Genomic DNA, 126,400 nt, shown 5'->3' on the forward strand with positions numbered 1-126,400 from the left:
AAAGGGAGCACTCAGATGCTGTTGACCGAAAATTGCAGAAAATCTTGTAAGTCTTTGGTTAGATTGATTTATTTGAAATAGAAGTGAAAGGATTTCCGGTGTCCGGAGTTTACGAACCCGCATACTTGTTGGTGTAAAAGTGAGATGGTCTCAACTGGCATGTGTATGGGCGTTGATGCGTACGACAGTGTGAACGAGGGAACATTTCAAAACGTTTTGAGTTGCTGTTGAACTTTATTTATTTATGTTTCGAATACAACCGCTCGAAGTTGGCAAGTGAAAGAAGGTGGTATACGGTATACCAAAGTGGGGTTGGGCTCTTTCCCCACGACTTGATTGTACTTTGGCGATGTTTAGCACGCCATACCATGATGGTTGTATACTTTGTTCCGTACCTACGCAGAACCAATGGTATAGACCAGCTTAGCACGAGATAGATAGAGAGAGAAAGATCAGTTTATATGATCCGTGCAAGTTCCGAGAGCCACATCACAGCAACGACAGACTCATTGATACGTTATAACGCTGGGAACAACAACTAACTATATTGTTCTAGATTTTCAATTTCCTATGTACAAGATCCACATCGGTGGCTTTCCAGACTAAGCTTGGATGCTGGAAGTAATACTGAAGCAATAACGTATCCGCATAGGAGAGAAAATATCCATAAACAGAGCCTTGTATAACAAAACTAAACTACACACATCAAATTCGTTCCATAGAGCAACACGCAGTATACCTTCGCCCATAGATGAGGCATTGAATCGAAGTTTAAGTTTCATTATAATTTAACCCGGGACAAGACCGTTAATTGATAAGTGGTGTTGTAGTGCTTCTTGAGCGTGCCACATGAGGAGGTATTAATTTTGCACGTTTACATCACGCTTCGGTACACATTCTAATGGGAAAATTGCGATCCTGTTTGTCATCTGTAAATATTTAGCAGCCCATGCAGGCAAAACCAGACGCTATAAGGAGTATTACAAATATATGAAAGCATCTTGAGCGCCACGAGACAATGTTATCCTCATTAGATGCATTATTACTGTTTTGTGGAGTTGCTTTCAAAAGTTTGTGATCAACTTTGCAATACTATTCTTCTAGTCCGATAGAGTATTGAACCCATTTTTATTCAAATGCTGTTATCATTCTACCCACTTGTAGGCGATCGATTGGAGCAGTGTCTGTCGTCTTTCTCCAATGCTCAAATAGTGGGATGAACATCCAAATTTTTATGTTTGACTTTGATGTTATACTGTTTCTCATGAACACATTCCATTGATTTTAGGGTCGTGTAATAAACGAAATAGTTCTGCATACTCCCTACCCCGATCCGACGATACAGAGAAAGGGAGCTGGTTGTCATATATTCGAGTCCCAGTCAAGAAGGATTCTTAGTGCTAGGAGGATCATATCATTAGCCCTATTCTTCGAAATGGTTACGAAATCTTTCAAAACAGAAAGCCATGTCCTTTACCATCTATTTGCTTTTGATTTTTGAGGTATTCGAAATAAGGGTAAAAAGCGGTGCATTTCACATCAGATTTACACTACTATCCTTCTGTTTTTCTAAAAAAAATCACGTACTGCTTAGAGAACAATAATCAGCATGAATGTTTTACTTCAATGTGACATTTTTGTTTTGTCAAGTTAGGGTTTTTGAACTCTTAAATTTATTTCTACATTTTTATTTCAAATTTCGCTTAATTTTCAGAACTACGTGAACTCAATGCAAACGCGTGAACGTTAATAATAAAAGTTACGTTATTGTATGAGTTGTGATTTTTTTTTGTTAATTAATTTATGTATTCTGCAATGGTAAATAAATTTAATTTTACAGGAACCAATTTATTTTATAAATATTCAGAATCATGTGAAGGATGTTGTGTAAAAATGTCACGACGGATCTCAAAACATTTTCAGTTAAAACAATAAAGCAAGACAACTTCATAGTAGACGCCTTGTGTGTGATTGAAGAATGTTGTTGCAGTGAAAAACGAAATCTGCTGTAATATAATGGAGATTATCGAGCAGTTCCTAGATATAACCAAACCAGTATTGTACCAACCCACGATTACCGTGCGCGAATACTGTGCGGATGTTCACGCAATTATCTCTTTAGGGTTTCCAATATGCGTGTTTGCACCGCACTATACTTCACTGTGTCTCATCGGCTTAACAAAACTTCTGGTCTAACGTAGCATAACGTTTGACCAGTCATTTAATTGGAAACATAAATGTAAGTGGTCCAAAAGGGGATAACCTCCATGTTTTTTTTCGAATTCAACATTATTGCATGCTCTAATAGTTCTAAGTAATCCAAGTGGACTACCATTTGAGAAATTTAAAAAGAGTTTTCATATATTTTACAATTAGCAAAGCTGACCATGGAGGTAACCCCAGTACTATCTGGCGTCCCAATGTTGTATCTTGGGGAAATGCGAGGTTTCCGAGGTTTTAAGAAACAATAGTCTATCGATTCGCCTATAGTAAATGTTATGTTATAGCTCACATATCGGTGAACTCGATATTATACTGATTTTTGTTGAATTGCATTGTACGTTGACGTTTCGGCCCAAACACTTGTTCCTGAAGGTGAGTGCCGCTCACATACTGGCTATGTATGGCTAACTTCTATCTAACACACACACACACACACACACACATATATATATATATATATATATATATATATATATATATATATATATATATATATATATATATATATATATATATATATATATATATATATATATATATATATATATATATATATATATATATATATATATATATATATATATATATATATATATATATATATATAATATATATATATATATATATATATATATATATATATATATATATATATATATATATATATATATATATATATATATATATATATATATATATTTCTTGCACGTAAAAGTGTCATGTCTTTATATGGAATGTTGACCGAGCAATAAGGGATCAAGAGAAAAACGGTACATTGTAGTAATAACATTGAAAGAAAAACGTGGAATCAATTGTTTTCTTTTCGTTATAGAATTATGGTGTCTTCAGAAAAATTGCTATATGGCACCTAGCGCTTTATTTGGTTGAATCATACTAGTTCGGAATTCAATCACTACGGCGGCGCTGTTATCAACTTTTTCATAAAGTTAGATAGAAATGTGGTGTCTCCGAGAAACTTGTGAGTTGTATCATTTTAAATATTCTTCTAAGGGAGCTAACTTTGTAGGTCCTGTATGTTTCGAGATAGAGCATGTTTTGGTTAAAAATTTTAATTGGGGTAGAGTGATCGGTTGCCGGCACTGGTCGGTTGTCGGCACCCCTATGTAACTTTTGACAGAAAGCAGATATGGTCATACTGACAAATTTTATTTGTGTGTTATATTCGCACGTTATTTCTTCTGTTCTACAACCAAAACATTTTTTGAACAAGTTAAAATCAACTCAAAAGTTTTTTTTTAACATTTGCTTAGTGTTATAGAAAGAAGTAAATCGATCGAAAAAATATACGCATTGAATATTTGCGAAGTGAATTTATTCTATATTGTGATTCAACATTGAATGGCGACGAAATGTTCGCCACAATTTTTTTTGGTTCCGTTTTGAAAAAGATTACTAAAATCGATTGTCGGCATCCAAACATAGTCGATTGTCGGCACCCCATTTTTTGTGGCAAATTATGAATTCTCTATAAACCAATCAATATGAGTATTTTCGCAAAAGGCTTGACGAGTAAATGCCAGAGATTGATTTTTGACACCATTTTAAAAACCAAGATAGCGACATCCGGTTTAGCGGAATTCTCTATATCCCAATCAATATGGATATTTTCGACACGTTTTTAATGGGTCGATGCCAATAATCGATGTCTGATGCCATTTTGAAATCCAAGATGGTGACATCTCTATTCTAAAAGCACCCAGATTGAAGGTTTTCCAAATTGTCTACAGTAAAAATCCGTCACATCTATTATGACGGATTTTTTACTATGGCTTCGACATGTTGGATTTTTGTATGGTGACGAATATCAATTTTGGATATGGAGACATCTTACTATTACAACCTTTACAAATGAGAAATATCCACATTGTACGGTTTCATATGATAACGCGCTAAGGAAAAGTTAGCATTTTGAAGTCTCCGCCATCATTGTTTTAGAATGACGGCGAACATCAAGTTTTGAGCTCTATAGATAATCTCGAAACCCAGCATTACCCAAGTAACCATCAATTATGTACTAGTATATATAGTAAAGTAACATTTTATTTGGATTTCTGATGCTTATTGCAGCATATTAGCATTTTCATGTATAACTAATTCAAACTTGCTTTCAATAAACTATTTTAAAATTTCTATTTTAAAACTAATCAGCATTTTGAAGGGAGAAAAGCCGTAAAAAATATGTTCATGGCACAGCAATAATGGAGCGGTCTATTGCCCAAACCGGTTCTTAAAAAGCACTTTCCATGCCTAATGGTTACTTGGGTAACATATTGAGTTTTATTAAATAATCTAATTAGAACTCTGTGTGGTATAAGTTGGTCATAACTGAAAAACTAAATTGGTACACCGATAGTGTTAAAATAAATGATTTTAGCCCTTTAACTCGAATCGTCGAACTTTGAACAGGTATAACTTTGTACAGAGACATCCTAGCACCCTACTTCTTTTGGCAATATTATTGTCTAAATCCTGAACTATACTTCGGTTTAAGGGGTTATATACAACAGAAGGCTAAGTTCGTGATTTTTTACAGTGTTTTATGCAAATATTATTGAAAGCGAAAGACAGTTTTTAATCCAACATGATTTTTCTATCGAAGATAGAAAAACCAAGTTGGATTAAAAAAAATCAAGGTTGTTGGATTTATAGTCTATCCTCTGAAGTGTGTTTTTTTTTGGCGGAGGTTTGCGGTGAATGCTCTCCAAGCCGCACAGTGTCGCCTAGCCGGACAAAACCTCAAAATTTTATTTTTGATTTTTCGTGATTTAACATTTTTCTCTGCTTCTTAACAGGTTGAATAGGGTCTTCTCAAAATATTAAGTCCCGAAGACGAGAGTTCAATTTTTTACAGAACTTCGAAGGTAAAATAGATGATGAATTCTGAGGAAAACTCTTTTCAAACCTAAGTTATTCAAATGAATATATCTTTTTAGTTAAGTTTCCGATTGGGGTCAAACTGATTTCATTTGAAAGGTTATTCGCTGGATTTATAGCTGCCATTCGATTTATTCGGTACAAGCCTTTCTTCTCGCTCAGACATGAAAAACAAATAATAAATCAAGCAATAGTTTAAAGTTATAATGTTCAAAGTGGCTGTACTTTTTTTTGAAACGGTTCGGAAAGATCGCTTGTTGTTCATTATACTTGAAAATTAGTGTTCTTTCCGAAAATAAATATCTTGTTTTGCCCCTTTCTGCCCCGAGGTATGAAAAAAAGGTGATTTTTCATGATACGTCTGAAGGAGACGCATGATAGCCTTTGACTACCCAGGGTTCGCAGTATAATTTATAGATGTGTCTTATCATTATCAACAATTGAAAAAATGTGTATTCTGCTAAAAAACTCCCCGAACCTAATTTTTTGAAAATGAATTTTTGGAAATAGTGCACTTTATATTCGTAAAAGTTGAATTTTCGAACCACCCTAAGTGCCAAAATTTTGAGGTTTTTAAAAACAAAAAATAAACATCAAATATGAATTCAGCGTCACAAAATTACCCTAATGTGAAGTTTTCATCAAATTCGGGCCACTTTTGAGGTTTTGTCCGACTTTTGTATGGAAGGTGATCACTGTGAGCCGGTTCACTCAACAGAAATCCAAAAACTAAAAAGATAATTGAAGAAAAACGTATTATGGTGTACTTGAACGGATCGGTTTCCCCAAAGAAACATTTTTTCTTACAAAAAAACATTTGGACCAAAAAATTGAGTTTTGTGGTGTTCAAAATTTCAAACAAAAATTTACTGCAAGGAATCGAAATTTTTTGATGAAAAAGGAACCGTTCAAGTAAACGTGAATTTAAATACAAACAATTCAGAAAAAAAGAATATGAAAATCGAATGAATAGCTTTTGAGATATCACGTTAACCGCAAAGGTACTTTTCAAAAAACTTCATTCCGAGATAATTGCGTTTAAAATTTTGTGTTTACTTCATTCGTGGAAGAAACAGCGCGCTGCAAACGGCTGTAATTTAAAGTCTAATGCTCCGATCTGGATGAAATTCCTCAAAGGTACTTTCAGAAGCATGTACTTTAAGGATGTTCAATAAAAGTGTTTTCCGATTTTTTGAGTTTCAACTTTGTATATAAGACTGATACACTGTGGTTTCTAGAATCGAAAATGTTAAAAAATCAGATTTCCCATACAAATTCCTATGCAAATTTCAAATGCAATACGTTACGCCGGGTCATAACCAATCCCTCAAAATTTTGGGGGGATTAGTTATAGACCCTACATGGAACCAAAAAAACTTTGTGCTGAAAAAACGATTATTTTACTCCACCCTATTAATTATAACTAACTAGCTAATACCCATCGCGCGTTGCTGCGATATTCAAGGAAATAGGAGGAAAACACAATTTGATCCAAAGCGCCATCTGGCAAACAGATAATCCCCAACCAATATCACACAAACACGCCACATAACAAATACCTACTGTGAATAAATTTTCACGGAAATCGGTTAAGCCGTTTGGGAGTCTATAAATCATATACATACAAACTTTGACTTATATATATATATATATATATATATATATATATATATATATATATATATATATATATATATATATATATATATATATATATATATATATATATATATATATATATATATATATATATATATATATATATATATATATATATATATATATATATATATATATATATATATATATATATATATATATATATATATATATATATATATATATATATATATATATATATATATATATATATATATATATATATATATATATATATATATATATATATATATATATATATATATATATATATATATATATATATAGATATAGATTAGTTACATTAGTATTTGCGTTTCGACTACGTCTCTTCAGAACCACGGCACTTGACAAATGCACTGAGATGACGCTGGTCCAAAATTGGAAACAATACATATAATTAGTCAAGGTGTTTGGATAATAAATTGGATATTTTCTTGAAATTAGGTAGAATATTTTTATGATTTATTTAACCAAGATTTAAATCAAAGATACAACAGTTGGAAAGGGCTGGAAAAATTGCTATCATTTCGATAATAAAAAAATCTAAACGTAAAATAACATTTACACGCCCCTTGTCAGCTGTCAATCAAAAAATTTTAAAGTCAAATCCGGACACCCTATTTTTTGTCCTGTCCCTATTTTCCGCTTCAGAGATAGAGCTCGTAATCTAAATTGTGCCATTTGTTACTATTTCGAACAACTTAATTATGCACGCAATGCTTTCCTGCTTTTAACTCTTTCGTTTCGGAGGTTTCGTTTCGCCACGGACTTTCGATACGATTGTACAATTGCGATTGTTCAGCTCACAACCACGCAAACCGGGGGATTTGTGATCGTTGCTATGTATAATTTGAACACATTTTAGTTCCGAATACCTGAACTATTCTGATTTTGTTTCGTTTTTTTTTTCAGGGCTACACTGCACTTCACATCGCCATGCAATTTGGCCGCAACGACATCTTCGAACTTCTCTGTAATGTATATAGTAAGTATTTATCAATTTTAGTTCTATCTGAGGTCAATTTTATTGCACATTTCACGCCAAACTGGATTTTCACACGAGTATGTACACTCATTCAAGGTAAGATAAAAGAGCACGTTCACCTCGAATCGCCTCGAAGCATTTCTTGTACCTTGATTTATGAAGCCTACGGGCTCTGAAGACTCAGACGATTCGACGTAAACATGCACTTATATCACACTTGTACGATGGTAAAATTTGAATTGAAATGAATAATACGACTTTTGTGGATATTGTTTTGATTATATTAAATCAGACCACTCCAGGTGATAAGATATTTTGAAAACATAAGCCACCATATGCCACACTATTTGTCATCAGAGTTAAAAATATTCAAATTCATTGAATGAAAATTGACCATATTCAGCCGCATTCATTTTCAATATTCAGTGACGCAGCTGAAAACGTCAAACGAACAAACCGCCCATTCATCCATGCAGATTTTCATTCGTCTCCGTTTATTACACGAAGCGACCGGGAGCAACGAATTAAACGCATCAAAGTAGGCCCTGGCACAATGTACGCGATGATGATTGTTGTTTCATATGCTTTCCCGGCATTTGAGAACATTTTCCTAGATAATTAGTTAAATGAATATATTGTACGATATTAAACTGAATGAATAACATGGATATTTGAATGAATATTTTTTCTATTCACCGCGAGTCACACCAGGTTCATTTTCAGTCGTCAAAAGAGAGCTTCGATTATTTTTGACTCTGTTTGTCATTATAAGTTGACCCCCTCAAATGCACAAAGAATCAACCAATAGGGAAATGTGTTCGGTTGTCGGCACACTTTTATTTTTGGCTCACAACATTACTCAAATTGAACTAGATATGGGAATAAGCAAACCAATGGAAAGCTAGAGGCCTTAGCTAATAACTTATGAAAGAATTTAATTTATTCTGTCAACTTAAAAAAATTTATTAACGATTTAGAAAAATGATATTTTTTTGACATTTTGAAAAATGTGGTCGGTTGTTGGCACCCTAAGAAAATTGACTAAAAACGGAAAAATATGAACTATAATCATCAAGATTCAGAGGCAAAAGGAAATTTATTCATTTCAACAACCATCAAAGGCATTATGAACATCATTCTTCATCAGAACCACAATATGTGTATGTGAAATGTGTATGTGCTTAGTGCGAATACTACGCACTGCTAATGCACTGACGGATCGCATTAACAGCGATTGAGTTAGTTAGTTTCAGGCAGTCCATTTTTTTACCAAAACTTCATACAGATCAGATAAAAGTCAGCCAAAGGAGGAGGGGGGCTACACCACCCCCTCCCCAACCCAAATTGTATGGTCGTGACAATCTGGTATTCAGTACTACCTAGCGGTGAAAACACGATCAGGTGGGCTTTCTTCATGTAACTGTAAAACGCTAAACCGGAAGTCGCCTTCCTGATTTTCAGAATGGTGCCAAAGATCGATCTCTGCTATCTATTCGTAAAGCCCGCTCCAAAATTGCATATTGATTGGGTAATTTCCCCTAGCAATAAGGCTGATTTCGTGACGTGTGAACATGCAATGTGCGCATTACAGTTAACCTTTAAACAGCATTAAAAAAAATCTAACTTTATGAAATGTAACTCTTTTATATTTTTTACTGCTACCTAAGGATCTCGACAATATGGAAAAAATTATTACAGTATATTGTACGTAATCATTTTTTGTTCTGATTTTACAAAATTCTCTTGGTCAAATCTCCCCAGGCCTTAGTCAAGTCTCCCCGCAGTGGGGAGACTTGACCAAAAAAAGATTCACAGAAAAACTTTTATAACTTTTGAAAAAGTAAATTAACAGTTCTGTAAAAAATCATGAACTTGCAAATTATACTTCAATGAATTTTGAACGATTGAAAACTGTTTAGAGATTTGCACACATTTAGCTGAAAACCCGGTCAAGTCTCCCCATGTTCGCTACTGTTTTTCGATGGAATTCGTCTAACGAGCAGCATGTTTTAAAAACTGATGGTTGCAACGGTCATATGACTTTTTATCATATCTTATTTAGACGAAAGGTCTTCCAAATTGTGTGTAACAACATTTAGAAGCAACCAGCCCTCAACCATTTCTCAATATTGCTCGCAAATGATGTTGACGTTGGCCCCAACATCAGTTTTGATTAGATGGGCCCAGGATGCCAATCGTGTACAAGCCGCACTTCACAGTCACTTTGTTGCATTGGAATGGGGTCGATCTTCCCTGGCTGCTCATCATACTGAATAGGATGTTTTATTTATTTAATACCACGCACACCCAAAATCAGCTTAACTTGCAACGATGAGCTTTTGACAGCTAATTGTAAAAAGTTTGCTTGACCAAATGGTCATTTTTGGTTGAAAATTCCAAAATTTTAAGCCATTGCTCAAGCGTATATTTTTAGCAAGATAAAATTATAAAGAAAACTGAACAAATTTTAAAAAAATATTAAGTTGAGATGTCTACTAAGTCGTCAAAAAATCGCAATTTTTTCCAAATGATAAATACACTCAAAAGACAGTTTCGGTTCATATTCCTCATCGGCAAACAGAACCTCTGTGCTTACTATCAAGACATCACTCGGTTTGAGCCAGTTGTTTAGTATTCACGCAAAACGTGTGACTTTTTGGATTTTAGTGCCTAACTAGTGCTAATTTGGGGTACTAGTTTAGATACATCGTCTAACTAGACACCCAGTTGGTGCTAGTTACTGACGAGGGGAATCCGAAACACTAAAACAAAAAACCACACTCTTTACAATTTTCAAAGCGTGCGCGCATTGAAAATAAGTTTATGTAATACAATAATAATAATGCTCACGCTATTGGGATAAGACCGACACACTATCTAAATGGATGGGTTATTTCTCATTCAACTCTTCAATATTCAATGCAAAATTTATGAGAAGTCTATTATTACATTATATTAATAGTAGCAATACACGGAAACTCTTTTATTGTATTCATGTCGACAAGTAAAATTAAGTTTGTTTCATACAAGCATTGCAAAATTTAATGAGAAAGTAATATAACTTATGCTCGTATTTCTGAGAAAAATATTGAAGAACAATCTTCATCGATTGTTGATTAAATCTTACCATTACGAATAGATTTCTATTGATATAACGATTTCTATTGATATAACTAGTTTACTGTGGCCTTCCTATGGAGTTATGCTTCCAAGTGTTCTATATTATAGCGACAAAATAAATCATTCACATGATGTTTTACATTTCAATGACTTTTGTTATTTTATGTTAAATTTTATTTGGCGACTTGGTGTGCTCACCCATAGCTTTCAACACTGCTTCCAAAAGTGTATTTTTGTTGAAAACCGTCGTCCTATATACTTGTTTATCCAAATAACCCCACGAATTTTCGATTAGGTTCAGGTTAGAAGATTGTGGAGACCATTCAAGCATTTAGATCCGGTTCGATTTTAAGAACGCAGTATGTTTCGGATTATTGCCTTGTTGAAAAATAAAATTGGTTGGAATACAAGTTTTCGAAAGTGAAACCTCCAAATTTTCACACAGCGGATCGATGTACACATCAGCAGTCATGATCCCCTTGATTTGAACTGAGCTTCTGACTACACACCATACGAACGATCCCCATACCATGATGTTACCACATCCATGCTTCATCGACTTTTAAATATAATCTTGCTTAAGTGCATCGCCAGAGTTTCTCAAAACTCTCGATCGACGTTTTTGTCCAAAAAGCTCAAATTTACTCTCGTACGTTTATAAGACTCTTTTCCAAAAGTCTACAGACATACCAGCGTATTGTTTGGAAAATTCCAACCACTTCTTTTGGTTCCGTTTGCCACTGAATATGCGTTTAGATGCAAAACAGACATTTTCGACGCTTAAAACGGCAACAACTTAGAAAATCAAGTCAACACTAAATCTCTTCTGTTACCAGAACTTTCACAGCTTACAGTGATACCAAAATTTCCGAATTGGTCAAACTGGTTTTATCGTAAAATGTGAATTTGGAAGTGTATGATTTATTTTGTCTAACTTAAAAAAAGATATAATAATACCTAGCAGAATTTTTTAATCATTTTCAAAAATTTTGTCGCTGCTTATTACATTATGCTTAGTAAAGGAGTAGCGCTAATATGAACGAAAATGTGAACGAAATGAATTACCCTTACGCTCTTATTAGCCCCAGGTTTTCCTTTCTATTTCAACAAATATCTTGAGACAATAAAGTTTGCTTCGCTTTTCATTATATTGTATTGTTCTTGGAATGTCGTGTTTCGCCGGAGTAAAGAAACAAGGAATAATTAAATTGTTCACATGCCGTTTAATTCAATTAAACATAAGCAACACCCCCTACTGTCGGTTGTCTAGAGCTGAAGGTGCTTTTTTACTAGGCGAGTATATTCAAATTAATTCAAAAACCGATAAATCAATCATAAATTCCAAAGCAATAAATATGTGATAACACATGTTAGACTTGCATAGATCGTATTACTTATCAAGATAAATCCAGATTTGTGTAACCCTTTACCCCATCATATCAACAAAAACTCTTTACTGTGGCAAATATGGAGATGCAGAGGTACACACGGTCTTCATAACAACGTTTGTTTCACTAACACTCCTTTCCTTCCCGGAAAAAAATGTCCTTCAATATCATTTCAGAATCTCATATTAAATTATACTTTTTCGTTTCGTTTTGTAATGTAAATATTAATCACGCGCTATTTAATTTTTAATTGTTTAGGTCGGCTTGAGACAATACTGAAGAGAAATAAATGCAAAAAATGAGTTTCCGGGTATTTCAATTATTAACATTCTTATTCTTAACATTCTTGAAAATGCCTAATTGTTATGGTAAACACAATTACATCCAGGTTTTAATGCTTTATTTCAAACAACATATGTTAAATAGAGCTATACAAACAACTAACGACATTTCGCTATATGTACAGCACCTACAGAGTTGCGAAGTTTATTGATTTAATTATAATAGTCGAGTTTGCTATTTATCCATGATTGTGCTACATCTCATGTTTTCTCTGTTAGGACGCTTCACATATCCCTTCCAGTTATAACAGTTCGATTGTTTATTATAGAACGCTCTTATACAAGAATGTTTTCACTCCGTTAAAGCTTTAGAGTCTCAAGAAAGTTTTATAGCACCATTCTCAAAATAAATTTAGCTTTAACAAAAATGTCATAAAGCTATCTTTTGGTTTTGAGCAGGTTGTAAAACGATGTCCTTGTCAAAAGCAATAATAAACCTGGGGTCCGCGGACAACTGCGGGGGTCCGTGAAGAATTATTATTGGAATTTCAAGTAAATTTTCCTAACAGTCTGAAAATAATATATTAATAGCATACAAAACCGATGCAAAACGATGGAGATTCGCCGCAATCCAGGATGGTTTCGAAGAGGCCTGTGTTACGAAAAAAGATTGAGAACCGCTGCATTAGCCATTTTCCCGATAAATCACAATACAGATAATTGGTTTCCAAAAAGTTACATTTTCTTTTGTTTCGATTATAGAGGAATCGAAACCAGATGAGCTGTGTACAGGGCAACCGAATAACCTACAACGCTACGTCCGCCCCTAGTTCTACTCATTCATATTCCAACATCTTACATAAAAACATCTAAGTAAAGTCTACTAAATAATTTTTATCATATCATGAAATAAACCAACATGTCAAACTATCGAAATCTTAAAACTGATTGAACCCACTGCGAAAAGAACCGAAATGTGTCAATTTTATTTATCGAGACCACGGCCGCCAATTATTCGCGCCAAATCAAGCGATAAAGAAAATTAATTGATCGAATCGCCTTGATTGACAGTCGATAACGTACGAAGCGGCGAGTAGTTTGTGATGTGTTCCATGCGTCAACGGAAATTTACGAAGATCCACAAGGCACTCGATTGTTCTCACTGGTCGCGCAGAAGCATCGTCGCCTTCATCTTGCGTGAACACGTGACAGTTCTGGATAATTATCAAATAAAGATATCGCATTTCTTGGAAGCGGTCATTGATGTCTCTTTTCGACAAATAAAGTGTCCATTTGTGGCGATGTACATATCACCGAAATATATTCAAATTTGTTTGATTGCTGATAATGAACCAGTTTTCACGGTGACATTCCGTCTTCCTTTCCACGATTGCTCGAATGTCCAATTCTATACTCCAATAAATTATGAATGAGCTTCAGAGGATCACGGGGATTAGTCAATATACTACCGAAGCACACATTATTATTAATCAATTCGTTTGATTGATTCCATTTACGCCGAACTGATTGATGTATTGTCTTTTCTTTTCCCCTACGATTTAGAGGCTGACCGGGACTTGCTAGACTGGAGCGGCAAAAAAGCGTTGGAGTATCAAAAACAGATGACAAGTGTGTCGGCATCCACCTACAGCAGTGAGTATGATCCCATGTTTGTAGTGAACGAACGGTTCCATTCTCTTCCGTCGAAAAAACTTCTCTCGCCGCTATCACGAGGCGGCACTTTCATGCGCAAGAAAAGTCGCCGCCAGCGTCCTTCCACTGCGACAGGGGTCGAACTGCAACGCACCCATTCAATGCTTACTGTGATCACGCCGGAACATCTATCGCTTGCCACTAACACTAGGCCGGTCGCGTTGAACATCGACGCCGGTAACAGCAGCGGCAACAACAATCGCACTAGCCTCATGGCTCGAGCGCCTGATACAATGAGCCTTATGAGTGGCAGCGCCGGAAACTTGCGTAGAAATGACAAAATCAACCAGAGCTTTTTTCGACGCAAGAAGCCGCACAACTAACTAACGTTTGCATGCCAAGCTGACAACGGGCTTCTGCTATGTGTTTCTTTTACTATGATTTGCCCCTTTTTTCATTCACAGTATTCATTTAACTTAGATAGATGTAGTTCAAAACATTCGTTTTTGTAGTGCTTGCAAATTTTAGCTCATAATCTATTCAATTGTTAAATTTTCCATATAGTTTACATCACTAGTTTTAAGATTTCTTATCCGTGTAATATTATTTCGTTTCATAAAACTGTAATGCATCATTAAATATTATTAAATACATAATGTTGTTTTAATCAAATCTTCGCAATAAAACTGTTTCCGTAAACATTTTGCATGACAAAAACTAATTTAGAAACTTAACACTAACAATGGCGATTTTTTCGGTTTTCTTACTAATCCTCTATATTCATGATTTACCTAGTATATACATTTACATTTATTACCGTTATTGTTTCGAAATTATAAAACGTAGAGTTTTAACAAACATTGTACACTAGGTCATTCAAATTATTCTATATTCTTGAATTTTCTTATTGCTAATCCCAGGCTAAAATCTGTATACATTTTCTGTTTCAGTTTACGATAAATATTTAAACTCCTTAAATTTTCTCTATTTCTTTCTACCAACGCACAACGCCCTTATCATCGACAAATGTATGACATTCAAAACATTACTATGGTGATGGTTTTTAACGTGAAAACAAAAAATGAAACAATCAAGAAATACAAGCAATGAGACTACATGCTCTGAGCAGCGGAAGTTCCACTTGGAGCATTGGATACTGGAGGCAAGTTCCGTGTTTTGGTCCCTTTTTCGTACGTGTGTTGACAGTTGAAAAACTGTAAAAATATATTGCACTGTGTTGCTTGCCTACTGCTTTTTATCAAATGTTAATGCAGCAAACATCGAGCGTATCTATGTATTTATAGATTATATATATAAAAATAGCCGCAACTTCGTGAAACTGCTCCGAATTAGGGTATAAACAGAATGCTCCGTCACGAACGCCTGGAGAAATCCGCGTAACCATGAATTTCTTTTTAAAACAGCGAAGTAATTTTATTTAACTTTTCAAAATGACTGAACCTAACGTTGAGCCAGTTACGGAGCATTCTATTTGAGCGTTGATGCATGCATTTTTGTCGTCTTCTGTTCGCCTTGAAAATACCATTCAAGAAAACTGCACAAGAACGGAAAACTTAATATGTTCAGCGCGTAGCTAAGGAGAAGCGATTCTTGGATAACAACAAAGCCTCAGTGGTGTTCATATTACATTACAGCATATGTGTGCAATTCAAAAGCTATAAACCAACGGGAGATAGTACGCACTCATACGTATATTCTAGTAAGCAGTTGATAGTATTTTAACCACATGTCTTGTTTTTTGTGAAAAACAAAAAGTAACAAATTTACAGAACTAATCAAAATATCGAGTTTCTTTTTTTTTTTTTTTTGGTTTATAACTTACCTATGCAGCATAATCGGGCGATGCTTCTGATTTACACGTCCCACCGTTACAGCTTATTGCTTTTTGCATAAGTTTGGAAGGTGATACAATGTCGATTCGATGACGGGCGATCACATCGATATGCCGCGCCGGGTTCTGACCAGCGGTTGTTGGATACTGGTTGATGGTTTGATCGGCCGGAAAAGTTGCAGTGGATTTTCCGGCGATTGAAGGAACGGCTTTTAGAAGGGAGTGCGGCTTTCGTTCCTTCTTCCTTCTCTCGTTCGTCGTTGGCTGTGCGAAATAGAAAAGATTGCCGTCTGGCTAAACGGGGTCATTAGCACATGGTATGGGTCAATGGCACTTAACTCTGAGAAAATTTACCTTCTTCTGTAGCTTTTTGCACAAACTTTCCTACGCACGTACTCTCGACTTATTTAACTTTGAATTCTACTTGGACGGGAGAAACAAGAATAATTAGCCTACCATTCAAATACGATCACGTCACTTTACCAACTTTGAACAATCGAAACAGAACCAACTACGCGCACTTTCACTGCGTTTGGCGGACTGGGACGAAATGGACTAGCAGCGTTAATCCTCAGATTAGGGAAGGTAATTTCGTACGAACTTACAGGAAGTACGTATTTTCCCGCAAATTTCTTCGGGCAAGTTCGGAAATCAACGACCCTACTAGCTGTTTTATTCTGGCAGCTAACCTTTGGCTCTATCTGTCCCTCTCCATCATGCATTCCAAGCGAAGGATCGTCATGGTTTTCGTCTTCAGGAGAATCTCAACAGGCAATTTAATGTCTTCCCCTCGCGGAGAGGAGTATTTGCTAGGGTGTTGCGCAAGAGTCGATCAACGGTAAGTTGTCTAACTCTTGGCGCAAACAAATCAGACTAGCTCTACTAAATTTGAAAAATATTGCTGAATATGACATAACCGCTACATTACCAACGCATATTTCTTTCTTTGTCCTATTCTTTCGTTCCATAGCTTACACTATTGCACCGTTCTAGCTCAAGCTTCCCGTGCCAGCTCATTGAGTTAACTCGTGCTAGCTCACTGAGCTAGCTCACCGAGCTTGCTCGTGCCAGCTTACCGAGCTAGCTCTTCGTGCTAACTCGTTGTGCTAGCTCTTCGAATCCTACAGCTCGAGCACGAAGGTTACCTTGCACGAGCGGTGTCAGTGCTTATTGTTTTTGGTTCGTTAAAGCGGCCGCTCCGCTCGTGTTAGGCTCTCGTGCTATTCTTCATGCATCCCTGTTTGGAAGACTTCTTTTCCCGGATCTAATTCGTGGATATGTTTGGGCTTTGATCCGTTATTTTTCATAAAAGTTCACACCAATACAACTTATGTGCATTTTCAATATTATCATCACAAAAACGTGTTCTTAGTTTTCACATGACATATTTGAGCACATGTTTCATTCAAAATTCAATATTGATACGAAGAGTTTAAATAACACACGTGGAATGTCTCTTTTGAAAATTTTCATCGTCAAACAATCACATTACCCAGTTAAGCCAAATATTTTTTCTGAGATAGCCATGAATTTCCTTAATTATAGTGTATATACAAGCTTTGAATAGAACTGAATTAAATTTGAGTTGATGTAGTTTTCGATTTCCGGGCACCTGTCTACCCATAGTGCAACGTTTCGAAGGGATACCTCTTTCATCTTGAGGGTGTGAACATTTGAAAATAATTATAATTTCTCCCTAAGGCAAGTATTTTGCAAATTTTCTCAGAACTACAAATATTTTATTTGCCATGTTGGATGTATTACTAAACTTGTTTCCGCGAGTGGCTCTCTTCTACACCAAGATACAAAAAACTATTTATAGACAAAAAATAGTTTTTCTTAAACCTTCGCAATTACATCACACACATGAAATTAGCTTGGATACTAATAAATATTTCAGATTAGCAGAAAAGCTTATCACACAACTTAGAAATGGATAGAGAAATAACAAGATATATGTGAGTCGTAACAATTGCCTCTGAGGGAGAGAGAGAGAGAGAGAGATAGAGATAGAGATGGGGGAGTGGGGCGTGTGAGGAATGGCAAATGATGATTAATGCCGTGACCTTATTTTTATAGGTTAATAGTATTTATATAGGTATGTAGTTATTTTTGCGCCATAACCAGTATAACCTAAATCTTTCAAAAGAGCTAAATTTTTGCTAGAGTTTTGGAATTCAAAAATACAGTTGTTTTCGGTGATGCCACGAGTATAATGTATACGAGTATATGAGAAATCTTTTATCGCACTACTAGGTGTAGTACTTGATCTGTGTATTAATATACCATCCATCATTTACCTCACGATTGAACGCAACGCCTAATCCATGAGATAAATACATGAACTCTTGAAATATTTCACTATGAAGTCAATTCGCACATTATTTTGTCTTTGAAGAATTATTATTAATTATTGATTTTTGAGAAATAGTTAATTTATTATAGAGGTAATTCACAAAATGTTTCCTAAATCGAATTTCTTGAATCACGTAGATATGTTTTATACCCCGATATTCAAAATCGGTTTAGTTTTGCCTCTAAAACACCAGTAAAGCAATACAATACGATCTCCTTTTTATTTGTGAAAATTGGTAAACGAGAAATAAAAAAACAAAATGTCTAATATCTCCGCCGCTCGTGAACAGATTTTGATAATCTATAGCTTGTTAGAAAGGTTGTGGAACGAAATTGCTTTGTTCGAAAGTTATTAGCTAAAAACATGTTACGTTTCGAGAAAATCACCCATATCTCAGAAAGAAAACAACATATCGAAAAACAGAAATAATTATGTCAAATGATCACGTCAGGCCTTTCATTTGAAACTAGTTTCATTAAGATCGGTTCAGCCATTGCTGAGATACCATAATACATAAACACATACATACAGACATTGTCCCAATTTCTCGAGCTGAGTCGATTGGTATATGAGACTCGGCCCTCCGGGCCTCGGAAAAAGTTTTCAAAGTTTGAGCGAATCCTATACATTTCTTTTGTAAGAAATGTAGAAATTCTATAAAAAAATCCCACTGCGGCTTTGCAAACTTAAGCTGAATTAGGCGGAAAATAAAACAATGTTTGATATTTTTTGTTGAAAAACGAAAAGACACACGAACTTCTGCTTTTGATCTTTTATTCGTTTTTTTTTGTTTAATGAAAAATGATTATTTTTCAAAAATTCAAAATGGCGGCTTCAAAAAGACGGATCTCTTCGGCCTCTGCGCGCGAAACATCGTGCTACTTCGCCAAGTGCAGGGCCTCTTGTAGATACCCGAAATAAGAAATCAATATAATTTATTAAAATAGATAAAAAATTGCTATGACTTATACCTAATTTCAATAAATTTTGATGAAAAATAAACCAATGTTTTAAGTGAAATTTGTATCTTTTTTTGCTGTTATCTCGTTTAAAAATTATAAATAATTAATTTTTAATGCCAATGTTAGGTATAAATCACACAAAAAGTATATACTTCCAAACATTTTTTTAATAAAGGAAATCAGTTCAATAGAACAAGACCTACTCGTGGTTTTGGCAGAAGAAATAGGGTTTCGAGAAAAAACGCCATTTTGAAGAATTTTCGAGAAAAAAATCATTTTGTAATCATCGATAAATAATGAGTAAAACATAAAAAGCAGAAATTCGTATATCTTTTCATTTTTCCACAGAAAATACTCAAATATTGCTTTGATTTTCTGCCGAATCCAGGAGAAGGTCCCCCTAAAAATCTTTGAATATTGATTGGATATTATCGGACATAGTTATTTAACTACGAAGGTCAAAGGAATATTTTAAATTAACCTATTCTGGGCGTGTACGAGAAAGAGATGCAACATATGGCTTTATATTGGCATATCTTTGCACTACAAAATCGAATCAATTTGCAGTCTTCAATAATGGTAATCCTTAAACATTAAGGTCAGTGACTCTTACAAAAAGGTGTTTTTGTGAACATGAAAACAACAAGAGAATCAAATTATCTTTTGTGTATTTTTGAACATATATTTATTCAACCAAAAAAATGAATGTCAAAATAAATAAAAATGGCGAATTTTTGAACAACCTCGCGCAGTAGCTAGCCGCAGACAACTCAAACCCCGTGAAGAATTCATTTATCTAACACAAAACAAACTAAATTACTTATTTATTCAGAAGACTTTTCTGTACAGTATTAACAATTATGGTGATTGAAAGTTGCAATTTTGGGTATTTTAGTCTTTTTAAATAAAATACTCGATTTTTCGACCTTTTCCAGCAGTGAGTACGTAAATAATATTGTGAATTGAGGTTTTATTTACAAATTTAATTCAGCCCGCGCACAATTAAGTTGTCATTAAAGCAGTGTAAAACTTGTATACATAGCTTTTTTTAAAGCGTGCATGGAGTTTTGAAAATCATAGTTCTATGAAATGGGCTTAATAATTTTTAGAAGTAAAATAAATCAAATAAAAGAAAATTTACAGGCATGAAATGTTAATCAGCTATACGCTGGAACTTTGAAAGAATATTCTTAGATAATAATTCTAAGGATTTAAGAAAAAACAACGATTTTATGAAGCTGACTGATGCGGAGACCCCCTTAAGATCCCATGCGAGAGAATTCCCAATTTTGGAAGAATAAAACAACCCCTTTTTTCTACCGATTTTTATGAGTAAAATGTCGTTGGATACGAAATGGAATATTCATTCATTAGTGTGAACTGGTATAATTCAGACCTAGTAATGGCTATAAAACTGAAACGTGTCAACCAATTTGTAAATACGTATGCTTTTCTGAAACCCTGATCTATTGCAAACATGTTACTCTAATGTGACTTTTTCCTATCTTTAATCGTTTTGTGGTGTGGTTTTGCGCAAAAGTACGAATTGAATTCGATAACAAAGGCGCAATTTTTTGAAAAAATGTGGCGATACAGAGAGTGTCAGTATATTCACTCAATTTCTATACAATGATGCTATAATTTAACAATATGTCCTCAAACTTTCATGGTAAGATACTGAAGTTTAAGTGAGTGACAGTGAATCTCCGGAAGCGCCTCGCCGAAAACTTGTTTTGCGGTGTACATCATAACTCAAACTCCACTTATCGTACTCAAACTTTTCACAGTTCTTCTTCTTTCAATTTCCCAGACAATGATGAGTTTTTTTCTCAATTTTTGAATTTTTCCGAGCACCTTGAAGTCAAATCTTCGTTAATAAATCCAATTTTTGTTCGGTTAACATGTTATTATAAAAATAATAATTTTGTAAAACACTCTTTTACTTACCCAGACAGTGATGTGCAGAAGAACTGTGCGAAATGTCAAAGCAATTGGTCCAGGAGATTTGGAGTTATGGTGTACACTACATTTTCTAGAGGTGCAAATAAACTGAATAGACTAACACTCTCGGTATCGCTGGTTTATCTCGATATTTTTGTCTCCAAAAATACCTTAACTCTGCTCCTCCTCTTAACAGAATGGTTCGACAAAATATAATATTTACTAATCGTTTTATGAGTTATGCATGGTTGTCTTAAACACAATGTGAACATTCTAATTCGCCAGTGAATTTATGATTTTCATCTAGTCTGTTCTATATTTAAAGGAGTATGAAATTCTGTAATAATATTCTACACTAACATACTAACACAAAATGACAATAACAAGTAGATATTAATAAAAAAAAACTAATTGATTTATTTAACGTAAAGATTAGTGCAAAATTATGCCTACATGTCAATTTTGAATTATATGGATGATGTAAGAAATGAAATAATACTAAACTTTATTTTTCCATGTCGCAAAACAGAAATCAAAGCCAGGAAAAAGCATACAGGTAATATTAGAATACCATATTGACATAGTTCCTCTAAATTACGTAAACATGCTCAATGTTCAAAAATATTTCTTCTCGAACCAAACGTATTTAGAAAAAGACTCGGGATTCCTGCGGATTGGCTCTCTGAACGTTCGAGTGAAGAAAACGACCGAAGCCTTCAGCAACTTTTTGGGAGTTGGGACCAACACGACGCGTCTCCCGCAGACCCTGAGAACTAGTGCACCACCAAGTTCCGCATACTTCGAGAAACTCCACAAGAGCTGGGGATCCGCTGACAATATACCGGTTCGTGCAATACACCAAAACAAGCGTAAGCCTAACGCACAAGAATTACTCTACTTTCAGCATGAACATGGGGCAATGCCACCACCGAAATACGACTCCGTAAAAAAACGTCGACCGAAGCGAGACGCCGAGTACGATCCCATGAACGATCATTTCAGTCAGAGCGTACCGACGACACCGAGCCAGTCACGAGCACCCATAGGCATACTGTCAGAGAATCCCGACACCGAATCAGAAAATCCTGGCGATTCTGATTCAGATACAGCCTGCGGCTTCGATTCCAACTGGAGGCCTACTTATATCTAATATAGGACACTGGTTATGCCAGATTTCGAACTAAATATACTAGATTTCGTGATTGCTGTTGATGTATATTTAATATTATGATATTATTAAATGAATTTTATGACCAACACATTAGTTTTGATTAAAATTTCCACTGGATTGCAATTTCATTATTAACAGTTTTACGTGCTTTTCTCAACGTTGTGCAATTTAAACTTTTGACCAGTTGAAACGCAGAATTAAACTAATATAAGTTTTATTTGTTAAAAATACTATGAAGACCGTTTTATTAACTCCTTGATGTATTTTATGCTCTTAAAATGGTAACTTTAAGGGTCAAAATCGAGTTTAACCGTTATGTGCCCAACAAAAAACACCTTTAACATGCCAACGAGGGTACCCGGGTACCCACGAATTGAAATGCTCATAACTATGGCTTCCTTTAACCGATTTGGACACTTTTAGATATTTTGGATTCAGGAAATTGTCTACTTTTTGATTCTGTAAAATTGAACCGAATGAATGGATCTGGTTCTTTATAATCCGGATTTTCCGGAGTAATGTTCCAGTACTGGGTTATGATTTGTAAATTTTAATAATGTTCTGGCAATATGAGTATCAAAACACTTCAAATTGTCTCGGAAGCCTGTTATTTGTTGTTACGGTATCCTATGGCAGTTGGAAAAATGGAATGGCGACTCACGGGCTAACGGGGACCTGCTCCGGAATATCCGTTCCGGGGTCAAATCACCAAATGGTTCCAAAACCACAAGATATAGCCTACTGATGCAATTCCAAGAATTTTGATACTCATATTACTAGTATTCCATTGAAATTCATAAATAGTATCCCAACACTGGAACATGCTTCCGGAAATCCGGATTCTCGGGAACCAAATGATGTAAGCCGATTTATTTTTATCAAGTCTAAAAGTGGATGAGTTCCCGAATCCAAAACACCAAAAAGTATCAAAATCGGTTGGAAATTACCTTAATTATTAATATTTCAGTTTTGTGGGTACCCGGGTTCGCGCGTCGGCCTGTTACGTAGTAAAAAAATTCAGGAGCCCCTCCTCACTCCCCCTTACTATATCAACACTATTATTAACCCAAAAGCTTGACTTAGGGAAGTTCTAAGATGTCGCGAAGTTTCAATTTTCAGCTATGGATAAAACATGGGAATTTTATTAATTGAAACCTAAAAAGGTACCTGGGTACCGCATCGGACACATAACGGTTAAACACTAACAAAATCAAGGGTAGACAAAATTGGAGACAGACAAAATTACGTGCACTGTATCACAAAGTGGCGGACTTATTGATCATTGAGTGAAGCGGCCCATCACTATAGTACCTCATTGGATTGTGTGGCGTTGTTACGATAAATTAGGCGCATTACCTTGAAATACCCATCCATATTAATACTTTTACAGGATGATAGCCAGATCATCTAACTTGGTATTGTAAATGTACCTAATTGTAATAATTTATATTAATAATATTTTTGGAACAAGCTCCCGTAGTAACCTAGGGAATGACGTAACGAAGAACGGTGCAAAATTTCAAAGCGATTCGCCCAATATACTTTGAGTTATGATGTACACCGCATTTTTCCGAGGCGTCTTCGGAGATTAACTGTCATTCACACAATTTCCAATATTTTAGAAAAACAAATTTGGTAATGTATATAACATTATTGGACAAAAATTTACTGAATAGTCGAACACTCTCTGTGTCGTCAAAAAAATATTGAAAACAGATTGTTTTTCACAGAAAATTCCTTCTTAACCACTAGGCCCCTTGTGTAACTAACTTAGACAAAACTTCGTTTAAATATTAACTACCTTTCCCGGCAGTTTTCGGATCAAGTCGATAATAACATTGTCCATCAGTTTGTAACTTAGTGTTGTTCGAATGTCCAAAGTACCATCCAGAATCAAAAATGTGAACTAGTTGTTTTGTAAGACCTACGTTTTCAAAAAATTCTGGACCCCCTGCCGATTATTTTGCACTGTTACCAAAAAATCGAATGGGGAAAATAAAACTGTACCGTAGTATTGAAACGTTGGAAGTATTCAAGTTTTCTACAAAATAGAAATAAAAATTCCGCCATTTTATGAGAAAAAAATCCTTAACTGAAAAATTATTTTGAAAACTCAACGTAGGGGTTAGCGATTTTTACATAGAATGTGTATGCAAAGTTTGAAATAATTCGGTTAAGTAGTTTTTGAATAGAAGTTAACACCGCAAATCGTATTTTCCCAGAGATGTTCTACAAAAAACTTAGTCACCGAGTCGCTTGTCGATATTCTTCATAGAAAAATTACAGAATATTATTGGAATGATGCATTATAATATACAAAATTTTGATCAATTCGCTTCACCCAAATCTCTGAAAAAATCATAAAAGAATGTGTTTTTTCACGCCGAAACCCTTACCCGCCCCCTTATTAGTTTCAACCCATTGTAGAAATTTGCAAAGACCTACCACTTTCACCGAAGCCAACAAATTCGATTACGCCTAATTTTTTACTATCACTTTGCAAACTGAACATTCAAAATTTTTATCTAGACGTATTTCCTTAAAGCTCGTAATTATCTAGTATCAATTTAGGCGTGAACCAGCAAAGCGCATGATCTGCACCGAACGCAGCCAACAAGTTGACAACTACCTACATATAGCACCAATGCGCATATCTACAGATGTGGTTGAACGTCATATTTGAATGTGTTAGTAGCGGAAAAAATCGAAAAAAGTATGTAGACGGCTACGGCTCATGACGTACAAGTCGAATGACACAAAAATTACATCACTAGCTGGTGTAAAATAATAAACAAAGGCGGCAAAAGCAAATGGGTTTGTTTTCAACCACGAAACTTTATTACTGTTCGTGAGACCGACCGACAAGAACTCAATGGAATAATCAATATATTACGTAATAAAGTTACAGAAACCACGAGTAAGAGAAAAATAGCATTGCCACACCTATGTAGAATTCCAAACATTGAAACCAGAGATGCCAGATTTGCAGACAAGTCTGCAAATTCGCAGACTTTTAATTTAAGCTGCAGATTTTTTCGATGACGCAGATATTTGCAGATTTTTTAGTTTGGTTGCAGATATTTGCAGATTTTTTAGTTTGGTTGCAGATATTTACAGATTTTTGAATATAAAGGCTTTTGGTTACACTAGCTTTCCTGACAATTTTTGTTCTTCCCAGACTTTTAAAATTATTATTGCAGACATTTGAAAAAAGTACCTGGCATCTCTGATTGAAACAGAACCTGACACTCAAACACGAACGGAAAATTTAGCCACATGTTTTTGTTTACAGTTTTACCGAGTTTCAGAAACGCAGCAGATTACATGCGGTACCATTATTACTGCTAAATTTAGGCTTGTTTTTCTATCAATATATCATAAAATACTGCTATAGTAATGGGCAAAAAGGATAAAAACAAGAAAAAGGGAAAAGGCGCAGAGAAAACTGCCATGAAAACGGATAAAAAGCTTGCAAATCGACAGAAAAAGTTGATCACAAAACTCGGTGAGGTAAGAACATGTCAAATTATTAAGGATTTTGAATTATATTTTAACAGTGCATTACACCAGTGTAGGCCCATATAAAAACGAAAACGCTATTAAAACATTTCTATATTATAGGACGACATAGAAAACATTGTGGCCAAGTACGAGTCGAAGGAAACCAAATCGTCAGATTTAATCGAATCTGTGTGTGCTCCTCCAACAGCTCGCGTTAACTTCTCGATCGTCTCTCATCCTGACAAGGAAGAACTATTTATCCATGGTGGTGAGTTTTTTAACGGTCAGAAAACAGTGGTCTACGGAGAATTTTTTAGCTACAATATAGCGAAGAATGAGTGGAAACAGCTTAAATCTTCGACATGCCCTGCACCCCGAAGCGGTCATCAGATGATATCCGTCAGTACAGATGGTGGTCAGATTTGGTTGTTTGGAGGAGAATTTGCATCACCAACGCAACTGCAATTCTATCACTTCAAGGACATGTGGGTGTATCGGATCGGGAAAAAACAGTGGGAAAAAATTAATGCCGCAAATGGTCCCAGTGCCCGAAGCGGTCATCGGATGGTCGTTACGAAAAAAACCATTTTTGTCTTTGGTGGCTTCCACGATAACAATAATTCATACAGATACTTCAACGATCTGTATGCATTTTCTCTTGAAACTTACACGTGGAATAAGGTTGATGTAGTTGGAACTGGACCAGCGCCGCGGTCTGGATGCTGCATGATTGCCAATTCTGATGGTAAAATTCTTATATGGGGTGGGTACTCGAAAGCATCAGTTAAAAAGGAGATCGACCGAGGAGTTACTCATGCGGATATGTTCTCTCTGACGTTTGATAAAAGTAATACAAAATCATATAAATGGACCAATATCAAACCGGGTGGTAAGAAACCTCCACCTCGAAGTGGAATGAGTGCAGCAGTTGCAGCGAATGGCAAAGTTTACACTTTTGGCGGCGTCATGGATACTGAGGAAGATGAAGAAGATGTCCGCGGTATGTTCAGCAACGAGGTTCATACACTTGATCCGGCATCACACACGTGGAGAAAGCTGGACATCTCTTTGAAAAAAGCCCATAAGAAGCAAGATACTGAAATGCTTGAAACTAAACCCGCAGAAGAAAAAACTCTCGTTTTCGATGATGGTGTGTTTACGATGTCTGTCGGAGGATCTTCCAAAATTACTTCTGATACTAGGAATAAACCCGAATTGACTGAGCTACCGGGACCTTCTCCGAGAATGAACGCAGGCATTGTTGTTTGCAAAAGTACTTTGTTTATCTACGGTGGTCTTTACGAATATGGAAGCCGGCAGTATACGCTGAGTGATTTTTATTCGTTAGGTAAGACTGCATTCAATCAAAGATATTAACGAGAAAGATACCCAGCTTCGATATTTTCCATACATTCAATTGGAGACATCCCTTATAACCTATTAGTACCTGTTGGCTAATATCTACTACTGGGCTTTTTCTCTATGAGTTTAACAAAGATTCGCTCGTTAGGCCGTTTAAATGTCAAGTCGCTTGATCTAGAGCTTAGGTAATGCGCTGCAGTGAGCGAAATTCCAACTAGTGTATGCTCAAAACAGTGTCTTTAGTTTTTCGATGAAGTTGGGTATCTTCCTTCTTATTGATATCTTTGATCAATATTACATGGATCATCAGTCATATTATATGAGCTACGATGGATTGATCTAATGAACGAGTATCATTCACGAGTATTATTATCCTCTTACCTGTTACTAATTCTAGAATTATACAATCATACTTGAAAATAGTTTTCACTTGCAATTCGAAAAGATTCAAACGATTCATACATGCATTGATGCTCAAGTTAACGATCAAAAGTTTATGGAAAAAATTCAAAAAAAAAATCCTAATAAAATATTTACAAATATTCATGAGTAATTTTTTTTTTAATTTTGCAGATCTCCATAAGTTAGATCAATGGAAAACTTTAATTGCAAATAGTCTCACGGAATGGCTTGGTTCTGATAGCGAAGACAGTTCATCGAACGAAGAAACCGACGACGACGATGAAGAAGATTCTGATGACGATGATAGCGATTCAAATGAGGACGATAGCTCAGAAATGGATACTGAATAACAACAATTGCTACCTGAGGCTTTAAGACATTTCTCTAAAACTATCTGATGCACAGTTCTGTCACCGAGCTGACATACAGAGAATGTTTCCAATGAGCGTAGGAAAAAAAACTGTCATTTTGAAATGCCATCAGCAAGCAGCAACTTGCTACTAGCTGGAGCTACGATCGACTAGCGATGGTGCTTTTCAAAGTATTTTCGTTTAAAAATATCTGTGGTTTTGTTATTTTATAAATAAATCCTATCATCCTATTATAAATAAATCCTATTCAAATCATTTCACGCAAACTACTTAGGGGTTTAAGACAGCTGAAGTCTTATGTACAACTTACAGCCAACCTAAACTTTTGAACAAGCTCTGATGGAAAAGTTATTTTCGATTTGTTTACCTCCACCTAGGGTAACGAGGGTATTTTGGACCACCACCATATTTTGGACCATTTGACTTTATTTTGTACTATTTACCACATAAAGTTCATAATAAAGTGTTGCGAACGTAACTCATACATCATTATAATAAAAAGCATTTCTCATATTTTTACATTGAAATAGTAGGATAAGAACCAGTAAATAGAAAATGAAAACGTTTCTGCACTTACGAAGAATCGGTCCAATATCAATAGGATGTGGGTTGGTTATAACCAACGTTAAAGAGTTATTCTTTCTTATGTTTATAAATTTTAATCAAGTAAATATGGTCATTACCCTAATGAAATACGACTAAAAAGGTTTAACCGTTGAAATGAGCGATCAAATGTGTTAAATTTGTGATTTAGGGTGTGTCCAAAATATGTTAGTCGTTTCTATACAAGACATATTTTCGCCATGCACCAATCATGAGTTTTGACAGCTCTTTGTTTACCTACTATTCGTATCAAAACTTTCAGTCTGAGTTGCTGGAAGACGGCGCCGATGGTTGGGTGGTAAGCGTGACCGCCACCCACCCCAGTTGGTCTGGGTTCAATCCCAGTCGAGGTCGTTGAGATTTTTCAGAGGTGAGAAAAATCTGAGGTCACGCCTTCCTTCGGAAGGGAAGTAAAGCCGTTGGTCCCCGGTCCATGAGTTGATGGGTCGATATCCAATCCAGATAGTGGGAGTGTCACCTCTCTGGCGTCGGTGTTTGGCCTCGTAGCGGAAGTAGGCCGACGGAAAATAAACAGAATTGGAGGAGGAGGAGTTGCTGGAACACCACTGCTTAGTCAATTGCAGGTATTTTTATAGAATTATTGGTAAAAAATGCACAAAAATTCCGTCCTTTTGCTTGCAGATGGCGAAAAGTCGAAAAGAGGACGTCATCCGATGTGTACGAGAAATTCAGCACGGAATGCCTGTACGCAAAGCTTGTTTTCGCAACAGAATACCTCGTTCTATGATAAATTTCCGCTTAGGAAAGAAGTGCAAGAAACAGGGAAGAACCGGTCCGCCAACCGCCCTCGGAAATGTGGAGGAAAAGGAGCTCGTAAACTGGATACAAAAAATTGGCCCGGAAAGGGTTTCCCGTTACCAAACACCGTTTGATGAACAGAATCGCGATGTACATTGAGCAGAATCCCGAGAAAGGCAAATTTAGAAAAGGAAAGCCAAGTATGAACACGCAATGTTTCTCTATCCACCAGATACATTTACCCAATTTTTATATGTTCGCAGGTCATTCATGGTTTACTAGTTTCGTGAACCGACACAAGGAGCTTGCCATTCGGAAACCCAAAGGCGTCACAAACGCAAGTGCCAATGTCATTGAAAAGGACATCAGGCAGTGGTTTCGGGAAGTTTTTGACATTTTAAAGGAAGAGGGCCTTGTAGAAATTGTTCGAAACGCGAAGAGCGTCCTAAATGGTGACGAATCAAGATTTTATCTCGATCCAGCTGTAGAGAAAGTTATCGCTATGCGAGGCGAAAAGAACGTTTATAAAGTCGACCATGGTCCAGCAAAAAAAAACAACAGTTATGTTTACTTGTTCAGCCGATGGGAAAATGTATCCACCAATGGTGGTCTTGCCCTACAAAAAAAATCCCATCTGGCGTTATACAAATTGTGCCCGCAGATTGGGGAATAGGAAAAACTGACTATGGGTGGATGACGACCACATGTTCCCTGAAATATGTACAAAATGTAATTCACCCACAATTAGTTGAAGAAGGTGTCATCCCAGCCGTTTATTTTATTGATGGGCACTCGTCACACACAGCATGGGAGACTGCGGATGAGTGTCGCAAGCTAGGCATCCATTTGGTTTGACTATACGCAAATTGTACAAGAATCTTGCAACCGCTTGATGTAGCAGTTTTCAAGCCCCTTAAAAGTGCCTGGCTTAAAGTTGTTGATGATTGGAAACTATTAAACCCTAACAAGCATATAAGAACTGGAGATTTTAGCCCGTTGCTTGTGAAAGCAATGGATTCAGTGAGTGCAAACGTTATAATAAACGGATTTAAACGGTGTGGTCTGTTTCCATTCGATGAGAACAGCGTCGATTACACTAAATGCCTTGGTCGCAATCGTCCGCTGGAACAAACGGAATCAAAGCAATTTGATAAAGCAAATAGTGCCCATCAACCACCTGAAGAAGTGCAGTTCATAACTTCAGATCCTGTAACAAGTGTTGTAAAATCTGATTCATTTCCGGTTAATCGATCAAAGGCTGCAGGAATACTTCAACTGATGGGACCTGATCGCCAGGCTAAGTATAATGCTTGTAATGTTGACGATTTCGATTCTCTAGACGATAAAATTCTCGCACGCGTTTCAAGTTGCTTGAGCCATTAAACTATACCCAGCAAGATTTCAAATGTGCCCCCGAGGATATAGATAGCACAACGGATAATCCTGAAACGAAGGAGGAAATACTAGCGGAATATTTGGTCGAAGAGCCAACCAACGAATTCGAATGTCACTACATTTTGGATATTGACCCTGAAGCACCCGAAGGCGAGGTAGAACTGATTGCGGAAAACCAAGAACTACAAACCGACAATGACCATTTGAAAAATAATGTTGTCGAGTCCAATGATGCTTCTCAACAGAACTGTAGCACCTTTCTACCTTCTTGGAATCACCAGAAACACCACATCGAAGAGGGAATGTGAGATATAAACGAAGGAGTCCTGCACTTCTCACGTCTCGCCGACGATTGCTCTACCATAAAGCTATTGAGGAAGAGAAGAAAAGAGAAACAGAAGCAAAGCTGAAGAAAGCTGAACAACGAAAGTACATGAAAGCCGAGAAATGGAAAAAGAAAAACGATGCAGAGAAATTGAAGAAAACTGAACAACATAAACATACAAAAACAAGAAAATAAAAAAATGAAAAACTGTGGTACAATATTTTCCAAATTTTGTTTATAATAATAAATTTCAGTGAACTAGTATATTCTTTGTTCATGATATATTTTATGAAATCCCTACTCGATGAACATATTTTTCAAATGTAAAAGATTTCATGGAATAATAAAATTTATTCGTTTTTTGTTGTGTACAAGTAAATATGCTAAAATTCATCTTAAAATGTGAACATTTGTTGGTCCATAATATGTTTTGTACTCGGTCCAAATAATATTCATACCTACTGGCAAAGAATAAAAGCTGATCCAAAATATGTTTTGTAAATTTGGTGGTCCATAATAGAAAAAAAAGGTTTTCAAAATTTGTCATATTTTCTCTCCTTTTGTGGCACAGACCTGTTGGTCCATATTTATTTGTCATATTTCTCGTGTATTTCTATTTATTTGACGTTATAAAACGATTGATACAAACAATGAAATGCAGCCGTATGTCGTGCCCTGGTAAAAGGTGCAAATGTTTTAGCTGAAACGTAGTTATTCGGAAAATAACACAAAGATTTCCTAAAGTGGTCCAAAATACCCCTGTTACCCATCAGAACAATGTACTATTTTAGATGAACGAGCATTTTCGTAGTTCGAGGGGGTACCTGAGGCCCAAAAGGGGGTTACCCACAATTCGTACATTCTTTCCTTATCTTTCGTTTTAGTACTATGGTGTCTTTGGTAAAGTTGTTGTGTAGTATCGAGTGATTTCTATTGATCGTACATTAGTTCGAAATTCAGTCGCTAGGGCGGCGTTGTTATTAACTTTTTATTGGAACTAGACAGAAAGGTGTCCACGATGAAGCATATCTTCCGAATAAGTCTTGAAGATTTTAAAATACCTATGACGAATTTATTAAAAGTAAGTTAAATGTTTACCCAAAACATGCTTATTTTTAATCTAAGCATGTTTAATTGTTCAGCGTATTTAATCACTATATAATTTTAATCTACTGTGAGGAAAAAAACCAAAACCAGTACACGATCATTGTCAAGAATAGAGTTTGGTCCCCTATTAAATTGACAGTACAAACACTAGACCGGCACCAAAATTGACTTTTTTTGGATTACTACTCAATCGAAAGCTGTATGACTACATAAGTTGGCCAAATATGAGCTTGGGCGTTTGCTTCTGATTCACTCACAAGAATTTTTATGTTTGTATGTAAAAATATATGAAAAGTCGGCAATGGAAACAATAAATTCAGTAAAAAAGTTCAGTATTATCTTGTGCATCCCAAAATCCACAGTTTTTGGTGTAAGAATGATTGTGGAAGACTGCAAATTGATTCGATTTTGTAGTAAAAATATAGTCTCATATACGTTTATATGTTGCCAATCTTCCTCGTACATGCTTAGAATAGGAGATTTGTGAAAATTCTCTTGACCTTTAACCCTGCGGCACTCGCACCGTTGTATTTAGTGCAACACCTTCAGAAACTCTAGCGAAATCTTCTTTCAGCACCAGCGGCATTCGGTGAGCCATTCACGCGAGTGCCGGAGGGTTAAAGTTGAATAATTTTTGTCCAGTAAACTCTAATCAATATCTAATCCTCAACAAATATGATCGTTATAGAATAAACTTCGAGGCCTTATGTTTTAACGTATACAGGGCTGCTGTCAGATTTATTATTGAATTTTGTGTTTTTATTCCCGAATTAAATATATTAAGAAACTTAAAAAATATGTAAGTGAACTAATGTTGTCAGAATAAGCTCATATGTGGCATATGAATTGTGAAGCAAATTGGGTCATTAAACCATATGCTGTTTTCGATTTTTTTTCAGATGCAGCGGACGTTAAAGCTACGTAGTCGAACTTTTTTACAAAATTGAATGATCGTGACCACACCTTCCATTAAACATGTGGATAACCCAAGCAACAATTCGAATGCTTTAAAGATTTAAGTAAATTTATAAAGATTTTATTACAGTCACAGCCATTTTTATCGGTTTTAAAAAATCCAATAAGGGACCATCCATAAATGACGTAGCATGTTTTGAGTGATTTTTAACACCCCCCTCCCCCATCGCAGAATTTCGTCACAAACCTCAAAATAACCCCCTAGTAATTACACTGCTGGCCAATAAAATAGGTGTGTGATAAATTATTTTGTTTTTCTCTCAATAACACATACCAAGTTACAGCAGTCTCAATCACACCTGCCTCACACACAAGCCTTGGTATCTGTCAAGTTACTAGTGGGTTGGTGGCGCTGATTATATTTGCAATCTTTGTCAAAACAAGACTGCCACAGGCTTTTTCGTGTGGTCAATATAATAGGTGTGTGAAATATATTAACGGATTATTATTTTACATAATTCCATAATACGTTTTATTTGGTGAAGAATTCTGCGTGCTTCTAAATGTATTTAAATGTTGAAAAAGTCAAAGATTTGGCTCGAGCATCTCACTGTACTCAAGTAGAACGAGTTTTGCTAAGAAATTTTGTTCAAGAAGGTAATACGTACAAATAAATCGCGAAAACACTTCGGCGTTCCGAAAACCTCGTTACAAATGCCTTAAAACCATTGAAAAAAGGAAAAAAACTAAGAAAACATCTACAGCAGCTGAGCATCGTATTGCATTATTAGCGAAATCTGATACATTCGCGTCATACAAGACTAATTCAGCACAAATTGGAAAAGTGGTTGGTCCGAGAACAGTTCGCTGTAGGCCGTAAAATTCCAATCTTCCAGAAAGAATTGCTAAGAAGGTTCCACTATTGCGAAGGAAAAGCCTTCGAAGAAATATGCAATTTGCTTTTCAACAGCGTTAATGTGCCTGGTTCAGAAGGAATCAAGAAATAGCGACATATCCTTCGGAGGGACGAATCGAAGATAAACCTGTTTTCCTCCGATGCACAACGAAACGTTGAACGTCCAAAGTGCAAAGAGTTTGATCTGCGACACACGCAAAATATGGCAAAGTACGGAGGCGAAAACAATAAGGTTTGGGGCTGATTGTATGTCGTTTCCCGGAATACCATTTCCCGGAATGTACTATTTCCCGGAATGTCCCATTTCCCGGAATATCGTTTCGCGGAATGTACTTTTTTCGGCAATTTGTTATACTATTGAAATCTGAAGTACTTTGAGAACATTTGCATTTAGAACTATGTTGCTCTCTAATCATGTTAATGAATTTAAAAAAAAACATTCTCATGCATATGTAATTTTATTTGAAATTATTAATCAATCGAAGGTCCAGAAAATAGTTAATGCTAAAAAGAAGGCGATATCAAAGAAGGTCGTAATTTAATTTAAAAGCATTTCAAAAATATACTACGGAAATCTTAAGGAAGGCAAATCCATTTCATTGTATTTATTGTATTTGAATCAATTAAATTCTAAAATTATTTCCATTGATTTGCTTTTGTTCAAAAGAAGGCTAATTCACATAGAAATTTTTAAATCGAAGTGAAATTTAGAATAACTGAAGGCGTTTTCAATGCACTGTTACTGTAAACAAATATTACTGAGAATAAAAATCAATAAAAATCCAAGAGCATTTTCAGAGAAACTTCATATAGATTAAAATAACATTCTACAAAAAAATTTCAAAGAAGAATGCATATTTATAAGAAGGCAGAATCTCAGACAGATACATTTACAATCTATAAAATTTCTAAGGTTCCAGGAATATTCATGACTAAATTTTAGCAAATGTTTCTTCGTTACCTAATCTTCATGAAAATCAATCAACGTATTCAGGGCATTTTTTAGAGTACTAGTGATTGATTATCATAAAAATGTTGCCAACGTTGTGGAAAACGCTGCCTTTTCAATTTAAAAAATGGTCACATTTCGAGGCGTTCTAAATTGATCGTTAAGAATTTACACCATTCTAGAGTACGGTATAAGCATATTTTTCTTTGCGTAACAAGGAGATGAATCAAGATCCCAAAAATGGGATTCATAATACGACTTATGCAGCACAAAAATATTAATTTTAAGTAATTCGTTCAACATTTTCCCGCCAGCACGATTTTTCGTAATCCGGGCTCGAAATCTATCTCCTGTAGTGTCAAAGCTAGTTTTTTTCGATTCCTTAGAACGATTTTTTTTGTAAAATATGTTTATTTGTCGGTTTTGTTATAGTTAAAATGTTATCACAAAATAAATTGTTTTGGTGTTCATTAAGAATTTGAAACTCGAAGTCCAAATTACTTGCATTCACCCTAACGTCTAGGTTGTTCTGAATGAAGAAGATGTAGCAAAACAAAAGTTTGAGGACTTTTGTTCTTGTTGTCGCCGTAAATCGTTCTAATGAAGGTCGCATCAATTCGTCGTTTTGTAAACGCCGTCCGCCGGTCACCACCAGCACTTTTTCTCGTAGTAGTGTGTAAGCCTCTTGTACTCTGTCGCACTCGAAAAATTTGTGCTGTATGGTTTCCACTAGTTCTACACATTACAGGCAGTTCTCACCGTCTGTTCTCCTCATAGTGTGTAGTAGTCGTCTGTGTGGGACTTTTTGGTTTACCCACATGAACAATATACTGCGTTGCTCGGGAAGAAGCGCACGGGAGGATATATTCTTCCATATGCGTCTCCAGTTTGCTCCCGGGTTGGAAATTTCCACTTTGGCTCTGTCGGTGCGCTCAATGAAGAAGCGGGTAATTAGATCGGTGGTTGGGCTTTGGCGAATTTGGATAGGAAGTGTTGGAATGTTTGCTAGGATAGTTTTTAGGCAGGGAAGAGAAATTACTCGCGGTGGATTTGCTTGGTAAAGGAAGGAAGAGTAATAGGGGAGGGATTCAATCTCTTGTAAGTGGCGGTTTATCAGCAGCGCTTTACATTTTATCGCAGGCAGTTGTAGTTTTAAACCGCCGTGATCTTTGCTGCGTGCTAGTTGCTGCATAGGTACCGTCGCACATGCGCCACGGAAGAGGTAGGACCGCATGGTAGCCGTAAGTTTAGCCACTTGAGCTGTGTCGGTTGTAAGTTTGCTGCCATGTACCACATCTTCGATGAAATGAAGGTATTTAGCAGTGTGACTTTTTGGTGTAGGGTCCAAGGAAAGGAAGAATCGTATCTATTTACGCTCACTTTGAGTTCATGCGCACTCAACGACCCACGATACATTTTTTCGTTTTTCTTGTTTATGAGTGTGCTCCTGTTCCAAGCACGAGCGGCAAAACCCGAGAGAGATGGTAACTCAATTATTCGGATTTTTTCTCTCTTCGGCTCATTATTGGTCGCTGCGATTTAGATACTGTCCGATACATGTTCGAGAGGTTATCCGATGCAATGATGAGTGGATCCGTTCGGCAAATCGATTCTCCATCATTAGTTTGGATCGCGATCTTGTTTAAGTTGGTTCGCTGACGACAAGTGTGTACAGCCAGTTGACTTTCCTCTTTCCTCTCGAGTGCAAGATGAAGCGAGTGCGGGAAACGCAAACAAGTTTAATCCGTAAGGTGATATCTCAAACTGATGGGAAATTTAAGTGTATTGCTGATACAACTTGCAAATACGTCCAAGAAAAATTTGTGTTTTCAAACTTTAAACGCCACCTTTATTGTATGCATACACACGTTTTCACGCGGCTTGGTTTGTCATATACAGTGCCTCAAGGACAAAGTGCAAAAAGAAGGCAAAAAAAAATAATTGTGGAATCGAGTCGGCATGATTGCCTTTTAGGGTTATTGCAGTTGGTAACGGTGGACAGTTTTTCATTTCGTGCACCCGAGAAAATCAGCTTTAAAACATTGGTTAACCCGTTATTTAAAGCGGCCGGGATCACCGTAAACGCGAAAAAAATTAGTTCAATGGTGACGGACACTGCATTTATAATGCAGCAGTGCATAAAGGACGAAATGAAAAGGCGGATGGTCCATGTGAAAATTGACAGCGCATCCCGTCACAACCGACATTTATTCGGAGTAAACGTACAATTTTACACGGACGGAAAAATAATTGTTCGCAATCTTGGTGAGTAAAACACACAAATACTTTTATTCCATTTTACTGCTAGATATATTTACTAAACAGTGTTCGCTAATTATGTTTGCATAGGGTGCCAATGTCGGAAAGAATGAATTTTTTTTATAAAGAATAAAAGGAACTAAATGTAGTGCGCGGGGTAATGTAGTGCAGTCATAATAAAATTGCCGCCGGTAGTTCGGGCACATATGTAGTGACAGACAACGTTTATGTCGGTTAGGTATGCTATTTCTAATGCGAATTTTAGTGCTAAATACAAATCTGGTTAACTTCAAAACCAGAAAAAAAATTCTGAGCCACGAAAAAATACACCACTGTGATATTTAAGGAAAATTTAAATGATTTTTTTTAATTTGGCCTTAAGTTTGCAACTCCTCTTAGGCATAATCTGAGTGTTCTGAAAACTTAACCCAAATTTTCCTCGAAACTACTTTTTTGAGCTGAGCGGAGTAAGTGGAAAAGTAATGTCACACATTTATACATAGTTTAGGTGAAAAATGTGGTGTGCATCATTTATACGTCCAATTGGCATTCCCAAAACAATGCTTTATTAAAGTAATTATCAATAAATAACACTACATTTAGTAGTTAATTGAATTTTCATCATTTTTGAATACATGTTTCATTCGCTTCGGCATTAATTCATTAAGATTTCCCATATTTCTTGCTTGAGCTTGTCCTACAATGATTTGATTGCTTTCTTGAACTCTGAACTGACGTATTCTGCTTCACGTTACCATACACATCGCGAACCATCATAGCTTAAACATTTTCAATCGCTAAATTTTGCGCCGGCCCAGTAAATATGTATGATATCACCATTTCGCTTAAGCTATCATTACAAAAGAATAAAACGCAATAGGTTTTCCAAATTTCGAGTAATATCGTTGATTAAGCTCGCAAAAAAATCCCCAAAAAAATTTCTGGAGATTATTTCATGTGATAAAATTACTTGAAAAAATATTATTTGTGCTTCTTAATTATTATATACCCCATTTTACAAAATCTGTGCAGCACCAAAAAAAAACTTCCGAAATATGTCTACATTGTCGTACTCCACAGTGGTGTACAAAGTTATTGCAGTTTTTATTTAATTACGTAGTTTTCATGACCGGTAATATTATAATTTACGGGACCTGTATCCTCCGCAATAACAAAAACCTTTCTTCTTTTTCCAAACTATAACTCCATGGCTGGTTATGTGCAATATAATTGTGGAAATATCTATTACATTTTTAGTACACTTTGCACTTATACACAATTGCTTGCCAGCCACGAATTTTATGGGTTACGTGTCAACGGTGAAACACTTGAAACCAAAAAATTCTTTAATTTGCACCTATTTTAATAATTTTTGCTTCATTTTGATAGTGGTACTAGTCTAAATGAAAAAATGCTGTGTGATTGCATTTTTCAACGGGTAACTCCGGAACCGGAATCCTGATCGAGCCGAAACCGATAGCAGCCGATGCTAAGGTTGTACCTTTCATTCAAGAGAAAGTTTATGCAAATCGGTTCAGCCATCTCTTTATTTGCCACTTAGACACATTCTCCGGTCCTCGGTTAAAAAGTCGATGTTTGGAGCGATGGCATAACCTGTCTTTGTGAGAAAGGCAAATTGGTCAACTTGAAATCATAAAAATTGCATCGTGCTACCGAGAGTGGAGCGAGTAATAATTATGACGCATAATCAAATACATCACGTGGTTTCCACACACCCCCTAAAACGATACCACATTTAAATCGTGCGTACAAAAATCGAAATGTATCGATGTTCTCCAGTGGCGTAGCCAGAAATTTGGTTTGGAGGGGGTTTTGATGAAAATCGCAAATTTTTTGAAAAAATGCTAAAATTTAATATGAGTTTGATAAATTATTGAAAACTCAAAAACATAAGTAGTCTAACAGATGTCATTCCAGTCTATAAACAAGAAGGATCAACATGGAACAGTTTTCAAACCTCTATAGATTATTTTCTTGTATAATATGTCAATGAAGTCAAAAATTGCGATCTTTTAAAGTGGGATAAATGATCTAAAAAATTTTCAACGTTCAAGATCACCTAATATAATAATCTTTGACTTTGAAGGTTTGACAACTTCGGGAAGTTATCAACATAATCTAAAATTTCTATATCAAAGCGCCTGCTTTGATATAGAAATTTTAGTGATTAACTCTCATAGAGGTAATTATGGTGAATTAATTTTTCAAAAATATTAAGAGACATGGTGCCTTCAGCAAAGTTTTTGATAATGTCATTTCAAACAATTTTGTTGAAAATATGAAGGCTACATGAATTCAACATATAGGGATTTAAATGGAAAATTTAAATGGGCCTGCTATATTTCTTCTTAGTGAAGAAAAATTTAGGTGAAAACTATTTTTTTCTGCGCTACGGAAAAAAATTGTTTGAAACAATCATTGCGAGTTGAGAACACAAAACCTATAACTAAATTATGGATGGATGGAACTGAAACTTGCGTTTCGACTTCTTCTCATCAGAATCCGACACTAACTTGGTGAGCGGACTAAGCTAGCGCCGAATTGATGCTAGCTCCTGAAAATGGAATCACTCTTTGTGTTTTTGAGTCCTTTTAATATCTGGGAATTATTGTGTAAGCTTCAAAGGCACCTTGAACGCAATGTGAATTTATTATTTAATTACCACAGAAGAGATTTATCAAATACAGTAATTTCAGAATAGCTTGTGTAAAGGTTTTCTACTACTATATTTCGATACTCTGAATATGTGGGATATTTATGTCTTTGACAAAGTTGTTTGAAATAGCACTTTCGAAAACTTTGCTGGAGACATTAAGTCTCGACCCAAATTTGGTTGAAGACTAATTCTTGTCTATAATTACTTCTAGGAGGATTAACCGTCAAAATTATTCTATCAGCAGATGAACAGTTTTACGTTTTGAAATTCTTCAATGTTACTTAACATCGAAATTTGGCAGTTTCGAATGAATGTGATCATGACCGTTAAAAATTTATCGAGCATTAATTTTACTTTTCTTTATTAGTCAACCTCACAACTTGCAGTACTAGTACGTAGCACACAAAATTTTAGTACGCCATTCATTGCATCCTGCTAAGAGGCTATTCATATAGTTGATAATACAACCAAAATCCAATGCTCATAAAACCGATCCTGACCTGCTAGAGACAAAATTACATCAGCTTTCAACTAGTTTCTGAAATGTTATTCTTGTTGTTAACCATATTGAATTGTTGTCTAAACTCTACACAATCTAAAAAAATACATTTTCAGCAAATGTTGAAATGTATGTAAGTTTTCGGTAAACAAGCTTATGTTTTATATGCAATCAACCTATTCAAATTTAGATTCCCATTCGAAAAATTGTCTCTAATCCATATTTTGAAGCATCTTTCTCAAAATGAGCTCATAATAATTCAGATAGTTATTTTATTTTACATTGACGTAATTTGACAACTGTGGGATTTTGGCTAAGAGATAAGTTACAAGATCCCCTTCCCACAATTTTCCAAAAGTTCTCATGACGCTTTAAACACAGTTCTCAATGTAGTGATCAGAGAATATTTTTCCAAAAATATTTTGTGGAATATTAAATTAAATTCGTCAGCATCAATTTTTTTTTTCATTCCAATTAATTTTGGTTTGGGGGGGGGGGGGGGTTAACCCCCAAACCCCCCCCCCCTGGCCACGCCACTGATGTTCTCAAGACAGAAACTGTTCAAAATTGTTTCATATATTCTAACACATAGTTGGGTGTTCGTGATTAATTTTATTTTGCTTATATTTTCTTCCTTTTATTTATTTTAACAATTTCATTCATTATGTTTAGTTTATTCGTTTTATAATGTTTTTATTACAGTTTCTTCGTTTTATTAATTTTATTGATTCTGATCAGTCATTCCTTTTAATCATTTCAACCAGCTTGTTAGTTCGAATCAATTTAATTTATTCTATTAATTTTATAACTTTTTTAATTCTCTAATTTTTCGTCTTATGAGCTGAACTGATTGGATTTATTTATTTTTAAATTTTATTTATATTATTCATTTTATGAATTTTATTGCGTTTATCATCTTTTTGATTTTTCTTTTTTATTAAATTTCATTTGTTCATTCGAGATTTTATTCGTGCAGAACTCGAAACTATGTTCATCACACTTCTAGTTGGATGCCTACTTCGCATGAGTTCTGGAAACTAATGTATGATCGAAATGAGATATGTGTAAGAAATATATCATCTCGCTGTTAGTGGGTTTTTTCTTTGAGAATGCCATATGGTGCACTACGTGGCCTTAGTCATTCAGATCGTTAAATTGTAAACTAGATCGAGTTACAAAGTTTCGAAAAAATATTTTTTACTGTTAATGTACTGCATAAACTAAACAGAATAATTATCAAAACGAGACCATAAATGTAAACTTACGAGCCCCCGCAAGAAACGCGCACTACATTACCCCTGTACTGCTAAGTTCAAATTTGTTATTATTACTTATCATTTGCAATAAGTCCAATTCAATGAACGTTACACAAAACGTTATGGTTATGGCTGCTAAAGTAACAAACAATATCAATCTAAATCCTGATCAAAATACATTTCAGCAATGAAAGAAATGCATGAAAGTCAGACCAAAGAAAATTTGGCAAACGAGATTCGCGCAGTCATGGACCGTTTTGGCTTAAATGATGAACAGATATGTTCAATCACACACGATAACGGCGCCAATATGTGCGCTTCTGTAAAAACTTTGAAAAAAATTATGATATCGCAACACGAAACAAATATGATAGAAACAGCTGCAAATCTCAGGGAATACGAATCTGACAGCAATTCTAATTGCGATTCCGATGAATCAGTTGACATTAGTGTAGAGGATTTCAACGATTTGGACGGTTTCCTCAATGACGAAACTGAGAAAGTCAACCTTGAGAACGAAGATGCGACCAGCGAATGCAGTTACGAAACGGAAATCCAAAGCGAAAAAAGCCGTGTATTCGAAGAAACACTTTCGGTAGTGTTAAACAGCACGCGCTGCGCCGCCCACACTGCACAACTTGCTGTATGGGATGTGCTAAAGTGTCACGAAAAGCCAATCAGACAGATACAAAAGATAGTAGTTACGATGAGACAAACGAAATATCAACAGTCATTCATAACCCAGAAGGCGCACTTACCTCCACTGTCGAATACAACCCGCTGGAATTCGACTTATATGATGCTCAAATCACTATTCACACAGAAAACTTTTTTTGTTACATTGAAAAAGAGTTTTCCTGAAATTGGTAAGTTGAAATCAATAATCATGAATCTAGAAACCGAATAACAGTGAGACAAATTTATTAAACGAATTAGTATGAAAAATAATCAATTAAAATACAAGAATAATATAAAGATGTCCGTGATCAAATTTGTTTTATGTTAGTGCAGCAGTTCGATTTTTTTTAGTTTTTTGGTGCAATAACGAGATATATTCAAAATAATGCATTTTTGAACTAGCTTAAAAAAAAGAAGTGCAGAATTTTGTCGCCAATCATTTTGTCTGGAAGGGGTTCTTGGCTGGAAATCCAACTTTCCACCATTTTTATTTCACTGTCGCCTCACTCATATTTGTTTCCATGTACGCATTATGTGCATGGTTGTACAAAGAAAAAGCAAATAAAATTAACATATCCTAAACACGTTACAATCCATTAAATTTATAGACCTTAGTCGACAATGGAGCTTCATAGAAAAGATGGTGGAAGCATTTGAACCGGTGTTTGTATTGACATTAAGATTACAGAAACATCATGTTCCTCTGTCGGAATTATATGTTTGTTGGCTGCAGTGTCAAGCTGATGTATCGCGTGTTACACCTTCCAACTACTTAGCAGTCAAATTATCAGCTGCTTTAAGAATCCGTCTACAGAAACTAACCGACACTACGCTATTTAAAGCCTGCTTGTATCTGGACCCTCGATTTAACTTCATAGGTTCTAAAAGAATTTCTTCAAATGATAAGGAGGTCATCATGGTAATTTTTATTGTCAATGTATTGAACTATTACTTACTGTGATATCGTTTAAGAGTTTCTTGGTCAACATTCATCGCACAATTGATCGAATGGAAAATATCCAGCAACCGAATTCAACCTCGTCTAACGCTGAAAATATAATTATGGAACCCAATACAAGCTACTTAGAACAGTATGTATCGGATTTATTTCAAGAAGAAACAGTGCCCTCTATAGTTACATGCGCAACAAAGGAAGCAATTGTGTTGAAAATTAAGGAGTTAGAAATGGTGGAGAGAATGGCGATAGATTCATCATTGATCGTATCTGAAGCCTCACCAGGACCATCGTCACAGAAGCCGGGCACCAATGCAGTTCCGTTCGACATAGTTAAACATTGGGAAGCGCAACAATTCACAAATCCTATTATGCATCGGGTAGCGATGGTAGTTTTATCAGCCCCATCAACACAGGTTTCGGTGGAGAGGTCATTTAGTGCTTTAAAACATGTTTTAACTGACCTCAGAACAAACCTCTCAGAATCTTCTGTAGAAAACGTAATGTTGCTCAAACTAAATCCAGATCTGCTTCCTACAGTAGTGGAAGTTTATGATAAAGACTTTGAAGAACAATAATTCACTGTATATGAACATCGAAATCAAAATTCCTTTGTATTAGTAATTTCGAATAAGTTTTTTTTATTTTTTAAGAATGAAATGCAAGCAAAATTACCTGTTACCAAAAGAATATGAATTTAATAAAACTGTTTTAGTGATCATTTTTTAATTTAATTTTCATTGTTGACAAAAAATATGCGCCTATATTATTTATCAACAAATCCTTACTTAGTTTATCCACACATCGTTTCTGCCCATATAATAAAATACTTCCATGTTTTATATTCATTGAATTTTTCGTTTAGATTTTTTTTATACCCAGAAACAGTATGAAGGGTAGCAAAAGTGTGCGTCCCGTTGCCAAAAGAGTTTACATGGATCGCGCGAAATCCGAAATCCAGTATTTCTCAGCTCTACTTTCTTTCTATATCTGGCATCCGTGTGCTGCAGTTCGTGTTTCATTTGCGAAGCCTAGCGTGCCCCTCTTTCCTACTTCCACAATCAAATAATGACGTTTAAATTGGGATCAATACTGATATAACAATTATGGTACATGCTACTTGGAGTGACACAAATTGAAATCAAATGTTTTATCTTTTCTGGACATTTTTTTTTTTCGAAGGAAGGATTTTAATTATGTATAATAAGTACGATAAGTGAGTTATCATTTTGAAGGAGTGAATGACATTTAGACGTTTCAAAAACGGTTTTATTTATTGTTTTGTAGGCATATGTTCTTTAAATATCATTCCAAAGATTCAAAATTCTATTGTCGTCTGATGATTAACATCGCACTTCTGTAGGTTTCTTTTTCTTGACCGTAAACAAGACACCGCTTTCTCGAAACCATGTTTTTCAAAATGGCAAAACAATTACGGCAAAGCTAGTGACCGATTTTCTTAATCCTTAATTCATTTTAAAGTTTGTCTAGATAGACTACTTAGAAAACAAATCATTTGTATAGACCATTTTTGTCGCAAAATAATTGTAAATTTTATTATAAAAAAGCAAATTTTCTTTGCAAAGCCAGTTTTTTATAGTTATGGTTTTATGGTTAATAGTCTGTCTGCAAACACCCTCTAGAGTAAATCATCTTCTGGCAAATACCCTATTGAGTAAAAAAAAGTTTGATTTTTGGAGTTCAGATTAGAATCGGCGCCAGGGTCACTTACCAAAAATAGTTGGATGTAAGTTGCCATGAAACAAATTATTCGCCTTAAAACAACCTTAAAGTTGTCTGAAGACTACTTCAGTTTCAAATTAATACCGCAAAAATTATTTGAATAAAACAGTTTCTCTAAGAAACAGCCTAACCTCAAACTTAAAATTTGTTGTAAAATAAAAAGTATGACAGATAGAGCTTACATGTCTTCAGCAAACTTTTCCAAAATGTATAGCTCTATAACTTCGCTAAAAGATCGTTTGGCTCTAGCTAGAATGATTAAAAAGTTATTTTTTTGATCTTGGTAAAATTAGAACCACCCTAACTGTTGTTAATAACAAAATCAATGGGCTCACAAATTACGAAAACTTCTCCAAAGACTTAATAAGGCTAAGTTGTTTTGTTTTAGTAATATCTCAAAATTCCTGCTAAATTTGCATTCTGGACCACTGTGTATTGTCCTAAATATGTATTATACCAATTTCATGTATAAGGGAACATGGGAGATTTGACCAGGTTTTCAGTGAAATCCAACCTCTAATAAAGTTTTAACCCTTCAAAAATCATTGAAATGTAATATGCAAAAGTATTGTGCGTAAGCAAGTTTTTCTGCAGAATTTTTAATATACTTAAGTTATAAAAGTTTTTTGGCTGGGGAGACTTGACCAAGAGAATTTTTAAAAATCAGAAAAAAAAATAATGGCATAAGACACGCTGGGATTTTTCCATAATGTCGACATCCCTAAATACCAGAAAAATATATAAAATGGTTGTGCTTAATAATTTTTTTTGCATTTCCTTTCAGGGATTACTTGTATTGTATGTTTATATTGTTTGTTCACACGTCACGAAATCAGCCATAAAACTGCTAACTTTGTTTACTAGTATTAGAAAGATATAGACTGGTGTTTGAAGCGGGATTTTTAAGACGTGAATCTTTCTCCGGATTATTGGCACTTGGTTAAGCCTACCCATAAAATCTTGGCCAAGTCTTCCTAACATTAGTTCTTGTGTTCAATGTCGATTAGATTAGAAATTTAGATATAACTATTCCAATATTCCGATTTATGTAAAATCATTTCTCTAAGGAATACCAGTACTTAAAAAAATAGGGACTCATGAAGATTTGTCCATATAAAGTTTGACTAAAAATACATAATTTAAAGCGCATTTATTAAATACAGAATATTTTTTATGTGGAATGGATTTTTTATTCCAAACTATAAAAATTACCTGAATGGATCGAAACAAGTATAAGCATATGGTTCTCCTCCTATACTATATTCATTTTCCCACAAATAAACTGAAAAATTACTTCTTTTTTAACTTCTAAAATTAGTTCCCCCTTAGGGTTGCACGCGATTTTTAAAAATATTTTGGTTTCAGTTGTAAAAATAATAGGTTCCCTAAATTAAAAGGTAAGTAACAGTTGTTAAGAATTTACATGAACCTGAACTACACATTAATATAAATTTAAGAAAACACTTTCACATAGCTTTTTATCGCTGGAGATAGGAGCTGCTTAAAAAAATACTTTGATTGAAAAATCGTGGAAAAACCCACATTAATCCAAAAACCGCGCTCCAAAGATTATATGGAAAGTGAATTAATTTGAAAACTGGTGGTTAGTGGAGGTCGGCAAATCGCGATCGGCATCATTTTTGAAATCCAAAATGGTAACTTCCGGTTACCATGTATCACTGAAATTTACACCAATTACTTAAATTCCAAAATGGTGACTTCCGGTTACCACAAAACGCTAGAAATTCTTATTAATATGTGATTAATTTGGAACGGTTATCATAAAACGCTAACATTTACATCAATACAAGGCTCTAATGAAATGGGAACGGTCATCATTGTACCAGTACTCAGTTACTAAATTTCTGGCAAACTACATTCCGCTTTTCAGTACCAATAAGTCAACTGAAGTAGCCACCATTTTTTTAATCAATGAACATTCTTTATCGGCGGCACAGTATGAAATGCTGAAAGTTATGTGTATATAGTTTTGTAGTAAGAAAGGCATACTGTCGAAATTCGGGTTAGCCCCTGACCCAGTGTCGTCTCAAGCGAAAAAAACAAAAAATGTTTGAAAACTGGTAATTCAATTGTAACGAAAGTTGAAAACAGGCAAATTGACTAGGGAAATCGATATTTTGCCTGTTCTCCACAAACGAATATCATCGGAAGTAGTGAGCTATATTTGCACAATGATGCACTATAAAGCGCACTACTTTCGTAGCCAATAAATGGCATAGAACAGAAGACAAATCTAATGTTGCTGAACAAATCTTCTGAGTTTCAACGGCAGCGACAACGTCGCTGCACACAGGCGGACCGGAGCGCGCCCGAAAATTGAAAGTTAAACCAAACCCAAACAAATGTACATCTTGTGTACATCGTATGTACAAGTTGACCCATCACATTTGCATATATTTGTATACTGCGGTAAAGTTTAAACTCGAGCGACAGAGTGCGCAACGCAGGATAAACTTAACACGCAGCAAGGAAATGGATGCGTGTGGAACCAGCGCGTATGCAGACACTGATTCCTACTGATATTTCCAACCATACATTTCAATCATTCGGTTTCGAGATTGCCCACGAAGATTTGGATCAGTTTTACGAACGAACATATTCGCACCCGATCGTGTTCGGCGGCACTCATTACCTTACTGCATCGGTAATCGGGATCGTGTTAAAAAATTTTACGATTTCCGATTCTCTCTCTCTTCGCAATCGCATGCTGTGTGATGGGGAACGAACTGTGTGGATCTTTATTTTTTTAGCGAGAACGTGAGAGCACGACGATATATAACGAAACAAAGTCGTACACGCTCAGGGCGATGAGCGAATTTTCCGCACCTTGGTAGGGTCAGCATGCGCAGCGAGTGCATCCATACTTGGCGAGCAAAATTCGTCGTGAGGATGTCCCAGTTTAGCGATGTCATTTCCCTGACCGAGTTGGTAAAAATTATACCCAAGATTTTTATGCTGTTTTCTGTCCTGAGCCACGGTACTGATAGTTGATTTACCGTGAACCCCACATCAATTGCTGTGGTTTTTGATTCGTTCAAGCGGGCGCCTGCGACTCGTTCGAATCGCTTGAACAAAGCCCGCATTTCGTTCAGCTGGTTTGCGGTACTGACGATGGCGCTGATGTCGTCTGCATATGCAACCATTAGATCCGTTCCACACACCTGTTTTAGGCGTCGTAGAAGCGGTTCCAGGTAGATTCCAAAAAGATGGCTGGCCAGAGGATCACCCTGCCGAACTGATCGCTGGATGGGGAAGGGTGCCGACAGGTGTCCATTGATTAGCAGCCTCGATGATGATGCTGCTGCTATGCGGGAAAGTAGCTCTACCAGAGCCGCGTTGAAACCCAGCGATCGCATGGTGTGAAACAAAAAGTTGTGGTTGACTCGGTCAAACGCGTGGTCGAGGTCGAATGAAACCAATTTTCCTCCTCGCTTGTTGGCTTTTAGTTGAGCGATCTCAAGGCCAGGGTGGCTTGAAAAATATTCCTGTTTGGGTTTGAACACTTTTGCACGTCGGTCAGCACGCTGTGGGAACGAAGAACGTTTTCAAGACGCTGTTTGAGGATCCGAGAGAGAATTTTATAGTCGTAATTCATCAGACTTATTGGCCTGTACGCACGAGCGGTGTCGCCTGCCCCTCGTTTTTTCGCCAGTACGATTACCCCATCGACAAACTGGGCTGGAATGTTTGATCTGATAGCCTCATTCAATACCAAGTTTAATTCACGGTGGATGACGTCAAAAGTTCGCAGGTAGAATTCTTTCTGCAATCCATCAGGCCCTGGCGATTTTCTGGAGGCACTGGTGCGGATGGCAGTTAGTATTTCAACAGTCGTGATTTCATTCATGGTGGCTTCATTTTCGACATCGGTCTCTGGGATGACTCGTTCGCATTGGAAGGGACTGTCGCTTTGTGGTTCTTCCACATCGGCTCGTGTGTATAGGTCAGTAAAATATTGAACCATGTGGTTCTGGATGGCAGTTGAATTGTCGATGATTTCGTCTCTCTCATTCCGTAGGTGTTCGATGATTGTTCTTCGTTTTTCTCGCTCCCCCAGCTAGTAGGTTGAGATAGGTTCTCCCGCCACGCGTGTTTCGTTGATTCTCACGAACATCTCTGAGAAGTGGCGCTGATGTGAAAGCATTTCAGCTTTTAGTTGGTTGATGGTGGGAAGCATTGCACGATTGTTTTGGTAGCTGTCGTATGCCTGCCGTAGTAACCCGTAAATACGTTGTTGCTCGCAATGAAAAATGATGAATGCGATTTTTGATTTCCATCGAAAGAATGACTTTATTTTAGGTTTGGCACACGACAGCCATCAATCCATCCACGACGGAAAGTTACGGCGCTGGCGATTCCAATATTGCCATTGAATTTGGAACTCGTCGATATTTGCGGTGCTCAAGAGATGGGGACGGAGAGACCAAAACCCGCGACCATGTGCTCGGTCGGGGAGAGGAAGGCATATTCTCACTGTGACTGCTTTGTGGTCTGAGAAACAGCAGACATGGGCGGCTGCTGTTCTCAGCTGATTTCTAAGCCCTGCGCTGACGTATATGCGATCGAGTCTGGAGGAAGAGTTGTGTGTAATGTAAGTGTATTCGATCTCTCGGGGTCGGAGTTGCTGCCACACGTCTTGTAGATGTAGCTGTTGGACGGTCGCTTGTAGAGCGGGGCTGGAATTATTTCCCGTCGCGTCGCACGCTCGCAGCACGCTGTTGAAATCGCCTCCCAGGATGGTGTGTGCGGTTCGGTGGCGAAGGTAGTAGGCGATCGTTGTGTTGAAGAAGCGCTCTCGTTCGGCTCGTTGGGCAGATCCCGACGGGGCATACAAATTGCACAGTGTGATGTTATTTGCACGCAAAGCAAGCAATCTTCCGTCCAGGCTCTTCTCTACGTGTGAGAATTTAATGTGTTCTTTGAGCGCAATTGCCGTTCCTCTCCTCGCATGGTCAACGTTGCAGACGACGTTGTAGCCGGGTATGGTGAGTTGTTCGTTTTCAACCTCCTGTAGGAACACGATGTCAAGGTCCATCGAGCGAACAAATGTGCGCAGGGCGTTGAGTTTGGTAGTGTTGGTGATTGTGTTGATGTTGATGGTTCCGATGTTACAACTGACGAAGTCCATTGTTTACATTTCTTCGTCGGAGATCTGGACGCGTCCGTGTTCGATGGTGGTGAAATCGTCTTCGCCGTGTCGCATTTTCTTCCCCAGCGGTAGTCTGCGTGAGCGTCGGTTGCTAGCCGAAGCTTGAGAGCTGTCTGTCTCGTTTCCATCGCTTTTGCGCTGTGTGACGACGTTTGCGATTGTGGCTAGGGCCGAGAGAGGTTGGATGGTCGCTTGAGTTGCTGTGGGTTTCTGATTGGTGGTGGTTGGCGCCGCAGGGGGAGGCATGGTGTTTTTCTGCTGTGCGGTTGCAGATCGTGTCTCGATGGCTTCTCGAGGTTTTGTTTGACTGGCTGTCAACGGTTCTCGTGTCGGGGGTTTTTATGATTGTAGTGGTTCACCCGACTTGAGTAGGTTTTTGTTCGGTTCTACCGGTCCTTTCTGCTGTACATGCATTTTTGCCACGTTTGCGCATGACTGGTCGGCTGAAAGTTTCTGTACAAGCAGTTTTTTATTTTGCACACATGGAATGCCGATGTGTGCAAATTCTCGGCAGTGTAGGCAAGTTTGCCGCTGCCCCTTGTATCCGACTGCGGTGTCTTCTCCCTGGATCGTAACGAGAGAAGGAATATTCTTCTTCACCACCATCCGAGCGACACGAACGCCGGTCTTCACACCTTCGAAAGGGCCGTAGCGATTGTCCCACAGGAGGTCACGAACGTTGAGTACTTCACCGTATTCGGCTAGGAAAGCCGATATTTGTTCGTTGGTGATGTCTTCGGGTAGGTCAAAGATCTGCACCTCCACCGCCCCGTCCTCCATCATAATCCGCAGCTTGTGTGTTTTGCCGTCGATTGTAAACTCGTGTTTACTATCGTGTTCTTCGACGATCTTTTCTGCCAGGGCAAAGTTGTTGACCTTCACGAATGTACAACCCAGCCTTCTGCTTGGCTGAATTTGTAACACATTATCTCGTGTAAGACCGAGTTCTTTCCCGACGAGTTTTAAGATTACATCGTGGGAAAGGTGTTTCGGAAACTGCGAATAGTCTACGCGAAACGTGTTTTCGCGCATGGCGGAAAGGCACTGTCGCGACGAAAGCGCAATGCTTTAGAGCACCGATGCAAAATTGGCAAATAAACGAGTGGTATAGTTCGTGAGCAAACTTTCGGTTTAACGCGTCCGAGATAAATCGACTGATCAGCACGGAAGCTTGCTGCTAACTAGAACGATAGCAAGTGACTTACGTGGGATTTTTTCGCTATTTTAATTTTACACGAAACGCTGAAAATATAATCAACACCCCATCATTTATAGAATATTTATCCGTCTTTCAATTTCATTACTTTCGTTTCTCTTAGTCATAAATTTGCCGAAAATAGCTACGAAAATCGATACCGACATTGTTGCAATTACAACTAAATCGACGGTTTCCGAATTGATAACCTCACTTTATTCCTGTCGCAGATGGTTAAAAATTTCCTGCGTTTGTATATAATTTTCATTAGGTATACATAATAGTTCATTGTAGTTTTAGTTAATATAAGTTACTTACGTTTAGTGTCTGATTTAGCTTGTAGTATAAGCAACTATAGTAGCATGGGCAATTTTCTTTGCCGCACGTGGAAAATTCTATAATTAGGTTATATTTAGTTTACAATATTTCAACGACATTTAATTCATTTACCTTTTGTTTTAGTTTTAATCAATTAGCTTTAAGTAGTATTAGATTGCTAGATCTAAGTACAATTTAGGTTAAGCTATTTTAAGGAAGAAATTTAGCATGTAATTTTAATTACTGTAGGCCTATCAGATCAAATCTCACCTTTAGTGTCTCACTTCTATTCTATTAGCCTATTAGCCAAGGTGATAGATGGAGGTTCGGCGCATGAGAGTCGCGACACTCCCCCTCAGTGCGTCGCGATTATTAATCCGACGTGCTATTGATTGAACTGACATCTAGTACAGCGAGTTTGACCGCAGGTCTCTCGAATACCCCAGTCGAAGTCTGCACGGTAGCTCGACGAACTTGTCCATCCTTGGACATGCTGACATCAATGACGCGCCCTTTCGGCCAGCAGTTCCTGGGGAAATCGTTATCAACGATCACTACGATGTCCCCCACAGCTATTGGTTTTACTGGTTGAAACCATTTGGTTCTTCGAGTAAGCGTCGGAAGGTATTCTGCAACCCAACGTTTCCAAAATTCATTGGCATAGACTTGTGACATCTTCCACGTTCGGTTTAGTGCGGCACCGCTATCGTCAAACGCGATCGGTGGCTTTGAGCCGTTAGATGAGCCTAATAGTAAGTGGTTAGGTGTCAGCGGGTCTGATATTTCCTCTTCCAGCGGCAACTCAGTAAGCGGTCTAGAGTTAATTATCATTTCAATTTCAGCGAGCATATTTCGAAGCAGTTCGTCGGTTGGCAGGCGCTTCTGCTTAATTTCATCTAGAGCCTTTTTAACTGACTGAATTAGTCTCTCCCAGCAGCCTCCGAAATGCGGCGATGCAGGTGGATTAAACGACCACTTCGTATCTACGCTAACGAAATGCTTCATCAGTTTCTCTTGGTCGATATTTTTCAAGGCTTCTTTCAGAACCCGACTCGCGCCAATGAAATTTGTTCCCCGGTCGCTTATAATTTCAATTGGCATACCTCTCCTGGCGATGAAATTTCGCAGTGCAAGAATGCATGAGTCTGTCGTAAGCGAGTGAGCTAACTCTAAATGTATGGCTCGCGTGGTCATGCAGGTTATCAGAACCCCCCAACGTTTTTCGACCCTACGGCCAAGGACGACTTGCATAGGCCCGAAATAATCTATTCCGATATACGAGAAAGGCCGAGAGAAGGCCTTAAGACGCATGGGCGGAAGGTTGCCCATTATTGGAGGCTGAGGCAGAGCATCTTTTATTTTACAGTGCTGGCAGCTACGACGGACTCGGCGATATACGGATCGAAGACTTGGCACGTAATATTTAGTGCGAACCTCGTTCAGAGTAGTTTGGTGATTTTGGTGCAGATAGCGTTCGTGGATACTTGCAATTATAAGATCGGTAACGTGATGCTTTTTTGGGATCAAGATTGGGTGCTTTGTTGTTTCGTCTACATATTCGCACGCGTCTATGCGACCGAGCATCCGAAGAATACCATTCGTATCGAGAACTGGATTGAGTTTATACAGTGAGCTACATTTTGGTAGTGCACGTCGTTTTTTCCGCTTTGCGTTTTAGCTCCTCCTAATATCTGTAGTTCCTCGGCGAAACTCGTAGATTGGACGAGTTTATAGATCACAATCTCAGCAGCTATAAATTCATCCTTAGTCAACGGACCACACACCGGTGCTTGTTTTAGTAACCTGGAACGGATGTTTCGCGGAAAGCGACAGACGAATGCTATGCGCCGTACCAAACGAATCCAACTCGAAAAGTCTTCAAACTTAATCGACGGTTCTCGAGTGAGATGATGAAGCGAGTGCGCACGAAGTTCTTCCGATGTCGTGCCGAAGTTTTGGTTTGACAATGGAAACTCTTGTGTCAATTTCCACAGAAAATCTGGAGCATGAAACCAACGGCTGGACGGCTCAAGGCTTGGCACCTTCCGCCATTTCGTGGCCTCGTCGGCGACATTTTGATTAGTCGATATCCAGTTCCATTCCGAGACATCCGTTGAGTCCAGCAATTCACTGACCCTGAACGCCACGAACTGACTATACCGACGATGGTCAGAATTGAGCCAGCAAATCACATCCCGTGAGTCTGTCCAGAAAAATCTCTGGGACGGTTTTAGCTTATGCGACTCAACGATACTGTTAGCCAGACGAGCACCTAGCACTGCAGCCTGCAATTCGAGCTTCGGTATTGAGACGAAACGTAATGGGGCTACACGAGTTTTCGATCCGATCAGGGCACATTCAACGCGATCACCTTCTTTGAATCTGAAATATGCAACAGCAACGAAACCGTTTTCCGATGCATCGACGAATACATGGAGTTGAATTACCGTCGTGTCGCTGGCTGATGTAATCGTTCGATAGCATCTTGGAACATTGACACGCTCGACCAGCGGTAACACATCAAGCCACGTCTGCCACTTCTTCCATTGCTCCTCTCTTATGGGTTCGTCCCAGGCTATACCTGAACGCCATATTTCCTGGAGTAGGGTTTTTAGATACATCAGAAAATTTCCGATCAACCCTAGCGGATCATAAACCATCATAAGCGTTCTTAGTACCTGCCTTTTCGTTGGAATTGCCTTTCCCGAGAGTAGTTCTCTGTCAATCCTCGGAGATACCTTGAACGTAAACGAATCCGTAGTTGTGCACCACCACATGCCTAAGATTTTCTCCGTCGCTAGTTCGTTGCCGATATTCAAACTCTTCTCCGTGTTTAGTCCGGCATTCAGTGCTTCGATTACATGCTGTGAGTTCGACAGCCAGTGTCGAATCTCAAACCCAGCCTGAGCGTGGATGAAGCGTACGTCCTTAGCTAGTTTGATTGCTTCCTCCTCTGATTCCACACTGAACAGCATGTCGTCCACGTAGTGCTCGTCAACAATGGCTTCGACCGCTCTGGGGAACTGATTTTCAAACTGTTTTGCGTTGTGGTTTTTCACAAACTGAGCACAACTGGGCGAACAAGTAGCGCCAAAGGTCATTACTTTCATGATAAATACGTCGGGATCGCGGCTTGAATCACCGTCGCGCCAAAGAAACCTTTGACATTGTTGGTCTGTTTCGTTGACCATCACTTGATGGAACATTTCTCTGATGTCCCCTGTTATGGCAACACGGAATTCTCGGAACTTATGCAGGACTGACAGTAAGGAGACTAACTGGTCTGGACCGGTCAAAAGAAGAGAGTTCAGTGATATTCCAGCGACGGAGGCAGCCGCGTCCCAAACTATCCGGAGTTTGTGTGGCTTGTTTGGATTCTGAACAGGAAATATCGGTAGGTACCAGCATCGTTGAGGCTTTGCTGCAGCTTCCACAGGAGTAAGCCGCCTGATATAGCCCTTTTGCTCATATTCGTGGATGTGCCTCTTCAATGATTCAAGTAGATTTGGGTCTTTCTGCATTCGTTTCTCTAGACAAACCAGTCGCTTGAGCGCCATCGTTCTGCTCTCCGGTAGTTTCACGTTGTCGTATTTCCATAAAAGCCCTGTCTCGTATCTGTCGCCTTTTACCTGAGTGAGTGATGTCAGCAATTTGTTAGCTCTTTCTCCATCCTTGGATAGCATTAGCTTAGTCGTATCTGCCACACCCATACTGTCAAGCGAAAAGTATTCCTTGAGGGACATTTGTAGATTCGCGTCCACTTCTTTACTACATGGACATATGTGGAAGCTATGGTGTGCCGCATTTTCCGGTGCCGACAAACTAGGTGTAAATGAGCATGGCCCATACACAAGCCAACCAAGACGTGTTTTAGTCGCAGTGGGTTCGTCTACATCTCCTTCGTGACTATCAATGGAATGGCCCAAGCGGCAATTATCGATCCCTATCAGGATCCTGGGAGAAACGTTGCTATATGACTCAATCTTCAGCCCTTGCAAATGACTATACCTACGAGCCATGTCATCAAACGACACAGATTGGCGTGGTAATGCGAGATGGCCAACAGTATGTACTTTAGGTAGTAGATATGTTTTGCTCTCGCTATTGATTCCTGAGATTTCCAACGAAAGTTTCACTGAATCCTTCTCCTCGCGATGCTGGTTCGATGTCCAGTTGAGACATAAAGATTGTGGTTCACCATCCATACGTAGCTCTTTCAAGAGGCTATGCTCCATCAACGTTGCTGAGGACCCGTCATCCAAGAAGGCATACGTTCTCACCGATGTGCCACGACCGTGAATAATTACAGGAACATAACGGAATAAGACTCTTCCAACGCTACCAATATGTGTATTCTGAGTAATAGTTGCCTGTCTCTCGGAATATTGTGTCTGCGCTATCATAGGTTGATATCTGGTATCGTCATGCAGTAATTCGTTGTGCATATAGGAGCACCCGTTTCTGCCACACGATTTTTTCACCTCCGAAATGCTTTTTCAAACATTTTCGACAAAGCTTTTGTTGCTTCAATATCATCCATCGATCGTCCGTCGTAAGAGCCAGGAATTTCTTGCAAGTGGCAGGACTGCTACATACTCCACGACAAACGACGCATTACTTGATGGCTGGTTCAGAGACCATCGTGTTAGATGATGTTGGTACGCTATCGCCATCGACATGCACGTGCACATCCTCTCTGCGAATACGTTTTTCCGTCTTCATTCCATAAGTAGGGACAGTAGGTGGTATGGTTACGATGCAAGCTGCTTCTACTAACGTTCCAAGCCAGTCGCTGAAGTCTGAGAGTGTCGCAGCACTCATCTGCTGCCGATGCATCGCCCAAGTGAGCTTAACAGTGGGCGGTAACCTTTCAACCAACTCTTGCAGAAGGGCTACGTTACACAGATGCTCTTGTAACCCACAAGCCTTTATTGTAGCGCACATGTTCTGAACAGCAACACCGAAGTCAATAAGCGTGTTGAGTTTTTCGGCTTTTGGAGGGGGCATATCCCGGATGCGACATATCAAGGAGTGCACTATAATTTCCGGACGGCCAAATAACGTACGCAATGTATTTATGACACCTCCCAATCCAGATGGATATAGAAGCCGGCTACGAACAGCCTCCAATGCCTTCCCCTTTAGGCTGCGTTGCAATCGAAGCAAATTCTCTTCCTCGCTAAAACCACACATTCTTGTAGAGTTCTCGTAGCTTGCAATAAACAGGGGCCATTCTTCCGGGTCCCCTGTGAAAAACGGTAAATCTTTAGCAATCGCTTGGCGGGCAGCAAGCTGACTTCGGCTCAGCTCAAACGGTTCGTCGAACGAAGGAAATGCTGCGTTATAGGTCGATGGAATATATTCAGGCACATTTCCGTTCTGCGACGCTGTCTGACTTCCGGGACCTGGTACAGAATTTCTCACACCGAAGTGCAGTTGTAGACGTTCCTCGAGATGCTTCCTCTCAAGCGCCTGCTTCTCCGCCAATACTGTTAGCTGTTGCTCAATTTGCTCCGTAATATTCGGGATGGTTGGCGCCGGCACATTGTTCACATGTGGGATTACTGTAGAGTTGGCATTTGGTGTGATTCGACGCGTTTCCAGGGCTTGTAAACGTTGGTCGAACTCATGTTGCTGTCTCAATAAAGACCTTTCTACTTCCAATTCCTTCTCTCGTATACGCTGCTCGTAGGAGTTTTGCTGCTCATCGAATCTTCGCTGTAGCTGATTTAGCTTCCCCCGTAAGTCATTGATCTCCGCTAGACGTGCCTGGCTGACTAGTGACTCCTGCTGATCCGTTGCTCCTGGTGCTAGAGGCGTAGAGAATCCGAATGCGCCCTGAGCTGCCTTTGCTTCAATGCATTTCGTACAGCTCCAGTCAACATACGCTATTTTCTCGTCGACGCCCACGCACTTGAAATGGTGCCATTGACTGCATTCATCACAGCACACCATACGGCTGTTGTCCGGAGATTGGCATATTCTACAACTCGTGCCGGAAGGGGGATCGACCACCTGAGAGAGACCCTTGCCTTTCGACATTCTAGCGACTTATTGCACAATCCGATCGCGTATAAACGAAATTTTTAATTTGTTGCAATTACAACTAAATCGACGGTTTCCGAATTTATAACCTCACTTTATTCCTGTCGCAGATGGTTAAAAATTTCCTGCGTTTGTATATAATTTTCATTAGGTATACATAATAGTTCATTGTAGTTTTAGTTAATATAAGTTACTTACGTTTAGTGTCTGATTTAGCTTGTAGTATAAGCAACTATAGTAGCATGGGCAATTTTCTTTGCCGCACGTGGAAAATTCTATAATTAGGTTATATTTAGTTTACAATATTTCAACGACATTTAATTCATTTACCTTTTGTTTTAGTTTTAATCAATTAGCTTTAAGTAGTATTAGATTGCTAGATCTAAGTACAATTTAGGTTAAGCTATTTTAAGGAAGAAATTTAGCATGTAATTTTAATTACTGTAGGCCTATCAGATCAAATCTCACCTTTAGTGTCTCACTTCTATTCTGTGACAATTCATTTGCATGGTAAAGTTAGGCTTCTTATAATTAGGTAATTTATTGTTAGCATGTTGGCACTGAACCAAATCATGGTCTGCTTCTCGAGCCAAGGTGATAGATGGAGGTTCGGCGCATGAGAGTCGCGACAGACATCATTTATTAACTAAAATCCTTCGTGCGTCGCTGGAGAAAATAATTTAGAATATGCTGTGAATATTTCAAAGCTCGTGGTTTGAAGTGGATTTAAAAAAACGCGCTTGAAGTTTTTAGTATGCTTGGAGTTTACCTAAAAACGATAGGACTTTGATAGGAATTGATAATATATACAACTATATATTCTGTTCACCTTCCATTTTCTGTTATATCATTTTATTTCAATAACAAAATTTCCAAATCTCCCAAGTTTCTTTTTGGTTCAAAACCAAAAGTCGTTCGTAAACTTTTCCTAACATCGCGGAATCGAAAAGATTAAATCTTTAAAATGACAGTTTTGCAATCTTGTCGCTATCTTTTTTTACCACAATAGCAACTCAAGATAAAAAAATTTAAAAATATTTTCAAACAACTTTTCCTGTTCTAAAGTAGGTAAAATCTCCTAGAACACAATTAGCTGCATAGCAGGTCTTCTAGAAATAAGCTTGGTCGGTGAGGAACGAGTTTTTTTTCTTATTTTCCGGGAAATAGTATTCCGCGAAATGGTTTTTCCGGGAAATGATACATTCCGGGAAATGGTTTTCCGGGAAATGGTACATTCCGGGAAACGATATTTCGGGATATGGTACATTCCGGCAATTAGTTTTTTTCCGGGAAGTGGTATTCCGGGGAATGGTATTCCGGGAAATGACGTACAACCTTTGGGGCTTGTTATTTTTCACAACACCACACGGAAACGAAAAACTACCAAGAATTGAGTTCCTTTGACTCAATCTCGTGGTATCGTGGGGAACTTAAAATTAGGTAAACCGTGTTGAAGGTAGTTTCCATTTAACCACGGCAAAAATTACAACTCATTGATAGGTTTTTTATACTCAAATTTAAGTTGAATTTACCTAATTTTGAGTATACCCCAAACAACTCAAAAGTACCTTCCTCCACGGAAGACCTCGACTGAGTCGAATCTCTCGTTTTGTTTTTGACAACACTAATAAGTGCGAAAGCGAGGCACAACTCAAAAGTAAGTTAAAAGAACTTATGCTGCAGGTTGTTTTATTTAACCGTGCACTATAATGGCAAGATTCGAATACAAGACTAGAGGATGGACATCCTAAAGGATGTGATGCAGTCCTATGCCAAAGAAAACGTGCCTTTACATGGCAGTTTCAGTAAGATATTGATCGAAAACACAAATCGGAGTATTTAAAAGAACGATTTCGGCATAATAAAGTGACTATAATTTCGGACCCTGCCAATCTCTCTCATCAATCCCGTATAAAATCTACGGAATGTACTTAAAAATAAGTCATTCGGTCAAAATTTCACAAATAAAGATTGTTTGTGGGAAGCGGCTTAAAAGGAATGGTACGCTATATCAACGAAAACTTATCAGCGTTTGAATGACTCAATACCAAGACGATTGGATAAAATTTGGTTGAATAAGGGAGGTTACTAGCTATTAAAACATTAAAGTCTTAAAATCATTGGATTTGAAAAATTTTAATGCAATGGATTAAAATACACCTATTTCATTGACCAGATCCTTTTTTTGGATTTCATGGAGAAGAGAGAGTTAAGATAAAACATAACATTTAATTTACAAATAAAAGTGCTTTTTCATATTTACGACTGTGCCTAAATATAAAATATTTGAATATAAAAATATTTTTAGAGAAAACTCAAAATTTCATATATTTTTATCTCACACCTATTTTATTGACCAGCAGTGGTAACAGTGGTTTTTTATTGCGACTATATTAGGCACATTTTGTTTTTTACATTTTAACGACATTCAATTAGCTAGAGATTACTGGGTAGGGAAAGTTATGAAAATTAGAGCCATAGTACTCAAGTGAGAGCAAGGATGTGAAGTAAACAGGAAAAAAAGGAAAAAAGAAAAAGGAACTGATGGGAATCCATCGGCAGCGGTGGGTAGCCGCTGTAGACACAGCCATTGCCTTACACAATGTAGCAAACCCGCTACGACTGTAAGCACAGTGACAATAGTCTAATAAAAATCTATCCCGGCATTCGAAAGGCAAACAGAGATGAACAGCAGCAATCATCATTTGATTTATGCTAATCGTCGACAGGTTTTCAGTGGTGATCTTGTGTGGCTTAATTTTTGTCGGTTGTCACGGTGAAGATGGACACGTCTACCTTTATCAGAACACAAGCTAGTGAACTCGAGTGATTCGTAGTTATGCTGCCTAAGCTCGACCCTCATTAGCAGAAGACAAAATTTAAGCCAGTACGATATTAAGCCTGTTCTAATGACCCTGCCACTTCTTTTTTTCGATCTGTTTACTTTACTCCCTGCTCTCACTTGAGTACTATGGCTCTAATTTTCATAACTTTCCCTACCCAGTAATCTCTAGCTAATTTAATGTCGTTAAAATGCAAAAAAGAAAATGTGACTAACATAGTCGACACAAAAAAAAGAAGAAAAAAAATCCTTTTCGCCTTATCAATTGGCTTATGGTAGTTTAAAAGTGCACAAAAAATTAAATACCTATCGCTACTATAAAACCCTATCAACAGTCTTAAAGCTGTTTTATAAACATTCTCAATAAAATAAGATTCTTAATAAAATAATAAAGCTTTATCAAAAGAATCATAAGAGTATCTAGCCTTCCCCAATTCAGCTAGAAATACTCACAGTTTTATAGCGTGTTTGTTATGAACAATTGGGTTTATGGCTATACTGGTGAAGAGTAACTCGCTAGATGGACATTACTATGATTGCCATTGAGTCGCCATTTGTAAAAACTTTGCGTCATGGACTATGAATTATATAAACATTTCTAAATAAGAGAATATGGAATAAGTACTTACTTAATTTGGAGCATAAGTTGTGATGAATTAGTGATTTTGATTTATTTAGTTTTTAACGCTTTTGTGTTAAAACGGTATTATTGTGAGAGCCCTATACGATTCTCAATTTTATCGCTACTTTCACGATGAAATTTGAACCACATGTTCTTTATGATTCAAAAACTTTACGATTTCATTTTAGATTTTACTAACCTCTGTTTATGTTGTTCACTAATGGATACAAAGACGATGTTTACGACCGCTAATGGAATTTCTTAAAACTAAAATTGTTACTTGGAAAATTCACTGTCAAGGAAGATCGATAAAAATCATTCCGTAAAATAAGAGCCGCAAGCTTTCCAAAACACTTACCTAATATTTTTTCACTTTTATTTGTTATGTTAATCAAGGTTTTACCGTTGTAATGATTTTTGCTTTGAGGAAGACAAAAAATTAAACACGTATCTCCTTTCTAAAAAATGCAGAATGAGATTCTTCTGTTAAAATTAATGTTTAAGAATGGCGCTTCCACGAATATGTACGACAATCAGAAAGTCTTACGATTTTCTGAGAAACTCGGGGGGGGGGGGTCTGAATAGCCCCCACGGTCCTAATATCCCGCTCCCCCTAATAAAAAATGCTCTTAATCTTACCACAGTTTAACCACAGTTGCAGTATGCTTCTAGGTATGTTAAACAAATATAACTAAATAAAAAAAAAAAAATGTGTTTGCTCATTGGCCAGGAATTTGTTCTAATTACTCCTCTGTGTGACGGTTCTCTGATGGAGGGATGTGCTGTTGTCTATACGGATACGAAAAACTACCAAAAGTTGAGCTCTTTTGACTCAATCTCGGGGTATCGTGGAATAACGTAAAATTAGGTAAACCGTGTTGAAGGTAGTTTCCCTTTAACCACAGCAAACATCACAACTCACTGACAAGTTTTTTATACTCAACCTTAAGTTAAATATGCTTAAATTTAAGTTGAATCTACCTAATTTTGAGTATACTATAAACAACACAAATGTACCTTATTCCATGGAAGACCTCGACTGAGTCGAATCTCTCTCTTTGTTTTTGACAACACTAATAAGTGCGAAAGCGATGCAAAACTCAAAACTACCTAAATTTAAGTTAAAAGAACTTATTGTGTGGGTTGTTTTATTTTTTCGTGTACTCTCGCGAAATAAGATTGGAACAATCTCACTCGCTAGGTAGATACTGTACTGTATTCCAAGCAGAGATATTCGCGATTATGTGGTACAATCGGCCCCTCAACAAAGCTTGTCCGGCAAAGTTAAATACTTCCGCTCCGACAGCTCAGACAAATCACGGTCCAAGCAAGTAATCGCGCTCCGAAGCCAAATCGAAGAACTAAGCATTGTCAACACTATCTACCTTGTCTGGGTGCCCGGACATTCAAGTATCACTGGAAATGAATGGGCTGATGAATTTGCCCGGTCAGGATCAGCGATTGACTTCTTTGGTCCTGAGCCTGCCCTGCCACTTTCAACAAGTTGAATAAGGGAAAAAATACGGTCCTGGGCTTCATCCGAGCATCGCAATTATTGGAGAAATCTAGAACAACCGTAACCAGTGATTTAAAACAAATCCTGCATTTTTCGAAACTCCACTGCGGCATGCTGGCCAGGACTTTAACCGGCCGCTGAAAACTCAATTATCACATGGCAACTATTCAGCGCGCAGTCATTTTCTTGTGATCATTGTGAATCCGACTACGGAACCTCACATCATCTGATATGCAACTACCCTACCCAGTAGTAGCGGAATTGCGATTCCGAGTTTTCAGCCGTCCTTACATAAGCGATACCGCGTTTGGACGACTGAAACTCAGAAACACACTAAAGTTTCTTATACAATGCGCTAAAGAGCGCTAAGCTGGCTCGCTGGCGATTTGAACTACTTATGAGTTTAACTTACCTGCTGTTTGTTTTTGTGCTGTTAAGTTTCCCACCCTTCCATTTTACTTCCACCCTTCCCCTTCTTATTTCCTTCCGATCAGGAAATGATGAGAAGATACGGCAAGACACATATCCTCGACTACACACGAGTAACGTGCCATTTGAGCCACTATATTCTGATTCCTGATGATAAAACGAACTGGAATGTATTCAAAGCCACGTGTCCATACAATCCGTGGTTGGTCACACCAAAAAAAAATGAGCCTTTACAATAACCCGATTTATGTCATACGTCTCCCAACCTTTGAACGGAACGGATCGTTATATTTCACAGTGGTGCTCGGTGTGTAAATTTTAGTGAGTCAAGGTCATCCTTTGTTCGTTCGTTAGCAGCCGTTCTGCTGGTGCCGACAGTAAATCCAGTACATTGTTTTCGCTGGTGCGGAACAATCGACGTTGTTTGCAGATAAGTTTTGCTTTATTTTTTTTTCCTCGTTTGCTTTCTTTCCTTTTCCCTACTTTTACTCTACCTTGCAATCAAATAATAAGACACATTCCCGTTTATATAACGCTCTGCCCTCGTGCTTAAATGGCCGAGGGCGAAATACCATCTGATGTAATCATGGAAGTCCCTGATCCCCCTAATACTCGCATTGCTCCCCGTATAAAGCAGTACCCAGAAGGTTCCTCTGGGCCATGGGTGGTATATTTTCGGACCGGAGAGAAACCGGTTAATATATTAAAACTTTCTCGAGATCTGACTGCTAATTACCCGGCCGTAACTCAGATAACACGTGTTCGGGCAAACAAGATACGTGTTCTAGTGAGTGATCTCGGCCAGGCAAACGCGATTGCTTGCTGTGAGCGCTTTACGCGGGAATTTAAAGCGTACGTGCCTTGTGTGGCCTGTGAAATCGATGGGGTAGTGTCCGAACCGGGCCTGAAATGCGAAGAACTGTTGGAGCACGGGGTTGGCTGCTTTAAGGACCCCTCTCTTGAACAGATTAAGATCTTAGAATGCAAACAATTGTATACCGCAAACACCGAGGGAGGTAAGACTACCTACTCTCTATCAGGCTCGCTTCGGGTGACATTCGCCGGGTCCTCTCTTCCCAACTACATCCTCCTTGACAGGGTTCGCCTACCAGTTCGCCTGTTTGTACCGCGGGTCATGAGCTGCAGCAATTGCAAGCAGTTGGGCCACACAGCCACATATTGTGGAAATAAGAAACGATGCGGCAAATGCGAAGGAGAGCATGAGGATGACTCTTGCGACAAAGAAACTGAAAAGTGTATTTGCTGCGGGGGCCCTTCACATGCTCTTAAATCATGTCCTGCGTACAAGCAGCGCGGGGATAAAATTAAGCGCTCCCTTAAGGAACGCTCAAGGCGTTCTTATGCAGAAATGCTAAAGAATGCTTCGCCATCTGTCCTGTCCGAAAATCCCTATGCTGGTTTGGCTAACGTTGAGCAAGAATCTGACGACCCACGAGAGGGAACATCTTTGGTTAACCCAGGGGAATCCAGGAAAAGGAGAAATCCAGCCTCCCCTACATTGCCTCGTAAGGGTGCCAAGGTGTCGTCCACTCAGAGTGCGCCATCTACAACCAATAAATCCACCGGAAGTGATGCACAAAAGCCGAAGCAATTTGCTCCAGGACTTGGAAATATTAATTCTAACAAGGAGTACCCACCACTTCCAGGGACATCCAAAACCCCAAGTGTCCCCTTTTTTCAAACAGATACTCAGTCCAGTAGCGGACTAATGAAATTTTCTGACATAGTGGACTTAATTTTCACAGCTTTCAATGTTACTGATCCTCTTAAAAGCCTTCTGATACGTTTTCTCCCTATAGTGCAAACATTTTTGAAGCAGTTGACTACTAAATGGCCCCTCCTTGCAGCGATCGTATCCTTCGATGGCTAAGTCATCGAACGAGGTCACCGATTCGATCACTGTTCTACAGTGGAACAGCAGAAGTATCCTCCCGAAAATCGATTCCTTTAAATTTTTACTAAATAGTTTAAAATGTGATGCTTTCGCATTATGTGAAACTTGGTTAACTTCCGATATAAATCTCAACTTCCACAACTTTAATATAATTCGTCTGGATCGAGAAAACCCCTATGGAGGAGTACTTTTGGGGATCAAAAAGTGCTATTCTTTCAACCGAATTAACCTCCCTTCGACACCAGGCATTGAAATTGTCGCTTGTCAAGTTTTAATCAAAGGTAAAGACCTTTGCATTGCTTCCATCTACATTCCTCCTAGAGCCTCGGTAGGGCACCGAACGCTTTGTAATATCACGGAATCCTTACCGGCACCGCGGCTAGTTCTGGGAGACTTTAACTCGCACGGTACGGTATGGGGCTGTCTTCATGATGATAATAGATCAACATTAATCCAAGATCTTTGCGATAATTTCAACATGACCATCTTAAACACGGGAGAAATGACGCGGATTCCTACACCACCAGCACGCGCAAGCGCGTTGGATTTATCGCTATGCTCGACATCGCTACAGTTAGATTGCATGTGGAAGATGATCCCTGATCCCCACGGTAGCGATCATTTGCCTATCGTGATTTCAATTGCTAACGGTTCAAGACCATCGGAAACAATCAATGTATCGTATGACCTCACACGAAACATTGATTGGAAGAGTTACGCGACCGCGATATCCGTTAAAATCGAATCCACTCAAGAACTTCCTCCGGAGGAAGAGTACAGGTTTTTGGCTGGCTTGATTCTCGACAGTGCGAATCAAGCTCAGACTAAACCAGTACCCAGCGCGAATACCTATAGACGGTCTCCCACCCTGTGGTGGGATAAAGAGTGCTCAGAGCTGTACGCGGAAAAGTCCACTGCATATAAGGCCTTCCGGGAAGACGGGTTACCCGCTAGCTATCAACAGTACGCGTCGTTAGAAAGGCGAATGAAGAGTCTAATGAAAGCCAAAAAACGCAGTTATTGGCGCCGGTTCGTCGACGGGTTAACGAGAGAAACAGCGATGAGCACTCTTTGGGGTACGGCTCGACGTATGCGTAATCATAATAGTACCAACGAGAACGTGGAATATTCAAACCGTTGGATATTCGCTTTCGCCAAGAAGATCTGTCCGGACTCTGTCCCGGTACAGAAAACGTACCACGCCGCGTCTTCTCACGATACCGCGAACGAAACACCGTTTTCGATGGTGGAGTTCTCACTTGCTCTCTTATCGTGCAACAATAACGCCCCAGGGTTAGACAGAATCAAATTCAACTTGCTGAAGAATCTGCCTGACACTGCAAAAAGGCGCCTGTTGAATTTATTTAACAAGTTTCTTGAGGGTAACATTGTCCCTTATGAATGGAGGCAAGTGAAGGTCATCGCCATCCAAAAACCAGGAAAACCAGCCTCCGACCACAACTCGTATCGGCCGATTGCAATGCTGTCCTGTATTCGGAAGTTGTTCGAGAAAATGATCATGTTTCGCCTCGACAATTGGGTTGAAGCAAATGGCTTACTGTCAGATACACAATTTGGCTTCCGCAAAGGCAAAGGGACGAACGATTGCCTTGCGTTGCTTTCTACAGAAATCCAAATGGCCTATGCTAACAAAGAGCAGATGGCATCAGTCTTCTTGGATATTAAGGGGGCTTTTGACTCAGTTTCTATCAACATTCTGTCAGAGAAGCTGCACCAGCATGGTCTTTCACCAATTTTAAATAACTTTTTGCTAAACCTGTTGTCTGAAAAGCACATGCACTTTTCGCATGGCGATTTAACAACATCGCGATTTAGCTACATGGGTCTTCCCCAGGGCTCATGTCTAAGTCCCCTGCTCTACAATTTTTACGTGAATGACATTGACGATTGTCTTGCCAATTCATGCACGCTAAGGCAACTTGCAGACGACGGGGTGGTCTCTGTTACAGGGCCCAAAGCTGCCGACTTGCAAGGACCATTACAAAATACCTTGGACAATTTGTCTGCTTGGGCTCTTCAGCTGGGTATTGAGTTCTCCACGGAGAAAACTGAGTTGGTTGTTTTTTCTAGGAAGCGTGGGCCGGCGCAACTCCAGCTTTTATTAATGGGTGCAACGATCAACCAGGTTTTCACATTTAAATATCTCGGGGTCTGGTTCGACTCTAAAGGTACCTGGGGATGTCACATTAGGTATCTGAAACAGAAATGCCAACAAAGGATCAATTTTCTCCGAACAATAACTGGAACATGGTGGGGTGCTCACCCAGGAGACCTGATCAGGTTATACCAAACAACGATATTGTCGGTGATGGAGTACGGGTGTTTCTGTTTCCGCTCCGCTGCGAACATACACTTCATCAAACTGGAGAGAATCCAGTATCGTTGCTTGCGCATTGCCTTGGGTTGCATGCACTCGACCCATACGATGAGTCTCGAAGTGCTGGCGGGCGTTCTTCCGCTAAAAAATCGATTTTGGGAACTCTCATATCGATTGCTCATCCGATGCGACATTCTGAACCCGTTGGTAATTGAAAACTTCGAGAGGCTCGTCGGGCTTAATTCTCAAACCCGTTTTATGTCCTTGTACTTCGACTACATGGCACAGAGCATCAATCCTTCTTCGTACAATCCCAACCGTGTCCGTTTCCTAGATACTTCTGATTCTACTGTATTCTTCGACACATCCATGAAGGAAGAGATTCGTGGAATCCCGGACCATATACGCCCGCAGGTGATCCCCAATATATTTTATAATAAATTCCGAGAAGTCGACTGCGACAAAATGTTTTACACTGACGGATCAAATCTCGATGGGTCCACTGGCTTCGGTATCTTCAACAATACTATCACCGCTTCATTCAAGCTCAATGATCCCGCTTCAGTTTACGTCGCAGAGTTAGCTGCAATTCAGTACGCCCTTGGGATCATCGACACTCTGCCCACAGATCACTACTTCATCGTTTCGGACAGCCTCAGCTCTATCGAGGCTCTTCGTGCGGTGAAGCCTAAAAAGCAATTACCGTATTTTCTGGGGAAGATACAAGAGTCCTTGTGTACGTTATCTGAAAAATCTTATCAGATTACCTTTGTTTGGGTCCCCTCTCATTGTTCTATCCCGGGCAATGAAAAGGCCGACTCATTAGCAAAGGTGGGCGCATTAAATGGTGACATATACGAAAGACCAATCTGCTTCAACGAATTTTTTAGTATTTGTCGTCAGAGGACGCTCAATAGTTGGCAAACCTCGTGGAGCAATGGGGAACTTGGACGATGGCTACATTCGATTATCCCAAAGGTATCAACGAAGCCTTGGTTCGGGGGGATGGATGTGGGTCGGGATTTTATTCGTGTAATGTCCCGACTTATGTCCAATCACTACACCATGGATGCGCATTTGCGGCGTATTGGGCTTGCGGAGAGTAGTCTGTGCGCTTGTGACGAGGGCTATCACGACATCGAACACGTTGTCTGGGTGTGCGCCGGGTATTGTGACGCCAGGTCTCAGTTAAAGGAATCCCTTCGGGCCCGAGGTAGACCACCCAATGTACCAGTCCGAGATATGCTGGCAACTCGTGATTTCCCTTATATGTCCCTTATTTATACCTTCATAAAAACGATAAATATCCCAATTTAGCCCCTCTCTTTTATTTCTCGTTTTTAGAGTTTCCTCCTGCCTTGTGGAACCGATCAGCTCCAGAGTGCCACTATGTAACCGCCATCGCCCTTACCACTACGCCTGCATAGAAGGAAACTGAAGCGAGAGCGACTCGAGGTCCGATGACTTTTGAAGGATTCCCCGCGGGTCCGAAGAATACCATCCGCCAATCCGGTATTCGACGACTTACTAGACTGAGGCGCAAATTTGATACGCTGATCTCCCTCCCCCCCCCCCCCCCCCCCGCCGTTCGAGCGAAAGTTGCAAGTTTTGCTCTTCTTTCCCTGTCTCTCCCCTGTCCTTGATACAACTGCTGCTACACTGATGCGGAAATAAGCCACCCTTTGAATATCTTGACCAAGCATAAGTTTTAGTTAAAAAATTCAAATTAGTATTCTGTATTCCTAGTTTTAAGATAGCTATAATTTTTACTCTTTATTGAAACTCTTGTCCTCCATCTTGTAAATAGAATTGAATCCCTAGTTTTAAGATTTCTGTGAAATTTCTCATAAATATTTGTTCCCCCTTTTGTGTACTAAACTATATTGTTAGTTTTAAGATAACCGTAAAATATTTCGTAAAATACTATTACTCCCCCTCTTGTATATCAAAGTGAATCCCTTGTTTTAAATTTTTTCATAAAAAAATCTTTTGGCCCTCTTTTGTATATTGAATCTTATTTCTAGTCTTAAGATAGCTGTAAACTTTCTTTTCCTTTGTAAAAAAAAAATATTTCAACATTGTAACCTCCTAGTTTTAAGATATCCAAAATGTAAAAACAAAAGCATTTGGCACCGCCAAGCTAACGCATTTGTGCCTATCAAATAAACGAAATGAATAAAAAAAAAACCCGATTTATGTTGACTGCAGGATAATAATGAAAAGGCTGAGAAGTTTTAAGAATTGTCATCTATGTATAACTAAACCACACTCTTTTGATGTCTTGTATTTATGTATCAATGCTTTTAAACCACAAAATACACTTTTTTGAAATAGGATCATATTTTAATATAAAATACATTAATAATGAGGATGTTTGTGGTTCCAACTGATTTTGAAATATTTATGTACCAGTTTGGGTTCAAGTCGGTCTACATTTATCGATTCGCTAAAACATTTTAGTTTTGCTGGGTGTTCAAAAACATCAACTAAGTTGTTTCTCGGTTTAATATTGTAGGATTGCGGCCTAAACATCACATTGATCTCAACAGTGTATTGCTGACATTGTAAAACTGAAAGGATGTAAAACTTTATCTACAGCACCACTCTATTAAAATCTTTTACCATATGTGCTGATTGCACGCTCAAGATCGCGATTTTTTTTATTGCATTATGAAATTTAAGTAATTGGCCTGTCTCAATTCAAATAATTTTGTTAAACTGCTTCTTCGTCAATCACACAGGAAACTACTGACAGAAAACAATGCATTTGCAATATGTATTAGTTTTTAGTATTTATTCGAGTTTTCAGAAACAAAAGCTGGTGTTTATATTAAACAATCTTTGTCACAAATTTACTGTTTTAAAATTGGACTAGTTAAAAATACATGCAGTTTCACTTCACGCGTTCGAAAAATAGCGTTCGTTTCTAAACTATCCCTTAAAGCTTTATTCACACATTGTTTCCCTGCTGTTTGCTCTTAATCAGTAAACAAAATATTTTATTGTTAAGTATCTTTGCACTAAGTTTTAGTAGTTTAAGTATTGTGAATCGATAAAAAAAAACTTGCTCGCCCCTTGGTTGCAATGAATTTGTATTTTAAGACTGGATTGAATAGTTATGAACTCATTTTATCCAACGTTATAAATGACTTTACCGAAAACTGCAGCAATATGATATACATAAAAATTTGGCATTTGTATAGCTCGCGGGACATTTTTGCGAGCTAATGAATGAAATATCAAAAGTAAGGTTCGTTTTTTAAATTTTTAAGGGACAATTGAAGATCGAATCTTTCTACAGTGAACACACCAGATAAGTAATAAAATGCACCTCTAATTAGGTCAAAAGTTGAAAGACAATCAAAAATTAAATTAAAAAGTACCGTCCGACGTGCCTTGACAAGATGACGCAACACAACAAATTTTACGCTTTGCCATTGATCATTTTATGGGAACGGCCTTTCGTTCTAAACTCGCCTTCGTCTTGATCTAGAATTACAAAAAGTAAAAAAGAAAGAAAACGAAAATTGACAGCTTTTCCAATTGTAAAAACTGAAAACAAATTATAAAAATTTTGATAGCAATAATGAACATATTTATGTATTACAAGCGTCTTAACTAGTAAAACCCTCTCAGTTGGTGATAGTCGTTTGGCATAATTTCATTCAGCATACCATTTGTTGTTCATGTTTATCTACGTCAAACTTTACATGGTATCGGGGAGAATTCTATTTTCGAGAACGTTATTATAAGCATATCAGATATCCACCTTTTCACATGCCAAATGGCGGATCTGCTAGAATTTTTAAAAGTTATCATATTTCTCAATACGGCTTATGCTTACCCTCAGCGAATTTAAAATCCAAGCGCCAAAAAAACCTTGGGTACATTTCGGGAATATCAACAAACCAATCATATTTATTGATTTCGAGGGTACTGAGCTGCCCATAATCGCAAGTCAGTCCCATGTTCTATGGGATTCCTTATCTACATGGGACTGACTTCCGATTATGGGCAGTGAGCTGCTCTCACAAGTCAATCTCATGTAGATATGGAATCCCATAGAACAAGGACTGTTACTTTAAGGGCAGTGAAACTGGATGGATTTTGGAAGATACTTCTACAGCTTTCCAAAAAAAACCGATTAATTTAATTCGTAGGACATCCAAACCAGATTCTTTTGAAACGTTAGATGAAGTGAACCAGAACAATACATTCAGATTTTTTACGCGGTTTTTTGCGTGGTATTTTTACGCCGATTTTTGAATTTACGCGGTATCCAATAGCGTGGTTCCCATTATCGCGAATTCTTAAATTTACACGGCCTTCATATACGTGGATTTTTAATTTACGCAGTTTTCATTTACGCGAATTTTTAAATTTACGCGGGTTTTGAAATTTAGACGGCTATTATTTACGCGGATTTTTAAATTTACGCGGTAAAAAACCCTGAGTGTACTCTAATTTAATGTTCAACATAGCCTGTGAAAATGTGGTACAAAAATTCTACAAGTAAGTATAGAAACGGAACGCGATCTCGTACTTTTAAGAGTAACCATATTCCAGAAAAGAGACCCGTTAGCATCATGATCAACAGAAAACTCCAATGAATTTCGGGACTGGTCTGCCCTCGCATCTTGATTAAGCAATCTCGAAATCTTCGATAAAGCAGTTTTGTGACTTGGAGGGAGGGGCAGTCAATTTCGGCAATTTTTGCGTTTCGTAATATAAAATAATTGGCATATCAAACGAAAATAGACGTACAAAAATTCTGCTAGACGATTATTATGCCGAATGAAAGTAATGAGAAACGAAATTATACCAAACCGTCTGCTCTTCTAAAATACTTAAGGTGGTTTCTGATCTGCGCTATAATACTTATATTCACAATGAGACTGACGAAGCCAATTGAACGTATTGAATGCAAGAGCCAATCGATCATGACGTCACATAACATTGTCTTTTTGGATCCATGTAGAGAAGGTATAATTGTGGTGATGGTTAATTTTCTCTTTACTTATGTTATCAAGCATAGAAAAACAAAACTACACGACGAATTTGTTTCATTATATGTGCGTGTAAAGACTTGTTTACAACGTTGACAATGAAAGCGTTTGCTACAGCTTGGACATTTGCATGAGATGCTAGAATTGTAATTCTGAAATAAGAGTTGCCTACCAACTAGCTGCTTTAGACACCGCCAGAGTGAATAAATGTGTCAAACAGCGAATCAGTCACAATGAACAAGCCTCTATTGTCGTTCTATCGTCGGCCAGAGAATGTCATTCTTTCAGAAATCTATAGTTGTAAAACATCGGTCTGTTTGGAAATTTAAATTGATCTGAAGCCTGCACTGTATCAATTTTTGACAAAATAAAAGTTTTGATAAGCCTTTATCGAATGCCGATCGAGTGGCTGAAATATATCCTAGACCGCGAGTAAATACAGTGTACTAGCGCTTTAAGACTACAGATATTTTTTCTACGCGTGAAGACAGAGAAAATTTATTTTCAATGAGCTGAGGGCAGAGTGAGCGTTAGTAAATAATTCAATTAACCAATTAATCAAGCTAAGAATACGTAAACATGACATGACTTAATAACGGAGAATAATGATTGACAAAACACTTATTGAACTAAAGTACCTAAATATTTCATACTCGCTAGAAATCAACATGCGATATAACAGAATGTGAAATGTTAGCTAACGATGGTATGGTAAATTTACTTGTCGCTATCGATAGGACCATTATCGGGAGCATTGTGACAGCAGACAGTCTTCTTACCATGAAGCGAGTAACAGAACTTCTTCGTATTGCTCCAGTCTTCCTTTAAAGACAGGTTGAACATGGAGTAATCTGGATGACCGGTGACCTCCTTTACAATGTCGAGGAATTTTGGCAGAATGTCCTTCAATTTGTCGCCACTCAACGAAGTGTATGTTTCCAGAAGAATAAGTCCCTTACATCTGCAATTGTTGTCAAGTCCACCACAAATGAAAGCATAAATAGTATAATCATATACCTTGGATGACCTGGTTCCTTATAAATGTCCATTTGGAAATATTGATTATTCACCAAAAAGCAGCGACGTTTCTTGTAGATGGTAAAATGGGCATCGTCGCGTTGCGTGAGCATGTTTAAGTAGTCTCTGTGAGTAAGTTGTGTTTTCACCTCAATCGATTGACCGTGAAGATGAGGTCGACGAATTGTATGAATGTAGCTGAAGTGACCGTTCTGACCACGTTTCCGCAACCTAGCTTGAACCCGAGGACCGGCAGATTGTAGATAATGATGGATTACATCAAAGTCCTGGAACGCTGGAAAGCTGGAATCTTGTGGTAGCTCCGAAACTGGAATGTTTACATACATTCAAACAATGTTTTATCCATTTGCGTAATAAAAGCAATAAAACTTACCAAGAAATTTGACTTTCTTTGAAGTAGTCAAAAGACGATCGCCAGTATCAATACCTAGCTTCTGGCATACACATTCAATCATTCGGTTCATCTTATACTCAAAATCAGTCGAGTTATCAATAACATCAAAATACGGATGTCCAATCCAGGCGGCGGCTGATTTGTAGTCTAACTCTCGAGCCAAATCAACGCCTTCCGAGCGACAGGCATGATCTTCGGTGGAGTAGAACGCTTCTGCACCGTTGGCGGCTGAAACCATGTGGACGATGTGGTTGTAACGATTATCGCGCAGTTCCACCGGATTCCAGTTATTCGTTTTCATCATTCGTTCCCACTTTTCTTTGGAGACAACTGCAATGCAAAAGTTGATTACGTACTGTCCGATGCCATGAGAAGGGATAAATCGTGATACTAACACGCACTGGCATCCATCACACCGCGATCACAGATGATCAAACAGTTCCGCGTGCATGATTTTCCCAGCTCGAAAAAGGTGTTTTCGATCTGAATCATTGTGCGCAAAAGGTTTTCCTGAAACTTGTATGCTACAACCGTGAAAAATATATTGATAAGCAGTTATTTATTAATTCCATACGAACATAATATGGTGTGCTATGTGATGATTATAAAATGAGGGAAATTATAATCCAAACATTACAAATAAGACCGTTACGAAATGTTAATAGATATCATTAAAATATTAGAAAATAAACACGAATAAGAAAGTTTGATAAATACTACACGCATATAAAGAACTACCTCAAATTTATTTCTCTACACTTGATTTTGGTGATTGATCGTTGAATAAGGTAAATTTAAGTAAACCGCGTTCAAGGTAGTTTCCATATAACAACGGCAAAAACCACTACTTGTTGCAAGGTTGTTAATTTAATTTTGAGTAAAGTTCGAAAAAACTTAAAAGTACCTTATTCAACGGAAGAGCTCGACTGAGTCGAATCTCTCGTTTTGTTTTTGACTACACTAATAAGTGCGAATGAGATGCGAAGCTTAAAACCACCAAAATTTAAATTGAAAGAATCAATTATTTGCGTTGTTTTATTCTTCAGTATAGATTATCAAAAGCAATGAGAAACATGTAAATTATGTCACATCGGAAGAAAGCTGTTTTACAGAAGAAAAAATTGAAAAAATAATTCGTTATGTACAAAATTAAATGAAAGGTGTGGAGGGTAAAAAAAATGTAACAACTCGTGACATGGGAGGGAGTCAATTGTATGCATTTTAGTTGCGTTGAGGAAGCTTTCTATATCTAGGGTAACGAGTTTTTTATGAACCTAACCATTTGAAGCCTTTAGTTCGACTAGTACCTGCCATCTTCCTTTATCGTATTGGCTCAAATTGGGGTAGTCATGTTGAGGTGATTTTTCTATGGTCTATATTGGTTTTTAGGAACGAAGTGAAGATATTGATACCAATTTATATGCATTCCATCGACTATAGACTAGTATTAAAGAAAAATGTAGCAACCTCCATAATATTGCCAAGACAGACTGAACTAACAATTCAATATCACTACCATACCACCAGCCCTAAAACAGACTGATTACACTCATAGTAATGGGTAACGCCCTCACACTTGTTAGTCATATTCATTTCTCGTTCAACCCATCAATGCTACAACATAATATCTCTCATATGTCGTTTTTCATTGAAAAACACCAGGGCAGTGGATTGCACTTGTTTTGCACTTTCTAGCAGAAGTGAGGATAAAACACTTCTAGCGACCTGCTCTTCTGCTATAAAATTCAACATCCATTCAATCCCAGTCGATTCAAAACCAACTAAATCACCGGTCACGAAACTCCTCTGCTGTTTGAGCCAGTGCAAAACGAACCACAACACAGCACTTTTATCTTGTGTGCATTGTTTTAAGAACAAAAGAAACTGTGCGATTTGCTTTTACCAAATTAGAGCAGACTTGAGATTTTGTTTTACACGACCAACTTTCCGAGAGGTGAAACATTTTCTGAAGGTGAACATGAAGCATAGGTTTAAGGTTCTTCAGTATCACAACTTGCGTAGTGCAGTATTTATATCATTCATCACGTTAGATCTAGCAAAAAGATTCGCTGTACAGAACAACCTAAAACACTTAATTTAAATTGACAGTGTTGAAATGAAGATTCAAATGTTCATAAAAAATTACTATTTAAATGTGAGGCTACATGATTTGTCACCGCGTACTCTCCGTGAATCAATAACAAACTACATGTCGCCGTTCGGGGAAGTGGAATCCGTTACACTTGATACTTAGAGAAACTTCTTTCCGGGTACTCCTAACGGTGTTCTTGTGATAAGGATGCAGGTGAAAAGACCTATTCCCTCCCACTTGACTATCCAATTTAAATATAACGTTAAATATAATATTAAACAAACTACACTATTCACTCACGAAGGACAGACTTCTAGGTGTAAGAACTGCAACCAGAGGGCCCACCATGGAACACGTTGTGCGGAAGATGCCGAGGAGAATGCATCACTAACCAATAGCCCACACATCTTCAGCAAACCAGTCTTCAATACCATCACCAGAAGCACAAAACAATTGCCGATTTTGTGGCAGCTGTTCAGGCCATAATAGCAAATGTAAAATCAGCATCCAATGCTTCAGAACAACTCGAGGAATCTAATACCAAAGACAACGGCTTTACGCTCGTGACCTGTAAGGGCCATAAGAAAGGAGGAATACCTGATCGTTAGCATGAAGACACTATAAACCATGATGGCATTACCGGCGACAAGGGAAAATCAATCGACCCACAAGATGCACCAAGCAAGAAGACTAATGATTCCCCATCGCGAAAGAAAATCTCCCCGCGTAATAGAAAGTTGCGTGGACAAGACCCGAAGGATATTCAATAATATTTATTTTTATTCATTTTTATTTTTACATATTGTAATTATATAAAAGACCCACGACTCTGTTAAGTGACCCCAATGTGCCGTGTTGAATAAACGAATTACAAAAAAAATCTTATCCAGGAAATTCTGGGGAATCGATTGAAAATAGTTAAAAAGACCGCACGAAACTCATTTTATACTAACTCTTCCCATATCTCAAGTGTGAAATTAAATCTGCCTGTGCTTCTTGGAAAGAGGCTGAATGTTACATAATTCTTATGTAAAACATCCGGGGGATTCAATTGAAGACAGTTAGAATGACCACACGAAACGTTTGTATCCATTTTTTGTTGAAATATACCTTACTCCACTATTCAGAAAACAGCGGATCAAAAGTAAGAATGACCGCACGAAACGTGTATGCCCGTTTTACCCCAATTCTTCTCATTAAAGAAGCGTGAAATTAAACCTGGCTTTGCTACTCGTAAAGAGGATTAAGGGGTTACATATTAAGAGGTCGGCCAAAAAATCGATTTTTTTTATTCTTCTATCGTAAAGTTCAGGTTCTTAAGAATGTCACCTCAATTTTTTATAGAGATTGGAGCAGTAGATGCAAAGTTATTGCGTTTTTCATCTTGCTCCCTTATGGAGGTGTGGCTTATACTTGAAACTTTAACAGCGATTATCTCGAAATAATTTTTCCCAAAACGTTTTTGCGGTGACTAGAATTGCCGAAAAGGTTTTCAACCGATCTCAAAACTTTTTTTGCTTGTTCGTAATTTAACTGCCGTTTCTTTGAACGATTCCATTTTCTCGTTAAAATTTTCATATTATTGTTATAAAAAATCAGGCGAATATAGTGATTTTTAAAAAAATTGTCCCCGTTTCCAAAAAGAAGATTTTTTTAATTAATCGTTCAAGGACATCACAGGTACAAATACTAATAATTTTTTTTAGTTTGATGGTATCAGTTGAGCTGTTGGACTGGAATAGTAGTCACGGCAAATCTCTTTAAAACACGAATTTTTGCGGAAAATGCTATAACTTCGACAATTATTAATATTTTTTATATTCTTGAGTGGATTTAGCAAATTGGACATTAAAATACACTAGACGTATAACAAGTATTTCATAAAAATATGGCTACATACCTTTATAAAAATTCAAACTTTTCCCTTTTATCCCGCATCTCAACATATATAACCCCTTAATGCGGCTGATGAAAAGTAATAATTCTAATGTAAAAAAAAATCTGGGGAATCGATTGAAGATAGTTCGAATGCACAGTGGTCGGAAACGCCAAAAACGTGAACTTAATTCACTAAAGGCCAAACCATCGAATATATTCACAGGTTGTCTTTGGAGGAATTGTTCATATGAATATTCTCCACAATCTGATAATAATTGAAATAAGGCATGGCTTAATATGATCGAACTAAAAAAACTTACTTTTTATATTGTCGAGGTAGAAAGTTGGTGTCTTCGACAAAGTTCTAGGAATGCTCATAGTGAAGAATTTTGTTGAAAAATTTGATCTTGTAGGACTAAAGGTTATCGATTTATAAGGCGTTTCTATGGTAACCCCCTTAAATCTAGTTTTTTTAATATAACTTTTTTCATCGTGACTTTTCGTACAAACTATGTTCAAGACAAATGTGTTGGTATCAAAACTACATCATATTGTCGAAGACTGTATGTAAAAATACTCATTCGTTTCAAAGTTATTGAAGATTTTTACTTTTTTTTACACCAACTTCAACTACGCATAAGAAAGAAAGCTGGAAACCAAAATGCACGAACAGGTACTCTTTTCACTGTCTAAAGTACTCTAGAACCCTATCAATAGGGTAGGCTTACTTTATCATGTTTTTTGACATTTTGCATACAAAAATCAGAAAAAAAAATTTTTTTCGATTTTTCCCGTAAAATTAGTAATTAATGGTAAGACATCCTGTTGTAAGCTAGTGAATTAAGTTCACGTTTTTAGCGTTTCCGACCACTGTGGAATGCCCGCACGAAACGTGTATACCCGTTTTATCCTACTTCTTCACATAATGTATGTGTGAAGTCATACCTTACTCCTCATTTCAGAAAGAGGCTCGCTAAAGTAGTTTTTCTTATATAAAACAGTTCATGGAATCGATTGAATATACTGAATGACCGCACGAAACGTGTTTCCTCTTTTTACCCCAATTCTTTCCTCTATACAAGTGTGAACTTATACTTACCCCACTTTTCAGAAAGTGGCTGAAAGCGAATGATAAAAAGATTGAAAGTAGCTAGTATGTTCACACGAAATATACCCGTTTTATCCTAACACAAGTTTGAAGTTAAACCTGGCTGTACTTCTTGGAAAGGGGCTGAATACAGCTGATGGAAAGTAGGCATTCTTAAGTACAAAAAATCGTGTTCAGCCTGTTTCCGAAATGTAGTCAGACTTAACTGAAAACACGAGATATGAGAAGAAGTGATTAAAATGGGTTCACAAATTTCGTACCATCTGTAATCAATTTCTCGGGATTTCATAAATAAGAAATACATATTACTTTTGGGATGCCGCACTCAGCATTTTTCCTAATTATGGAGTAAGGATTAACTTAAAACTTGAGTTCTGGGAACTGGGGTAAAACGGGTAAACATATTTCGTGCAGACTTTTATTTATCTTCAACCGATTCCCTGGACTGTTTTGTATAAGAATTAATACATTTGATCAGTCTCATTCAACCTCTTTCTGAAATGAAGAACCAGAGCATTCTATCTTTCTTCACTCGTTTCCTTGGATTTTTTGTATAAGAAACATTACCTTTGATCAGCGGCATTAGGCCTGCTTCCGAAATGTAAAGTTAAGCTAAACAACATTTGGAAAGAATTGAGGTAAAACGGGTTAAAATCCTCTATAGAATTTTTGGACTTTTTTACATAAGAAACACTATGGTAGTCTGCATTCAGTTTTCTTCCAAGTTATATAGCCAATAATAGGGGAAAGTGGTCGGTTGCCGGCTTTTGACAGAAAGCAGACATGGACAATCGGATAAATATTATTTGTGTGTTATATTACAACGATCTTTTTGTGCTGATTGCTGACGCAAACAGACTCGAATGTTCTGTTCTACAACCAATATATTTTTTGACAACAACAAGGCGATTTCCGGTTTAGCGTTTTACATTTACATGAAGAAAGCCCACCTGGTCATCTTTTCACCGCTAGACAGCACTGTATATAGCAGATTGTCACGACCAGAAAATTTGGTGGGGTAGTGGGGTTACCCTGTAGTACCCCTCCCCTTTTGGCTACGTGCCAGCGTGGAGTGCTATCTGGTTTGTGTGAAGCTCTGGTATAAAAATGACTGCCTGCAACTCACTCAATTGCAGTGAATGCGACCCGTCAGTGCATTAGCAGTGCGTAATATTCGCACTAGTTTTTCACATACACATACTGTGGTTTTGATGAAGAATGATGTTCATAATGCCTTTGATGGTAGTTGAAATGAATAAATTATGTTTTCCCTTTGAATCTAGATGATTTTCATTCATATTTTTCCATTTTTAGTAAATTTTCTTGGGGTGTCGACAACCGCCCACATTTTTCAAAATGGTAAAAAATTATCATTTTACTGAATTGGTAATATTTTTTTTTCATGTTGACAGAACAAATTAAATTCTTTCATAAGTTATTAGATAAGGCCTCTAGCTTTTTATTGGTATGCTTATTCCGATATATATTGTTCAATTGGAGTAATGTTGTGAGCCAAAAACAAAAGTGTGTCGACAACCGAACACATTCCCCTAAAAATAAACACTAACAAAAAGGGGGGCAATTCGGGCAAAACAAGCATGATAGCGCACTTTGCGGTCATTTTAAATACATGCAATCGATTCCCCAGACATGATCCTAAGGTGCTAAAACCACCTCTATAACCTCTATACACTGAAGTCTTTTTTTATGCGGTTTTTTTTATGCGACTTTTTTTATGCGGATTTTCAAAGTTATGCGGTTTTTTTTATGCGGATTTTCAAAGTCATGCGGTTTTTTTTTATGCGGATTTTCAAAGTTATGCGGTTTTTTTTATGCGGATTTTCAAAGTTATGCGGTTTTTTTAATGCGGATTTTCAAAGTTATGCGGTTTTTTATGCGAATTTTCAAAGTTATGCGATTCTTTTTATGCAGCTTCCTTTTAATTTCTAGGGCATCACCTGAAGCGACTTTTATCGAAAGATAGATCCTCGTGAATGCACATGCTTAAACAAAAGACACAAAATGTTTATATTTTTATTTTAGGTTATAAATTACTAGTCTTTGGGTTAAGGATATGAGAAGTATTCTTGATGCAGTGAAAATAAAAACAGAAAATGACTGAATACCTTTTTACCTTTCTCATAATAAAACTTATGCAATCGGTCGGAATTTACACTTTTTAACCGAGGCCCGCAGAGCCGAATCTCTTATACCATTCGACTCAGTTCGGCGAGATCGGAAAAAAAGTCTCTGAGCGTGTATCTTTTTTTTACTTGGTGATAAAGCTTTTACGCCGACCCGGCACACGTTCAGTAGTTAGACCATACTACCGATTTCGTCCATCATGTGCCACAGTGAGGGACTCTGAACAGAGAAGATAACTCTCTATTCCTCTAAACTCCACCAAGAAGTCCGACATTTGCCTGATCCCCCGGATTCCATTTGAAATGACTACTTTGGGGGGAGGCGTGTTAATGCACTTCACTTGATTCCAGGTCTAGCTGGTCGTGCTAGATTTCGCTTGTCTCGTAACCGCCATATCAGTCCTGCACGGCATGATATTCTACATGCCTTCCTCTCTACGTTGACCAGTTGGATGCCGTGGTCGATCTGGCGATTCCGGTTGGAGGGTGGTTTCCGGTTCACTGGTGCCCCAACGACCAGGGTCTGTCGCGTTCGGTGCTACTCGGCGTAGCTCCCGACGGTGGAGCTAGCCTACCTCGGCGGAGAGTTCTCCGACGAAAGAATGTCTCCTGCAACCGTTGACGGACACGTTATTCTTCCTTAGATGCAGTCCGGCAGAATGCCGAGGTTAGTCCAGCGATTCCCGGTGGAGGATTGCGTCCGGTTCACTGGCGCCCCGATGATTCAAGCCGGCGATTCGCTGCGGACTACTCGGAATAGTCCCCGACGGTGGATCTTTCCTACTCCGACGAAAAGTTCCCCGGCAGTGGAAGATCTTCCGAAACCGATACGAACTGCGATTCGGGGTGGAGTGACTTCCAGTTGTCAGGCGCCACGACGAGCATCTGCCGGCGCTACTTCCCGATCTATTCGAATTAGTCCCCGGCGGGGGCCTAGTCTACTCCGACGGAGAAATTTCCCGACGTTGAAATTTCTCTCGAAATCGTTATCTCAATGCTGGTCGGTTAGGTGCCGAGGACAGTCTTGCGATTCCAAGAAGTCACGGTTCCGACAGCATAAGTCATTAAGTGACTTTACGCTTGTCTGGACATGCCGCTGACTCAGGTGATTCGCATTTAATGCCAAAAGATCCTGACTCCTGCGTTGCAGAAGAAAAAGAGCTAAGTAGCCGGAAAACTCTAAGCTTGCTCATATGACCCTACTCCACGCTTTTTTCTAAACTTTCTTACTTCAAATCCTTGCTTTTCCTTGAGTACTATGGCTCTTAATATTGAAAAATATTTCATACCTTATGTGTTTTTTTTATGCGGATTTTCAAAGTTATGCGGTTTTATTTTATGCGGATTTTCAAAGTTACGCGGTTTTTTTTTATGCGGATTTTCAAAGTTATGCGGTTTTTTTTTATGAGGATTTTCAAAGTTATGCGGTTTTTTTATGCGGATTTTTTTTATGCGGTACGTATCCCCCGCATAAAAAAAAACTTCAGTGTACTGCCCATATAAGCATAAGAGTCCCATATTGAAAAACAGCAAGGCGAGAAAAACTCTGTTCAAGATTTATACATATATTCATTGAGCCTTATGGATGGGACAACCATGTTTAGTTTTTTTTTTCGATATTTTCTAAACAAATCTGGTGATTTTATTTGTGCATTGTGATTCATAACTCATTTTCGACAAAAATTCACATGGGACTCTTATGCTTTTATGGACAATATAATCAAAAAAATAAATCGACTCACTCGCAACATCTAAATTGGTCGAAATCAATGGACTTACAAAATCGAGTCTTCAGTTGATTACAATAGAATTGAATTGTAATATAATGTAATGTAATATTTCGTTGAATTTGCGTGAAGTTTTTTGAACATGCTGAATAGTGTTGCCGGACGTTTTAACAATGTCAGAGTATTATAGAATGTATTATATGCATTAATACGGTGTTCTCCATTGGCGTTGCTTCTAGAACATGTATGAAACATGCACATACTCTTTTCCTTGCGAGGAGAGAAGCTTAAAAAATTATGTTGTTTCCATATTCTGTTCATACCAACCCAAGAATAAATTTTACAAGTGGTCTGCGATTTAAGTCACCAGCGTTCGATGCCGATACCAGCGATACACAATTACAAACAAATCAAATTATTATCGAGAAAGAAAAACACGTGCGCGATTCATCAAACGTCATCTGATATACAGAGGATCTACGCACAGCCACAAACAAACAAATGACTTGCGCAGTTGAAAGAAGATACCTATTCGTGAATTGGTTGTGTCAAGTGCGACCAGTGCAAGCGGGAAAATGGGCTATTTGAACCACAGAAAAACAAATCAATCAATCTCTAGCGCACTCGTAGAGTTTCCGTTTTTACGTGGTGAATGTAAAAGAAGAAACAGAATCAATAAATTCAACTTTGAATGAGTGTAGCACCGACTGTCAAAAAAGAAAATGCAATTTTTCCGACAAAGCTCAGCGTTTTTGCTTCTTTTGCCGAAATTTAAACAGCTGAGATCTACGCAAACATTTTTTGAAAAAGCAAGCGTTACATTACTAAAATAGGTATCAGTTTCTAAATTGGCTGACTAGACGACTGAGCGGAAATTACCGAGCAGAATTGAGTGTGTAGGTATGCAATAAACAGAATATCATCATAATCGCCATGCGTTCGCGCCCGGTGTTTAGTGTCAATAGAAGTATAACACTAACCCTGTATTTGTGATGTAGCCTTAGAATCGATTGCAAAGTTAGGAGAAGGAGTACTATGTATTCTTTATGTTTCAAAGGAAAAAAGAGTAACTCAGTTTTGCAGGTGATATTTACTAAAGGTGACCCGTTTAACCAATCGTCAATCAGATGATGCTTGAAGACACAATTGGGAAAAACCGGAACCAATCGACTATTTTACTGCTCGAGAATAAACAAGAAAATACACTTGTGTTTTTATGTAGTAAATAGTAAACAAAAAATGCACTTGTGTATTTTTTGTTCATTTGATCGACCACGTCGTACGCCTCGTGTATGAGGAATGAAAACACAATCCAGAAGTGAAGCTTGTTGACACGCCTTTTCGCGAGATCTAGCTAATTCATGATTAAAATTGATAAGAATGAAGCAACCGCAGCACTAAACACATCTCACTTCCTCGACTATTACGATTACGCTTGATCGATGATAGTGAAATTACGTTATTATTATGATAGAACATTATTACATGACACATTCCACGCACTTGTATCGCTATCCCCAAGAAAATAAATCTGCTAATATAAGTAAAAGTTGTTCTGAAATATGTTGGTATAGGTTTAAGGCTTCCAAATCATAGATATATAGAAGTTTTTGAAAGAATTTTATGACGGTCGTCAATGAAAACCAGCAATACATTTATGACTCGTTTTTAATAATTGAATTGATTTTTCCGTACCACACCGACAGGTTTGCAATAAAATTTATATGGAATAATCTTAAATTCTGCTTTATTGTTCACATATTGTACAAAGATTTCATCTTTGGACGCAGATTTTTTGAGTGAATGGATCGTCGTATAAAAGGAGAGCCAAAATAGACCATTTTTGCGTTATGCTTTAACGCAAAAATCATAATTTTTCAATTTTTCACGAAAACAAAGCACGCTATCTATGAAATCTTTTCAGAAGCTATTAGTACGCATCAATACCTTTCTAAAAATGTGCTATTTGTATATAACAAGCTTTGAAATCGTTCTTTCACAGGGGTGCACTGAAGTGTTGTCCCCTAACGCTTTCCGTTACAGTACGATAAATCCTTCTGCAGCGTTACTTTGAGAGCCTACAGAACAGTATATAGACATAAAAGATATAACTAACCTATTTCAGCAATACCGCAGCCATGCAGTGTTATGGGTGGCTCAGGGACAGGAAGAGGGGGGGGGGGGGGGTTGCCTACCTTATAATATCGAAAAATAGTCAAGTTTTTTATTACATCTATCAGTAAATAAACTATCTAAGGATAAATCAACCATTTCAGAACAGAGTTCGAAATGATTTCAAAGATATAGAATGGAACGCATTAGAATTCCAAATAAGTATGACAGCGCGCGGAAGAATTTGGTCATAGGGAATAACACACACTAGTTCTCCTTAAACATTCTTTCAAATTGACCACTTGGAACTAACCACGGTTTGTCTTTTCGGGAAAGATTTTCTTCAACATGAACCAAACATCGTAGTTTAAAACAGCTTTTTAATGTTTTTATAATACGTTAAATTCAAAATGTTATCCTGAGGATACGCTTTTCTTACAATTTCGCGAAATTCCCCAGTTTTCTATCATTTAGATAATTCAATGGCAAGGCAGCCATCTGGCCCATAAGACCGTAATTGTGAGAAATTTTGTGCTCTAATATATCTAAAATTTTCAAAAAGCTGGATCTTACCCTTCTTTTCCGAAAATTGCGTAAAACGGCTACATTTTGATTAATTTCCGCAATCATCACTAATAAGTGTCGTCTTGCAGATCTATGAGTAGAAAAAATTGTACAAACGCCAGAGGTTGAACTGGAAGAGCGATATTCTCTTTCGAAATGTTTAATTCAACCGTATTACTGGTATTTCGCGACAACATTTTATACAAAATGTACATATATTAACAGCTCGACTGAGTATAATCATTTGACAGTCTTACCTTTGTTGAGTTGCTTCAGAGTCACATTCGCGTATTTGTAACGCAACAAGAAAATAAATATTGAACCACCCTATGACGTTTTTTATCTGCCCTAATCAACAGTCAATTTTATTTTCAAAATTTTATAATGTCAAAAAACAAAGTGAGTGCACCAAAATTACTTGAAAAAAAAAATTATTTGGTCAACAAAATAAAAAAAAATTGAGTCGCTCTAACAAACAGTAAATTTTATTTCATATATTTCCCGATGTCAATAATATATTAAACTTACCAAAACTACTTGAAACCACCGTTTTCGATCCATCAGAAAGTTGTGGTCTACAATCTCTTCTATAGCGGGCCACACTGTTGTATGCGGTGTGTCCTGTTCTCAATACATATTAATTTTATATCTAAATATCATTTGTCAAATACACATGAAGGTGAAACTAGAAACACATCTGGTTTGGCATTTCAAATCTTTATTTTGAGTTATTTACAGGTTTAGAGGTAATATACATCGCTTTGTTTGAGCTTTGAGGTTGCTCTGTTGTCCCCTAACGCGACATTTTCACCTCTCAGAATGAAAGGACAACCTGAAAAACGTCAAACCCATAACATAAACGTTGTGTTAGGACTTTTAAAGCATTTAATTGTTTTCTGAGCGCACATCGTAGGATTTATCAAACGACGAGCTGGGACATTATACAAGGACGCCAGGCTAACCCCTTCTTCCCTCCAACCCCTGCCTAACCCTGCATCAGGCACCAACTAAAGTGAAAATACATTTTTCAATACATTAACCTTGCAAGATTGTCACCAAACTGCTACTCAAGGAAGATAGAATATTCCACTACCGATTGCAATTGAGTATTTGACAAAATAATAACTATAGCACTTGATTTGTGCAAAAGTTTCTCCATCGATTCATATTATTACTTTCGTCTCACATCTACTACACTTTTTCAAACACACTTTTTTCACATTTCGCGTCAAAACGCACCAACGAAACTTTAATCGATTGTTCACGAAACTCGAATATAATATTCCGCAATGTAAACAATCGCGACGGGAACTAGTATTGGTAAAACCACCCAACTTGTGGTGCCAAAACTGATTTAAAGAAATTGTTTAAAAGTTCCTCTAGATATTATTATTTTGACTCATGGTGCATCAGTCAACCAATTCTAAGAAAACAAAATTACTTTATTTATTTATTTATTTATACTGGTCTTCGATTTTCTCGTACAGACAGTTCCTTAATTAATAATAATTCTATGTTTAAAGGTAGTCTTAGTAATGTTAAAATCATACTTGTCAGCTACATCATTAAAATTACGACAGCATACATTGAACGGATTGTTTTGTGAAAAAAGAGTACGATACATCGGTAACCGAAAGAAATCAGTTCGTCTGGTGGGTCTAGGTGGTACGTTGAATCGGAGCTGGCTCAGCAACTCCGGGCTATCTATATTGTTTTCCAGAAGATCGAACACGAAGAGCCGTTGCAGCATTATCCTCCGACTTGCAAGAGTTGGCAAACGTAGAAGATTGCATCGATGATCATAGGGCGGTAGACGAATAGGATCAGTCCAAGGTAGTAACCGCAGAGCGTAACGAACAAAGTGACGCTGAATTCGTTCGATGCGATTAATTTGAACAGCATGATAGGGTGCCCACACAAGCACGCCGTACTCCAGGATGCTACGCACGAGTGCACAAAATAGCGTTTTTAGGCAATAAATATCGCTGAATTGCTGCGTGTTTCGTTTAATGAACCCCAGTACGGCATAGGCCTTGGCTGTAGTCATTGCAATGTGCTGCGCGAAATTTAGTTTGTTATCGATGAGAATGCCTAGGTCCTTTATCGTATTAACTCGGTTGATACTGCTTTCTGCCATTCTATAATCAAATGTCAGGACGTGCCTGTTTCGACAGAACGATATCACATTGCACTTTTGCACATTTACTTCCATCCCGTTATGAATACACCAATTTAGCAGCATATCAATATCAGCTTGAATAGCACAGCAATCGACTGCCGACGCAATTACACGGAAAAATTTCAGATCATCAGCAAACATATACTTAGGAGACTGTATAGCGGAGCACAAATCGTTTACGAATAAAATAAACAGTAGCGGGCCCAAATGACTACCCTGAGGCACACCCGACTCTATCACAAACGGAGATGATCTCGTTTCATCTATGCGCACAAAAGCACTACGCTCGGTGAGGTATGACATTATCCACCGTGTCAACCACTCAGGAAGTCCCATGCGCTCAAATTTGGCCACGATTAACAAATGAGGCACCCTATCGAACGCTTTTGCAAAATCAACGTAAGGGGCCGTTCATAAACCACGTAGACTCATAAGGGGGACGGGGGGGTCTGGCAAAAGTCTACGTTTGTCTACGAGGGGGGAGGAGGGGTCTTTGAAAAAGTCTACGTAGACTTTTATTTTTTGTTATTCTCGTATTACTAATTATAAATGGGATTTAAAGAGAGTTGTATTCAGTATTTATGCAGACACTTCAAAGCTAGTACACTATTGAGGTAACTACTCGTTAAGCGACCACTCAACCCAGAACCCACGATTTTTTTTTTGGACAACCTCACACAGTGTTGTTTCTTGCGTATATTTCGATATAGTTTTGATCTAGGAATAATACAAAATGACAGTTCTAAAGACGATCGCCCAAAATTCCTCTCGACGGAAGATTTTGACTGTGAAATCATCTGAGACACCACTAGTTAGCAGACATGCATGGACCATTAAATGCATGAACCGTAAAAACGTAAAAAATGGTCAAAGTTAAGCATTGTAACAACAAAACACCTGATTTTTAACAATAAGTGGATTTATTTTATTTTTTATTTATTGATTTCGGTGGTTAAAGCAGTAGTGTAGTTAAACTTCTACAACAAAGTGTTTACTCGAGTTAATCAGTTTCTCTTGCAATCATTTACACTGATTTCAAAATCTTTAAACACCCGTTAACTTTTACGTCTATATATTGAAATTTGTTCACGAGAAGTGAAATTTGTGTGCATGCTTGGTTTATTATTTTAGTCTAGATGATAGTACACATCGACAGTATTATTTCGTAAATGTTTCTTATAATTTAACAATTTTGAATGCACCAGTAAGGTTCAAAAAGTGTTTAGCAATTCTGCATTGTTCGCACACTTCGGCCAAAATTTAAGCTAGTTATAGCAATATATCTTTTTACATATATTTGAGTGACTAACCTTGAAAAGAACTATTCCGAACGTTAAACGAAAGAAGTACACAAACGTTGGAAAGCACCTTGAATTGGTACTAATTGATTTGATCAATCATAGACAAAAAACCAATGTGAAACACCTTTTTTTATTCAAATCTTTTATTTGATAAGGCACGTTGCGTTAGCTTAAAGGTGCCAATTTTGTTTTGTTTTACATTTTAAATTGCTTAAAACTAGGGGATTACTTATTGATTTTTTTTTTAATGAACCTAATGCGATTTTATAGCTATCTTATATATCTACACAAGGGGATAATATTATTTTCGTAAGATTAGGGGGGTCATTTAGTTTTTGTGGCAATATGGTTTGACATTTTTATCAGTGAGATTATTGGAGCAGTGAAACACCTTTCTTTGATATTTAAAAAGCTTGAAATAAATCTGAACGCTTATTTTTAATTGAACATTATAATGTGCTTCTTGCTAATTACACATTTCCCGCGAATAAAAAAAAATTAAAAGTCTACGTAGACTTTTGGTGGAGGGGGGAGGGGGTTTGGTAAATGTCTACTAAGGTCTACTAGGGGGGAGGGGGGGTTAAAAATTCTCAAATTTCGGTCTACGTGGTTTATGAACGGTCCCTAAACGGCATCAACCTGCTGACGTTTTCCAAGCGCGCTACTAAGTGACGAAACGTACGCCATAAGATTAGTACTCGTCGAACGTTTTTTCACAAATCCATGCTGCCACTCGGAAATGATGTGGTGAACCTTCGGGTACAGCAAATCATGAACGAGGCTTTCAAAAATTTTCGGTAAGCAGCTCAAAATTGAAATGGCTCGATAATTTTCAACATCGTGGATGCTACCTGCCTTGTGGATCGGTGTAATAGATGCTGTCTTCCAGACACTCGGGAAAATTCCTTCGGACAATGACCTGTTGAAAATTATACTCGCAGGAACAGCCAACGTTACAGCACAGCTCTTGAAGAAGATAGGTGGTAAGCCATCCGGACCAGCACCCTTAGAACCATCAATAGACTGCAACTTCAGCTCCACATCACGCGGCGAGAAATTGAATAGCGACATATTCAAATCGAACAACGGCAGACTATTCAAATATGCTTCAGACAAAGGTGGTCGGTTATTACTTTGCACACTTTGAAAAAAGGATGAGAATAGATTTGCCGATTCAATCGGGGACTCGGCTGTAATTGCGTTGTAACTAACACGTTGTGGGATTCCGGACGACTGCTTACGGCTTCTTACAAATGACCAAAATGAATTTGGGTCCTGCTTCAGGTTCTCCTCCGTGCGATGAATATAGCAACGAAAGCAATGCGCAAGCAAAGAGTTATATTCGCTCTCAATGGCATGCAGCTCAGCTTTGTGCCGATCATCTCTCCAGCGAAAGTATCGTTTCCTAACCTTGCGAAGACGGTTCCGTAGATTCTGTAGCTCGTTATTCCACCAAGGCTGCTTTTTACCACGCGGACGACGAGGTCGCTTCACAGGAACAACATCACGAAATATTGCATACATTTTGTCATACATATTTGTCACAGCTTCATTAACACTGCAACCAACAAGAAATTCCTCCCAATGAACTTCGGCGAACAATGTGTTGAGCCTCTCGAAATCACAGCGGGTAAAATCAAAGCCAAGGGAATCAACAACAATACCAGGAGCGTTTTGCTTAATAACGTCAAGCTCGAATAGCAAGATAAAAGGCCGGTGATGTTGGTCGATCTTTAGCAATGGTAACGGTGGCTCACACAATTCAACACAATCAGTGTCACTAATGAACGCTAAGTCAAGAAGTCTCGCGTTTACGTTTTCGAGATCGTTTATCTGAGACATTCCGTTTGCCAAAACCGACTCAACCAAGGATATTTCTTGTTCAGATGAAGCATTTACCGGTATCATACAGTTCAAATTTTCATCCGACATCCAACGTAATTGAGGGAGATTATAATCCCCAACAGTCAAAACCACACCACGATCACCCGCAAGATCAATTAATTTTTTCACACATATTGCATGTTGCTCGTACAACAGGGGCTCACTGTTGGGCGGCAGATATATACAGCACACTATCATATCAAAGTTTGGTGATGAGATGCGAACGATAATTTGCTCCAATTGATCACAGTCAGCAATACAAATAGCAGAGCTCTGAAGACCGTTTTTTACTGCTATCAGGACCCCCCCCCTCCTCGTCTGTGCTGGCTGGTTTGGGGGTTTCTATCACAACGGTAAATAGTATAGTTCAGAGCTAGCTCAGAGTTTGAAACGTCATTATTCAGCCAAGTTTCAGTAAAGGCAATAACGTCATAATCGCACTGAGAAATATTTAATAGTAATAAATTTGTCTTCGTCCGGATTCCACGAGTGTTCTGATAATAAAGCGAGATTGGACGGTAACTTTTTTCACGATTCGGACCACGTCTGTTGGAGTTGGTAGCAGAAAACTGATGTGCAGACGGAGGTGTGCGGATGCAGGTTAAATCCGCTGGTAATTCTTGAGCATCAGTAGAACTTTCTGTGTGACAGTAGGAACGTGCGAAGAGTGGCTTATTGTGATTTAGTGTCTGCTGGTGTTGGCAAGAAGCGAAAAATATTACGTATGTTCGACGAGGGCTGGAAATCAAATGGTCGGAAAACAATTCCCTTCTGCCATGTTGATTTGGATAGGGATAAATCTTTCAGCTGCAAATCAATACCAGCTTTGAACGATACGAATGAAAGTTCATCAAGTGTTCTGCCTTTAGGTACGAGTTTAACAACGTTCACAGCTGTGTCTGTTTTCAAATTGTTCCTGATCAGCTTTTCGATTTGATGCACTGTTGCCTGAGGATCGAAACCAGATAAGTACAGCCAAAACTGTTTATCCTTTTTAGCTGCCACCAATGGTATAGCGTCGTCCGGTTCAATATCTTTAGTACCTTCAAAAATGTTATCGCGGTGCGGTGGTTCATCCGGGATTAATAGCCGTGGTCTCTTGCGTGAATTTGGGTTTAGTTGTGTTCTACGTGGTGTGGTGGGAAAGGGCGTTCGCTGAAGTATTGTATTGATTTTCGTGGTGTTGAGTGCAACTTCATTCTTCAGTTCGTCCAGCACCTTGTTTTGCTCTTCAACCATTGACTGCATTGCGTTGTTCGTCGATACAATAACTTGACGAAAACAAGCATTTGCCATCATTTTTGTACAAGCTTTGCACATCCAAAACAATTGTGAACATCCAGATACAGCGTCACGAATTTCCGCTGACTGGTGAGCACATTTGAGGTGGAAAGAGGATTTACAAAAGCCATTGCAAACTATTTCATCTGCCTCGTCAATACTGCGAGTACAAGCACAACAAAAAGGCTCCATTGCTTTTTTCCGTACGATCTCAACACAGAGCGAATGCGGTGCAGTTTTTGGCGATTTGTCGATGTAATTTAACAAACAACGTTGTACTCCAAGCCACACCGATGCAGCGATGAAAAATACGTTGAATATGAAGTAATCCACAACGAATAAATCCGAAAAAACGATAAAAACACAATATTAGCACAGAGAAATAAAAACAACCAACCGAATTGACTAACCTTGTTGCCAGAAAAAATTTTCGACTTAGTTATGAAACAAATGTTTGTACTGAAATAATAACGCATGTTTCGAGAATATTAATCTCGAGTAAAACTTGCACTCCAAGACATCCGCAACACTGTAAGAGTAGCTGGAGCTGCAAAAAGTAAACATTCAGTTCAAGTATTGCAATCAAACGAAATGCCTCACGGAAATCGTGGCATTCGGTGTCTGGAGGCAAGATGTCATTCACTGGATTCTTGCTCCCATATCTTTAGAAGCAAAAAAATTAGAGGTCGTTCGCTAATTAATTTATTTCATCGCCCAAGCATTTTGTTTTTTAATACATGTATTGTCGCATTAAATTAATGAACTAGTTAATAACAAAACATGTGCCGAAACAAGCGGTGGAAATCATACCGAACCTTTGCGCGGTTCAAAGCAAAAGTTTGCATGTTTAACACTAATTTTTTTTTATTTGAAGGACCTTATTAAATTTTTGTAATTTTTTGGTTAAAATATTTTCGTTCAGTTGGGAGATATTACCGCGCAAAGTTGGCGTTCCGGATTGCGAAATAACGGCTGGATTAATTTTCATGAAATTGATGTCAAATTAGAGGATATTTCTTCAAGCACTTCAAAGTGAACCAAACAAGTTTTTTGTGCTATTTTCTGGCTAAAAAACAATAAAAAGATTTTTTTTTGTTTTCAGTCAAAAATGGTAAAAAAGGATATTAAAATTTTTTTGGGTTTACATTGAAGAGCTGTAAAATTCCGTTAACTTGATTTCATGATATTGATATCATCAATATCAATCGATTAAACCGTTCTCTTGCAATCCGGGATGCCAACCGAAAAAACATGTCGACTTTGCGCGTTAATCCCTCTCAACTGAACGAATAAATTTAACGAAAAAATGTTACATAAGCCTTCTTATTTGAACCACGTTCAAGGATTCAGTATGATTTTGTCCGTTTATATTATTCTAGTATGTTTAGTCAAGATATTCATAATTCAAATAATTGAAATTAACATATTTTATTGAAAGATGAAAAATGCTTAAATAATTCAACACAAATCGATGCACTTATCAATTTCAACGACTAGTTTGCTTTATAACTAGTAAATTAGTTTTAAGATCCGTTTACCTTTCCGCTACATTGAACAAGTAGGTTTAACGAGTGTTGCAGCAAAAATGAACCAAACTAATTCTTTCAGTATTACTGTGATGAGAAGCCGTGTAGAGCACCTAATACATAAATATAAATTACCAGGATTGTCAGTTTATTTCAGACATTCGTAAATTTGCACCCAGAAATAAGCTCATATTGCCAAAAAAAATCGCAACGTGCAAAAACAAACCATTCATTGATTGACATTGGCCATGAAATAGATTGACCGATGACAAAAATGCAACCAGAAGTTGATGCGCTTCACTCATTACCCAATGTCATCCGTCAATTTAGCTTGAAATTTCTATTGCTCTCCTATCGCATATATGTCGCATTCACAATTGTTCATATGATGTGTAATAGGAACATCCCTGTGTTTGCTTTACAAATTGCAAATGATCACTCAAGGTCGACAACAAAGTGCGATTTCAGTTTAACCGCCGACAAGAATATTGAACCGTAGCCAACAGTCCACGTTCAATGGACGTTGTACCAACCTAAAACCTTCGAGTCACGCTTGTTTTGGATTAAATAAGGTATTACCGAAAGGGTCATTGTGGCTATAAAAACACCGTATCAGCAAGAATATTCGAAAGACGAGAATTGAATCGACCATTCAAACCGTTAACGCAATGGACGTGAATGAAGCTTGTTTCTATTATTAGGATCAACTTTTTTTTTGTTCTCAAAAAACGTCTGTCGTGTACTTTTCGATATGAGACGAATATGTGCTACTTGAGAGAATGGGACTAACGAGAGGCTTGGCGTTTTGCGTGTATTAAAACAGACAAGAGTATCTCCCTCGTGACAACTTGTAATTTCATTTACGTTCTTTGTTTTCCAAAGCAGTTGAAAATAAATGCCTCATAAACATGGTTAAAAGAAGGTTTAAAAATAAGATTTGTTTCGATTTTTTGAGTTACCTAATCATAGTAGGAGCAGAAATGGCTTCACGCAAATAAACAAAGAAGCATGCGTACAAAAATATATTTACTCACAGTAGGGAAGATCAGAGTCGGGGCAAAAAGTGTTTCCTTGAATAAATTATGAAAATGTTTTTATATTGCATTCCAATGCGGGACTAGCACTTTGGTTTTAACATTTTTTTGTTTTGTTTATACCATAGTGTAATTTCCGCACTAGAAACATTTTTAATCCTATTGCAGTTATGAGAATCTAACCCATGTAAGTTGCGTACAAGTCAACAAAACTTTGTATTTATTTGTTAGAGTAGGGGAAACCGAGGAGCTATTGATTCATTTGTGTTATTTATATCGTGCCCACAAATCCTCCAATACACGCCAACGATATTAAATGTGTGGTGGAGTATTTATAGTAACCACACAACAAAAAATGAGCTAACGTAAGTTTCTGTTATATTTTTCGAATGAGTGAGGTTGGATTATGGCAATATCATAATTTAGTAGTCTTATAATTCACATTTATGTGTAAATTGCATGCATTTCTTTTAACCGTTGCAATTGTAAACTGCCGATCAAGCTTTACTTCTCAATTTAGGAGAATTGAAACACCTTGCTTCAACTCTTCTCGATGATGAACTTCTGATCTTATGGCAATGTCATAATCAAACAAACGTTCATGGACTAATAATAATAATAATCAATAATCTTGTTTCCTGAAATAACAACCGTGATCAACCTTCTCAGTTTATCAGTTCTAGATCATTGATAATCAAGGAATTTAATTATGTTCCAATTTTTTCTCCTATCAACTTCTGAAGTATAAATTTTTGATCTGCAGATGAACATTTTTGAATACAATTTTTAGAGCTGAAAACAGCGATTTTTTAGGAAAATCGTTCCCGAATGCAGGAAAAAAATATTATTTATTCAAGTAATAGTTAAGGTACGAGGAATACTCCTATACTAACGGATTTTTTTAAGTTTTGGGATTTTAGTTGATTTATTCGTGATGTAATCGTGATCACTGCAAACCTTTTAAATAAAAAAGGGTTTCGGGGAAATAGCCATAGCTCCGCCAATTATCAATATATTTTTATAAATCTGTACTTGTTTATTTCACTGAAAAATGTACTACCGAAATACTATAAATATGATGTAATGAAATCATTGCTTTATACCTTTACGTAAATTCAAACTTTCTTGACATTTTTCTCACAAAATGGTATGTAACCCCTTAATGAACTATTAATGTGAATGAATAAAAATCGTACAATTGTGATGTTTGGTGCTTTAGAAAAAGTTTTGATAATTTTTAAAATACTTGGTTACTTGTCCCTGCTTCAACTTACCTCACCAGGAGGAGTTCAAACAAAGAAAACACTGTTACAAAAATTAATATATTGATGCTTTATTATTGATTTGTAACATTTATTCTGACGTAATTTGATAAAACAATAAATTTAAAATAAAACAATCATCGAATGATAGTTTTTGTTGATTTATCTAATAAAAACAAAACACTGTTTCAACTCTCCTTGGTCTTCCCTATATACAGTGAAGACCCGATTTTATCTACCCCCGTTTTATCAGCTTTTGACCCGATTTTGTAAACCTCATATAGTTGATAGTTTGTTGGGTTCTAGCAGACGAACCAAGTTGAATTCAAGTAAATCCTTTCTTGAGGATATTTTTCTTATCCTAGCGATCCGAAATATGCAAAAAATATCATTTTTTAAATTTTGCGCTATCAGACCCCTTTAAGGGAAATTTACGCTAAATAATCAGGAAAGGTTATGAGGTTATTATCTAGGGACTAAAGAAGAATATATTAAGAGCTTCGGTTTCTTAAAAAGAAAGAAAAATATATGTCCCGATTTTGTCAATGTCCCCGTTTTATTAGCCTAAAATTCACACATTTTAAACTTTCTTTCCGAGTGTTTGGAGAAATGTTGGTACCTATATCACATCGAAATCATGGTTCTGCTGGTGTTTTATAAAAACGAGTTATCTCTCGTTTAGTTTATACTAAAATAAGATACTATAGCTTCTACGCATTGAAGATCATTATGTTTTGGAATGATATCGCAAAATGGTAAGCTCAGGTTATCATTTACGATTAATACTGCCAATAAACATAATAATCCTTTGTATCACGAATTCAAACGACACATAAAAAAGGCAAAGAAAGTTTTAAGTTCATATAGGGTCATCCATACAATATGTCACGCTTATGGTTGAGGAGGGAAGAAACAAACTTGTGACATTTAGCGATATAGTGTAAATACATTTTGTGACATATTAGGAGAGGAAGTAAGGCAATGCGTGACGTAACATGTTGTACTGAAGAAAACATGAATTTAAACGCCAACTTTTAGCAATTGTTGCGGGCCGCAATGTTTGATCCCAAGAATTAAAAACTAAACAGACAAAAACAAACACCCAAGCAGAAGAGATTATTACTACCAGAGTTCCGAGATATTGACATCCTCGGGTAAGCTTGGAAGAGAAACGAATTTTAATACATGCCCTACTGCGTTCGAGGTCATGTTGCTGGTTCGGTGCTTCTGCACTCGCTCAGTGCAGCGCGGTCATTCGTTTTTTCGGATCAAATACAGGTGCAAACTGAACTGAATCTAAGGGCTTTTTGGCCACACTTTTTAATTGCACTATTCACAGCGTATTTCGCACACTACTTATGTATATCATCAGTGTCATATTTCAGACTATAGAAAAAGTTGCGGGACCCTCTTTTATTTATACCTGATACTTTACGGGTAGCTTCATGATCGGAGTTCAATTTTTAGGAGTAGGTAGTAATTCGAAAGGTTTCTAATATCCGTTACCCTGATCGTAGTTTATAAGTGATTTTGGATGTTACTTATAAATTTCTAAGCTTTCGGCTTCGTCCAGTATCTATGGGTTGGAAATTTGTCATTAAATTTTAATATCGTTTGTGGTTAGTTCATGTTTATCAGAAAAGGCGTGTTCCGCCATTTTATAATTTAAAGTTGTGAGGTAGATTGTTTATAGATCTCCTGGATGCTTTGGTTATTAAGCAGTATGTTCTTTCAAACAAATTTCCAAAGTCCTCTCAGTTAGTTCAATATGTATATACTTCATCGCCATGGGCACACGACATTAGGTATATCCCCACTTTTCACAAAAATTTTTATTGGATCTTATGTGGATCCAGATATACATTTTAGTTGGGTGCTTCGGCTATTAAAACAAGATCCATCCCATTTTTTTAAATTTTGTTTCAAGACTTTCAGTCTCGAGAAAATGTCAAACACGGTTTATATACTTTACATCCGACGTTTCGGCGACATATATTGCGCCTTTTTCAGGGAATTAAGTCTGTTACCGCGTTATCCTCAAGCATACAAATCTTAATTCCTTGAAAAAGGCGCAATGTATGTCTCCGAAGCGTTGGATATAATGTATATAAACCATTTTCTACAGACTGAAAGCCGATATATAACCTCAAACTCTACCAACAGTCGAAATTCTTCCAAAATTGGTTTGTAGATTATGTGCAGTTTTTGACATAATCCACAGTTATTCTTTTGAAAGGTTTGGTTATCGGGGTTAATGTTGTGAAGGATAGTTTATGAAGTGACTTTAATTTTTCATCAAATATTGATTAAACAGTTCTCGATGGGTCGTTGAACCTACCAATTACAAATATGAATTCTGTCTTTTTTATCTTAGTTTCTTTACTAAGTGGTCAATTTTTCTATGAATCATAAAATGGCAAAGCTACCATTTTATGTTGGTAAGTGGATGTAACTTAAACAGAACTCGGAGAACTATAGTTAATCACCAAGTTAATCAAAGATTGATAACACACATCACATAAAAAGCACTAAAAGCGAGGAACTTTAGCCATGAGGTTCTATTCTTACAGTCACGTCACTCATTGACTAAAAGGAATTTTTTTTCTAGTCACTAGATTACGTGACTGTGAGAATAGGGCCCAAGAAATACCATGTGAATCATTAAATTTGTTCAGTTAGTATGGGCAGAATGTTAATTGCTTCAAAACGCATCTTATTTATACGACTTTTAGGAACTATCGCAAAGCAGCCAAATATTCTGCGTGTAAAATTTTACGAAAATAGGTGAAAACGACGAGCGAATATTGTGATGGTAGGTGGTATGATACAGAGATTGCCTGATCAAGAAAGGAAGTATCGAACACAGTTACATCACTTGTGACGTTTCCTTTCTGTATGTCTTCCGCAAGCAACTCACCCTCACTACCGTTGGGCTTTTCCGCAGCTGCGGCCAAGCAACGGGGACACGACGCGGTCTTATCGACACTGTGCTCCGGGATACCATCTTTGAATGCTGGTTGGTGCTCATTGATTTTTCGACGCTTAGCTAGTATGTATTATATAACAATTGCATCATTTAAATTTTTCATGCTTAGGTATACAAAAATGTTCAAATAAATTACGACTGTATCGAAACAGTGTTTCAGTGTGAACGTTACGATATTTATTATGTAGTTACGTTTGTACTACGAACAGCAAAACAATGTGATTTGATTATATGAAGCATGCGGAAGCAATCAGACAAAATGAGAAGTGCTGTTCTATCGATATCTACATATGAATCAGGCTTCGAAAATAACTCACCCCTACAAAACCAACAATTACAACATGTCTATAATTTTGGACGTTGCTGGTCAAATGCAGGCCACAAAAATGACAACCATAGGAAGTTCAAGAGAATCAAGTCATTGATTCTAATTATACGAAGTCGTTTGTTGTTGTGATTTATAATCAGCGAATAATGGTTTGTCCAGAATTTCCTCTCAAAGTGAATTTTGACAGTATGCTTATTGGCCCTTCTCAAAAAACACGCGCGATTTATTCTTACCGAAGCTATTTTCTGAGATAAATCTACATAAACTACACAATTACACTCAGTGAACCTGCTCCAGTAAGTTCATTCGTGTGATGTCCTGACTCATGTCAAACCATTACACGATGGATGCATATCTCCGGCGTAGTGGTGTCTGCGCTTGTGGCAGCGGCTATCACAATATCGAAAACATTGTCTGGGCTTGCACCGAGTACAGTTCCCCTATGCCTGGGCAATGGATATCCTCCGGGCTCGAAGAAGACAACCCAACCTCCCGGTTTGAAATGTTACGGGAAGCTGCGATCTTCCCTATATGTCCCTCATCTATCTCTTCCTGAGATCAATCAAGATAAGAATTTAACATCTCTTTTTCCTTTTCTCGTTCTCAGAAATCCTCTGTACAGCTTTTGTGGAGTCGACCCGCACCAGAGCGCTACTACCTGATTGTCTTCATTCTCATCACTGTGCTAGGCCAGATTGGAGCCGAGGCGACCTGGCTGTTGTTCCGATGCTGAAATAACCCCCTCCCTGAAAAGGTTTGCTTCAAGTAAGTAGGTCTTTGGCATAAGAGGGAATTTGAATCTGTTTTTCTTTCTAGCCTTCAATTACAATACAATATATTTCTTGTATTGATATCCGATTAGCCACAGTGGGACTGCAAGCTACTTTCGACAATCAAAATACCTCATACGTATTAATGATTTGGTATCTTCGGTAAAATATTTCGCGTAAAGTGAGGCTATATTTTGACAACCTTAAGTTTCATTTAAATAAGTGCAAGTTTTATCTTCTAAAATATTCAATTAGAAAGTCATTCGAAAGGGTTACACATATTAATTAGTCAAATGTGTCAAACCAAACTAAGGTTATGGAGTATATACAGCGTCGAATTGTATATCGAAAATGCACAGACAAACAACTTTGTAGAAGAAAGTTTATTACTAGGGAGCCTCTATCCAAAGATGGAAATCATCTAGATAAGCTTTCGTTTATCTAGATCGAAACCAAATTTTGTCAAATAAAGGTTCATTTCTACCCAAAATACACACATACACCCTGAGCGCTAGAAGTATTGATCGTCGAAAGCAGTATGCAGCAAGACTCCCCCCTAGTCTTAATAATTGTTCCCCCGTGTACATTGAACGCAAATACATACTCGAAATTGGGTGGCTCAGTGGATATCCAGAACAAGCAGTCCAATTAATACTTGGTAAAAAGTCTATATTGGTTCACAAATAATATTTCACAACTTCAACCCCAAAAACTGAGGTTTACAAAGATACCGATATATTTTAATAGCAATACATTCTCTTAGAACAAAATTTAAAGTTTGGTATGGATCTTGTTTTCAGTTGTAGAAACTACTAAGTAAAAACTATATTAGAATTAACAAAAAATCCTTTAGAAACGCTGAGAAAATCTGTAGTATAGAATATATCATAGCGATAAATTTTACATTGGACAAACTAAGAGAGCACCACAAACTACTTTTAAGGAGCCAAACAAGAAAAAATTCATCCATTTTTGAGCTTTCGATCGAAGCAGACAGTTTTCTTATGCTGTGCATAGTTTATAATCACTTGTGAAGGTCAGCCTTTGTTTGAGTTTTTGTTCGCCGGTGTCTAGGATAATGCAGTGTATCAAAGAAGACTAGACGGACACACCGCTGTTGTAGCTAAGTATTTTTTTCTTTATCATTTCCCCTTATCACTACTTTTTAGATCCCTTTCCCTAAATATAAGTTCCATTCCTCGTTTGCACAACATGCTAACCTCGTGCCTAAATGACTGAGAGTGAAGATAGCTTTAAGGTTGGGCAGAGAATGGGCAATAATCGAAACCCACAGAATCTGTGGCACAGATACTCCCATGGATATTTCCAAAATTATTCCCTCTGCGGATTCTTTCTATACTGCTCGCATAAAAGATATCAAGCCAGTAAGAATAGGCCCTGTGTGATCTGTTGTCGGCCCAACTTGGATTCGTTGAATATTTTTGAGATATCACGGAAGCTCACTACCCGGTGGTGACTCAGATAACACGTGTTCGAGCTAATAAGATACGTGTTATAGAGTGACCTCGACCAGGCAAACAAGATTGCATGCTGTGAGAGTTTTTCGAAGCAATTCACGGTATATACACCTGCAAAAGCAGCGGAGATCTAAAGTATGAAAAGCTGGTGGAGCACGAGGTTGATTGCTTTAAGGACCCCTCAATTTAACATGTAAAAATTCTAGAATGCAAACAATTGTATTCCGGAAAAGTTACACCTTATTCTCTATCAGAGACTACACCTTATTCTCTATCAGATTCGCTTCCGATGACTTTCGCCAGGTCTTCTTTTCCTAACTATGTCCTCTTGGATAAAGTTCGCCTACCTGTTCGCCTGTTACACCACCAGCAAGCGCGTTGGATTTATCACGCTAGATTGCACGTGGGAGGTAATCCTTGACCCCCACAGTAGCGACCATTTGCTTATCGCGATTTCAGTGGCTAACGGTTCAAGACCATCTGAAAGAATCAATGTTTCGTAAGACCTCACCCTGAACATTGATTGGAAGAGTTACGCGATATCCGACAAAATCCGACCAAACAACTATATTGTCGATGATGGAGTACAGGTGTTTCTGTTTCCGTTCCATTGCAAACATACACTTCATAACACTGGAGATAATCCAGTATTGTTGCTTGTGCATTGCCTCGGGTTACATGCACTCGTATCATACTCGAAGTCTCGAAGTGGTGGCAAGCGTTCTCCCACTGAAAAATCGATTTTAGGAACTCTCATATCGATTGCTCATCCGATGCAACATCTTGAATTCGTTGGTGATTGAAAACTTAGTCTTGATTCTCAAACACGATTTATGTTCTTCTACTACAACTAATTCATATAATCCCGACCTTGTCCCTTTTTGGGATACTACTGATTCAACTGTAGTCTTCGACAAATCCGGAAAAGATTCGTGGAATCATGCAAAATATGCTAAACAAAACGTCGTCTTTCGATGTGCTGATTAGTGAAATTAGCCGTAATAATCGAAAGAAGCAGTAAACAAGGCTCTACGACCTAATGATTTTTTTTTATTTCGTTGGATATCTTATCAAAACTTTGACCTCGAGGTATTTTTTAATATCTTGAATGACCAAACCGTCGAGGTCAAAGAAATAAAATTTGCATAACTTCTCAGTGAGGTATTGTAGAAGGCGTTTGTAGCCTTCCATTCCATCTGCTAATACTCGTAATTACTCGACCAATCTGATGAAATATTTATGTTCGGAAGAAAAGTTCTAAACTCAATTTGAATGGTGGAGATCATTATTGTTAACTTTCGGAGTTTCTTCGCAGCGACGCTACGCAGAGCGCGTATAATTTTACTTATAAAGTCAGCGTCACATCAAATGTTTTACTACACGCATTTGAATTTTCAAGAAATTACTTCTCGTTTTCTTTTATTTTAAATGAGTACGGCCTCTCTGACAGAACCTAGATATTCGAAAAATCCCGTAATTCCCTGTGCTTTACTATTATTTAAATAGCTTATAAATGTGGATATGAAAAATCTTGAAATTTCATGTCCGGATTATGGAGGTAATAATACATGTTTTATTTATTTACTATATAATTGCGGCTGTGGATTTCAAGCTTTAATGGGATGGCCAAGTATTTTCCATGTTTGCTTCGAAACCCTTTGTAGACTCAGAAACATTTAATTAATGAATATCCTAATCCAAAATGTAAAAACAATTTGGCACCGCCAACTTAACGCATTTGTGCCTATCAAATAAACGAAATGAATAAAAAAAATGAAAATCCTTCACTATTTAAATTGTGTAATTTTAAGAAAAATCCACACAATCGTAATGCCCAACAGAAGGTATTAATTAAATTAACAATGTTGGAACAATCTTCGAGATCATAGCAAGATTAAATTAAATTAAACGACTACCATCCTATCGTGTTTGCAAAGCTTATTTCTATACCGTTTATTCAAAACGTAATAACTAACAAATGTAAACAAACTGAGTTTATTATGCCAAATAAAAGCTAAGCATTGACTCTTTGTCGTCCACAAATAATGGAGAAAAATGATAACTCTTTATATGTTAATTTAATCTTAATTCAAAATGTCACATATAGTATACAAAAGCTTTGCTAATATTTTGTAGATGTGATGTTTTGCGTTGTGATGTTTCTCCAAGTCGACTGTAGTTAGTATGTTTTGCCAATGCCAAACCTCATATCTACACTCTCGGTTGCAATACAGCACATGAAATATATCACAACTACAAGCACGTCTCTCAAAACGTCACAGTAAAATGTACCAACTACAAACGGTGTTGCCAAGAACACATATGTAAAAGAGCATAATAGCAAAAGTGATCGGCAAAATGCAATAAAATAATAGTTATCAATTATCTCCCTATTATTTTCGCGAAAAACATGTAATGTGCTTATACGATCCTGCAATGAGTAAATGCAGAGGTGAATTCATAGAATTAAAAGCCTTCTGTGTGCTTTAATTGTTAAACAAATTTAAAAGTTGCAAGGAAATTTTTGGACGTGATTTTCTCCGTTTGACGTTTCTGTTAGATATGATGTAATGAAAAAATCTCTAGATTTTAGCTATAAATACATCAAGCCAATTAATATAATCCATTAGCTGTTAATCACTGTTGCATAAGCACTATCCTTATTTTGATTAAAATCTACAATGACAAACATTTTACATTTTTCTGCAGATCGATAAACAGCACAAAATGAGAACTCCGTTGTCAGGCACTGATGTATATCATTATAACGAATGTGCGTGACAGACGGCAATTAAATTTCATCGTCGATATTCATATTTCTAATTTACGAATTTCTCGCCAAACAACAATTAAAAGTAGTAAGAACACAGAACCAATGACGAATCTTTCAACTGGAAAGGCACGACGTCACAACAACGGGTGTACTCAAGCAATGCGTTGAATAACAACTGACGTAGGGGTTTATTGCTAATAGAATTGGATGCAATGTGCAATGTTTTGCGTTGCACAGAAGAAAACATCGGAAAACGATTTAGCGTCTAATTAGATTAGTAGTCAATTATGAAGGAATGAAGGCTTTGAACTAGACTAGCAGAAGCACACATGCATGAAAAAAAAACAAAAAGACATGTAATGGTAGGATAGGAAATGACTACACGACGTACGCAAAACAATAAAACAAATAAAAATGAAATTGCAATAAGAATTAGTATATATCTTACCTTCATCTGCAGTCAGGTCTGAAAATTTGATTCCACCACTGCAAATGGAAATGACAGTCGCTACCTTATCATTTATTTTATGGATATCTTATGAAATATAATATTATTGCCACATAGGTGAATATTTGTTTATAATAAACGTGAACATGTAATGAATTAAACAAAATCTACTTATTCAATTTAAAATTTTAAGAAATGCAGTGAAATATAGTTGAAAATACGAATTATTATCCAACTTTGGTAAAAGGTATATTTAGACTAAATCAAATCATTTTTTATGAAAGAAAAAATATGAACGGAAACGATGTAATTTCTATTTATTATAGCAAAAATTGAAAACAGGTCAGTCTATCCTGCTAATGTTATGAAATCGTTACTTCAATATGTTAGTCCGCCAAGAAATGTCCGTGAACTAGCCAAACATTCAGTTAGCAATTGATGCAGCATCTTGCGCAGCAAATTTGGGTTCATATAGTGTTATCTTCTAATGCGTTTCACAATCTGGCTTTTTGCATAGCTTGTGGTTTTCAAGATAAAATAATGTTAAAATTTTGTACAAGATTGAAAAGAATAGGAGTTCCGGAGATAATAGAGTTTGAACCATACCTCTATACGCATTGAATCGACTAGGGTATGTTGTTAATAGGGTATTATTGCCCTTTACGATAGTAGCAAAACGGAAGGGCAATCGAAAATGAACGGCAACTACTGTATGGAACTACTAAATAACCGTCCTAATGGAAATTTACTAAAACGTTCACTGGAAAAGTATAGTCATTTTTCAACATATTTCAATAAAGCCTATTGTTATGCAACATCACTAAAACAATAAACAACGTTTCTGTAAGAAAGTTCAATGTCCAACAACATCACTAAATGATGATGATGGTCCCACCTCATACCCCCACAAAGGTGTGAGATAATTAATATTTTGATCCATAACAAAACCAGTTAACAAAAAGAAACGGACTGGTTCAATTTGCAGACATAGCCTTTCCTTCAAAAGAACGTAACCAGATACATTTCGAATATTCCGCCAACAACCAGGGTCCATCAAGAAAATTTCCATTCCGGGAAGATACTTGATAGAATCGGGAATTGAACCCAATAGCTTCCATTTCCGATAATTCTCTGTAAGACTCCTCCCGCCTGACCAAGGCATCGGTACTACCACCTGCTAAGGTGAGCAGTGACGAGCCTAGTGGCAGTGCAGAGTCAACAATAAACAACGTTTCTGTAAGAAAGTTCAATGTCCAACAACATCACTAAAACAATAAACAACGTTTCTGCAAGAAAGTTCAATGTCCAAAAGAAACAAGAAACTGATATGCAGCTCAAAATTTAAAATTTGGTTTTCATACTTTTATTCCTCAGTGGTATTTAATATTAATTTACTGTGTTTTAAAATAATTATTGCATGATCTTTTGTTGTGAATCTTGTGTTACTGAATAGAATAAAGTAGAAACAGTAATTACCACTACAGTTGTTGTTTTATTATCGTTTGTAGTGTTTTATTATTGATTTCTATTACCGTTGGTGTCAGTTATGTGAGACAGGAATTTGGAAAATATATCGGTCATAACCCGACATGTCACGCCAACGTGTGATCTTCTGGTTAACAATCAGTCAGCGGATGTGTATGGGATAAAACGCACTTCTTTAAGTATAGCTTCATCAACGTGCACTGCCCATATTAATGGAGACCCGAAAACGAGAAGGAGCCGCTCTAAGCACAGCGCTTTCGTGAGCATCTGTCGCCGACTTGTGCTAGATGACTTTGAAGATTTGGGAGGAGAGTTTACCAAAAGGACTCAATTGAAATTTAAAGTGTGTCCCATTAAACATAATAAACAGTTCGGTGTTTTCTTCTAACATTGGCCAGATGCATTTGGTTGGGTGTCATCAGAATGGCAAATGCTATCCCGATACAAGATATAGGCCAGATTGAAAAAGGTTTCATTTCCAACGGACGACCATGGATCAAGTTAAAAGAGGTAAGACTTCAAATTCAACGTTATATGCGTTTAAATTTATCCGCTGCACAACCTTTAATTTATAGGCAAATTCATCAATGGGAGATTTAGGCTATAAGAGTCATTGAAGACTCCTTATGTTGGATCTAAAACCAAATTTATTTGTTTAACCTTCCGGCAGTCGCGCTAGTGTACTGAGTGCACGCTGCTCTGAGAAGCTAGCGAAATCGTCTCAGAGCATCAGCGGCTGCTCGTTCAGTGGGCCATATGCGTTACTTCCGGAGGGTTAAGTTCGATAACCTACAAGAACCAAACGTAAATTTAGTATCAAAGTAGGTTGAATGACATACAAAGAATAACTCCAAATTAAGGTGTGTTATAAATAGACAACTTGAACTTGGTTCAACAAAACAGAACGGAAAATGTAACAACATTCATTGCTTACCTTAGAATGATAAAGGCAATTCATGAATTATAAACTAGGACTTGTAGAAAATCTAAATTTGCGGAACATGTTGAAGCAACGACGAGAAATTGAAATGATACTGATGACGCACTATCTAATAAAAATAACAATACAGAAAAACCGTTTTCTAGTTCGAATATTGGTCTTAGATTGTAAATTCAACTACTGATCATGTTCACAGGCATTACTAAATCGTACCTGAGGAGAACAGTGGCCGTTTCAGGCACTCGAAACACCTGCAAAAATTAACAGATCGAACAAAAATATCCTATAAAACTCTAATGTTGCTTTATTATCTACTCTACTGTCGCAATGGTTTAACACATGTAATATAAACTCGTGAAGAGCTGCGATTATGATTGTACAAGAGCTACAGTTTATTTATATACCTAATTATATCCGGGTCAACGTCTTTCGTCTCTGATGGTTAGCGACAAGCTCTAATGCAAATTTGCCCCAAACACAGCATAATCTTTTGTAACTCATATTTACTGAGAACGATCCTCAAGTATAAAACATCGTCAAATGATTATTGGTTCAATCACAATTCAGGACATTTTCCTGTGTTATTTAAACCAATATATCTTTGTGCCGCGAAGCTATGGAAAAAGGTTTGGTGATAGGAAACAAAACGGAAAGACTTAGCGCAATATCTGTTGAAGTGAACTTTCAACTGAGAACTAAGTTTAGTATTGATGTTAAACTAACATTAACTAAATGACAGAACATGTTGACAACATAACTAATAAAATCAAACAAACAATTTAGAAATTAGCGCCCTATTATGGACATAGTAGGAAAGATGCAACACTGTGTAACACAAAAACTGCTAACTCCTATGAAAATGTAATGATACCATAACTTTTCTAAGCATTTCTGAGCTACTATTATTAAAAACTATCAGATATGTTCGCAAAGCAATATTTTCCGTGAGTACATCATGTATGTTCCGACAATTTATTTTTTATTATTTTAACGCAAGTTGACACTGTGTTTCAGGTCAAAGAAATAATTTAATTTATACCTAAACTGGTGGAAATAATTTTAATTTACAATGTGCTTCAGGTTGAAGAAAAATTTAATTTTTAACTAAGCGAGTGAAAATAACTTTATTTGAAATTTATATATCACGATGAGTCAAACACAATGGCAGTATAGGGAAATATCGAAAGATTCTCCTAATCAAAATTAAGTTTTACACCTTTCTAATATCCGTTGCTTTCAAACTCATGTAACTGATAAAGTAAACAACCCACCGAGAATTAGGTTCTTTACTGACACAATTAACCTCAGTTTTTGGTAGTTTACTAGTACTGTTTAGAAGGACATAGAAAAAAATGGTGGACGACTCGATTCGCTAGAACCGAGTAAATTACAGTTTACATGGAGAAAACCCACTAGCTCGCAATTTCACCACTAGGTGGCACCGTATGCATCAATTTATTACATTACAAGTGAAAATAAGAAAGACAATTTTATTGCCTACAACTTTGCCTTTATAAATTTGTGAAATAATGGGTTGGTTTAGCTGAATAGTATATTCAGAAAAATTTAATACATGCTATAAGTCACCTCTTGGCTACAAAATTTTAGATCTGCATTTCACCACATTGAGGACACCAACACTAACTTTTCAACAGTATGAGATAGAAACCAGAAGTCTTCAATAAAGTTATAGAACAGACATTTCTCAGTATTGAGTAATTTATCTGAACATGTTCATATTAAGCTACTCTTCTTTAGACAGTTAGTGATGGTTCCCTCTATTTTATGAAACGAAAATTTCCTCAATGGATGACTAGGATATTATGTTTTCAAATTTCTCTGAATATACTGTTTGTCTAAACTCAACCGTTCTTTCTCATACAAAAAACTTCGTGAAAATCTACTACGCACTATTCGCTGTTGGCATGCAAAACTGACTCAGGCATCACTTCGCTATATTTCAGCGAAAAAAAATAATTTTATTAACAAAATTTTCCTACGGGTACACTGCCTATAATCACAAGTCAGTCCCATGTTGATTCCCTATCTACATGGAATTGACTTGCGATTATAGGCAGTACAGTACAAGTGAGTGAGGCTAACTATGTCAGTAAAGAACCTAATTATGTTTTACACTAATCCAACATAACCTCATATAATGAACCAGTTGAACTTCGCTTTATAATTCAATATTAATTCTTCAAAAGGGCTAATGAGATTTTTGTAAACAAACTTCTTTCGCTCATTACTCCGCAGCCGAGTTGAATTTCATGACAAATACACATGAATCAACATCTTTACCCTTGGTAGAATCAATTTCAAATGTTTTCTGTGTTGAAATTATAACAAAATAAGAGAAATTAGCAAAACAAAAGTTTGTTTACAAATCTTATTAGCCCTATTCAAAAGTTGATATGGAATTCTCGACAAACATATCAAATGGTCCTAAGGACAAATGAGAGCCTCTCTTTGTTTATTTTCTCTTTCGATTATTACGGAGTCATCATAAAACTTTTCTATATTGTTTCAGGGAATATCGAAAAACTTTGAGTTCGACTAGCTTATTATGCTAAGAGTTAAGAAACAATCGTATAAACGACCGAGTTATTAGCGAAAGAGAAATAAAGAGAAACTGTCATTTGCACTTAGGACCATTTGACATGTTTGGCTGGAATCGTTAGTGGTTCTTTACATAGTAGTTACGTAAATCCGAGCCAACGCAACCAACAAAGTAAACAAAGCACCGAATATTATCAAACATTATCTTCATTCATCAGTGGTTCATTTGTGTAATCTTCTTGTAGAACTCAAGCGTCAAGCCTAAACCACAGAGAGCAGACATATAAGCTAAAACAGACTTTGTTCTAGCTTGTATGTCTGTTCTCTGTGAATAAAATTTCGAACGAATATTAATTAAACGATGATAGATGAATGTACTACCATGTCATATTGTACCCCCATTTGGTGTTAAGCCATTTAGCATAAGGGTCACTTGATATAGTTACTAAAAACAAAATGTTAATTACAAACTATAAGAAAGAAATTTAAAGCCCCCTTCCGCCTGTTATAATCATCCCATTTTAAGTAACTAAAGAAATAAAATAAATAAGCCTTACGCCATGTTTGAGTAAACTAGACAAATGAATGAACTACAAATTGGCTTGTGTGGAACCGCAGCTTCGGTGAGACAAATATACCAAATGACCTGCCACTCCACAAGCGATAGATATGTGGCAGGATCTTTGCCCAACCTTCATTTTTAGATATACAATGTTTAACTTTTTTTGCATTTGCAAAGATATATCGTTTTTGGTAATTTTCTGCTAACAGCAATACAATGTGCTGTTTTACAAAGTTCTATGCAATTTTCAAACAAACAATATAGCCGAATTTGGGTTTATTTTGCACAAAAAATACTTTATATTCTTAAAAAGAAACAATTCTACTAAAAACTGAGTTTGAATCGCGCCTGAAATTTAACAAAAAGCTTATTGGTAAAATGCTAAAATTAATCGATCCCGTATAACCAACAATATATCGATTAAGGTTGCCAAATATTTCAGTATGAATTCATAATAGAAAATGAACTCGGAAAAGTAACCGCGGGGGCGCGCTCAGGGCACAGTAGAAAACCGTTCAATAGAAAAAAAAAAAGTCAACCAGAGTGAAGATTCGTCCAAATCGCGTACTTGGCGATGATGTAGGAAAACAAAAATAGAATGTAATTCGTGTATACGCGAAGCACAATCTGACTTAACCAAAGGAAAAATCCCGGGCCTGTATCTATATGTGTTCTAGCAAAGTGATAAACAGATTTAACTCTTCAACTAACCAAACGATAGTAGAGAAGATATTGACACAACTTTAGAGATTGACGATTAATGCAAATTCAGGTGACTACTTACCTTCCAACCAAGATTTTCAAAGAAAGTGCACATGCGCGCCTGACCTGTCGTCTTACCGCCACATGGACCTGGAATGGTAATGAAAATATTGACCTAAAATGTATGTCTATTGCTTAAAGGGTTATTTCCTCCTGACTGGTGAAGGTTGCATTGAAAACAAACAAAACAGTCTTGCGCTGATCACGCGGGATAACAGGTATGATTTTGCAACATGTGACCGTCATAAATAAATTGAATGACTAAACCAGCAAGTTTCAAGCGCATAAAACCACTTAAAAATAATAGTACAAATAATATTATTAGACAATATCAATTTATCGTTAAACTAGCTTATCGCCTCAGAATGACAACCGATACTGTCTATAAATAGACATTAACAGACAAGCATATCAAACGATATAAATATTTAACACATGTTGCACAGGCATAACCGCAGCTGTTCCCCAGTTCGAACTGCATTTCTGTGGATATGAGCAACAAAAACCACACGAAACGGGTTCGGCTATCATTTTATTGCGTTTAATGAGGTATGCAGAAAGCACCAAAATTTCCCATAATACATTGCATTGATCTACTAATATGGGATGTATAGAAGATTTATTGTAATTGTAAATTTATTAGCTTTATTAGCTTTTATTTATGAACTTACCTCCTGTTAGAACCAGTTTATACACTTTCTTTTCATCCGTGCTTCCTGCCATATTTTTCATTTTGATGATAAGTGAAGCAAAGCTGATTTGTTCCTAATAACCACAAAAAACTTGAGTAGTTCAGAATGTTCTTCTGATGTGGAAAATAGAAGATCTAAGGTGGGATGTGATGCGGTCACACAGCCTAGTTCAGCCTTCACCCTGTGGCGAGATGGAGATTTAAATTTCTGGAGATCCTTAAAATGCATTTGAATGCACCTCTGCTTTTGTCGTAACACAAACACACTTCAACACAACTCAAACACTTTCCGCACGGTAATTAAGTTGATCATCAAATAATTTGGTGTATACTCATTTTTACAAATATAGTTTTGGTTAAAAATTGCGAAATCTCCATTACAAAAACGTGTCTAATCCATGCGACTAGCCGCTGCAAAATGAGAGAATTTTACGCTATCCGCTGTCATACTTCGGGTAGGTATCCCGAGACGACATCGATTTTTCGTTTTATTTATTTTTCAAGCGGAAATGTTGGTAGCGCCAGGGTTGCCATTATTATTCAAAGAAAGTCTGGCAGTTCATCTAAAAAGTCGCAAAATCTGACACTTGACAGCGACCTAAAAGTCGTCGAAACTTGACATACATTATAGTTTTCATAGAATGTGCACCAATCGATTTTTGTAAAATCTGGGACAATATTACCTAAATTTCTAAAATGTGTAAGCAAAACTTAAAAATCTGGCAGAATGAGAAATTTCTCAACAAACATATAATTACGGCTGAAAAGCCAACTGTCAAAGTTCTCTTTGAAAGGGAATTCCGGACAAACCGTCACTCACAGATGTTGGTATTCTGTTTGCAGTTGAAAACTGGAAAATCCAACCAGCGACAATCGTATTTTGTCTGGTTCTAAACAATGGAATCACGTCGGAAGTAGTGCGCTGTTTTCGTACAATGATACACTATCCGGCGCACTACTTCCGACATCATGGATTAGCACTAAAAGGAGATTGTCGCTGGATGGATTTTCCAGTTTTCAACTGCAACCAGAATAGTAAACAAAAGAAAATGTTTTTTCTTTCATTCATTGCTGTAAACTGTGTTTGACAAGTAACGGTTTGTCCTGAATTTCCTTCCAAAGATAATTTTGACAGTTGTCGTAATAATAAGCGGCCCTTACACGTTCAATATTTTTGACAATACAATAGAGTATTGACAAAAGTGGAATGGAAAAAAGTTGTTTTGTCGATGTGGATTTCAAATGGGATTGAAATATTGTAACAATATCGTCAATACTGTGTATTAACAAAAAATATTGAACGCGTAAGGGCCGCTATATGTGATGAGGCGAAGCCGAAACGCAACACAGCACGAAATAAGGATTTGTACCCTCCTGTACAAAGACTGGTTTTTACCAACAAATTTTCACCCTAGCGAGAAATTTTGGTTTTTACCAAATTTTCCTCCTTAGGGTGAAATATAGCATAGTGCTTTCGCATAGGCCTGCTAAGCCAAGACAAGTTTCGGTTTCACTGTGTCTCATCGGCATAAACAGAACTTCTGCTCGAACGGGACATCATGTTTGATCAGTCGTTCGATTGAAACACAAAGTGTGTTTTAGTTTTAAGGGATTTGCGTCAAGCCGGCGCTAATCTATTCCGACAATAAGTTAGTGTTGGTTTCTGATGAGGCGAAGCCGAAACGCAACACAGCACGAACAACATCGTCCTATTATGTGACACTGCTTCATGCTTCCGCCGCACATTTCCAACGTAGCGCTACATATAGCCAACTGAACGCACTAATTTTGTCCACTGCGAGAACCTGTCCCACATAATGAACCTTGCTGGTTCTTGGTGATGAACAACACACACGCCGCTCCTCCAAAGTATCCGCTACGACGTTGGGCTGTGTCGGCCATGCGTTCTGAGAGCGCCAATCACAGCTGCCTGCAGCTCTAATTTGGGAATCGTCAGTATTTTTTGAGGGGAGCTACCTTAGATTTTCCAGCTACGATTGAACATTGCATTCGTCCCGATAGGATGGCCCTGAAATAGGCGACACAAGCATAGGCTGACGCACTCGTGTCTACAAACACGTGCAGCTGGAGAGACTCGATCTCAGTTGATGCTTTACCCGGAAAATAACAGCGTGGAATCCGTGTTCGATCCAGTCTGGAGAGTAGCTCAGTCCATTTGTGCCATCTAGCAGTCAATGCTTCTGGAATCGGGTCGTCCCATCCGGTTTTTCTTCGTCATATGTCCTGAATGAGGATCTTGCCGTGAACGATAAGATGGGACAATAAGCCAAGAGGATCAAATATTCTCATGACCGTTCGTAATACCTCTCGTTTCGTTGGGCACCCTGGCGGTAGAGCTGTCGCTGTGGTATACGTGAAAGCTTCTTCTTTCGGAAGCCACTGCATGCCTAAAATCCGCTCCATCCCGGTGCTACTCAGAACAACAATAGTCTTTTCGTTGGCGGGCTCGGTCTCTCCGATCCGTTTCAGAACTTCTTCGCTATTTGACAACCAGGAGTGAATTTTGAAGCCACCGCAGGAATGGATGTACTTGACTTCTTCCGCTATCTTGACAGCCTCCGAAACACTGTCAACGCTGTCGAGATAGCTTCTGCAGCCCGTGGATATTTGTCCGCATGTTCTCGAACGTTAGCGTTTTTCACATATTGGGCCGAGCAGGGCGAACTGGTCGACCCAAACGTCGCAACATCCATGAGGTAAACTTGCGGACGTTCCGAGGGGTCATTTCTCCATAGGATTCGTTGAGCATGCCTGTCTTCCCTTTTCATCGCAATCTGATGGAACGTTTCTTGTGTGTCAGCACAAATCGCCACCTTGCGTTCTCGAACACCACTGAGTACAGACGGAAGAGACACGAGAAGGTCCGGGCCTTTCAATAGAAAACTGTTAAGAGAAATGCCATCGACAGTAGCAGCCGCATCGTAGAATATGTGTAGACTATAGTTGTTCATCGCACTTCATTTGGCCGACCCATGTACCGACCATCCTAGTAGTGTCTTGGTCGCAATAGGGATCTTTAGGGGTGTGCGGGTTAAGGCATATTCTGATGCAGATTAGTACCGTGAGTTAATATCTCAGTCCTTTTTCAATTTTTTGACCCGAAACTATTGAAAAAAACATTTTTTAGTTTGTTTCCTTTTAGGACAATAACACATCCAAACCCATGCGACTTGCACGACCGTATAGGTAGCCTTATCAGATCTACCATAGTTTGCAGATGAAACTTGGGATGGCAGGTTGCTAGCGGATTGACAAAGTACCAGATCATGCTGTGTGGGGTGCTGTCCCGGTTAACAATGAGGCGAACGAGATATTTGCAGATACGTCATTTAGTAGGACAACTGTCAGTTTGCTGGTTGAGTTTAATTTGGTTTTTTTAAATTTAAAAATCATAAAAGAATAATTAAGGTTTAAGAATAATATGAGTGTACTCGTAAGAACACCCGCTACCAATACATATGAAAAACTGGCACAATTTTTCCAAATTAAAGATCCCTATTGGGTCACCCTGTTTGCCCTCTCGTGTTTTGAGTGGTACAGCTAAGAGAGCGTTGTCGATTCCAATCAGAATTCGTGGTGTAATGTTGACATAGATTGGCAGGCCTTGCAAATGTGGATATTGAATTGCCAGCTCACTGTAATGGAGCGAATGGATTGGCAAGTCGAGATTTTGGACCGTTCGTGCGTTTGACATAGTGTAGAGTCGAGATGCTTGAGAACCGGATATGGTAATGTCTATTCTCTTCGAGTCCTCTTCTATTCGTTTCACGTTCGCTATCCACGTTAAGCACAAATCATTGCTTTCACCTTTCGCGACCAACTGTTCCGCGATACTGTTCTCTACAAGCGTGATGGAGAAGCCATCGTACAGAAAGGCAAACGTCTTCAAAATTCGATTCTTCCCGTGTAGAGTTACCGAAACAATGTGGAAGAGTGATTCTTGATGATGATTACAGTCGTGATTCGCTGTTTGGACATTTTTTAACTGGAGGCTGGTTCATATGCCGGGACTTATGAAATTCTCAGGTGCTTTTTGCTCGGTGCAAAAAGAATCATCTTCGCCAAAACATCTTATTCTGAATCACGTTACTTTAAAGATTTCTACAACATGTGAGACATTCAGCTCGTTGCCTCGCGAAAGGCAATCTTTAGCTGGTACATAGCATCATGAACTATTAAACTAATTAACAAACCCACCCCTTGTGTGCCGCTTCGACTTTCGCATGCGAGTGTGATGACGAAAGAGCGTCAAGTCCTCATTCTCATATTCCTTGTTTCACTTTCCAAGTCCGATTATACACCGTGGAAATATAGATGTGGAGAACAGTGAGTCTAGTTATGAAAGGTATGCAAACTAGGTTCGATGGACTATCCAAGTCAGTCTTGGATCACATGTATTTGGAGCAACATCAGATGTTGATTATAAAATTAGGGAATATGAATAAATTGATATATAATGTCTTTTTTGCTTCAAATAGTTGGGGCTCGCACCAGAAAAGATCTTTGAGCATCTCATACATGAGTTCCGAAGGAAATAGCAGATTCGATGACAGAGATTTCGATTCAACGGGACGATCGACTGACGGTGCCGAAATACCGGAAGAGATGACCAGCGGTAAGCTGCCATTTCGTAGGTATTGACTTAGCACGGGTTTTAAAAGAGGGCCTGAGACACTTACTACTGCTGAAATGAAATCTGTATGTCAAACAGTTCAGGAACTGTACGGGATGGCGCCTTCGACTGGCATGGTCCATTCTCATTGATTCGAATATCTTCATGGCTGCTTGGTGTGCTCCTACAAGTGAATAGATCAATTCGCTTGGGTGGGAGTACATGTCACCTTGGGTACGGGCTTAGATCATGGACGGCACTTCTCTGACATTATAGACGTCAGAACCCATCGTGGCGCTAACATTGACTCGGACCACTACCTAGTAATGGAAAAATTGCGCCCAAAACTAAAACCTTACATAAAGTATGGTTTTTTGTTTTAGTGTTTCGGATGTTCCTCGTCAATAAGTAGCACCAACTGGGTATCTAGTTAGACGATGTATCTAAACTAATACCCAAATTATCACTAGCACTAGTCATTTTGCCCAGGCTTATCTTTGTATTGTACAAAATAAACTATTCATGACCTCCTGAAATTTATTACAAGAGAATGCAAATGCATTTTATTTCAACCAAATTACACTATGGGTTTATATTTCATGCACTCTTCGTACAAATTTTGCTGGGATACCCACTGCAAGAAGTGCTCCTTTTGATTGTTTTGGCAGACTAGGCCAATAATGTAACACTGCTTCCCAGCTAATTTCACTCAACTTGGGAATAGTTGTCCACATTTTATATATGACGTTCGTGCGTACGTTATTATTGAAACTAAACTTGATTCCTCCAAATATATACATACAGCCTTCATTATTTGATGCGGCATCATGAAAAAACAACGGGTAGGGTAGAACTGATTTTTGCATTAGACGCCATTCAAGATTATTCAGGTTAAGCTTCCAAATATCACCATAATATAAACGACCATCGTATCCTCCAGCAATGACTACCTCTGTACCATTTTCTGTTTTGTACTGAACACATGAATGACACTTCCGGGCTGATGGAACACCAGGAAGCGGTAGTTTAGGATCCGGTTTCGTAGCCGTGTATGTCCACACATTTTGTTTTATGTCATATGTAGGTATTGAGGCTAAGCTAAATGCGGAATCACTTGTGCCGCCTCCAATAACATAAATTTTTCCATTGTCAAATGCAATCTCATGCCTATATCGACCTGGGGGATCATCTCGGATATCCTGCCGACAGGTGTAGGCACATTCCCATGTTTTAGATGATACATTTAACCTAGAAATACAAGGTCTTTCACTTCAGGAGACAAACTACGTTAACGGATTCGGAAATAAATTTACCTATAAACATCACAAGTGTAATCAAAACCTTCAGTTCCGCCAATTGTATACAAAAAACCATCGTGATACAATATAGTCTGCCCATACTGTGCTGGCGGACAATCACCTTTAACTTCCATTTCGGTCATTGCTTTTGGTTTTTTGCCTGGTTGACAAAAATAAATCCTGTTTGAACAGTTCACGCCGAATGGGAAACCAGTTCCTCCATACACCTAAAGATCATCATTACACAATGATTATTCGATAATTATACTATATTTACCACCAAAAAATCTCCCTGCAAAAGCATCGCATTGGAAGCCAGTTCCTGCGGTAGGTCGTTATTAGGTCCCATAATCAAGGTCCATTCCCTCCGTATTATGTCGAACTTCCACAGCTCTTGAAACAGGCAGGAAGCTTCATCGTCATCGTTGACCTCTGTCATATTCGGATTGAATCCTCCAAAGCAATAAATGGTTGAATCGTTGCAAACAATCCGGTGTCCACTGCGAGCGTATGGTCTTGATCTCCCATTTTTTGTATAACTCTTATATTTGATACGCTTCACTTCGTACGGTCGAAAAATATACACCTTCACAGAGTCTAAAGCAGTTAACAAGGCTGTATCACTACTCATATCCTCTAGTTGTTCTGCTTTTGCATCCACAATCTCGCGAAGATTTCGCAATTTGGGCACGTTGAAAAACTTGTTCAAGATGTCTAATATTTCAGCAAGGAATTTATAAAATAGCAAAATCAATATTTTCATCACTCCCTAGAATATTACAAGCGACAACCACATCGTTTAAACAGATAAACTTATAACTTTGGTATAAATAAAAATGTTTTAAGCACAAAAATTCTGACAATAATATTCGTGTATTTGATGGATGTGATTTGACGTTTGGCTCGTGTGTCAGCTGCCACCACACAAAATAACCCGGTCAAAAAAATGCGGATTTAGCATCAAAAGGCTAAAAATCAAAAGGCCGAAAAAATAAGGCGAAATTTTAAAAGGCGAAATTTTAAAAGGCGAAAATTCAAAAAGCCGAAAACCCAAAAGGCCAAATCTCATAAGGCAAACTTTTTTTTATTATTCGATTATTTCACATTGTGTTCTTCCTGATTGATTAATCGCCTCATGTTTGGGTAAATCGAGCAATCGGGCGAATCGCACGTTTACGTACGAAACATTTCCAATACAAAAGAAGGATTAATACTCTAAAAATCCACCAAACGCTTTGTCAAATTGTACATTCATTGCGATTTTAATTCAGATTCAAAGAATGCTCGAAAGAAGGAATCATCCCCTATGTTTGAGTAAACCGGGCAGCCGAAGTGATCACAAGTGTGCGTGCAAGAGTTATTTGGCATACAGATTCAAAGAACTGCTCATATTTGAAAGAAGGAATCAATCCCTATGTTCGAGTAAACCGGGAATACGAACAGTTATGCAGTTGTAAGCAGCTGGCATGTAGCTCAAATGTTTGAGCATAACGGCAACTACCTAAATATTTAAATAACTTTAAATGAGTTTGTTTACCAATAGTACTAATATTGCACTTGAACCAAAATTAATTAGATTATTCTTCGTTATTAAATAATAAAGTATTTACACAACATCGCTTCAAGTCGCGTGCTATCCAACATCGTTGTCGCTCCATCGGACTTAAACTAATTTATAGCCCCTGTATTTGAGTAAACCGAGCAAACGAGTGGATCACAGGTTTGCATGCGAGGGGCCGCCGCTTCGGATTCTTGGTCCCGGTTATGCGGCAAAGCCGCATTACACTGGCTTCGTCCCAAGTGCTAGAGCAGTGTAACAACCGATGGTTGAATATATGTAAGATCATTCAATAAATCATCGAAAGATAATAAGGATAATTTTAATTTTTGAAACGCTGTATGGAAAACCAAAACTACTGGGGTGGGTGTAGCGTAGTTGGTAAATCGATTGCCTTGTACGCAGCGCACCTGGGTTCGAGTCCCGTTAGAAATTTTTCCTAAGAGATTTTTCTAACCCGAAGAGGCGAATGATCTTATGGTTAAAACCTCTATAATTGCAATAAAAAAAACAAAACTCACGTCTGGTGGATCGCAATTTTATACTATACTATACAAAATCGTAAGTCATAGCCAAGTATCCATAATTGCAAAAATGAACAAGCATAAAAATTTCAAAAATGAAACTCAAAAGAACATATTTAAAAGAAGGCAAAATCAGTTATAAAATGTATTCACTCGAAATATAATCAATATCAGGTAACGGATAATAACACATTATTATCATTGCTTTGTTTGTTTTGTTTCGTCCTATAAAAAGTTTGCCTTTCAAAATTCTGCCTTCTGAAAAGTTTGCCTTTTGAAATTCCGCCTTCCAGAAAGTTTGCATTTTGAAAGTACGCCTTTTGATTTTTCAGCCTTTTGAATTCGGCCGTATGTAATTTCGGCTTTATGATTTTCAGCCTTACGGCCTCGACCCAAAATGCGGACGAACATGGTCAGGCGATTTAAGCAGTTTGACGTTTGACTCAACTGGCCTGTGCTAATTGCCCCTAGGAACAAATGCAATTTGCGATTGCGATTTAAAGGCAATTTCAATACTTAGACAATATTCTGGCGGCCAAAATGGACTTGGTTGTTTTTTGCGTTTTTCAAACATGGCGGTTCATATTTGTCTTGAGCTTAAAGTAGTTTTTTTAAACAATTGGCGTGTTCTCGTTTATATTTTGTTTGTCTAGTGTATTTCATTTTGCCAACGAATGTGGGAAATTGTGAAATCGTATGTAAATATTGTGCTTTTCACCGAAGATTAGCATGCGACGGAATCAATTCAAAATAGCGAAAGAATTGAAAATATACCCTGTTAGCTCCATCTGACCAGTTAAAAACAAACATCTTGCAATATATAGGCCCTGTTGGTCAGGTATCGGACGGTCATGAATTGACAGTTCTCGACAAACATATGATTACGGCCTAAAAGCCAACTGTCACAATCCACTTTGAATGGAAATTCCGGACAAACCGTTACACGCCAATCACAGATGTTGGTAGTAAACGAAAGAGAAAAGTTTTCTCTTTCATAAACTGTTGTGAACTGTGTTCGACTAGGAACGGTTTGTCTGGAATTTCCATTCAAAGTGGATTTTGACAGTTGGCTTTTAGGCCGTAATCATATGTTTGTCGAGAGTTCATGGATTTATTCACCCCTTCACTACCTGTTGAGCGAAAATCGCAAATTATTTGTTACTATTTTTTGGTACCCATTTAATTTATTGTTTTGATGCCTAACTCGATTCTTTTGCATCCTCCTAAGTTTTTCCTTGGTTCAAGAGCAATAGTCGCTCGAACACTTCATATAAAAATCAATTCAAATTACATTTTTGTAGCCTTGTGGAATTGAAAAGGTTCAATCTTAAAAATGGCGGTTTCGCAATCTTGTCGTGATCTTGTCGCTATCTTGTTTTTTCCGCTATTTTTGCTAATTTCCAGTGATAACCACAATATAGTGGAAAAAGATCTCTGACCTAAAGTCTTAATGAAAGTCAGATGGTGGTAAGTTTTGGTGTGCAATACCAATTTCACCATTGATTCTTCCTATGGTGGTGATTACCTAGTATACTGATAACACAGAGAACAGACGTCCATCTTAAGCATTCAACTTGTGTAAAATCTCTAACGGTTTCGAAGGTAGTTTGGATATCTAAACCAGGTGCGCTACTGTCGTCATGTTTTTTTGTGGCTGAGTGCGACAGAATTGATAGCGGTTATTCCTCTACCCAGTCAAACTAGTCCGGAACCGGTTCGGACTTCCAGCATGAATTCCAGCTCAAATGTGTCAACCGATAGAGTCGGAATCGGTTGTTTTCTTTGAGCTAGATTCCATGCTGAATCCATCCAGGATTTCGAACCGGTTCCGGAATCGATTTGACGGATAGTTGGGATAGGTTGGTGTGGCGGCGCTAATGTTTTCGTATATTAATTCAAATATTTACACACGTTTTTTAAATATTTTTGTTCTATCATGGATGTCTGTTCTCTGTGCTGATAAGTTTATGTGAGTAGATAATGAATCCGAAAATAAGTATTATTTGTAATAGGCAATTAAGGGCGATTAAATGGCGCGTTCCCTGGGCGATTTAAGGGCGGGTAGGGCAGCAAAAAATGACGGTGACAAATCGCCTAAATGTTGCGTTTGAAATAGCCCCCTATTTGCCGGCATATTGCCGACAAATTAAAGGACAATTAGCGCATCCGAGTTGGCAAATAGCCCCCCGTTAGCCAGCAACATGCCCTATTTGACTGGGAATCCGCACGTAAAAACATAATATGCAATTTTTAACCAATGTTGTATATACAGGTATGGCAAAGAGGGCTCTTTGGTATTCGTAAGATGAGTGGTGTGAGTGATCACAGAATAAATCGACTTGTTTTCGTCATACCGTTCGTTCCGCTCTCATTGAATCGTGTGAACGCTATGACGTCGACCCGATGTCCCAGTAAACGAAATGGTGGTCAGGCAGGTTAAACTAGATGCTGGCGATCGGTAAGCTATTGAAACGTTGTTCTAGGCTATCCGCCGTAACTTGCCGTTTACTGTCAAAGTAGTGTGGGGTGCCTCTGGATCTAGGGGCAGATCACTTGTGATGCACTTTAAAAAATCAGCGAAATTAAATGCATTTATTTCCATCAAAATAGAAATTAATAATGTATTTTGCGTTGCGTGCAATGTTTTTGCGTTGCGTGCAATATTGTTTGCGTTGCGTGTAAGACGTCAAAACCCTACAGAAAAACTAGCCCTACATTTAACAAAACGCGAACAAAGTAGATCAGCGTAGGACGTTTGTTAAACAAACTTTTCTGCGAGGGAGTGCAAAGCTGATGCAAAAATGGAAATTAAATGCATTTTTTCTAACTTGATGCAAATTTGTTATACATCTTTAGAGTGATCTGCCCCTAGTTCTGGATTGTTTATATATTTTTGGTTGCCAATACTAGCAAACCGTGTGTTCTGCCACACCTATATATAACTCATTGATTTTCAACCATCGCACTTTTAGCTTAACATTCGCATCAACAATGCAATAAAGCTCTATATAACCAACGACACGACTAGATACTGGCAATTCAAAACTGTATCGCAAATATGACTACCCCTCAGTGACTCAGGTAACTGGTTCTGTCAAATATGACATTTGATTAGAAAATGCACGAAACTAGCAACACTTAATAGTCTGTTGTTATTATTTCAAACAACTCGTTGCAACCCCTGGTTACGCAAGGAAAAACAATTTGATAAATATTTTACGATAGGAATCAAACAAATATTCCTGGAAATTCTCGATGATTGATGCGCTAATATTTGTACTATTATCAGTAATCGGAATACCTATAACTAGTGAACAATCAAGAAAGGCAAACTGCCTTCTCTAATATGATGAACAGGTCATATTTGCTCGTTAAATCGTACAAAATGGCACGGTCCTAGAGGTCGTACACTTCCAATGCAAATCCACTTCCGATGATATCACTTCAGTTGAAGCATTCCACCAGTACAGCCCTATCGATTTGTTTCTCACCGACAAACTTAGAAGAAGTCGAATTGGGTTGAAGTTTAGCCAACGAAAGACAAAGCTGGACCACCCGAGATTACGCATATTAAGTGTGGATAGAGATTTGTACTTTCCGAATGTGGATGTTGGTGCAAAATCGCATCCGACTCAATCAACTGGACAATGTGTTTATCTACGGATTGAGTACAGTAGTGCCTTGCAGTCTGGTGCGGCTGTAGTAAATCCAAAAACGGAGATCCATGCCAGTGTGATAGTTAACTCTACCAACTCGGACTGCTATGCTGAGTGGCCTTCGAACAAGATCGCGTCCGTTGCGCAGTACCAGGACCGTGAAAAGATTAACATCATAATTTCAAAAGGTCCTTCACACACGTTTGCGTTTGTTTTTGATATTACATAGTTGGTGAAGTTTCCAGTATACTTGTTTTTGTTATCTACTATTGAGACATTCACTAAAACGTACACACCGCATGAACTGCTCCCTAAACGCCGCTGTAAGGTTGCTGGTCAGTTTTTGGTGTAACTAGTACTTGTACTTGCTATTTGTGCTTAAAATTAAGCAATGTATCAGTAGTAATAGGCCACCCATTTTTGTTTAAACGCAAGAATAATTTTTAAAACAGAATTTGATTGAATTGTTTAACCCATTTAAACAATTTTATCAACTCTGTAATCTAAAAACAATGTTTGAATTATACTAAGCGTGGTGAATTCAGCATCACCTACACCTGGTATAATCCACCTGCACAAAACGTTGCATAACGTAGGGCTGATTTTTGGACAATATGTGTACTCATTCAGCCCTTTGTTATGAAAATTTGTGATATTATGACAGATTGGTTAAGCGCGGCGTTTCATGGATCGCGGCCGTTCCTTTCAATCGGGAAAGGCCGCGTGGAATTTTGGGTAAAATCAATATTAGCGATTGCAGATTGTTTTCCAGATACACACTTGGCACACTTACCGGAACGACCAGTATGGATGAGCGCCCCTATTTCAAGCGAAAGATTTTGGCTTTAATTTAACTGTCAAACTAAGTTTAGAGTAAATTTATCAGCGTTTTATTTTATATAAGGAGTTTCAAAGTATAACTGGAACTAAAACAATCACATCAACAGTAATGTGTTTTTTTATAATTTAAAACAATTTTAAACTAACATCCGCTAAAACTGCTGCTGGGGACAGCAAGTAATTTTAAAATCTTCAGTTTTATATTGTTGAATTTGTCAAAATTATGAACCTAGAACTGAAACACTCCCGAACATGCCCTTACCATTTAGAGAAGTCAGGGTCTTTTGGCATTAGAAATGCGAATCACCTGAGTCTACGGCATGTCCGGACAAGCGTAAAGTAACTTGTTACTTCATGCTGTCGGAACCGACCGACCGGTTCCGACAGCATGAAGTAACAAGTTACTTTACGCTTGTCCGGACATGCCGTAGACTCAGGTGATTCGCATTTCTAATGCCAAAAGACCCTGACTCCTACGGTAGCAGACAAAAAGTTAAGTCGCCGGTGAGCTCTAAGCTTGCATATATGATCCTTCCACGCTTTTCTAAACTTTCTCCCTTCAACACCTTGCTCTCCCTTGAGTACTATGGCTCTAAATATTGAAAAATATACTTCACCTTCCAGTCCCTTGCTAATTAAATGCCGTAAAAACTGTTGAAGTTTTAGAGTGGTTTAAAATAAGCAATAACTAGAACGGCGACGTATAAGTTTCAAAATTTTAAAACAAAGCTGTTCAAAATTATAAATCAAAGCGCTCTGCTGGGGATGTAATGGTTTAAGTTCGAGTTCTACTTTGAAACTACTGTATAAAATAAAACGCTGCTTAGCATGCTCTTAGTTGTTCAAATTATTGCCTGTGAAAATAATGAAATTGTATATGTTAGGTCAAGAGTTTATTATTTTTAGCATAATAAATCAAATTTTATCAAACACGTAGTAGTAAGGCATTTCAGAAACAGATTATGGTATTGGCGATTTACCGGTTGTAATATCAACTTGAAACGAATGACCTAGCTACAACTTAGGGAAAATTACAATTTTTCGGTTGTAGCTCGAAGGCAGGCATTCCTTTTAATTCAGCTATTTGCTGATGATTATTCTGTTAAGGCTAATCAATGAAAGTTTTCACGACGTGCTACATATTCGTCGATTCTACGCCTTTGGTGCGAAGTTCCCTTAGCTGCCGGTTTTGATGCACGGTGACATTTCAGTAACCTTCCAGTATACGTTCTATAAAAATCCTAGAAGGAACGAGAAAATCGTAAAACACTGTGTGGCCATTGCCGAACTCGAAATACATTAGCTTATGCCCCGGGTTGTTCATATGTCTCCGAGCTGCTTGTATGTCGATGGTTTGTCCGTAAAGTTGACCATCTCATTGCTATTTTGCAGCTTTGATTTTCGTACCGCATCCTCGGGCAGTTGCTGCTGCTGTACTAAGGCCCTTAGATTATCGACGTTGAAAGATCGGGGGCCTTATTTTCACAGTCACGTCACTTAGTGACTAGAAGGAAATTTCCTTCTAGTCACTAGGTAACATGACTATGAGAATAGGGTTCCGGGTTTCACTATATTTGCAATTTCCAAATTAATCCAAAACCTATTGTTTGTCCTTTATTTGAATCTTTTGGGGGTGATTCGGTTGGATTTTTTGCCTCGCGCCCGTTTTTCCGGCATTACTCACGGAAATAACACCGTTTCGAATTTGCTGTGCGGGCACTAAACTTAATGTAATAAACTATTGAAAAGGAAATTAACGCGTTCTATTTATTAGGTACTTACATTTGTTAAGGTAGCTAGTTCCTCTGGAATCATATAAAATTGGAATGATAGCCCACAGAAGCGTCTGCTGTTAGCGTCGATTCCGTCGGTGATGAGATCGAAGCGGAAAATTTGATCACAATGTTCATGTTTTCGGCTGCTTCGTAGCAACATTGGTTGCTACATTGCAACCAAAAATTAGTTAAACAAAGAAGTGTTGCTGTAAAAATTATTTTCTCGTGCACATCGAGGGATAACTCAATATAT

General features: G+C 37.7%; 5 protein-coding genes and 1 long non-coding RNA gene across 8 annotated transcripts in view; 3 read left to right on the top strand and 3 right to left on the bottom strand.

Annotated features, from left to right (window-relative positions):
• LOC131687864 (uncharacterized) overlaps positions 1-22,575 on the top strand; it is a gene marked incomplete at its 5' end in the record, with an annotated part of 88,903 nt that extends 66,328 nt beyond the window's left edge. Inside the window, 6 exons of the mRNA XM_058971950.1 lie at positions 7,693-7,765; positions 14,118-14,587; positions 21,052-21,065; positions 21,750-21,874; positions 21,969-22,162; positions 22,223-22,575. Of these exons, the coding sequence (XP_058827933.1) occupies positions 7,693-7,765; positions 14,118-14,587; positions 21,052-21,065; positions 21,750-21,874; positions 21,969-22,162; positions 22,223-22,468 (1,122 nt within the window). The remainder of the gene's footprint in view (positions 1-7,692; positions 7,766-14,117; positions 14,588-21,051; positions 21,066-21,749; positions 21,875-21,968; positions 22,163-22,222) is intronic.
• Positions 22,576-25,456: 2,881 nt separating this feature from the next.
• Positions 25,457-28,561, top strand: LOC131690142 (kelch domain-containing protein 4). Its single transcript, XM_058975691.1, has 3 exons — positions 25,457-25,999; positions 26,111-27,338; positions 27,926-28,561. The coding sequence occupies exons 1-3, from the start codon at positions 25,886-25,888 to the stop codon at positions 28,102-28,104; spliced, it is 1,521 nt and encodes a 506-aa protein (XP_058831674.1). The 5' UTR covers positions 25,457-25,885; the 3' UTR covers positions 28,105-28,561.
• Positions 28,562-28,937: 376 nt separating this feature from the next.
• LOC131690144 (uncharacterized) lies at positions 28,938-31,500 on the top strand. Its single transcript, XR_009305519.1, has 3 exons — positions 28,938-29,312; positions 29,371-29,687; positions 29,751-31,500. It is a non-coding gene; the product is annotated as an uncharacterized LOC131690144 (long non-coding RNA).
• Positions 31,501-53,412: 21,912 nt separating this feature from the next.
• On the bottom strand, positions 53,413-56,289 carry LOC131687866 (uncharacterized). The gene has a single exon (XM_058971956.1). It carries the CDS (start codon positions 56,287-56,289, stop codon positions 53,413-53,415), a length of 2,877 nt encoding a protein of 958 aa, XP_058827939.1.
• A 13,530-nt stretch (positions 56,290-69,819) lies between these two features.
• LOC131690143 (TRPL translocation defect protein 14) lies at positions 69,820-112,292 on the bottom strand. Of its 3 annotated transcripts, XM_058975692.1 has the most exons (11): positions 112,103-112,292; positions 111,844-112,045; positions 111,195-111,262; positions 107,503-107,540; positions 104,865-104,902; positions 98,999-99,127; positions 74,385-74,513; positions 73,969-74,319; positions 73,575-73,902; positions 73,337-73,518; positions 69,820-71,040 (listed from the first exon to the last, which is right to left on the bottom strand). In XM_058975692.1, the coding sequence occupies exons 2-11, from the start codon at positions 111,902-111,904 to the stop codon at positions 70,976-70,978; spliced, it is 1,389 nt and encodes a 462-aa protein (XP_058831675.1). In that variant the 5' UTR covers positions 111,905-112,045; positions 112,103-112,292; the 3' UTR covers positions 69,820-70,975. The 3 variants fall into 3 exon arrangements, with proteins under 3 accessions (XP_058831675.1, XP_058831677.1, XP_058831678.1); XM_058975694.1 differs by lacking the exon at positions 98,999-99,127; XM_058975695.1 differs by lacking the exons at positions 98,999-99,127; positions 104,865-104,902; positions 107,503-107,540.
• Positions 112,293-117,015: 4,723 nt separating this feature from the next.
• Positions 117,016-118,701, bottom strand: LOC131691765 (kelch domain-containing protein 10 homolog). The gene is made up of 3 exons (XM_058978395.1): positions 118,072-118,701; positions 117,810-118,021; positions 117,016-117,744 (listed from the first exon to the last, which is right to left on the bottom strand). The coding sequence occupies exons 1-3, from the start codon at positions 118,555-118,557 to the stop codon at positions 117,087-117,089; spliced, it is 1,356 nt and encodes a 451-aa protein (XP_058834378.1). The 5' UTR covers positions 118,558-118,701; the 3' UTR covers positions 117,016-117,086.
• Between the last annotated feature and the right edge of the window lie 7,699 nt (positions 118,702-126,400).

The sequence above is a fragment of the Topomyia yanbarensis genome, chromosome 3 (assembly GCF_030247195.1).
Source record: "Topomyia yanbarensis strain Yona2022 chromosome 3, ASM3024719v1, whole genome shotgun sequence".
Taxonomy (NCBI): Eukaryota; Metazoa; Arthropoda; class Insecta; order Diptera; family Culicidae; genus Topomyia; species Topomyia yanbarensis.

Coding starts and splice junctions, on each gene's coding strand:
- LOC131690142 (XM_058975691.1), top strand. CDS start 25,886: ATGGGCAAAAAGGATAAAAACAAGAAAAAGGGAAAAGGCGCAGAGAAA. Junction 26,000..26,110: donor TGATCACAAAACTCGGTGAG/GTAAGAACATGT, acceptor TCTATATTATAG/GACGACATAGAAAACATTGT. Junction 27,339..27,925: donor GAGTGATTTTTATTCGTTAG/GTAAGACTGCAT, acceptor TTAATTTTGCAG/ATCTCCATAAGTTAGATCAA.
- LOC131687866 (XM_058971956.1), bottom strand. CDS start 56,289: ATGCACAACGAATTACTGCATGACGATACCAGATATCAACCTATGATA.
- LOC131690143 (XM_058975692.1), bottom strand. CDS start 111,904: ATGAAAAATATGGCAGGAAGCACGGATGAAAAGAAAGTGTATAAACTG. Junction 99,128..104,864: donor AGACCTGACTGCAGATGAAG/GTAAGATATATA, acceptor AATACATACTAG/CTAAGCGTCGAAAAATCAAT. Junction 73,519..73,574: donor AAGGAACCAGGTCATCCAAG/GTATATGATTAT, acceptor CAACAATTGCAG/ATGTAAGGGACTTATTCTTC.
- LOC131691765 (XM_058978395.1), bottom strand. CDS start 118,557: ATGAAAATATTGATTTTGCTATTTTATAAATTCCTTGCTGAAATATTA. Junction 118,022..118,071: donor TGCAGGGAGATTTTTTGGTG/GTAAATATAGTA, acceptor GATGATCTTTAG/GTGTATGGAGGAACTGGTTT. Junction 117,745..117,809: donor TACACTTGTGATGTTTATAG/GTAAATTTATTT, acceptor TTGTATTTCTAG/GTTAAATGTATCATCTAAAA.